This window comes from Cupressus sempervirens, chromosome 5, assembly GCF_028749045.1.
Source record: "Cupressus sempervirens isolate cs-2001-9-10 chromosome 5, ASM2874904v1, whole genome shotgun sequence".
NCBI classification, from domain to species: domain Eukaryota; kingdom Viridiplantae; phylum Streptophyta; class Pinopsida; order Cupressales; family Cupressaceae; genus Cupressus; species Cupressus sempervirens.
The window spans coordinates 672,955,726-673,099,904 of record NC_143122.1 but is presented as its reverse complement, the minus strand read 5'-3'; the positions used below and the strand labels follow the sequence as shown (position 1 = coordinate 673,099,904).

Sequence of the window (144,179 nt, the reverse complement as noted above, 5' to 3'; positions counted from 1 at the left end):
ATGAATCTGAAATTGAACAACATAACTCATAATGTATTCATTTCCCCCAAGAAAATGAAGCTGGAAATAGCTTGAAATTTACCCACAACAAATAATTACTTACATCATTCAGGCTGACTTCCTTGGATCCCTATTTGTGTATTTCCTCCATCAATTGTGATTGCATTCATTCATATCTAGTTAGGTGCCATACCAACAATTTTCTCAACACTATTTAGGGAAATATAAAGAATGTTACCTTAGTAATACAGGTTGATGGCCCCCTTGCCTACATCCTTTCCATGATAAGAATCCTCAGTGATGAAATAAGATTGGCTCGTCTCATTCTTTCACTAGCTAAGACTCCCATGTTTATGAGATCCATGTCAATGGTCCCTGTAACCATGACACTCAAATGCATTCAATGGCTTCCACTTAACATAGTTCTTTTAGAGCTGACTAATTTTGTGATGATAATGCATTCAATATACAATTAAATGAACTGACAATCCTCATTTCCAAAGATGCACAATGGTTACTAGTTGAATGATGGGTGGCAGATTGTTGAAGTGCAACTTCAAGAAGCTAGAATGATTCTACCACATCACACCTTTCAACCTACAGAATTGGAATGTAAGATATCTTTTTATTGCCTCAATTTGGCTTTAAAACATTCAGGAATGTAACCCACTTTTGTCTACATAGGATTTTCTTACCAACTCAGAGAATCTAATGTGGGTGAGGGCTTCACTTATTCTTATTAAGCTTTCAATTTGGTGTGGAGTCATTGTGATAACCTATACAATTCATTCAGGAGAACAAGTTAACATAACATGAGAATTTCCCTGCATCTAGATGCATTCTTCAGTAGAAGTATGAGATATACTATTACTTTTTTTACGTGTGTAACTTGTAAACATACTATACAGAAATTGAATTTGAGAATATATTGAGCTAACCTTCTTGCTACTACCAGGGAAGTTTCCCTTCCTATGCATTTCAACATAACCACAAATCAAATCTTCTGATGCCTCATCAGATATCTTAGGATGTAAATGTTGTCTTGCATAAGTGATATACGAAGTGAGAGTCGAGAGGTTGAATGCATCCAATGTTTGGTCCTAGAATCATAATGTAGTTCACATCAAAAATATTAGGTCATTGGACCCCCCATTAATTACTACATAGTATTGACCAAATTAGAGCTTACCTTTGGCTCGTCATAATGTAATGCAACAAGATGCCTTGCAAGGTGCCTGTCCATTTGTTCATCAACTTTATCAGGCACTAGGTAGATCAAATTAATCCTGGCATTTTTTGTGATTCTTTTATACTTGAGTGACAACAAATAAATTCTCCATCTTGAATTCTAAAACCAAACATACTCCACCTAGAAAGCAATGTTGGAGGAAGTTGGATATTGTCAATCACTGACAATCTAGGGTTGTAGTGTGAACCACTAGGATTGGCACAAGCTAAAATAGATGTTCTTGCATTCATAGATGCTATGATCCCAGCCTTTGCAATTGACACTGTTTGTCGTTTCATAACCTACTTGAAAGGAATGACCAAACATTGATATACAAGTCAACCAACAACATAGATTACGAAGTCAAGAAAGTAGTAAAAGCACATAATTCGAAGAGCTCAGAGAAAAATCACACCACATGTAACATGCTATGAGCATTGCCTGACATCTTGTCAAACTTGTCTATGTAACAAACACCCCTATCACTCATTACCAATGCTCCACTTTCTAGAACCTATTGAGTTCAAAGAAATAAGCAGTTTATATAGAATAAAGTGGTAGGTAGCAGTGGGGGAGAAGGCAGCTCAAAGAGCCCAATGATCAACAAATTGAGTTAATAACTTACTTTTTCACTAGTTTTAGGATCCTTTGATACATAAGCAGTCAAACCAACCGCAGAGCTTCCACAACCACTTGTATAAATGCCTCAAGGAGCCAACTTATGCACATACTGAAGTAGTTGAGACTTACTCATACCTAGATCCCCAACAAGCAGAATGTTGATATCACCACGAAAAGTAGCTCCTAAAGCTAGTTTTACTGCAGTTCCCCCAAAAAGTTGTTTAAGAAGCATAATGGTTAACATATGGTTCAAAGAACATGCAACAAATTACCAATTAATCAAACATGAATACAAAGAAAGATACCTAGCACAAGAGACCTTTCTTTACATTTTCTAGCTCCCAAATACTCAGAGCTAAGGACCTAGTTAGCCTCTCATAGATATCGAGCATGCGAGATAGTTCTTTCAACTTCTCAATTTGGAAATTGGTAGTAAAAATTCAATTTCAGAGCTTGCAAAATTCATGTTATATACAAAAGGTAAAAAGTATGAGTTTATACCTTAGCTTCATAATCAGCTGGTGACATATCACCCTCTTGAAAAGAGGCAAAACTATCACTATTGGTATCATGTTCCATTGGATCTTTGGCTCACAATCTTGTCTTTTCTGCCTTTTTCAGATGAAGGCAATCGATGTAGGTCTGCACCAGCAAATGATTTACAAATTAGAATTAGAAATCATAGAATAGAGCATTAAGGTCCTCATTTCCAACTTATTTGGACTAAGATAGGCTTGAGAGCTTTTCTTTAAATAGAGATTTCACAATCCTTTGGTTTGGTCCCACTCTAACTATCATAGCTTTGAAAATCCTAGTAACCTACCAAAAAAAACCAATGTCAACCTTCAAATGCTAACACTTGGCAATAAAAACAAGTGTAGAATTCGTATATCATGTAATGTCAGACACACCTTGTTCGATCACAAGGTTTGGCCGCATCAACAAGTTTTTCGTGCATCAACAAGCTAATAGTGTGCAAGATTTCCCCCTCTGGAATGGCATCAGGTGTTTCTTGTAGCCTTACAATCTGCTTATCAGTAAACCTAACCACAAAGTAAAAGGATATAGTTGTCTTCAGAGTCTTGAAGATGCAGCTTCAAATCATGCATAAACTAAAATCAACAAGTTCCTACCTGCATCTATTATGCATCAATGTCAAAGAATTCATAGTAGCACTTTCTAGCCTTGCACAACATGTAGGTTCATCAATTTGAATTTAGAATTTGAAGCATAAAATAGGATGTGAATACAAATCTAGCAAAAACACTTTTAGACAGCAAGTACCATTGTACATAGTGAAGCAAAGATATGAGATTTTTTTTAAAAACATGAAATACATTTGACAAAATTTGGTAGAAGATTCTCATGGAATATGAGAATAAAATTTGGCGTGAAAGTTCTCATACAGGGATTTTTTTCACACTAAAAAAATGTGCTCTCTCATATATAGCTTTCATCAAGCAAACATCTCAATGTGAGAAGAACCTCATGTACGGTGTCCTATTAGTTCCATTTAAGGTTACAGAGAGTAGATCAACAATGGCCGTGTCATAATAAGGAGTAAGATCTTATTTGCAAAATCTTGGAATCTAAAAGCTTCTGAGATCACTTTCATAAGAATGAATCTATTTAAAGACGTAGATTCTCCGCCACAATTTATGCAAAATAGAATTGAGAAACAAACATAACAAACAATGAAGACACAATTAACTATTATATTAAGAGTTCAATTGTAATCCAATGAATTACCTCTATCAACAGGTACTGGTATTGGAGCATATCCACAAACAAGGCACCTAAAGAATGCTTCTTTGATTTCTGATATAATTGAGCTACATCGAATTATCATTCCTTTTACTGAAACCATCTTCTCAATATCTAGATTTCAAAGACAAAAAAACCCTCTTATTAGATTTTTTGATTAGCATTGAATAATGAATACATAACTTTAAAAAGCATTGCCTACCTGATGGATTCAGATCTTGCATGTTAACTATATCTCTAAGATTGAATATTCTTGCCTGAATGCAATGGCAGTTATATGTAAGTCTGAGGCATGTTTATGTGTATAAATAAAAAATATATAAAATAACAAAGTCATGAAATGAAAACATACTAATTGACAAAACATATTTTTCCAAAAATACAATTCAGTCACTTGTATGTGCTCCCACAAAGGCTTGAGGTGAATAGCTACATCTATCAATACAATGTCAAAAATGGCAAGAAATTTAGGAGGATATCTGACCATCTTGCCATAAAGGTCTTCATCATATTCGAAGATGTTCATTGCATCAATATTTAGCGAATCACCTTCGACTTCCATTGTCTAAATGAGAAATAAACTAAATGAAGTGAATACAAAAGAAAATTTGCTCAACCAATAATTTGAAATGAGACTGGATGGTAACCATAAGAAGCTAGGAGGGACAAATTTGAACCTGTTCCAAGAGCCTCATGTATTTCCCCTCAAGGTCTAAAGGATCATCCCTAAAATTCCTCAGAAAGCACTAAACTACTTGATTGACATCTTGAACAGTTATGTTTGTGCCCCAAACAAGCATACGGGGGGTTGTCATCAAGGTCACCCTCAGAAGACTGGGGCATCTAATTATAATAGCCAAAAGAGGTAATTAATGTGTGTTTCGACAAAACATATTATACAAATTGAAAAGAAATAATTGACTCAATTGATAGGCAATTCTCAGTCCAAAAGGTTTCTTGGTACAAGGCAATATCTTGAAAATAGGTTTCTTTAATGTAGAAGGCACCAAAAGTTGGTACATAAACATCTACTATGCTGATTCCCTCAGGAGGCAGTTGCTTGGACAGTCAATGTGGACCACCCATTAAGGTTTGTAGAATAGAAGGGTTGTCTACTATGAACCATTTGACAGGACCCTAGGAATCTCCATGGTTGAACTGACCTAGAATCTGGGTGTGCAGGCTAACATACCATTAAGATAGTTTTTAATTCTTCTCATCAGCAATAAAGCATGTTTTATTAGCCCGTTATTTAGTTGGTTCACCTTTATTACTTCAAACAATCTAATCCAATGTTTATAATAGTAGAGTTCTTTTTATTAGAATATGATAAATTTTCTATTTTGATATGTCCAGGTTACATACTCCATATTCTTAATATATGGTTCAATTTCTTTTTGTACTAGTCTAGTTTTAATTGATTTAAAATATTTTAAATGACTATTGTTTGGAATTATCAAGTATAGATTAAACCAAACTCTACCAAAGGCCATAAAGCATGAGGAATGACAACTTTACACATCTGGAATTCATGATGTGAATAACAACTTTACACATCTAGAATTCATGATGTGAATGACATTCTTCATCCATATAATGCTATTTTAAAATTTAGGACTTTGTCTTGTTATGTGTTGTGATATATAATTAATATTTGTCACAATTGTAGGAAGAAGATTGCACAGAGACTTTTGTTTGATAAAAGTGCAAATGATGATAATGAAAGAAGCATATTGACAAAGCTAAAGCAATAGTGTGGTGGTTAGTTTACTTCTAAAATGGAGGGAATGGTATGTTGCATCATACATAAATAAAAAACTCACTTTGATTCTTATCAATGAAGTTAATCTAATTGTAAATTGTGTAAAAATCTATGTGCTTGTATGTAGGTCATAGATTTAGCATTAGCAAAGGAGAACCAAGCGTATTTTGATGATTATCTTAATGAAAATTCTCAAGCACATCCTGGCATAGACTTGACTGTGACAGTTTTGACAACTGGGTTTTGGCCGAGTTACAAATCATTTGATCTTAACCTGCTAGCCAAAATGGTATGCCCATTTTGTATATAGTATACCTTTTAAATTTGTCAATTTCTTAAGCAGCTTAACATTTTGACCTTTACTACTTAATGCAGGTAAGATGCGTAGAGGTTTTCAAGTAGTTCTATCAGACAAAGACAAAGCATATAAAGCTTACATGGATATAATCTCTGGGTACTTGTAATATTAATGGGAAGTTTTACCCTAAGCCTATGGAACTTTTTGTTACTACTTACCAGGTAATTGCCTTTTTGGTTGATTACTAGCTGATAGCTAGATTCCTTGATTCATATAAAATGACATTATAGGTAATTTTATACTGATCATTATTGGGAATTTCTTCTTCCAGTTTCTGGTTAAGAATTAATTGGGTAGAATAAGTTAAAGAAATGGTTAATGTCATTAATTGTTAATGACCATACATTGATAATTTGATTCATTTTTTACTTATGCTATCTATTTAAAGGAAAACTAAAATTGATGTGTTATAGAAACCATAAATATGCAAAGTGAATACATCACATTTATTAGTGTCAGTTTCCTTGATATATCTGGAATTCACTTCTTTTTCCTTGTGTAACTTACTCTATGGTTATGATACGTAGGCATCAACATTCTTGCTATTCAATGCATCTGAAAGGCTAAGTTACTCAGAAGTGAAGACTCAATTGAATTTGACTGATGAAGATATTGTCAGATTGCTACATTCTCTTTCATGTGTGAAACATAAAATTCTCAATAAAGAGCCAAATACAAAAACTATGGCACAAATAGATGTCTTCGAAGTCAATTCAAAATTCACTAATAAGATGAGGAGAATCAAGGTATGAACTCTAATATAACAAATTGTATACTATTTTTCCTGTCTATTTTTAACAAAAATTAATGCATGTGGAGATCACATGGGAATTGGTCTCTACTTGATTGCAAATTCCACTCCCACCAGTGGATGAGAAAAAAGAGGTGATTGAGGATGTGGATAAAGATAGACATTATGCAATTCTAATCAATAAATTACAAGTTAGCTGAAGATCAATGCTAATATGTTTACTCATGAATCTTTTTCTAGGGTGTTACTACTCTAACTCCTTGACTAATTTAACTTCATTTTAAAGTACCGGCTCTGAATTTGTATTGATTAGACATCATTTAAGAGTGGTAAAGTTGTAATATGGATAATATGGTAACAAAAGGTGATCAATGCCAATGGTAGTCACCTAGTGTTAAAGAAATCAGGAACATCTTAGAGGAGACTTGGAATATTGTATTGGCTATGTCATTTGTGGTTCTTCTGATAAGGTGTTAAATTGTTGATAGAAGCAACAAAATTACTTCATCCCAGACAAATAGGTGTTGAAGCTCCACTTCTTGTCCTCCAAATGACTAGAGCTTTTAATATGGATAATATAGTAATCAAAGTTGATTGAATGGTATTTACCTTGCATTTAAAAAACTGGCAATATTCGAATAGGAAAATCTGGAGCATCATGAGAATGAGCTCACTTTGATGCTTGTTTATGATAAAACATTACAAATGATTAAAGGAAATGACTATGCAATGAATCAAAACATGTACAACTAAATGATATGGAAAAATATGAGTTTATTGTTTACTGCTAAGACTGAAAAGAGAGATTATAGACCTATTATTAGTCACAAATCAAATTGTAACAATTTAATCCATAGGTTTTAATGCCATATAATCAACATGTATCACATCTAGATGTTAGCTAGCTATTGCAGGCTTCTATAGACCACTTTGGGACTAGTAAATGACCACTTTAAGGTATGATATGAAGTATGATCTGCAAAAAAAAGACTAATATTATCCTACACGGGTTTGATATGCAATTTCCAGCCATCCTATTCAGTGCCATGAATCTAATATGCACTTTTAGCCACTATATCCATTTAGATATGGTAAGTTTGAATGACACCAAATTTTTCTTTGCTTCAAGTGACTTGGAGGGGTGACTTGGTGAGCTGACTCAGTGAGCTGACATGGCGAGCAAACTTGGTGAGCGAACTTAAAGAGTCAACTTGGTGAGGCGACTTAGTGAGCATACTTGAACAGTTGACTTGGTGAGTCAACTTTGGGAATAAAACTAGCAAGCCAACATTGTTAGCAACCTTAAAGAGGCAACTTGGTGGAGCAGATTGGCGAGCCTACATAGAGAGCCCCACTTGGTGAGACAAGATGGTGAGTTTACTTGGTGAGATGACTTGGAGAGCTAACTTGGTGAGTAGACTTAAGGAGTCAACTCGTTGAGGTGACTTAGCGAGGTGACTTGATGAGCGAACTGAGAGTCAACTTGGCAAGCGTATACTTCAACAATTGACTTGTTGACATGACTTGGTGGGGTGACTTGGCAAGCTCACATGGCGAGCGTACTTGAACAGACAACTTGGTGAGCTGAACAAGTGAGTTGACATGGTGAGTGGGCTTAGAGAAGTAACTCAGTGGGGCAACTTGGCAAGCACACATAATGAGCCAACTTGCCAAGGAAAGGTGGTAAAACCACTAGGTGAGCCGACTTGGTGAGCTGACTTAAAGAGTTGACTCATTGAGGTGACTGGGTGGGGGTGACTTGATGAGCTGATTTTGGGGGTGGACATGGTGAGCGAACATAAAGAGTCAACTTGGTGAGCATACTTGAACTGTTAGCTTGGTGAGCTGACTAGGGGAGTCAGCTTGGTGAGCTGACATGGCGAGTCGACTTAAAGTGGTAAGTTGGTGGGGCAAGTGGGGGTGAATTGGTGAGCTGACCTAGAGAGTTGTCTTAGGGGGTAGACTTGGTTAGTGAACTTAAAGAGTCGACTTGGTGAGCATACTTCAATTGTCAGCTTGGCGAGCTAACTTGGGGAGCTGACCTGGTGATCTAACATGGTGAGTGGGCTTAAAGTGGCAACTTGGTGGGGCAAGTTGGTGAGCAAGCTGACTTGGTGAGTGAGCTCGAATGAGGCACTTTGGTGGGGTGACTTGATGACCGAACTCAAAGAGTCAACTTGGCAAGCATACTTGAACAGTCAAATTAGTGGGGTAAGTTGGCTAGCCAACTTAGCGAGTCCAATCAATCAAGAGGAAATAGTTGAGAGCTTAGAGTGACACAATTTTTAGATGATCATATGAAATAAAATGAGTGTGCGAGTAAAAAGAAACTAGAAAGATATTGTGTACAAATGAAGGCATGAAATTGATGGTTTTGGAGCACTCAACATAGACACTCAACATTCAGTACATATCATCATTTGAGATCAAATGAGCGTATGGGATTATATGCATAGTGAATAATAAAGGAGGGAATTGAACCCTCCTTGAGGCTCACAGTTGTTGACGTCCACTTCAGCAATGGCCCTTCCTATGAAATTGCCATCTAAGACCTTTCTAATGAGATAATGTGTTATGAGCTCTTCATCAGTGGGATGGAACATGAATCCAAGAGGCAGGAGGCAGGGTGATGCACAAATGCCTCTTGGATTCACGTTCCATCCCACTGATGAAGAGCTCATAACACATTATCTCATTAGAAAGGTCTTAGATGACAATTTTATCGGAAGGGCCATTGTTGAAGTGGACCTCAATAATTGTGAGCCGCAACATTTTTTTGACTAACGCATTGGTTGAAATTTCGATCAATGCCATGTAGTTTTCTACCAAGAATTGGTCAAAATTTTGACCAATGCCTTGTAGTTTACTACCAAGAATTGGTCAAACTTTTGACCAATGAATTGGTGATTTCCACCAAGCATTGGTCGAAAGTTCGACCAATGAATGGCAGAAAAATGCCCTAACAATCCCAACATTTTTCAACCACCATATTGGTCAAAAATTTGACCAACCTACTCATTGGTCAAATTTTTGACCAACAAATTTTTAACCAGTACCCTACACTTTTCCACCAAGCATTGGTCAAAATTTTGACCAATGCCTTGCAGATTTCTACCAAGCATTGGTCGTAGGTTCGACCAATGAATGGCAGAAAATGTGATCACAATTTCAACTTTTTTTGACCAATGTATTGGTCAAAATTTTGACCAATGTGTTGGTCAAATTTGGTCGAAGTTTAGTTAGAAACTGGGTCAAAATTTTGACCAATAAAGGTCAAAAAATGAGCCCAAATGTATTAGTGCCTAGGGACATATGTTATAATGAAATGTTTCAAGAGGGCTTATAGGTTAACCTATGACCTCTCTTGACACATTTGAATGAACCAAATAAGTCCCTAGGGGCCCTAGGTGTTGTCATGAAATGCATTGAGAGGGGTCATAGGTTAACCTATCACCCCTTTCAACACATTCAAACCAACCAAATGGATCATAGTTCATAATAATAATAGTAAAAATAATAATATAATATAACAATCATATATATATATATATATATATATATATATATATATATATATATATATATATATATATGTATATATTATATTTATAGGTTATAATAATAATAACATATATTACTATATTATATAATAATCATATATAAATCATATATAATAATAATCATATATATATATATTAATCATATATAGTAAGGATTTTTTTTTACATGGCCTATAAAATTTGTTCACTTCCCTCCAAAATTTGGGAATCAATTTTGGGTACCTGATCTAATATCAGATATCCAATTTGATATTAGATACCTGATATGAGATCAGGTACCCAATAATACTAGCATGATTTTCCCAACATATTCCCCATCATTGCGGACTTGACAATCATGATTTTTGCAGACCACTTTCATGGATTTGGAGAAAATTGACTTTTTGGAGCCCATACGATTGAAAAAGATTTGATGATATATGATTAGGTGTCCAATAATTTCATCTGAATTGGAAGTAGTAGTCATTGAAAGGCTAAATGTGAAAGGAAGGTATTGAATGAAGACATTGCAACATATGGGGAAAGGGACAAGCTAAATCACCAAAGGAAGAGACAAGGTATGTTAAATGTGAGTCAAGTTGATGAAGTATTGGTCGAAGGTAAAATCATAGAGTCAAATAATGAATATCTACAGTTGGGGAATGAAAATGTACCAATTGATAACAATAATACCAAGATTGAAAATTTAGAGAATGAAAATTTGAAGAATGAAATACTACTAGGTCCTAATGTAAATTGCATGATTGACCATGTCGAAAATGACAATGCATAGGAACATTACATATCTCCTAATTATAATCAACATGAAGGTTCTAGAACACCAAAATGGATAATTGAAATTGATAAAAGAATTATTACCAATTTGAAAGAGACAAAATTAGCAAGAACCATTCGCTTATGGGCTTCAAAACTATATAAGATGTTTTTTGACAATAAGATAGAAGTGGAGAAATGTTAACTTTTTATGCATTTATTAAAGATGCAAAAGATGAGACCTATACTTTTCAAATTGAAGATTCATGTCAATAATTTTTTTGAAAGAAATGCTATTATTGTGAAGAATCTTTTAATGCTCTCAATAGCATTGGGAAAAATAGCAGGGAGAGAGCTAAGAGAGATGCTCGAAGGGTTATTACAACCTCTTTGGTAAGTCATCATTTGAGAAAGGATAGATATATGAGACAAACTTGTATTGACTTGAACCTAAATCATATTACTTTGAGAAGAGCACTTAGTAGACAAGAGAGAATTGATGATCCTTCTCAAACTAAAATGTGGGCTTTTGGTGAGAGACTTCCATTTTTTGATAAGAAGCTATTTGGTGATGCGAAGGAATAAATTACACAATTTTGGCACTCTAGCTCAAGAGTATCACCCAATGCTAAAGACATGTTAAAGTTGAGAATTGGCATCAAAGATTGCACGCCACATCCTAAACATTAATTGGAGGTAGGTCAAACTATGTCGTTCAAAAAATTTAAAGAGAGTCATCCATGTTTTCATATATCACAAAGGGTTTTTGAATCTTCAAAGCCATTTTATTGTGTGCCACTTAAAATTTGAAATACATGTTGTTGCAAATATCATGTTGAGTTTTCTATGCACCATGAACTATTACGCTCCATCCATTCTGCTTTGCATAGTAAAGAAATGTTGGAGAATTGTAGTACTAGTGGTCTTAAAAAATCATCAAGGGACTTGCTAGATCAATTTTTATGTCATAGAGTTTATGGTTGTTTCTTTTATAGAAATGCTTTCTTAAATGAGAAGTGTTTAGAATGTGATGGCTTGTCCAAGTTTGACACATGTTTTCATGAGGGGTGTGAACAAGATCTTGGGAAAGGAAATAGTAAAAAAAAGTATATGAAATAGTGAAATACACATTGAAGAGTGGGGGTGAGGACTCTAGATATGAATTGGTTGCAAAAGAAATCAGTATGGCTAGTTTTATTTCAGATTTCAAGACAAATCTTTTCTACAAGTATGTCAGACATAGTCATAGGTCTCAATGGGTGGATCAAAAATTTAGAATGTGTAAGGAGACTTTTCCCATTGGCACTATTATATTAGTTGTTGAGTTTGCTAAGAACTACACATTGCAGCCTCAAAATGAGACACAATCTCAGTATTACAACTCTATTTAGATTGCTATTTTCATCCACATAACATATAGACATGCCCTTGATATTGTGAATAATAATTAGAAGATTATTAGAGAGTACCATTTTTATCTAAGTGATGATAGAACTCACTCTCATGAGTTTGTGCAAAATTGTTTCAAGAATTATTTTGATTTCTTACAAGAGCATGCAATTTCTATGAATAGAGATATCATTTGGTTAGATAATTGTATAGGTCAATTCAAGAATACTTGCATGTTTTATTAGTTGTGTAGGATACACGTAGAGAGGGGGTGCCTCATATTTGGAGTTGTTTTGAGTCCAACCATGGGAAAGGGGAACATGATGGAGCATGGGAATGTGTGAAGAGATCTCTAGTTAAGAAGCAATTGAAGATTTCATAAGAAAAGATTCTTGATGCTCGTAGCATTATTCATTGGTTTAGTTAAACATTATCATAGGGGGGGACTCTAGATTCAGTAGTATGTAGGTTCTTTTGGTTGGTTAAGGAAGGGTCCATAGGTGATAGATCAGATTGTGCTATAGTGAGAGACTCATCAAAAATGCATTCATTTTGGAGCTCTAATTCTAGTTCATGGACCATTTGAACATGACAACTAGCTTACTTTTGTCCTAGTTTTTTTCAGTGTGATTGGAATCACTGTGAGTTGAGTGAGTGGGTGGACACATGGGCTACACATTATCTTACTCCATTGTCTATCATACTCTATATCAGAAATGATGACATGGAAAGTTCACTTGAGCATAACCATCTATCAGATCTTCTTTAGCCAGGACATGTCTTTGCATTGGTTACACCACAAGGGAATGATGAGAAATTAGATTATTGGTTAGCACATTGTGTAAGAGGTAAAAAAAATCTTGCACAACCGATCACAGATGATGATGGATTCACATATCCTACTCGTTTAGTGGTTGTTGTTGGAACATGGCTATGGACATACATGCTTATAAGGAATGGAATTCCTACATTCGAAGACTATTAGAACCACAAATAATTCTCATATATTTGCATCTTATTATAGCAACAAATGTAAAGTTGTTAAGCATAAAGGAAGACCAAAAGTAAAAGAAATTTTTACTATTACTACTATTGATCATGAAACCTTGTTGGAGACCCTAAAATAGAGAGAGGACCCTACTGGAACACTCAACTAGGTATATTTACTTCTTATGTTATTTTGTTCATAATGATTCGGTGAACTGATGATTATCTTATTTAATAAAATAAGTTAATAATATTTTTTATAACATTGGAATGTAGGTACATCATGAAGAGTAGCCATGCATGAAGATAAAAAACTAAATAAGGAGCATAATGAAGAAAAACTATTCTATTTTTGACACTACGATTTTTGACAATACTTTTATTGACACTATAATTTTTAACACTACTATTTTTGACACTACAATTTTTGGTAGTTGTGTATTGATGTAATAATGATGAAACACTTGAGATATTGTAAATGTAAACTAGTTGATTTAATGTAAGACCCAAAGATGATTTTACTTAAAGCAATTTATGTGGAGGGACCTAAAAAATGATCATTTTAATACATACACACACCAAACTTGCATTGTTCCCAATGCTAAAAAATTGAGAGAAGTAAAAAATAATATTTTTTCTTAATACTAACCATAGTGACACACTTTTTTTGGTCACAGAGAGCCTCCATCATCTACAGCCACCTCGTACTGAGGAGTCTCCAAGATGCTCTAAGTGTGTGTCAAGGTTGATCTTCTAAAGGTCTTAACTCAAAGCTTGTGGGGGATATCGATGAAATGTTGAATACTACAAGATGGTAATGTCAAGGCCTACATAACCTATCCCATTTTTGAGAGATCACATTCCGTTTGGATTTGGCACAATGATCTTGCTTGATACTAAAACTTATAGTGTGCCTTAGTTCATAGGTGCATCATAGTGTAACTTTGGAACCACTAATCTTGGCATCAAATTGTCAATGGTAGTAGCTCCAGATGGGAGGGTCAACCCTAGTCATACCCTTTTTTTAGCCACAAAGAGCTTGCATCATCTGTGACCACCCTATACTGAAGAGTCTCCAAGGTGCTCTAAGTGCACATCGAGGTCAATCTTTCAAGGGTCATAAATTAGAGCTCTTAAGGGTTATTGATGAAACATCAAATGTTATAGGATGGTCATGCCAAGGCCTAAAATAACCTATCTCATTTTTGAGAGATCACATTCTATTTGGATTTGGCATAACGATCTCGCTCGATGCTAAAACTCGCAGTGTGCCTCAGCTTATAGGTGCATCACAACATAACTTTGAAACCACTAATCTTGGAATCAAATTGTCAGTTCCATTAGCTCGAGATGGGCAAGTAAACCCTAGTGACACCCTTATTTTGGTTGCAAAGAGCATCCATCATCTACGACCACCCCGTACCAAAGAGTCTCCAAGGTGCTCTAACTGCGTATTGAGGTCAATCTTCCAAGGGTCATAACTCAAAGCTCGTGAGGGATATTGATGAAATAATAAATGCTAAAAATAAGTCACGGAGAGGTCTAAAATAAAATATCTCATTTTTGAGAGATCACATTCCATTTGGATTCATCACAGTGATCTTGCTTGATGCTAAAACTTGTAGTGTGCCTCAGTTTATAGGTGCATCACAGCTTAACTTTGAGACCGCTGATCTTGGCATCAAATTGTTAGTGCAATTATCTCTAGATGGGTGGGTGAACCCTACTAACACTCTTTTTCTGGACATGGAGGGCCTCCATTGTTTGTGGCCACTCTATACTGAAGAGTTTCCAAAGTGCTCCAAGTACATATCAAGGTCAAGCTTCTAAGGGTCGTAACTCACCGCTTGTAAGGGCTATTGATGAAATGTGAAATACTATAGGATGGTCATGTGGAGGCCTAAAATAATCTATCTCATTTTTGAGAGATTACATTCCATTTGGATTTGGTACAATGATCTCACTCGATGCCAAAACTCATAGTGTGCCTCAATTCATAGGTGCATCACAGCGTAACTTTGAAACCATTGATCTTGGCATCAAATCATTAGTACCATTAGCTTTGAATGGGTGGCTGAACTATAGTGACACCATTGTTTTTTCCAAAGAGATCCTCCATTATCCATGGCCAGCCCATACCGAAGAGTCTCCAAGGTGCTCTAAGTGCATATCAAGGTCGATCTTTCAAAGGTCGTAACTTGAAGCTCATGAGGGCTATCGATGAAACACCAAATGCTACATGATAGTCATGCTGATGACTAAAATAACCTATTAAATTTTTGAGAGATCACATTCCCTTTGGATTCAGCACAATGATCTCACTCGATGCCAAAACTTGTAATGTGCCTTAGTTAATAGGTGCATCACAGCGTAACTTTGAAACAACTAATCTTGGCATCAAATCATCAGTGCCATTAGCCTTGGATGGGAGGGTAAACCCTAGTGACACCCTTTTTCTAGTCATGGAGGGCCTCCATCAACTGCAACCACCTCGTACTGAAGATTCTCCAAGGTGCTCTAAGTGCATATTGAGGTTGATCTTCCAAGGGTCATAGCTTAGAGCTCGTGAGGAATATCAATGAAATGTTAAATGATACAAGATATTCATGGTGAGGCCTAAAATAACCTATCTCATTTTTGAGAGATCACATTTTTTTTGGATTCGGCATAGTGATCTTGCTCGATGCCAAAATTTGTAGTATGCCTTAGTTTATAGGTGCATCACAGTGTAACTTTGAAACCACTAATGTTGACATCGTATCATTAGTTCCATTAGCTTCAAATGGGTGGGAAAACCCTAGTGACACCCTTTTTCTAGCCATGGAGATCCTCCATCATCCACGGCCACCCTATATTGAAGAGTCTCCTAGGTGCTCTATGTGCATATTGAGGTCGATCTTCTAAGGGTCATAACTCAGAGCTTGTGAGGGCTATTGATGAAATGTTGAATGCTATAGGATAGTCATGGAGAGGCTTAAAATAATTGATCTCACTTTTTATATATCAAATTTCATTTGGATTCGGCACAACGATCTCACTCGATGCCAAAACTCATAGTGTGCCTCAATTCATAGGTGCATTATAGTGTAACTTTGAAACCACTCATCTTGGCATCAAATTATCATCAATGCCATTAGCTCCAAATGGGTAGGTGAATCCTAATGATTTCATTTTGTAAGCTATGGAGAGCCTACATCATCCACAACCACCCCATACCGAAGAGTCTCCAAGGTGCTCCAAGTGCATATCGAGGTTGATCTTTCGAGGGTCATAACTAGGAGCTCATGAGGGCTATCAATGAAATGTTGAATGCTACAAGATGGTTATGCCAAGGCCTAAAATAACCTATCTCATTTCCAAGAGATCACATTCCATTTGGATTCAACATAGTGGTCTCGCTTGATGGCAAAACTCATAGTGTGCCTTAGTTCATGGGTGCATCACGACATAACTTTGAAACTATTGATCTTGGCATTAAATCATCAATTCCATTAGCTTGATATGGGTGGATGAACCCTAATGAAACCCTTGTTCTATCTGCAAAGAGCATCATCATCTGTGGCCACCTCATACCAAAGAGTCTCCAAGGTGCTCTAAGTGTGTATCGAGGTCAATCTTCCAAGGGTCCTAACTCAGAGCTCATGAGGGCTATTGATGAAATGTTGAATGTTATATGAAATTCATGTTGAGGCCTAAAATAAACTATCTAATTTTTGAGAGATCACATTCTATTTGGATTCAACACAGCAATGTCCCTTGATGCCAAAACTCATAGTCTGCCTTAATTCATAGGTGCATCACAAGGTAACTTTGAAATCATTGATCTTGGAATTGAATCATACCATTATCTCCATATGGGTGAGTGAACCCTAGTGACACCCTTGTTATATTTGTGGAGAAAATCCATCATTTGCGACCACCTGATATTGAAGAGTCTCGAAGGTGCTGTAAGTGTGTATCAAGGTCGATCTTCTAAAGGTTGTAACTTGAAGCTCATGAGGGCTATCGATGAAACATAAAATGCTACAAGATAGTCATGGTGATGCCTAATATAACCTATCTCATTTTTTAGTGATCACATTTTGTTTGGATTTGACACAATGTTCTCGCTCAATGCCAAAACTCCTATTGTGCTTCATTTTATAGGTGCATCGTAGCGTAACTTCGAAACCGCTAATCTTGGCATTGAATTGTTAGTTCCATTAGCTCTAGATGGGTGGGTGAACCCTATTGGAATCCTTTTTCTAGCTATAGAGAGCATCCATTGTCTGCAACCACCTCCTACTAAAGAGTCTCCAAGGTGCTCTAAGTGCGTATCGAAGTCAATCTTCTGAGGGTCATAACTCAGAACTTGTGAGGGCTATCGATGAAATGTTGAATGCTACAAGATGGTCATGGAAAGGCATAAAATAAACTATCTCATTTTTGAGTGATCACATTCCATTTGGATTCAACACAGTGATCTCGCTTGATGCCAAAACTCACAATGTGCCTCAATTCATAAGTGCATCATAGCGTAATTTTGAAACTGCTAATCTTGGCATCAAATCATCAATTCTATTATCTCTAGATGGAGGAGTGAACCCTATTGACATCCTTTTTCTAGCCACAGAGAGCATCCATTGTTTGTAGCCACTCCATATCAAAGAGTCTCCAAGGTGCTCTAAGTGCGTATCAAGGTCAATCTTCTGAGGGTTGTAACTTGGAGCTCGTGAGGGCTATTAATGAAATGTTGAATGCTACATGATGTTCATGTAAAGGCCTAAAATAACCTATCTCATTTTTGATAGATCACATTCTATTTGGATTCAACACAATGATCTCGCTTGATGCCAAAACTCGCAGTGTGCCTCAGTTCACAGGGGCATCACAGCGTAACTTTGAAACTGCTAATTTCGCAAATTTTTCTTACAAAGTGAAAATGAGTGCAAAGAGTTAGTTAAGGGTTTGACCACAACCATGCAAGGTTGAAAACACCTATATAAGTTGTCAAATGACCTTGCTATGACTGTGATTTTAATGTGCTAACAACATCTAGTTGAAATTTGTTTGAGATATTGATTTTTAGTTATTTTAGAGCCGTTGATTAATCCAAAATCATACATATCAATGTCATGATGTTAATGGAAGCCTTGAATCTTTCTTGAATTTCTAAAATGTCATGTAAGTTTGGTAAGCTGAATGTGTAGTAAAGTCTCATAAGAGCACTTGTTCTCATTTTTCTTTGTGAAGTTAATGTATCACGGTGAACGAGGTGGATTGCAGAGATTATTTCAAATTAAACATATATGATAGCATTTCAAATTAAACATTGCATAAAAATTGATAATAATTTTTTTTTAAATGTTATTCACAAATTATTGCATTTGAATCGAATATAACAAACATGATCAAAATGAATGATATTCCATAAACATGAACAATACACATGATCCATGATAAATTGGAAAATACTATAATAAATTAATATGTATATCATTGTGCAATTAAATGACAAAGATATATATCAAAATACATGTATCCATAGATAAATTACACAAATATTTATCAAATTTCATGTATCCATAGACAAATTACAAAATTATATATGAAAATACATAGATCCATATACAAAATGTGGCTGATCACGCCATCAAAATGTGTATAATATCAATGTTTCCATAAAAAATGTGGAATATGTCATCTCAAAATGTCCCATGATGCATCCTATGACAACTATACTATCTTAGGCTGCTAGTGGATGATCACAATGCAGCCTCTTCGCTATACTAGGTGAATCAGATGCCTTCTACATAAACAAAAAAGGAAAACCCAAAGTTAGACTACTAAATTTATATGATTCTTTGTATCTAGCATTGAATTAATCAAATGCATAATGATCTATTTTTTAATGAAGATTTATAGTATTAAACTTTCATCATAAATACCTCTCTTGTTGACCTCTTGCACCGGTTAGGAGTCCTCTCATATGTCCTCGACAATGCTTGTACCTTGCTAATTGTGGCTTGTGTATGTTAAAATATGTTTGTTAGATGAATCTATAACTTAAACTATAACATTATAATTCATAGCATGCTAAATTTATAACATATAATCAATAATTCAAACTACAACTTACCTATGTTGACTCCTCATCAGGATATAATGGTTACGTTAACAAGATATAAAACCCTGCCATCCAACCTCATGTGCACAAGGTGTTTCCTATGAGATACAAAATACTAGTCAATATCATAGAAATCAGTTTTGAATTTATTTATGAAAATAAAGAAAATAAAAAATAAATGATACTTATACATACAATGGGGCTCTCAATGAGAATGGAAATGCTAGAGCGTGTATGATGTGGAATTTGCATGGGCTCATCACTAGTAGCCATGCCCTATACAATAAATAATGTAATTAAATTTCATTACCAAAAACATTTTATAAGAATGCATCAATATTTAATCAAATAGAAAGCACCTAATTACCTTTCCCTTGTCAATGGGTCCTACCTCATCCCCCGTACTTTGTCCCCTAGGGATAGGTGATACTTGCAAGAAAAAAGAAAGATTAGAAACCATATATGCTACAATATCAAATAGAAAAAATAATGAGAACACAACATAATGTACCATAGATGTCTCAAGGCCAAATGAAATAGCTGAGAGCATGGCATGTCATCAACTTGTCTAAGCTCCTCCTCAGTCATCAATTAAACATGAATGAAGATCACATACATATATAAGTCAATATGGCTTAAAAATTAAAATTACTCTATTATAAAGATTAACTTTAAATCGCATATGTCATAACAAAAAAATGTATACATGTACCAACACAGAAGGAGTCCATGCCTCTACATGCCTCTCCTCTCTCGCGTCAGGGTCTGTAGCCTCTATACGCATGTCTAGTGTATCCTCGTCAAATAAAAATTAATACTCTTAAAGATCACCTATGGGACCTAGACAAATATTCTTGCATGTTATGCAAGTATGGGGCACACAAATAGGTGATGAGCTTGCCCATGATGAACTAATGTCAACATCATCAATGTGGGGAGGTAGCATTGACCTAGCCTGGGATATCAATAGGCTACTCAATCTATGGATAGCTCTAAGAGTCTAAGAGCTAGCCTTTGCAATGATATCAAGATGCTGCACTTGAGGAGGGGAGGAGACATTAGTAGGAGAAACAAAAGTGCTAGCTTTCTTCTACTAGGCAAAGGGTCTATCCTAAGGAGCTCCTCCTCTTACACCCATGTTGGGCTTCATGCTCCAATAGTTCACCTTGAGGCCCAAAAAATTCTACATACATTTTTCTAAGGAAATAAAATGACACCTTTAAATTGATGTGTGGAGGGATTTCAAAAACCTTTCACCAAAAATCCTAAAAGTTTGCATGTATAGAATCATTTGTGCACCATTTAATTGATAGTCTAGGCTTTTTGTGGTCGACTTGTAAACTAGTTTTTGGGTTCGCGAAAAGGGCAACCAAATCATCTTTACTTATATTGAGGGCCACAACCTAATGATTGTCCAAACCATCATCAAACATGACATGCATTTTGTCACGCCAATGAAGAGTGAAATTTTGTTCATTGGTAAGTGTTTCAATATTATCTACTATGGTGTTTAACATGGATAACATGGGAGCCAATGTGGGTACAATATTATATGTAGTTTGCAAAGTCCACAATTTGACGAGATTTTCAAATATCAAATCTTCAATTTGAGGAGGGTTTTGAGGGGTAAGGGATCATTTGGTGGAAGATTTTAAGGGGGCACTAGATCATTTGGTGGGGGGTTACAAGGAACATTATTTCTTGCCTCAGTATCATCATTTCGGTCAGCCATACCTATTAATTTGCAAAACATAAATTATATTAAAAACAACCTAAATTTCAACACTTTTTATTAAAAAAACCTAATTTTTAACAAATGCAATTAAAAATAACTAATTTATAATAAAATTCATTGAGAAAATTAAAAAAAAGCCAAAAAAAACTCACTAATATCGTATACCCATTCGCTAATTGGATAACAAAAGTTCTAAGCAAAAAAAACACAATGTGAACAGCACTCAATTTTTTTTTAAAACCAAAGTCGCAGGTATTGGGTATCCAATTTCATATCAGACACCTAATATTAATGGGTATCTCATATGAAATTGGATACCTGATAAGGCTTGGTCCTAAATTTTTAGCTTTGGTATCAAGATGGGTGGAAAAATGTCAAAGTGGATTTTGAAACACTTTTAAATGTTTTCAAACTCTATTTTTTTCACATTGCCACTTTTTGGCACATCGTGATCCTACACATACCCTTTTATAAGATATAAAATATGACCTATATAAGTTTGAAATTAATAATTGAAACATAAGAAATAATATGATAGAAATAGCTTGAGTGCTAACTTAAGTATGGCATCATCATTTAACTTATTTTAGTATTAGTTTTTGTTTATGTTTTCAGTAACTATATTGGTTGGCATCTATGTTAAAATTAAATGAACAACATATATGAATATAGCTACATACATAATGTATAATTCACTCATGTATATGAAAATGAATTTTTGAAAAAGATGAAATAAAAATTTATTTGTTTTTTTTTATTGGCATGCTAGCATACTAGATTTTTTTAAAGATTAAAGGAAAACATAATCTAACAAATATTAATTTATTGTGAAATTGTAACTACTATAGTATTTATTAATAGAAAAGAACTATTCATCAAAAAACAAAATATTAATTTTATATGTTTGATTGATATCATTGGTAACCACATAGAAGATTTCAAAAATACTTAATTAATCTCACTTTTAATAATTAGAGGAATAAAAATACTTTCTTACATACATATTTTAGTGATTTTATTAATGGATTAATAAATTGATCATTATTTTATTTTAATTATTAGTTCTTATTATTATATTTCATAGTAGATATCATATATATTTAATGTTATGCAAGTAGAATTATACAATGTATCACAAAATGTATGAACAATCACATCTAATTACTTCTATTATTATCTAATTATCAATTGTATCTATAATATTTTCAATATTTTCTAATTATTTTTAATGTTACATAGTAGTGAAATATAATTAAATATTAAAATACAATCAATACAACACTTCAAATTAAAAATAATAGTGAATAGAATGTATAAAGAAATACATGCATTATTTCAATTGAAGGAATAAGACAAGTTTACATACAGTTCTATTAACTTAAATGTGCATGTGTGTGTGTGCATATGTGTATGTGTAATACACACACACACACACACACACACACACACACACACACACACACACACACACATGTATGCTAATATATACATTTATGTATATATAACTTATATATGTATATTTATATATGTGTATGTGTATATATGTATATCTATATATATGTATATGTGTATATACACACACACACACACACATATACAAATACACACACACACACACACACACACACACACACACACACACACACACACAGACACAAACACACACACACACACACACACACACACACACACAAAGATATATAGATATTTCACTCAAACATAAGAGTCTATTTTTATTTGCTATCAATAATATTAGAGTCTACTATCTACTTATATCATCTTTATGAAATCTATATGAAAAATTAAAGATGAACAAAATAAAAATGAAGGTTAATTATTCCAATGCAATGACATTACAAAATAATGAGAATATTATTATGTCCATCATCATAATGATCATGCTAGACGTCTTCCATAGATTCTACAAAAGAGGCTACTTTATTATCGATCTCCTTCATCGTTTCCAAAATATTTTACATTCACAAAGTGTTATTTTATAAATGTAATCTATTAACAAGTCTATAGTTGCAAAATGCTAAATCATTTTATAACAACATTTCAGAGAAAATTTATCATATTTTGACATTTGAGGAGAGCCATCTGAGTTCATAGACACAAAAAGACTTGGAAAAATAACTTCAAATTCATTTTGGGAAAGATTTATTTATATATTTATCGTATGAAACCACAAACTTTTCAATAAAATACCATTGAGATAAAAATCATCAATTGTAAAGATGAAGTAATAAGAGATAATCCAAACATAAACAAAATAAATAATTTACAATATTAAAATATGACATGACTATATTGAGTTAGATACATAGATCTAAAGAAAAATGGATTATTTTAAATGTATAGAAAGACACATAAAATTTATGAGGGAAAAAAGGATAAAATTTATAATATAATCAAATAACATTAAAAATTAGATAAGATTAGTAATAAAAATTAAATAATTGTGACATGACAAGCAGCAAGGAGAGCGAGAACACACACACACACACACATAGATAGATAGAGAGAGAGAGAGAGAGAGAGAGAGAGAGAGAGAGAGAGAGAGAGAGAGAGAGAGAGAGAGAGAGAGAGAGAGAGAGAGAGAGAGAGAGAGAGAGAGAGAGAGAGAGAGAGAGATTTCACTATAACATAAGAGCCCATTTTTATTTGTTATCAGTAATATTAGAGTCTACTAAGGGTTTATATCATTTTTATCAAAACCATATGACAAATTAAAGATGAACATAATAAAAATGATGGTTAAATATTCCAATACAATGACATTACAAAATAATGAGTATAGTATTATGTCATTCATCATCACAATGAGCATGCTAGACCTCTTCCATAAATTCTATAAAAGAGCCTACTTTATTATTGGCCTCCTTCACCTTTTCCAAAATGTTTTACATTCACAAAGTGCTATTTTATAAATGTAATCTATTAACAAGTATATATTTGCAAAATGCTAAATAAATTTATAACAACATTTTAGAACAAATTTATCACTTTTATCAATTGACATTTGAGAGGAGCCATCTGAGTTCATAGATGCAAAAAGACTTGGCACAATAACTTTAGATCCAGTTTGGGAAAGACCAAATTTTATATTTATTCTATGAAATGACAAATATTGCAATGTAAGAACATTGGAATAAAAACCATTAGTTTCAAAGATGAAATAATAAGAGATAATCCAATCATAAACAAAGTAAGTGATTTACAATATTAAAATATGACATGACTATATTGAGTGAGATACATAGCTCTAAATAAAAATGGAGTATTTTCAATGTATAGAAAGAAACATAAAATTTATGAGAAAAATAAGGATAAAATTTATAATATAATCCAATAACATAACAAAATAGATATGAGTAGTAATATAAGTTAAATAGTTGTGACATGACTAGCGGTAAGCAAAGTGAAAGTAGGGATTTGAGAAGCACGGGATGCTCTATTGATGAGGGTTGCAAGGAGGATTTTGGAGGTGAGGACAACGATGAAAACTGGGATTTTTTTACCTCTATTTCCTCTCTTTTCTAGTGGTAGTGTATTTCCCACTTTTTCTTCCCCCTTGGATGTCTAGATATGGGGAGTTAGATTGTAGGTTTTCTCCAAGGCATTGAAGTATTTCCTAGGTTAGGCATCACTTGTACCCAAAATGTTATGGTCTTGGCTTGTGCATGCAAAGTAGTGTTGGTTGTGTGGTTTAAGTTTCTTACTTGGAGGATTTCTTCATCTTAGAGTGCTCAAGAAAGATTTGGTGTTTCCTAGTGCAAGGTTCCACTCTAGTTATTTTTCTTCTCCACATTGGTGGCTTTATTCTTCCTTTGTGATGAATATTCTCCTTTATGACCTATTATGGATGGTCATATTTGCATGAAAGAGTCATGCTAAGGTGATCTATGGGAGATCCATTTTGTGGGTATTTTCTTTGGCCCTCTCTTGATGTATGAACTTCTAGGAGACATAACTTTTGACTCAGGCTTGGGTTTTCTCTCAAACTTTTATAGTGGTTACATAAGGGGGAGTTTAATGGCCCTAAAACTTAGCTGTGATCTATTGTGTCTTGAAAAAATGATTTTTAAGGTCCCCAAAAATCCATTTGGACCCACAACACTTAGTTTTCATAATCTTTGTGTAGTTTTTAGAGTTTTTTTTTTAATAACTTCAAATGGATATTTCCAAATTCAAATATTAGTTGGGAGGTCAAGTTTTCATAGCCTAAGGAAAGTCCAGTTTTATTTTCATCTTTTCAAGAGTTAATTTTGAAGGTAAATAAAATGGCAAAATTGAAGATTTGTTATTAAAATATGCCAAAAAAGTTAATTTTCTACTTTTTCAAATTCAAAGATATTTTAGTTATTTAAGAAGCTACAATATGATGTAAAAGGATGTTGGTTAATGGAAGATATGCAAGTTTAAAAATATGTTTATTACATCTAAATTTGTGTATATATTTTCCTTCTAGGTAAAAGTACAAAGTTGTGTCACCTTTCAAGTTGACTCATTAGAATGACTGAATTTGAGTATTTCTATCTAAAAATGAATTTTATTCAAACATATGATCTAGACAAATTCTTTGAAGCTAAATTATATATGGTCTGACACTTTTCCAATTGCAAATGTCCATTAAATGCATGCTTTATAATAGTTTGTATCTAATTACTAGAAAAAAAAAAAAAATTTAGAAAATTGACATTTCAATAACTCTTACTATTTTTTATGATATAATTTTAATAACATATAAACACCATTTTATAGAGCTTAAAGTCAAGAATATTATCATATAGAGTTTATAGTGCTTCAATTAGATATACTATATTGTAATTAAAAAATCCTACAAGTACTTATTTAACACTCGAGAAGATGTCAATTTTAAGAAAGGAAAAAATATTACATCATGTCAAAAAAATTTAAAAACCACATTATGTTCTAGAGGAGAGATTTCTCTTCAAGAATGTATAATTTTTCTTTTGGCCAGAATAGATTTGGTCTAAAAAATGTGGTGGGAGATGAAAACTATTGATTTTAGGTGAGTTGAAATTTGAATCATTATAAAATATAAAATATAGGTCTAAAGCCAATTTTTATTTTTCATTATTCTAGATATATGTGTTATTTATAACATAATCTAAGATTGAAGGGAAATAAGTTTATTTCAATATAATTTTGTGGTACGAACTAGACCCCTAATTTTTAGTATTTTTTAGCAAGTAAAAAATTGTCTTTAAAAATTAGGAAAATATATCAATTTTTATTCCAAATAATTATTAAAAATTATAATCCTAAACTTCATCCATTTCTACACATTTCATTAGTGTACTTCATTATCAAATTTTAAATAATACTACCAGTTTTATGTAATTGAAGATGAACAATTATACTTTTGTTAGCCTTTTCCTTTATAAAAGGGTGACACAGGTTTGTACTTTTACCCTTCTATAGAACACATTACTATAAATAGGTACTTGGGTACTACATTATTTGGTATTAGAGTGGGAAGATGACCAAGAGTGAAAAAGAAAGAGGAAGAGGAAGAAGAGGTGTTACTTCAATGTAAAGATTGATATTGGATATATAGAGGAAGATTTAATGTGTCATGCCCAAAATACGAGGGCAAAAATACACACAATTTTTTTTTTTTTTGAAATATAATAATTAAGTTCATGAAGTTCGATAAGTTCATTTACACAAGTTAAAATACAAGAATAAAGTAAGACAGAACATGCTCTCCTATGGATAACTTTACAATCCATAACAAGTTCAAAGTCAATCTGTAAGAGTGGACCGATCAATTTGAACATTTGTTATTGGATTGATTGCGACATTTGCTTCATTACTACCATATTTTGAGACAACATTTTTTGCCATAAAGTAGACTAATTAAATCTAGTTTATATACTTAACATTTAAAGTTTACTCTAATAGACTATCTCAATTTTATAACTTGTACTAATTGAGAACATACTAATACTATCTTTCAATTTAAGAATAATATAACTGCTACATTAAAATAACCAAATTAACTAACCTCTATAATTAACTTTAATTAATATTGAAATTCAACTTATCAACCACTAATTACTGACAAAATGATTCTAAATTAATTCTTTAAATGAATCAAATAATTCAACTAACTTAATTTAAACAACATAAATACCTATAATGGAAACTAACTCCTCTAATTCCTATCCAATATTAAAATTGATTCTAACACTAAATTATTCAATCATCAAAGCAATTATAAGTCAATTACTTTCCTAATTAACACTAAAAAAATAATTTCTAATATTAACTTATCTTAAAGACCACTTAATTAGAAGCTAACACTATACAACAATTATATTTAATTAAAAAAAACTATAACTGCCAATACGAAAAAATATAATTAACTAAAATTTAAAATACTATTACCAAATCTAATAAAACAATTACTAAATTACAATCTTAATAGAACCTTCTAACCTGGGCATAACACTCACCAACTTCATATTCAACCCAATTTCATATCTTACTAACCTATAAACTAACATCCCTACATCTAACTTAATACTATCCCAAACTAAAATGCTAACTTTTAAACAAAACCCAAAAAGAAATCTACTAGCAAATAAGACAAAATTATAACAATCCTAAACTAAAATATCTAACCTAAAAACTACCCCATTCTAATCCAACTTTATTAACCCACCCATCAAAACTCTCTTAACTCCTAACTACCCCATTGACCAATGAAAAACTTGGAGTTTTTTTGCAAGTCTCCATGCCTACCTAGGACAGTACGTGGTCCCAGTCCAACTCAACTTACTGGCTAAAGAAAATATGCATGGCAAAAATAGGGAGTACCCCTTGCTCATTAATGCTTAGATTTTCAACTAAAGAAAGGAAGTTTAACCCACTTAAGAGCTGACTTGACTGGTCTGAGACACCTGACAAGGCATGAGATGCAAGGAGATATGATGAAGGATTTCACATGGGGAGGAGTTTAGGGTTTAGGAAGCCTAAAAAAAGAATGATAAGACTGGGACTTTAACTCAACCTACTCCAAAACTCATTGCTAGGAAGGTGATAAGACAACTCACCTAAAGGCATGTGGGATAACCTTTTTGTTGTTAGCACATTTAAGGAAATAAACCTTGTGAATGCCTAGGGAGAATGGGAAAAGAGTATGGAGTGAAGGTTAAAAGTTTTCTAGGTGAGGACTAGGAGTAGATAAAGGTGTTGGTAGAATTTTTTTATCAATTCTATTTATATTTAAAAATTGATTATAATAAATTTTTAGATATTTTAAATTATAACATAATATTATAAACACTGTTATGTCTGTTGCTTTTTTTTTTTGAAGCCCCATGTATTTTCTAGCATCTTGCAGATGCTTATTGAGATTTTCCTCTTCTTCTTTTTGTTGAAAGTTCTAAAGAGCTAAAGTTACATGATTTTAATTTTCAACTTTCTAGTCATAATATTTAAATCCAATTCCAATAATTTAAAGGATAACTTGAGAGGTAAGAAGTGTGTATCTCACCTTATATTCAAATCTGATGGTTAATTGACAAGTCCACTAGACAATTAATCATATCCAAAGTAGGTTCATCCAAGGACTAAGTTCTTGATTGAATTGGCACTCATTCTCGTATTGGAGACTCACACAAAATATACTTAGAATCTATCCTTTCATTCTTTGTCACAATACAATTTACAAGAGACTGATTTTACTTGTACTATAATGTAAATCACAATTTAAATAGTCACATCCTTAAATTTTATTTACTAAGAATAACTGTAACAGGATATCATTATACTATCTAATTAATCTAAAACAAATGAATATGATTATGAGACATACGAATGCCATAGGAAGAGTGAACATCATCACATCTGATTTTTATATAGCATATGCAAAACTGAAGGAAAGCTATAAAACTCATTTGCAAGAACATTACTCAATCCTTTTTTTTTCTTCTATTAATTCAACCTGGTTCAAGGCTCTATCAGGAAAGAACTAGTAAGAAAACCTGACATCTTTGCCAAATACATCAAAATTTAAATAAATTTTTATATAATGCTACAATTCAATTGAATTCTCTTCTAGGTCTTTCACAAGAGGTCTTTTTCAATATCTTCAATGCACCAAGGGAACCATGGAAGAGACAAGAACCAACACGAAGGTAAAACAACATAATATGATGAACAATTCAAGCATGCGTTCCCAACCCAATTTTGCGCAATAGGTTCAACATTGAACCAAAATAGGGGGCAGGTGGATTTTCTCAATAAGTGACTTCAATCACCATACCATAACATAGTCCTTTCGGGGCTAAAATTCAAGAACTTCCATTCTTCTAAAAATGCCCTTTTGAGGCCAACATAACAAGGGTTTTCATTCCTTCACTTCTTCAAGAATTGAAATTTTTATACAAGGTATGTGATAAAAAGTAAGGGCCCATACACCCTACCCTCTTTCCCTCCTCTCACCATGAGAGGAGACTCTACGCTATTGAGGTCCAACTAAGGCCCTTCCCCCATACATGGTCACTTTTTCTCTATCCAAGGGTGAGTGATGCCAAAAAAATCTCCACGAAATCCCCTCAAAATTTCAAAGCAATGCATAAGAATGACATCTAAGAACAAGTTAAGATCCCTCCCAAAATGACCTCAACATACATGCAAACAATACAAGACAACACAATGCCTTATGCATGAATCAAAGTATGAACCATATGAAGAACATGACCAAGAAATTGAACAACCCTACCTTCACAAAAAGTTATGGTAAAATGACAAGTTGAGAAGAGCTTATCCTTCCTTTCCTTCAATCTTCAACTTCTCTCTAAAAAATATAGATTGGGTAATAACTCAAAAATTTCTCCAAAATGAATCTAAATATGATCCTAACTCAACTAGGCTTTAGGTAACCCCAAGGTGGAGTTTGAGTCACCAACTCATGAGGGAAAAAAATCAATTTTCGCAATCAACCAAGAGTAGGGTTTTTGAGTGACCCTAAAAGTCAACCTAAGAGGCTAAGGGGGTGGAAAGTACTCCCAACCCATACTCTTGCCCCTAGGATACTTAAATTTAATATTTTTAGGCCTTAAAGACTTAATAGAAAGCAAAAAATGCTAGGAGAATTTTAAGACCCTAAAACAACCTTCAAAGAAAGACAATGCATATTAGCACGAATAGCAAGGGGTTCAGTTTCATCTTTCCATTAGATTTTTTGGTTAAATATCATGCACACTAATTGCACACATCAGTAATTCAAGAAAATCACATGCATATATATTAAAACCTATCTGGGTAGTTACATAAATTAGAACATAAATCTTTCAAAAAAAATCAACTATTTAATTATTTTCATAGATACTCTTAATCATTAAAATTGCATAATCGAAGTATTAATTCTTCATTTACTTACTTCATCAGTATACATGTTCATAAAGTATTAACTGACAAAATCAAATATCTAAAAGTAAAACATCACACACATGACATAACATAATATGTTTAGTGTATCCGATAGTGTCTTGACCTATCAAGTCATGAGTATCAAAATAATACTGTATCAACTATTATACGAAGGGTCGGGGCAAGGCCTTAAATTTAATCTTCAGAAATCTCAAAATTAATATGACATAACTTATCCATTAATTTAGATTAAAATACTAGAATAGTCATAGTTAAGCATGCATATACCTATCATCATAAACATCACCAATTAAGGAATACTGAACTATTTAAAGCATAAAACTTAATCATCAAGGTACCAAATCAACACCCTTATCTTTAGGTGAAATGCCTTGTATCATCGTTAGTCAAATTTTAATGTTTCATCATACCACCCCTGAAATCGTAGTACATTCCCATGACTGTTGTTGCTATTTTTAATGGTTGTGCCGTGACTATCTCTGTCCTATCGCCAATCATGGGTACACTACATTCGTAGGTACCCTGCGACTTCTAATCGCAGGCTGAGGGGGTACAAAATTTGTCCCTCCCCAAATGTATAGATATATATATATATTTATACATTTTAAATAAATGCTTTCAAAGCATTTTCAAATTATTTTTGTTGTGTAAATAAATGTTTTCAGATTATATATATATATATATATATGTATGTATGTATGTATGTATGTATGTATGTATGTATGTATGTATGTATGTATGTATGTATGTATGTATATAAATAACATTTTTCCAATAATGCAATATATATATAATTTTAAAATAAACAGGCCTTTCCAATTTTCTATAATTTAAGAATTTTCTTTTAATGATTATTTTCTAAATTCACCTATTAATCCTTCTAATGGGTTTCTCCATAAGCATCTAAAAACTCTAGCCCCATATATTCCTCAGATCTACCCATGTGGGATTTCCTCATATAGAAATTTAACTACCCATGACAAGAATGCATACAACCAAGATATTCTACACATGAAATCCTCATAAAGCATTCAAAAGACACAAAGAAGACAGGAAGTGCAAGAAGTGAAAATAACATATGCAAAAATCACAAGTGTCTACTTGGACACTGATGCTAAATCACTTCTCCTCAGAATCTATAGAGCAAGCTCCTTCCTTCTCCAACGTTCTCAGATCCACCAAACACGCTCTCCCCGAGCTTCTAGGAGTGCCTGAATATAAAGAACTCTCAAGACGCACCTAGAATGTCTCTAGAAACAACCAGAAGATGAGATAAGCATTGACAACTAAGCATGAGCATTTTCAAACCTTCTAGATGAGTCACAAGGTTGTAGACACCATGTACTTAATTGTGCGCTAACTCTTGTGTTGTAGACATACGTGCAATCAAGAGGTCCACTTTCTCCTAGATAGACTTATGACTTTAATTTTAATTCTTTTATCATTTCTATTATTATTATTTATTATTATTATTAATCTTAATTTCTTTTATTTAATTCTTTTTCTCAATTAATTCCCCTTTAATTAATTAAAATTAAAATATCTGAAGATCATGATATTATATTAATTTTCCCCAAAATAATTAAATTATTAATTAAATCTTTTAATTTTTGACTTAATTAATAGAAAATTCACCATAGACCTCCAAGATAAAATATGAAAGCCCATCAAAGAACAATCCACACAAAATTAGTCTAAGGGGTTAAAATTAGGAATTACATCATCCGATGCATTCAAAAGGTAAAACATCTTAGATACTTGTCCTACCTTTCTAGGACAAATGGTTTAAGGGCTTAGGATTTGGACTTGAGAATTTATCTCCCCTCTCTTACCATTGAGATAGTGCGATAAGCTTTCTCATCCTAGCAATTCAAGAGAGTCGATACCCAGTACTTGCAACTTGCATAAAATGCCATGCATGTACATACTATATATATATATATATGCTAAGCTAAACAGGCAATGGTAGGAAGTGGTGCATTGTGTAGATCTCAACTAGTAGGTGACTATGACTCCCTTCCTTAACCACATCAAAAATCCCATACATAAGAAACAAACACACACACCATACACATGCATGTATGGGGTAAGTATCCATAAGAAAACACATGTGATAATAAACCATCTAATTAATCATCATCAATACTAAGAATAATGTAATAATCATCATGCATACATGAAATGTAGAGTCTAAGTAATCTCATCATATATCAATTGAATCCATAGCACAATATCCAATAGTCTCAAAAAAATGCTACTAACCATCAACATATAACTAGTCTAACAGAGTTCGGCCATGATAGCAACAATGTATCTAGAAAGATGTAAACGAGGACAGACTCTAGATCCACCCCCCTTAGGATTAGGCTTACTCCTAGAAGCCTACAAACAAGTAGGGATCTAACTCTCATAATCTAACTACATCCTCCCATGTAGCTGAAGAGTCATCACTAGGGTCCCATTAGACCCTTACCTACTCTATGGTTCAACCCCTAAGGGTCAACTCTCACCGCTTTAGAATATGTACTGGCTCCAAATCCAACTGCCCATCCTCTACTTGCAATGCATTCCAATCAAGAACATGTACAACATTAGGGATATACTCCCTAAGTATTGAAACATGAAAACATCATGAATGCGAGCTAGGCTGGGCGGTAAAGCAAGGCGATAAGAAACTGGGCCAATCCTCTCAAGAATCTTGAATGGTCCCATAGAGCAAGGTGCTAGCTTTGAACCCTTTTTGTATCGGATCAGACTCTTCCACAAACACACTCTCAAGAAAACCTTATCTACCACAGCAAAATACTTTTCTGTCCTATGTGCATCAGCATACTTTTTCTACCTATCCTATGCCGTAGTCAAGTGCTCACGAGTACACACTACCTATTGCTCCATATCATGAAGCATCTTAGGACCTAATAGGATGTGATCCTCAAGACTATCCCAACTTAAGGGTGTATGACAAAGACATCCATATAAAACCTAGAATGGTGCCATGGCAATAGAACTGTGATACCCATTGTTATAAGCAAACTCCATTAGGTAGAGATAGTCCTCCCAATGTGTTTGCCTATCCATCACATTCATTCTTAACATATCTTCCAAAACTTGATTCACCCTCTTTATCTGACCATCTGTCTCTGGGTGATATGCCAAACTAAAATTCAATTTTACTCCAAGTTCATGCTACAGTGATGTCCAGAATGTGGATGTGAATACAAGATCCCTATCTAAAATGATCTTTCGAGAAATAACATGTAATCTCACAATATCACGCATGAAGACATTAGCGATAGAAGCTGCCAGGTAGGAAGACCTTATTGGTGAAAAATGTGCCACCTCAGTCAATCGATCAACGGTGACCATGATAGCATCATGAAAATGAGAATTCATAGGTAATCCTACTATGAATTCCATAGAGATGATGTCCCACTTCCATGAAGGAATGAGTTTTGGTTGCAAAAGTCCTGCCAGATGCTGGCATTTTGCCTTGACTCTCTGATACTCAAGACACCTAGCCACATAATTAGCAATGTCTCGCTTCATCTTGGACCAATAGAATAAATGTCACAAATTCACATGCGTCTTCTTGACACCTGGATCTGCCGAGTAAGGGGGCATGATGGGCCTCTACTAGAATCAAGGTGGAAAGCTCATCCAATAATGGCACATAAATCCTCCCTGAATGTCTCAAAAGATCATCTAACTCTCGAACATAGCTTGCAAACTTACGCTCCAAAGGTCTTCCTAAATCTATTTCTCTACACATCTCCTGGTACCAAGAATCTGTAGGAAGTGCCTGAAGAATCTGACTCCTCAAATCAACACTAAGAGTCATAGATGATATCACATGTCTCCTGCGACTCAAACCATCTACCACCACATTCTCCTTTCCTTGAATGTACTTTACCTCAAAGTCATACTCACATAGAAATTCCATCCATCACCTTTGACGAGCATTGAAATTTGGTTGAGTGAAAATATACTAAAGACTACGATGATCACTATGTAGCTCGAATCTGTGCCCCAACAAGAAATGTCTCCACCTTGTCAAAGCATGAACTATTGTTGCTAACTCAAGATCATGCATAGGATAATTTAGCTCGTGATCCTTGAGCTTGAGTGATTCATTTGCAATCACCCATTTATTCTGCATCAAAACCACTCCAATCCCTTCAAGGGAGGCATCTATACATACCATGAAATCACCTTCTGGATCAGGTACTACTAAGATCGGTGCACTAGTCAAAAGCTTCTTGAGCTTTCAAAATGCTTCCTCACATTTCTCCGTCCATATAAACTTCTTTCCTTTCCTCTGAAGGGAAGTGATAGGATGCGCTATTCTGGAGAAGTTTTGGACAAATCTGTGATAATAACTAGCTAGACCCATGAAACTATGAATCTATGACACATTAATCAGTGTCGGCCAATCTACTATTGCCTAGATCTTCACAAGGTCTATAGAAATACCATCACCTGAAATGACATGCCCTAAATACTAAAACTCTGATTTAAAGAATTCACACTTAGCCGCATTGGCATAAAGCTGATTGTGTCTCAAGCACTATAAAACCAATTGCAAGTGTTCCTCATGCTCCTTCTGAGACTTAGAATATATCAATATATCATCAAAGAACACAAGTAAAAACCTGTTAAGATAAGATCAGAAAACCCCATTCATCAAACTCATGAAAATTGATGGAGCATTTGTCAGCCCAAAATGTACCACTGTGAACTCATAGTGCACATAGTGAGTTCAGAAGGCGATCTTGTGAATGTTAGCTTCCTTAATGAGAAGTTGGTGGTATCCTGACTTAAGATCGATCTTGGAGAATATTGTAGCTCCCTTGATTTGATCAAATAAGTCATCGATCCTTGGTAGAGGATACCTATTCTTTGTTGTCACCTTATTCAACTATCTATAATCAATACAAAGGCATAAAGAACCATCTTTCTTTTTGACAAAGAGCACTAGAGCTCCCCATGGTGACACACTAGGTTGAGTACTCCCTTTGGCATAAAGTTCATCTAGCTAAAGAGACAACTCATCCAATTCCTGTGTAGTCATATGATAAGGAGCTTTAGAGATAGGCTCCACTCCTAGAATCAGATCAATGCTAAAGTCGATGTCCCTTTTTGGAGGCATGCCCAAAATCTCACTCGATAAAACATCTGCATACTCTTGTAAAATTGAGTGATCTAAAGTCTTCCTCACAAGATCTTCCTCATCAAGCTCATTTTCCATGACAACAAATATCTAACATCCCTTACAAAAACTCCACTTCAATTGCATAGCATAAATCATCCATAGAGATATAGGCCTCAGTATCCCAACAATCTTCACATCATTCCCTTGGTCATCCTGACACATAATAATCTTCTTCCTACAGTCTATACTGGCTCTATGAGAGCCAAGCCAATCCATTCCTAAAACCACATCATAGGAACCAAGAGGTATAACCTGAAGGTCAATTGTAGTATCAAATCCTCCTATGCTAAGTCCATACTTATGACCTATAGGATCTGTGAAGACCTTAATGCTTGAGGTTAGTTCCACTTGCCAACCATGATCTTGCTTCACCACATCTAGCTTACACTTAGCAACCAAAGATGGAGAAATAAATGAATCTGTAGCACCTGAATCAAACAACACTGAAAGAGATGTACCTCAAATAGATCTTGTGGTTTCAACCACTATTCTCTAATGGTCTGCTCGTCAGTGATCTACTACTACAAACACTCTATGAGCTCTACCTGCATCTCCAACTGTAGGCTCTGATGTTGTTGGCCTAGGGCCTGAATACTGAGGTGCTCACTATGTACAATGAGTTGTAAAATGTCCAACCTGACCACATGTAATACATCCTATACTTCTACCAGATCCTCTACCTATAGGTGGTGCATTTGACTACTGACAACTATCCCTACTAACAAAAGACTAACCGCTTTGAGCGGGCTAAGGGGGCTAATTTCATTTATTGCATCGAGAATTATGGTTGTTCCTAGAATTAGAACCTCTGCCACCACCTTGAACCTAAGGGTACGATCCCTTCTGCTACTGTGTCTAGTAAGAATGCTGTTGGTACTATTTCCCCTTAGAAAAAGGAGGCTTCCTATTTCCACCTGAGTTGTAGTTGCCCTTAGATCCTAATGTTGTAGGCGCTCCCACAAAACCTCCCTAACCAAGGTTGACACTTTGTTCTACAAGAATGGCTCATCCTATCGCATCCTTGAGGGTTTTAGGCTCAAATACCTTGACACCCCCAATTATACGATTGTCCAATCCTCTAATAAAGTGTTGTGTCAACTAAGCTAAGTTGTCACTGAATCCTAAAAAGGACATGAGCTTGTAAAATTTGCACTCATACTTTGTTACAGTCATAGAATACTTCTTGAGGTTATGGAACTCATCTGCCCTTTGCTGCTTCCATTCCTTTGGTAGGAATCGCTCATGGAAACTCTCTAAGAATAGCTCCCAAGTGACACTATTCATATCTATGCCCAACTTCTTTTCCTCAATTGTCCACTAAGTGGCCCCAAAATTCTCCAGATTAGTAATGGAAAATCTTGCCTTAACATTACTGTCAAAGTCGTACATGGAAAAAATTCTATCAAGGGCAATAAGCCACTATTCGGCCACATATCTAGAACCCTGCCCATCAAAGGGCTTGACCTTGGATCTCTAAATGTCCTTCATTTGAGTTGATACAGCGGATCTTTGACGATCCCTCTGAGGGCTCCTAGACCTGGGTCTATCCTCTTGTTCTATCTGATGTGCTTTATGTTGTTCATGAACAGGAGCTAAGTGGTCAAGAATAGACTACATCATCTGTCTCAGGTTAACCTTCTTAGACCTAGCTTGGTCCCCTCTATGGCTCTCTTCCTGTTGGTCACTAGCATGCTCTCCCTAGCTCTCTTCAAGAGTAGGTCCTCCATGGACAAACTCACGAACATTGATAGCTCTGCCATGACCAAGACCTCTACCACAGCCTCTACCATGGCCTCTAATAGAAGACCTTGACCTAGATACCATCCTAAAACAATATCCAAGATGTAAAATACTATTACAACCATGATGCATGCTACTGTATAGCATAAAAGGAACATGTTTTACAAATAGACTAAGTTCAATTTCAGTTTGACTCTGTTTAGGTTTAAGTAGAATTTTTAGTTTGAAGACTAAGTGTTGCATATGCAAGTAACCATTTTAGATTCTATTTCAGTTCACCTAGTTTTCAAGTTTGAAGAGATACACATAATAGTTCAAAGTTCTAGTTTTGTTCCAAAATACCCAGAGCTCCCAATGTAGAAACTCAAGCTCTGATACCAAATGTAATGCCCCGCCAAGGGATCCAAAGAATTAACCTAAAGTTTCACTAAGTTTGGTAGCATTTTTTTTTTTGAAATATGAAAGTAAAACCATCCACAACATACACATAGTAGCAGAAGTAATAACAAACATTCAATTGAAAGTAAACATAAACATACATAACTAGTTACATTCTTTAAGGATCCCTTAATGTTGAATCAAATCTAAATTAAATAATATTGATTCTATCTAATTCCATCTAACATCACATCCTCATGAAGTAATAATGATAAATCGAATGCTCTCAAAATAATATGCTTTTTTCCAAATGTCCCTTAATAAATTACATTTTAGGATGCTCAATCATCCACTGTACATGTCACAGGGTATGAAGGCTTTAAAAGAATATACATGTGCAAAATAAAGTAAATTAAGCCACATGGCATACATGATATATCATCATAAAAGATATCCATAAATCACAAACATAACTAAGTAAGTGCACAGTTCCTCCCAACCGTAAATAACATCATTAGACTATCGTGGGCCCTAGCCATCCCTTCGTGCATAACATTCCAAATTACCAAAGAGATCATCAGTATTATCATAGTAGGAATGTCACTCCTAAAACATACTACATCATATGCAGAAATAAATCTAACATACTACAACATGTGCATAGGAAATCTAATCATGCAAAGTAAAGCATAAGACAATTAAATAGCATCATCTAACATATGCTAATCATCAATGTAAGGATATGTGTCCACCATCATAATCCATGAACATAATGAAGATAGATGCCAACAAAGAAAGTATCAGCCATGGTGTCTCATACGGATCTCAAATGGTAAGAGTGAAAAAGAACTACCTCCCGACTGCGTGGAACCTAAATGGTCCACTCCCAATGTGCTGAGGAGATAATCTCAAGTCCCAAACAAGATAACAAATCACATAGCATAAATACTCTCTAAGTCCAGGAATCCTACAACTATACTAACTCAAAGGTTACAATCACAAATTGACATCTAATCCTAGAGGCAGACAAAGACATGTAGGAAACCTACTATGCAAGTGGGAAAGTGTTATTGCACGAATCACGCTAGAGTTACCTTGGTAGTCTCTCTATAGACCCTAGCCCCCTAGTGATCCCTATGCGGCCACTAGTATCCTCTCATACATATGAGGCATACTATGGAATGCAAGGTCAGAACCAAGCATTCTCTCTACTCCCATCCTAGTCTGTACTAGCACTCAAGGCATGGGCGATAACAAACAATTATCTTATTAGGTTCATTTAAGTCAATATTAGGTGTAATGTTTTCACTTATTAAAACAACTTACAATGAGTTACCCTGGCATCCACTTAGGGCCCCGACCCCCATTGCAAGCCACTTCTCGACACTACTAGTAGATAGCCTACCCTAGGCTCATGGAAACATAAATAAAAAAATCACCACAATCTTATACAAGCGACTGGAAAGATACCAAAAGGTAATCCACAATAAGAGCATCAAATATCCATGAGCAACTGAAAAGCATCCATAGATAATCATGACCACAACAGTTCTCTATTGGCAACTGAAGGTATCAATGATAATCACAATATCCATTATTTCTCAACAAGCAACCAAAAAGTATCTCAAAGTAATACTGATCGAAGACTCCAAAATGGTTGAGTCAAAACATGTCACAACATGACATCATCAAGATCAGATAAACAATTCAATTCCATCAAAGTGACCAGAAAGTAATCCAAAACACAACTGATCAATAACTCATAAAAAGGTTACATATATCACAGCTTACACAAGAAGACTAAAAACAATACCAATCAGCATGCCATCACATAACCATGGTTGAGTTTATAAAGATCGAAATCAAAAGACATCATCATGACATCACAATCATAACCCTTGAGCCTTTGGTAAATGTCCTATAACTGGTCAACAAACTAGTCAACCCAAAAACCCAAAATAGATAGTATAGAGAAAACACAAAATACAAGCACATGTTTTGGTTTGCTAAAATTACATAGTTGAATTAAGTGTGGAGGTCTCAACTTTCATTTTCAAATTTAGATATCGAGTGAGGGAATGTTTATATGTTTTTCTCTAACCCAAGTATTTGTTTTGATAGATCCAATTTTCTCCCCCATAACTCTTAGAATTCAACTTTCTAAATGTTCTAAGTATCTATTATATATACGTTATGATGATAATTGCCCCCATCATGTTTCAATGGATCAATCAAAATCTTAATAAAAGCAATCATATTTTCCCCTCATTAATAGCTAACTTTCATCCTAAAATAATTACATCCAATTTAATTAATTGTATATAAACTACATACTACATGATAATTAAATTATTACAAGGAATACAACTTTTAATTAAATTTTATTTATAATGAATATATTAATTATTAATTAAAAATATATAATAATTAATATTAAATAAAATTATTAATATTTAATAATAACATTATATATATAATTGAATTATAACAATCAATTTATTAATATAAAAGAAAATAAAACGTTGTCATTGTACCCTGCACGTTGTTTGTTTTTAGCATGGGTATTGGGGTTTGTACCACCCCTGTAACTGTAGTACATTCCCACGATTGCTGTCACTATTTTTAATGGCCACACCGTGACTGTCTCTGTCCTATCCCTAGTCATGGGTACACTACATTTGTAGGTATCGTGTGGCTTCTAATCATAGGCCAGGGGGGTACGGAATTTGTCCCTCCCCAAATGTATATATATATTTTAATACATTTAAATAAATTCTTTGAAGGCATTTTCAAATTATTTTTGTTTTGTAAATAAACGTTTTCAGATTACGTGTATATATATATATATATATATGTATGTGTATATATATAAATAACATTTTTCCACTAATGCAATATATATAATTTTAAAATAAACAGGCCTTTCCAATTTTCTATAATTTAAGATTTTTCTTTTAATGATAATTTTCTAAATTCACCTATTAATCCTTCTAATGAGTTTGTCCATAAGCATTTGAAAACCCTAGCCCCATAGATTCCTCAGATCTACTCATGTGGGATTTCCTCATATAGAAATTTAACTACCCATGACAAGAATGCATACAACCAAGATATTCCACACATGAAATCCTTAGAAAGCATTTAGAAGACACGAAGAAGATAGGAAGTGCAAGAAGTGAAAATAACATATGCAAAAATCATGAGTGTCTACCTGGACACTGATGCTAAATCACATCTCCTCAGAATCTATAGAGCAAGCTCCTTCCTTCTCCAACGTTCCTAGATCCACCAAATACGCTCTCCTCGAGCTTCTAGGAGTGCCTAAATATAAAGAACTCTTATGAAGAAGCTAGAATGTCTCTAGAAACAACCATAAGATGAGATAAGTGTTGACAACTATGCACGAGCTTTTTCCAACCTTCTAGATGAGTCACAAGGTTGTAGACACCATGTGCTTAATTGTGCACTAACCCCTGTGCTGTAGACATACATGCAATCAAGAGGTGCACTTGCTCCTAGATAGACTTATGACTTTTATTTTAATTCTTTTATCATTTCTATTATTATTATTTATTTATTATTTATTATTATTTTATTATTATTATTATTAATTTTAATTTCTTTTACTTAATTCTTTTTCTCAATTAATTCCCATTTAATTAATTAAAATCAAAATATCTAAAGATCATGATATTATATTAATTTTCACGAAAATAATTAAATTATTAATTAAATCTTTTAATTTTAGACTTAATTAATAGAAAATTCACCATAGACCTCCAAGATAAAATATGAAAACCCATCAAAGAACAATCCACACAAAATCAGTCTAAGGGGTTAAAATCAGGAATTTCGTCATTTGATGCATTTGAAAGGTAAAACATCTTAGATACTTGTCCTACCTTTCTAGTACAAATGGTTCAAGGGCTTAGGATTTGGACTTGAGAATTTATCTCCCCTCTCTTACCATTGAGATAGTGCGATAAGGTACACTCATTTTGGCAATTTAGGAAAGTCGATACCTAGTACCTGAAACCTACATAAAATACCATGCATGTACATACAATATATATATGCTAAGCTAAATAGGAAATGGTAGGAAGTGTTGCATCATGTAGATCCCAACTAGAAGGTGATTATGAATCCCTTCCTTAACCACATCAGAAACACCATACATAAGAAACAAACACGCACACCATACACATGCAACTATGGGGAAGTATCCATAAGAAAACACATGTGATAATAAACCATCTAACTAATCATCATCAATACTGAGAATAATGTAATAATCATCATGCATACATGAAATGTAGAGTCTAAGTAATCTCATCATATATCAACTGAATCCATAGCACAATATCTGATAGTCTCAAAACAATGCTACTAGCCATCAACATATAATTAGTCTAACAGAGTTTGACCATGATAGCAACAATGTATCTAGAAAGATGTAAACGAGGGCAACCACTACATTAGACATGCATATACCTATCATCATAAACATCACCAATTAAGGAATAATGAACTATGTAAAGCATAAAACTTAATCATCAATGTACCAAAATCAACATCCTTATCTTTAGCTGAAACGCCCTGTATCATTGTTAGTGAAATTTTAATGTTTTAACAGTCAAGATAATGTAGTAGTTCTTGAATCACTAAGTATTAAAAAATGGGTTTACTTCATATCCATTTCAATCTCCTATAATGATATTTAATAGAGAATTCATATTTAATAATTACATACGAGGAAGGTCCGTACATAATGGCTAAAGGAGTGATTGATAAGGAATACCAATAGTACAAGGAGAGAATGAATCAGATGAAGAGGGAAACCATAGGGATGCTAATCAAAATGAACAAAATGAATAATAAAATTTGGAATAGCTAATCTGCAAAGGTAGATTACTTCGGGATTTAGGTGGCAAAAATGAAGGGATCAATATCAAAGTTTCAAATTATGTTGGTAGTCTTAAGCTAGAAGAATCAATAGATTGGATAAATTAGATGGGGTAATTTTTTTAATAGAAGCCTATGGTAGAGGAAAAGAAGATGAATTTTCCATGCACAAAATTAGATGACATGCAATGATATGGTGGGATCACCTCCAAAAGAAATGAACTAGAAAAAAAAAAGAAAAATATTAGAACATGGAGCAATATAGAGAAAAAGCTATATGAAAATTTATTTTGCTTAGGTTACTCACTAAATATCTTTTGTACATTCTAGAATTTGAAGAAAAAATTGTTCCCCATACAAGAGTACAAAATTGAGTTTGATAAGTTATCTATGAGAATAGAGAATCAAGAAGATGATGAGAAGATGATTCCTAGATACATAAATGGCCTAAAACTTTCTATTGAAGATAAGTTGAGAATGCATTGTATTAGCAATATAGAAGAAGCCTTCCAACTTTCCCTAAAGGTTGAAGAAAAAATAGAATCAACAATACAATTAGAGGAATAAAGGAGGAAGGAGTTCCTCAACACATTTTTGAGGATGTTCGAGTTACAGCTGAGGAGAATCCTCCCAAGGATTTGAAAGAAATAAAGATTCAAGACAATATCCTACAAAATAAGAAAGAGGAAGGGGGTTTCAATAAGGATGAGGTTATGGTAGCTAAAGAGGATGGGAAAACCAATGAAATCCCTTTACTTGTTTCATATGTGGAAAAAAAGCACATAGAGCCTTTGAATTATCAAATTATAACACAATATAAATGAATTGAGGAAGATAGTCTAGAGTGAACGTCATTTAGAAAAAGGAGGAGGAGCAAGAAGTTTCACCAGATGTGAGAGAAACCCTAATTATGAGAAGATCAATGGTCATTCTAGAAAATATCAAGTCCCTACAAAGAAATGTAATTATTCTTGGCTTCGAACCAACATCTTTAGAACTAGATGCACTTTTGGTGGAAAGGTATGTCAAGTTATTTGTAATGGGGTTAGTTGTGAGAATATGACGTCTAGAGAAATGGTAGAGAAACTGAATTTACAATGTAAAGCACTCTCCCATCCTTACCATATTTCATGGTTTAAGAAAGGAAATGAACTAATTGTTGATAAAATATGTTTAGTTAGATTTATCATAGGAAAACTTTATAAGGGTGAAATATGGTATGATGTTATCCCCATGGATGTTTGCCATATATTGTTGGGAAGACCATGCTAGTATGATAGGAAGGTCATACATGATGGGGATAAAAACACTTACACATTTTAGCAAATGGACTAAAGTGGTTCTATTTTTGCTTAAGAATGAAAAGAAAAATAAAAGCATGTTGTCTGCAAAAGACGTTGTCAAAGAAATGAAAGTAACAAAATTATGTTATGCACCAATACTAAAAAGAAGAGAAGAACAAGACAACTTGATGTCACCTGAGGCAATGAAGGTGCTAGAGGAGTTTCTTGATGTTGTTCTTGATGAACTACCAAACAGAGATATTCAACATCATATTGATCTTATTCCTTGAGAAAATTTACCTAATCAAGAAGCCTATCAGTTGAATCTTGCACAACATGCATAGGTTAATAAACAAGTGATAGAATTGATGTGAAAGGGTCTGGTTAGAGAAAGCATGATTCCATGTGTAGTACCTACATTGTTGACTAAAAATAAGGATGGCACATGGAGGATGCACACTAATAGTAGAGAAATTAATAAGATTACCATTAAGTATCAATTTCCTATTCCTTAGATAGGGGACATGATGGATGAATTAGTGGGGGATAAGTACTTTGACAAGATTAATCTATGAAGTGGCTACCATTAGATCTACATTTGAGAGTGAGATGAATGGAAGAAAAATTTTTAGAAAAGAGATGGTTTGTACAAATCAATGGTTTATCCTTTTGGGCTTTCTAATGCACCTAGTATATTTATGCGGTTGATGAATACTGTACTGCGATCATACATTGGTAAGTTTGTTGTAATTTATTTTGATGATATCATGATCTATAGTAGAAGAAAGGAATCCCACATACAACTAAGGATCATATTTAGCATATTAAGGAAGGATAAGCTCTTTGCAAACTTGAAGAAGTGAAAATTCATCTAAACTAGTTTAACCTTTATAGGCTTTTTCATTTCTCAAGATGGTGTTCAGATGGATCTAGAAAAAATAAAAGCAATTCTAGAATGGCCCAGTCCTTCTAGTATAACAAGAGTAAGATGTTTTCATGGGTTGGAAAATTTCTACCAAAATTTTATCCCAAATTCTAGCAGTATTCTAGCACCCATAAAAGACTATACCAAAGGAAGGGAATTCATGTGGACAATGCATGTTGAGGAGAGTTTAAAGTTCTTGAAGAAAAAGGTAATTGAAGCTCCTATATTGACAGTTACAAATTTTAACAAAGTTTTTGAAGTAGAGTGTGATGCTTCACATGTTGGGAGAGGCATTATTCTTAGCCAAGCATGTAAGCCTATAGCCTTCTTTAGTGAGACATTGAATGAAGTGAGAAAGAATTATTCTACCTATGATCAAGATTTTTATGCAATTGTTCAAGCATTAATACACTAGAGACACTATCTTGTCCCACATGATTTTATGTTATTTACTAATCATATTGCTTTGAAATATGTTAACACACAAAAGAAGTTGAATAGTCGACATGTCAAGAAAGCATCCTTCTTATATGGATATACCTTTTTTTTAAAATATAAGTCAAGAAAAGAATATTAGGTTGTTGATGCCTTGAGAAGATGTGTTGCACTATTAACCACAATTGAAATAGAAGTCACTTGTTTCGATGCTATTAAGGCCTTGTATAAAATTGATGATGAATTATGAGAAATTATAGAATAGCTAAAGGCTTCATCTTTTGGTAAGTTGGATCATGGGAAAGGTGACTATTTTATGTAGGATGATTGCCTCTTTAAAAGAAAATAACTATGTATACTAGGCAAATCTATGTGGGAAAACATTATCAAAGAATTTCACAGTGGTGGACTAGCTAGACAATTTGGAAAGGACAAAACAATAAACTTAGTTGAAGATAAGTATTATTGGCCTAAGATAAAGAGGCACATCACTAAATATGTGGCAAGGTACAAAATCTATGAATTGGCTAAAGGAAATTCATAGAATATAGGATTTTACATGCCTTTACCAGTACGCATCAAACCATGGACTGACTTGAGCATGGATTTTGTATTAGGTCTTCCATAGACTCGACAAGGTAATGATTCTATTTTTTTGTGTGTTGATATAATTTTCAAAATGGTCCACTTTATTTCTTGTAAAAAGACCAATTATGCAAGTAGAATGCAAGAACTAGTCTTCTCAAAAGTTGTTTGTTTACATGGCCTTCCAAAGACCATTACCTTTGGTAGAGATACTAAGTTCTTGAGTCATTTTTGGAGGACTTTCTAGAGGAAGTTAGGAAATTTTTTATAGTTTAGTAGTGCCTACCATCCTCAAATGGATCAACAAATAGAGGTAGTGAATTGGAGCTTGGGAAATCTATTAGGGACTTGGAATTGCCCTAGCCTGAATTTTCCTATAATAGCTCTGTTAATAGATCAACTAGAAAATCTTTATTTCAAATTGTCTATTACCAAAACCCTCAAGGTGTTCTAGATCTCATTTCACTTATATTGAGAGATAGAATTAGTGATGATAGAGTTGCTTTTGTTGAACACCTTCACCATCTCCAACAATATTTTAGATAAAAGTTATAGGATAGTAATGAGAGTTAAAAGATTGTTGCAGATGCTACTCGAAGACAAAAAAAATTGTTTCAAGTTACTTGGTGATGGTTTACTTGAGGTGTAAATGGTTTCCTATAGGAAAATATCATAAATTGAAGTATAAAAATATTAGGCCTTGCAAAATCATCAAAAAGATCAATGATAATGCTTATGTGGTTAGCTTACCAACGCATCTTGACATCTCCCATACTTTCAATGTTTTTGATCTATACATATTCCATGGAGATGTTCCAAATATAGATGATGTACAAGGAGTGGATAGGCAACATCACCTTCCCAACAAACAAGAAGGAAAAGATTGTCAAAATTATTGACAAGCCAACTACCTCCACAAAGCATGGCCAACATAATAGATACCTAATACAGTGGGATGGGTTACTTGAAATAGAGAGTACATGGCTATCTAAGTTGGTAGCAATGCACTTAGATCCAAAATTTTTTGAGTGATTCATAGAAAACCACTTGTAGGAGTTGTGTTTCTTTGAAGAAAAAGAGATTTATGCATCAACTTTTGGGAGTCATAACTTTTGACTTGGACTTGGGTTTTCTATCAAGTTTTTATAGTGGTTTTTTAAGGAGAATTTTGATGGCCTAACAATTAAATTCTACTCCATCATGTACATTATTTTTTTTAGCTCCCAAAGAATCCATTTAGACCCCCAAAACTTAGTTGTCATAATCTTTGTGTATTTTTTGGAGTTTATTTTCTGTAATAACTTCGAATGGATATTTCCAAATTCAAAGATTATTAATTCGAAGGTCAAGTTCTCATAGTTTAAGGAAAGACCTATTTTATTTTCATCTTTTAAGGATTTGATTACGAAGGTTACTCAAAATGGAAAACTTGAAGATTTGTTAAAATATGCCAAAAATGGTAATTTTCTATTTTTTTTGAATTTAGAGAGGTTTTAGCTATTTAAGAAGCGAAAAAATGATGTAGAAGGAGGTTGGTTAATAGAAGATATGTGAGTTTCAAAATTTATTCATTGCATCTATATTTCTATATATATGTTTTCCTTCTGTAGAATACATTATTGTTAATAGGTACTTGGGTTCTACATCACATCTCTCTTCATCTTAGTGAGTATATTTGTAGCCCCATTCTCTCTTGTAGATTTATTTATGTGCTGGATGGAATCCAACTTTGGTAAGAGAGTTTGGCCTGATAGGATGTAGCTTTCTCCTCTTATTTATGATCTACCCAGTTGTAGAGGTTTTATTTTGGGACCCTCTATGAGGGCTCTTCCTTTATTCTCTATTGTCTCTATTTCTCATCCTTCTAAAAATAATGGTTTACTTATGGTAATATTTTGTGGCTCCAATTGCATGGTTGAGATCTCCCTTCTAAAGGGTGGGATGCATTTTTTTTAAAATTTCACAAGATTTTCATTTTTGGATATCTAGAGGTTATCAAGTTTGAGATCATAGGTTGTTATATAGTTTTATGATTACTATCCTTGAAAGCTGGCCCGAGGAGGAGAAATAATGAGTTTTTAATGGTGTTTCTAATTGAGCTAACATGCTTAAGTTATTTATTTTGATGATGGTGAAGCTTCTATTTCAGGATGTGTTTGGAGGAGTTTAAACCCATTGCTATTTCCTTATGGTGGCAAGATTGTTGGTTGCCATTTTTGGAGCTATAAAGTTCTTCTCTATTCTTTATGGGATGTTTTGTTGAGTGATTCATTTTTGTCCCTTGGACTTATCCTTTGGGCTACTATTATAGGGTAACATGTTGCCATTGTATGTATTGATAAAGTTATCTTTAGTTTTTTAAGTGTTAGTATATCTAATTTACTTTCAATTTTAAAATGTATTTTCTAGATAATTGTTATTCCTAGTTGGGAAGACATAGTAGTTTTGGCATACTTGGAATGTTTTGGATCCTTTGGAATTTTTTTGAAGGTTTGGGGTCCTTTTGGAAACCCTACAAGGTTTTGGATTCCTTTCAAAAACCAATTAGACTTGGCTTTAGAGGCCTACCTCCTTAGCTTTTTTCTTTTGTCTGTGTTGATGCTCATTTGGTGTGCTAACTCCATGTCACCTATGTAGCATTTGATCTCTCTTACATGATCACTACAAGTCAGAAATGAATATCCTCTACATTTATTTTTCTAGACTATTATTGCTTTATTTTCTTTTGGTTTATTCAACTATCATATAACAACTGGTCTTTCATAGCCTTTTCTATAATGTGTTAGGCTTTAGAGATCATGTAGTGATCTGATACTATGTTTAATTACTAGGATCACTAAAAATGTACTAAGCACTACAATTTATTTGGCATGTATTTTTCAAATGGTAGTGTCCAGTGTATTTGTATAAGGAATAACCCAACAAAAGAGACACGTCCCTTCATGGGACATGTCTATTCATCAATATGATTAATATAATGAAAAACATGATCATTGTTGTATAAATACATACATACATACATACATACATAAATACATACATATATACATATACACACATCATTGCAATCATATTAATTTCTCTTTGATCTCATAGGTTTATCCTACTAAAGCTACCAAAACATCAACAAATTTCTATATTTAAAAAATCTATAACCCTTAGAATGTAATCTGATGTTGGAAATAACAATGGGAAAGTAAGTTATGAGAAGGAGGGGTGGGTAGGGGGGTGAATCACCACTCAAAACTTTTACCTCTGAAACACATCACCAACATCCATCTCATAACTTAACATGTAAAATGAAATAACTTAACCATTCATCACTTTCATATAATAAAGTAAATAACACATAATAGAATAAATTGGTTACCCAAAAACCCTCTAAGGAGAAAGTGAAATTCGGGTGGGGATGACACCCATAAATCTTCACTATTGCAGTTGTAAAGGGTAAAAGTACAAACACATGTCACCCTTTTACAAAGGAAAAGGCTAACATCAAAAAAAGTGTTAAACTTCAAACATGTAAAAGTCATATTTCTATTTTGAATTTTAAGTTGGTGTAAACTAATGAAATGTGTATAAAAGGATAAAGTTTATGTATGTTATTTTTTTAAAATTTCAAAAAATAAAAGTAGTATGTTTTAATAATTTTCAATGACCTTTTTTGACAATGTTAAAAATCGAGCAAATTAAGGGTTATAGTTCCCACCACATAAATAACTACAAATAAATGTATTTTCATCTAAATCTAAAGTATGTTGCTGACAAGATATGTACCTAAAACTATCAAAAATAAATTTTCAAAAATATTGTATATTTTGTTTGTTATAGCTATTTAAAGTTGAACTTTTCATATTTAAACTATTTTTCCTTCCCATATTTTCCCTAGAAAATCATTTTGACCATCACAAATGTTATATGTTATCGAAGATGACTCTTTCCTCTAGAACAATTTATTATTTTAAATTTTTTTCATTATCATCTACTAATTTTTATATTTTTTTGAATGTGCATCATCTTCAATGTTGAAATACCTACTTGCATTATTTTGCAATTATTGTAAGTGATATTGTGTCACCTATAAAAAAAACTATATTGGCATAATTCTAACTACAAGTTCTATCTCGTGGTTTTTATTTTTTCTAAACCCTAATTTTGATGATGAAATTGGCCTTTGAAGTGTTAACTTCTTCAGAATTGTAAAAAACATGAAAGAAAGTGCCACATCAAATGACACATAGACAGTTTTGGCCGAATCAAATTTGGCTGTACTGAATTCGACTGGATCCAGTCTGGCTGGATTCGTATGACCCAAAAGTCATTTGCACATGGTCACATTTAAAAAATAAAAAACCTTTTTATTTAAAATGTAAAGTTTTATTTTTTTAATTGTTAGATTTAATTCAATAAAATAGGTTTTTTATTTTAAAGGCAAACTTTTTTTTTAAAAAAAATAAAAAACCTTTTTATTCAAAATGTAAAGTTTTATCTTTTAATTATTAGATTTAATTCAATAAAATAGGTTATATTAAAAGTAAAGTTTTATTTTAAAATTATTATATTTAATTCAATAAAATAGGTTTTTTGTTTTCAAGGTAAAGTTTTTTTTTAAAATTATTATATTTAATTCATAATTGCCTTTTTTTTGGTGGAACATTATATTCATATTAATAATAATAGGTTCAAAAAAGCTCCTGGAGAAAAGAACCAGAAAAGAAAAACTTTGGTCATTGCATGATACAAAATAATGGATGTAGAAGAAGAAATACTACATCAAGAGAGAGCATCTATCAACACTAATGAATCTTGTCCTAGAGATCCCAGATCAAGAATATAGTGATTACAAAGAGCCCAAAACTCATATGAATACAATTCATTGATTGGTGCTAGAGACAAGACCAAGAGCCCAACCAAAAGCTATCACAGAGATTACCATCACTAATCTACATCCAAAACTTCAATTAAGATCATGAGATTAGAAAGCCGTCTGATGCAAGTGCAGTCCAAGACCTTGACCCACATACAATATCTCAAAAGAACAAGTGAGATCCATAAAAGAAAAAAAATGTGAAATCATAAAGAAGTCATGATTTACTATCGAATAAAATATGAGGAGAACTCAACCTTATTCTAAACATATTCTTGTGTCATAATATTAAATAAGATGGGGAGATCAAGGAGGTTAAGTGGGGAAAGTTAATTGTTAATATAAACCCCATTAGTACCCAAATTAGCTAGACAATCAGCTAAAATTGCTTTCTCTATAAGTATGTATGATGTAACATTCAGAGATTGAATCAAGAAGAGACCATACTTGATGTAATATATACAGTATAGACCAATTATATACATGGCGTTTAATACACACATTAATAATAATGGATAAGTCCCCTTCAACACGTAACTTAGATATAGCAAGTGAATTTACAAGTTCCAAACTAAAAAGCAAGGCCAAGGCCTTAGCTTTTTTATTAATACACTGAGGGAGAGAAGATGATTTTGCTGCAATCACATGACCTTTAAAATCTCTAATGACTATGTCATAGCCAGAGTTACCTAGATTTCCTCTAGAGGCCCCATCAAAATTGAGTTTGAAATAACCCTCATTTGGAGGAATCCACTTGGTTTGTACTCAGATAAGAGGAATCTTGGATGGACATAATGGAGCAGCAAGACGAGGAAAAAGTAAACCCTTCTATTGTTGAATAACATAGCCATCCCAAGGATGAAAAACATGTTCAAACTTATATTTACTTACTAAAGCATTAACAAGCTCAACAATTGATATCTCTAATCCTTCCGAAAATTGAGGTATTGGAGATGACATCTGTCTAAAAAAATTCTTATTTCTTTCCCACCAAATTTCCCATGCTATAGATGTAGGGATGTACTTCCACAGACATGAAAACATTGATTTAGAGTATAAGATTGGTCATGCTTGGAATAAATCTTGTAGAGAATTAGGTAATGACATATGGAAATTAAGCTTATCAAGGACAAAATGCCAACAATCTTGGGAAAAAGGGTAGTTGAAGAGGAGGTGATATGTTGTTTCTAGAACTTGCACAGAGAGAGCACATAGATAAAGGGATTAGAAATGTTCAATCTGTGAAGATGATCAATAGTTATAATTTGGTTCTTTAGAGCAAGCTATGCAAAACATCCTTCTTTGGGTAGAACTGAGCTATTCCAATAGAATTTAAATGCATGATATTTAGTCTCATTATATTGGTTGTGTTGGAGAGCCAAGTATCCTAGTTTAATAGAGCATTTACCATCTTTAGTTGGAACCGAAAAGAGGCAATATGGATGATTAGACATAAAGACATTCCTTTCAGCTAGTACATGTTTGAAAGAAGTGACCTGATTGTGGGATATAGGAAGAGTTAAGGGGTCTTTCCAAATGACTAGCCCTATGAACCTATGAATAGCTTAGACATAAGTAGAAAAGCATGTCCCCCAAGCTTGAATCACCATCTTTGAAAAATCCTTTAGAGAATCAATAGTGACAAGGGTGGGGGGGGGACCCATTCCATGAATCAAATAAAAAATTGACACTATCCCCATTGTTCACCTGCCATGATATGAATGAAGTAATCAATTCTCGAGAAGTGATCATGAAATCCTAGATATCAGACCCCTTTGGTGGGTCTAGCACAGTAAGAACTCTAGAAGGTTCTAAGTTATCTAAATATTTCTCTTGTAAAAGGCGACACCATTTGGCAAACTATTTTTCATACATTTGCCAAACAAGTTCAGCACCAAAAGCCCTATTTCTATTGGTAATGTTGGGAAGTCTAACATCTCCTATTCTATAAGAGGTTGACATGGCATGAATAGAAATCTGTGGTATTTTCTTCTAACCATTCATATTATCTAACCAAAGAAAGGTGCAAATTAAAGTTTCAATTTGAGAGATGATATCTTTGGGGGCTTGTAGAACGGAGAAGTAATAGTTAGGAATGGTAGAAAGAATAGTTTTGATAAGAAAAATTCTACCCGAGAGTGATAACTAGTAAACCTTCCAAGCACTAATTCTACTATTGATACAATCAATCATAGATTTCCAATAAGAGAGTTTGTTTAATCCCATAAAAAAGGGAACACCAAGATAAGTAGAAGGTAAATGATCACGGGGAAAACCAAGAAGATGGATTATTCTTTGAGAAACCAATTTGGATGTATTAAAAGCATTCTTTTTAGATTTAGTTGCATTGATAAATTGACTTGAAACTTGTGTATATAGGTCAATGGCTTTCTTCATACTTTGTGCTTCTTGATATGTAGATGATCCAAAAGGTAAATCATCATCAGCAAAAGGAGAATGGGTTATGGACAAAGTTGTACCTACAATATCGATACCTTTCCATGAACCTTTTTTATTAAAAGAGTTATTAAGTCCACTGAAGTCCTCTTCCATAATGATAAACAAGAATGGAGAAAGAGGGTCACCTTGATGAACTCCTTGGGAAGAGGCAAAGAATCCTATTGGTGCACCATTAATGAGAATAGAAAAATGTGCACCTAAAATGCAAGCTTTAATCCATTTACACCACATAGAAGAAAAAAAAAACTAATGATAGACTAGAAGAAGAAAAGACCAATTCAGTTTATCGAAAGCCTTCATCATATCTAATTCCTAGCAAAGGCTGAAATATTATATTCTTTAATGAAATGAAGGGTCTTGTGGGCTATTATAGCTCCCTTAATTGTTTCTTGACTAAGAACAAAACCCCCTTGTTCTGTCGATACAATTTTTGGAATAGTGGGATTAAGTTGCAAATAGATAGCTTTTGTGATAATCTTATAGATAGTGTTACATAAAGAAACATAATGGAAATCAACAAAAGAATATGGATCATTAAGCATTGGGATGAGAGCAATATTGGTGGTATTAAAGTTCTTCAAAATGGAAACATTTTTCCTAGATTCTTCAAGAACCTCAAGCAATTCAAAACAAATGACATCCCAATATTTTTTAAAAATAATGCAGTGAACCCAGTGCCTAGTGCCTTATTAGTAGGCATAGAAAATACTACACCATGAATCTCAAAAAGAGTAAATGGGGCCATAAGAATCAAATTATTTTGTTGCATAATCAAAGAAGGAATGGAATCCAAAATCTCATCCACAAGATGGGAAGAAGGGGGATCCTGTGGTGGAGGGGAAAGAAGATTAGAGAAGAACCTTACTCTCTCAGTTTGAATGCCCTTAGCATTAGAAATAAAATTTCCTAGATGGTAATGAATTCTAAAGATTGTTTTATTAGCCTTCTTTTGTTTAGTAGATGCATGAAAAAACTTAGTATTCTGGTCCCCTTGTTGACACCATAATTCTCTAGACTTTTGTCTCTAATACTCTTCTTCTCACTTACATAATTTAGACCACTCCTCTTGAAAATTCTTCTATCTTGAATGCATATCAGCATTTAAACCATGGAGATAAATATGTTCATTAATCTCAACTAGTTTTTCTTCTACCACCTTTTTATCCTCAAAAATATTTTTAAAAACATGTTTATTCCAAATCTTGATAAGCCCTTTGACAGACTGCATTTTCTTGTGAAACTAAAACATTTTGGTTCCTAGCCCTGGTGGAGCATCCTTCCACCATTGTTTAAAGAGGCCATCAAAGTGGGGATGATGATACCATACACTTTCAAACTTAAAATATGGTCTAGAAAAACTAGTAAGAGGAGAATCTGATGGGAGAATGGACAATTATATAGGGAAATGGTTCAATTTTGAATATGGTAGTATATCTGATTGGACAGTATAATTCACCAATTTCCAACATTATTAACACAAAAACCTATCCAACCTAACTGTAATCTAGTGGAACCCAACTCTTTTATTAGTCCAAGTGAAAGATCCAGCTTGTGGGGGGACATAAAATAGAGCATTATTATTAACAAAGTCATTAAAGTCCTGGGTAGCTCTAGGTGGAGGAATGATACCTCCATACTTATCCCTATGATGAAGAGATATTAAAGGCACTAAAAATAATAAATTTGGCACCTACTGATTGCTGGATAAAACCTATAAGAGTAAGCCATAACCTTTATTTATCTGGCGTAGGGGTACGGCCATAAACATTAATCAAATGGAATGAAAGTTTATAGTGTTGAATGGATGACATTTGCTAATTAGTTCCTTGATGAAGATTTTGAGCTTAGTCTCTTGAAGCAAGACTAGATCACATTAGATAGAATCAACAGATTACATTCAATAGATTTCTGAAAGTTATTTGTTGATAGCTTAGTCTCCTGAAGCAAGACTAGATCACAATAGATAGAATCAAGATACTTCTTGATCCTATTACATTTGTTTGGTGAATTAATTCCCTTGACATTCCATGAGAGGATCTTCATAACTGACAGGGATCACTCTTGGCATTCCTTGCCAATCATTTAGAGGTAGGAAAATTACCATCCAAAATTGACTAATCCCTGCATCAACTTCTTTTTTTATCTTTTGATGCTCTCAATGGTCTACCCCTAGGCTTAGAATATTTATTAGTTATAGGAGATGATGAGAGGGGGGATTGTAGCATAGAAAATTTCTAGAAGAAATCAAAACTAACATTAATAAGAAGTGGATCAACAAATTGGGGCCTAGTCTAACCAGAACTATCTATTTGAGCAGGAGACTTTTTAACTGGTAAGCCAAGATCTAAAACATTCATAAATTCCTTCATCCTAGGTGAAGGGGGATCCCATTTAAAGTGTAAATTATCCTTGGGTGAGTCATGGATCATTCTATCTTCATCAAAGAATTTGGGAGGAATTGGTACACTACACTCTACTGCAAAAATTTCGGCATTAAAAGAAGACAATAAATGTCCTTGGGAAACTAATGCAGCTTCTAATCTAGACAAGAAAGAAAGAGGTTTATCATTAAAAATGAGCTCATTAACAATATCATCTAGCTAAGAAGGATAAATAACATCTTCTTCATTGGTAGCCAGATATGTAATTACAAGTTTAGAAGATGTTGATGACGTAAAAAGAGACTAATCTAGACTTATATAATTATCTCGATAAGTATTCCATTTAGAGAAAAGATGGGTAAAAAAAACATAAAGCTTTTAGCAAAATTAGAGGAAGAGGTCCCTAAATTGGGAAAAGCCATAAAAGGAAATGAATTCCCCAAAAATGAACACTAGGAGTTATTAGGACTCGAACAATCTCTATGGGATTGATCTTTTTGTGTATAACAATGACTCTTTGGTGAATGGTAAAAAACTAGATTTACAAATGAGAAGTGATATGGGTCAGTTGATAGTTTAGCTTGAGATACACAAGCATCATTAGGGGCAGAAGGAATAGACTGTGTCCTAAAAGTGCACTTTAGCGGGTCAGATTTATGGTTACAACAAACTATCAGATTAGAGCAACTTGGATCTCGACATTGATTAGCAAAATGACCCAACCAACCTGCTATCTTAACCACAGTCTTTGCGTCTTGAATGATAATTGTTCAGTTCCAACATCCATAATTAGATGACATAATTAAGGAAGAAGGTAATGGTTTATTCAAATTTAGCAAGGCACAAAACCTTATAGAAAGATTTGGTTCATCAAAAGGCACTAGATCATGTCGGATGAATACCTCATTTTTATTTTCTATTAACTTAATAATTTGTAGATCTCTATATTCCATTGGTAAAGAAGGAAGCTCAATCGAAAATGGCATAAGATCACAAGTTGTATCACTAGGTTTAAAGTGTGGAGACCAAGCATTGGTGTATATTCCCAACCCTTTACAAAACCTACTCTTAATTCAAAGAAAATTATCTTGAGAAAACTTAGAATCAAATATAGCAATAAAAAAAGAATACTTGTGATCAATGTAGAATAAATCAGTAACACCATACCAGTAATACTTCACCCAAGAAAGAAGATCTACATCCAAGAGGAAGGACTAAATCTTACAAATGATTGTTGTGTTCAGCATGTAAGTGGTTTGTGGTTTGAGAAGTCCATCTTCAATAACAAGAAGCTGGGAATTATCATCTGTGAGTGTGGAATTTGAACTATCTAGATTATTATTGGGATCAATTGATCTTACTAAAGATGTAGACCCCAATTTTTCCCTCCAAACTTTGGCAGGTTGATTTCCCACAGAGTTTTTACCTTCGAGTGAAATATTATTGGGATAAGACAAAAATTTTGGATTGGTAATGAAGATGCTATTTGGCCATGACACATAAGAAGGGAGTTGGTAGTTGAAATGTCCAATCTCCTCACCAGCTTTAGGAAAAATAGGTGTGGGCCACTGAAGTGGTCCATAAAAAATGTCAAAAATCGGCTAGATTTGGGGTTTGGTAGTCTTGAGACCATGTTTTTCCTTCTTTGCACCATGTCCACTATGGCTAGAGCCATATGATATGTTTAAATCCCTTACACCTATTTTTCCACCATGATGACAAAGTAGAGGAAGATGATCTTGGCTCAAAAACTTCCAATGCACATCAAGAGCTCTAGTCCTTCCACCTCATTCATGCTCAACAAAAAACTCAACCAATTCCCCTGCTGCTAGAGATCTAAATCCATTATAGTGAATCAATGTCTTGCAAAATTTTTTTTTTTTTCCATCATTAGGAATAATAAATCCATAACCCTTTTGCGAGTCAAACCACTCAACCTTTCCATTCCTTTTCCCCCTTTGCGCCATATTTGTGTTTCAAGAATCCAATTACAAACCTTAGTAAATGTATACAAAATTGTAGATATGGATTTTCTGAAGGTCGTAGGTCCTAATTTCCTCTCATGTAAATACAGTAGCAAATTAATGATTGATAGAGGTCACAATTCAGAATTCGGGGCTGCAAATTTGATTCTAACTTTCCTTGATCCAATCTAACTTTTTGATGCAACTTTTTAGAAGTTGATATCCAATACATGCACCTTTGCATTGACTCCCTATCCTTTAGGCCTTCAAAACCCTAAAATTAGCAGCTAGGATTTTCTCCTACCTCTCTTGGTGGATAAAATTTTGTTGAAAAGAGAGATGAGCTCTATTGTTGTCTTTACAATTTGCACTAGACTGTCTCTTCACATCCTATGGATGTTGGAGGAGGTTAGATTCAATTCCCAGATCATAACTATTATGAGAAGCTACGCTTTTGTTTTCCCACTATTTTTTTGTCACAAGCCCAACATGTCTCTATTTTTGCAAATCCATCATAAATCTATGAAATCCTAATGACAATGATCCTGAAATTAATCCCTGCGTAGATCTTGGATTTTTTTGAGAAATGATGTTTAAATCTAATTCCCCTATTGCGCTCAACTATCATATGATCAATTGATGACTTAGTTCTTGACTTTTGCTATCGGTTATTGTTGCTTGGAAGAGGATTTACATTAGAAATATGTGATACTCTCTCTCCCCCTCTAGAATTGAAAGAAAAATTCAAATTGAAAATCTAGATGCACCTCTCACCAAAGACAAACATGAAGTCTACATGCAGCAGATACAAGCACAAGCCTAGCGAAAATTCCTAATTGCATTTGTAATAGTAAAAAAGTAAAGTTTTTCATGAAATTTTATTGAAGAAATATTTAGAAATTAAAATTTCAAAGTTATTTTTGTATTTAAATTGATTAATTAAATTTATTATTTATTTAAATTTTATTAATTAATTTAAATTGAATAAATTATTAGAATGAATTTAGGTGTTTTAAAATATTATGAAAACTATTAAAATTATTAAATAGTTAAATTATTTATTTTATTTAATATATTTAATAAATTATTTAATTTAAATTTAGCAATGCTTTAATGCACCTACTTGTCTTAAGATTTTGTAGTGTTATATATAGTCAAATATAATAAGCTTCTAAAGTGGAAAGTTTTTTCTAAATTGTCTATGATCTACTAGTATTTATGTAATTGAATTTGGAAGTCTTTTGTATGCAAGTGATATGCAACTCTCTATTTATGTTTTTATGCAATGGGGAATAAAGTGAAAAGAGCAAAAAAAAAAATGATTGAATCAGAGATGACCATAAAAAAGGATGAATAAAACATAATATAGAGTCACCAATTGAAGATCCGTTGATTGAAGTTGAAGAAGATCATGTTGAAGTTCCAGGAAGTAGTGTGACATTTGGAAAATATGGTTTATGTTTGGAAAATTTGGTGGAGATGGATGAAGACTCTCTTTTTAGAGAAATTGAATCATCTGAACACATGATGCCTAAAAGTACAATTAAGCTACATCTAAAAAATATGTGGGAGGAATTTTTTGACAATAAATCTCTAATTGGTAAAGCACAATTATTTGTCAGATTATTTAGGGAAAGAGAAATAAGTCTTGTCCTAGAATTGTTAGCTGTGAACAATAAGAAAAGCTCAAAAGATAATGTGAAGGCAACAATAACTTTTAGAATTTGAGAGATGTATTAAATGCTATTGATAATAGAACTTGAGTAGTTGATTTAAGCATTGCACAGACAGCATTGATGACTATGATTATGAGAAAAGGACTTGTCACAAAAAAATTAAGTCTGAGAAAATTTTGAAATGCTCAATCTATGTAGAAGAACTATTCAAAGATACATAGAAAGGAGAAATTTTCTTGATGATAATATTGAAAAAAACTGGATTAATATTTGTCAACTTCCTCAAAAGGATAGAATATTTGAATATGTTAGAAGACAAGTTGTTGAATATTGGACCAAATAGTCACATGTTTCTTCTAATAGAAGAGACACTATAGAGATCAAAGATGAAGAGACAAGTATGAAAATAGCACACCCAAAATACTTTGTAGACACAACACAAAGTAAATTATTTGAAGCTTTCAAAAAAGAAATTTCAAATGTGAAAATTTGTCAAAGAATGTTTGAGAGGTCGTGCCCATGTTTTGTATGCATAAATAAGGTATGTGAAACTTGTTATCAAAATCATGTTGAGTTTCATCTTTATTTGCAATCTTTTAGAAAAGCTATGGCAACTCTTAAGCTATATGTGATAATTCCTAGAATCACTACACAATTTGTCAAGTCTTTGTTAAGTGATAATGTTGAAGAGTCAGATGAATTCAATGCACAATGTATAAAAAATACGTGCACAAATTGTGGAGAGTTGCAAAAATTTCCATATGAAATGGACAATATTGATTTTTCAACACTAGTTGTGTGGAATAGATTTGAGTATGAGATATATCAAACAAGGAATGGAGAAGAATAAAAAAAATAGCTTTGAAGGAGAGAAATTTTCCATATGGTGATTTTATGGATAAGTTCAAAACTATGATTTATCCACACATCCAACATTGTCATGGTGCAAGATAGCAAGCCAAATAGTTTCGAGATTCAAAAAATTGTTTTCCACTAGGATCTTTTCTATCAATTGTAGACTTCTCTAAAAACTATAATTTTTTCCCTCAATCTAAAATTCAAACTAAATATTATCACTCAGATCAAATTGTAATTTTTGTACAAGTTACCTATAGGCATGTGCAATTTGAGGTGGATATGGTAGAAAGCATCGATCCAGATGAATACATTATCATTGAAGAGGTCTATTTTTTATCTTAGTGATGATAGGGTTCACAATAGGAGATATGCAGCTCATTGTTTTGGAATGTTCTTTGATGATCTCACATATCATGGGATAAATAATTCAAAACATTGGATTTAGTTTGATGGTTGTTTTGGTACGTGTATTTGAAAGTTAAACTTTAAAATTTCATGTGCATATTTAATTAATTGAATAATTAATTATATATTGATTTGTTTAATCATAAATTTATTTTAATTTATTTCCTAGGGAAAATGAAGTTTACAAAAGCATTCAATTAGCTTGCAACACAACATGTGAGATGAAATGTTAAGTTCTATTGGAACTTCTTTGAAAGTGGCCACAAAAAAGGAGAGCATGATGGAGCAGGAGCATGTGTAAAGCATGCACTTTTCCAACATAAAATTTTAGGTATAATATTGTTATGTAATATTCAAACTTGACATATATGACCATCTGGTAGATAGTTCTTCTATATTTTGTTAAAATTAATACAATTTTCTTTCCTATAGAGGTACAAAGATAGACAAAGAAAATCAAGTTATTGAATGGTACAAATCTCATTTTTCTCCTCATGATACAACATTTAATAAACAATTTTTTTGGGAAATGAAAGGTAAGATTTCCATTTTTCTTTGACATGATTACTTTAATATTTTGATTATTGACATAGATACTTGCCAATTTAATGTGTTACATATATTAATTGATCAAATCCTTACAATTGTCAACCAATTGTTGGAATTAGAAGATTGCATCAAATAATGACTACCACACAACACAAACCTCCAATGAATCAAGTAGGAGAAAAGTCATGTTTTTGTGATGTCTACATTCAAAACAATGCAATCAGTCAATGTGAGAATATTGTGACTCACAATGTCTCTGAATGGACATAGACAAACATAATCAGAAGTACCCCTTATGAAGAAGATGACAATGGCATAGACATTCATAATCCTATGTATTTAGCTGACTATGAATGTGTTTTTGATTTAGTTGTTCCAGGTGAGTTTATACAAACATGTTTCATTTTAATATTAATTAGTCTTCATATTTATTTATTTAGAGCTTCCATTATTTTTGTACATTTGTAGTGACATCTCTATTGTGAATGTAGATCCTCAAAATGTGGAAGACATGGATTATTATTTACTTAGATGTACAAAAGTGAAAATCAAGTTGACTGAACCATGTAGAAATGATGATAACCAGTCTTATCCAACTAGTTCAGTTATTATCAAAGGTATAGATTATCCTCCCATGAGATGTATACAACTAATTAGATAGTGATAGATTAGTTGTAATAATTATTTCTTTTCTATATTATTAAGAATACTAAATGAAGTATAAATCTTATTCCGTAGGCACCTATTATCAACAAACAAAAATTTATCACAATGGTGTTCAATTTATTGAATACATGCTTGGCCAAAAAGTTTTACATTATAGCCATTTGGTTTTAGCCACAAAGATTCAGCTTGACATTATGCCAAAAAAAAGATGTAGTAAGCCAAAGTGGATGTTAGATATTGAGGACCATGAAAAGTTGTTGGAGATTATTAAAGATAAAGACAATCTCGACCATATGTATCAGCAACTTCCTGATTGATCTAGACAGATTTAATGATTCATAACAATATTTCAAATTTATATATACATAAATTATTTTTCAATATTTATACACTTTTACAAAACACCTGAAAAATGATGTAAGATGTATTTTCATTAATTTACATAACATGTAAATTTATTACACATTAACAATTATCTAAAAAATAATGTATTTATTTCTAAATTTACATGTACATTTGCTATGTTTACTTTTACAACACAACTAGAAAATTATGTAACACATATTTTCATTAATTTATAGAACACATAAATTTATTACACATTAAAATTTATCTAAAAGATAATGTATTTGTTTCTAAATTTACATGTACATTTGCTATACACTTTTACAACACACCTAGAAAATTATGTAACACATGTTTTCATTAAATTATAGAACGCATAATTTTATTACACATTAATAATTATCTAAAAAATAATGTAGGGGATATTTCAAAAATATGTTTCCACATTTACATAAAAGATATTCTATATATGTAAATATCAAATATATCAACTACATATAAACATGGTCACACGACTCATGAAAAAATCATATATGTCAACTACAAATGTAAATGTTCACATAACTCATGAAAATATCAAATATGTCAACTATAAATGTAAATGGTCACATAAGTCATGAAAAATAAAATATGTCAACTATAAATGTAAATGGTCACATAACTCATCAAAATATCATATATGCCTACAATAAATGCAAATGGTCAGATAACTCATGCTAATATGAAATATGTCAAATACGAGCATGATGTAAATGTATTTAATGTCTTGTAGCTATAAATCTAAATGATATCATCATAAATCAATATCAAACATCATGTATATGACATATATGACTATCAAACATGATCATGTCATGCTAGATTGAGACAAGATCGCAAACCCTATGTCCAATATAAGAACAAGTGTATCATGAGCATGTGTATAAATTCAATAAATAATAACATAAGTACAATTAAGTTTACTTGTGACTCAGGATGAGTAGGGTTGAATGCTGTATGTCCATCTCCACCCTCACAAGCTATAGATGCAGTTTATATGTAGTAGAAGAAACAAATATGTCACAAGTTATAATTTACTAAATTTTTAAATATAAGATCTGTAGGTCCAATTAAATAAACATGTTTATAAAGTTTTACCTGTCTCCTACTGCACATGATGCATAGGTGTCTGGAAGTCCCCATATGCCATCATCATCACAAATATATGCCTACATATCTCATTGTTGGTGAATAGATTTATCTTCACACAAAAATGATTACAAAAATGACTCAAGAATGCCCAAAATAAAGACACAATAATCTTCTAATAGTTGGGTCGCTTTGCCATTGGATTGAGCAAGTGCCCTAAATATGCAAAGAATAGGATTTACAATGCTTTTAACCTAAAAGAGAAGGCAACCCTCACTATTCTTGGATAGTGGGAAAATAACTAAATAAATAAAACAAAAAGAATGCAATATTAAAAATGCACGTAAATAAAAGGAACAATCAAATCCTATAATAATATAGGAATGAGCAAGGATTGCATAAATATTTTGGATAACTAGGAAGCCCACATGAAGTATAAATTAAATAACAGTAGTTAAACCCACAATCTGGTCTAGATTCGAATATGGATCATATACATGATTCATGAAATGCTATATTCAAGCACAATATGAAGTCTTTCATTCATTTAAAATAATTTCAAATGAACGTAACTACTAAAAAGGTCATAAAATCTATAGATTCCTCCTCACTAAAAGATGTATGATATAAATCAAAGAACTATTCCCTCCTAAAATAGTCTATGTTCCTCCAAAATGCATCACTAAGTTTTCTCAAAAGTGGAACATTCATGACTCTTCACTCCTGAAAAAGAAGAAGAATACTCTTAGCCCCCTCCCAAAAAGTACCCCTATTACATTTGAGTCTTTTGCAATAAATAATATCTCTAGTTTGTTAAGGTAATCGTTTCTTGGAGATATTTTCCTATAAAATCTCTTTCCACTTTTAATAACACTTCCTTGGTGATGAATATGCATCTATAAAAGTTTTTAAGGTCTATTTTAGATGACTGTAATATTTTTCCCCTTTAAACTAGACATTATTAGAATCCTCGAATCCCTACACTTAAGATGTGCTACCACATCATGAGTGGGGCTTATGGATACTTCAGCACATCAAGATCTTTATTTCTTTGATACAATGTGGAGACATGATTGACATGCTATTCTTTCTAGCAACGTCCATCCCAATACTAATTCCTTCATTTTTTTTATGATTAACAAAACCTACGACCTCACATATTCTTTTTGGTTCCACAATCCTTTACACTAATGTTTTTCACACCCATTAAGTATCAATTCATCTCTATTTTCCTTCCTCTAAATAGAATTTATTTAGTGATGAACTAGCATGAAAAATGAATTGAGTTCAGTCAAATTGGGAGATTGAGAACAATCTATTGCTCTGCCAATTTCTCCTACTCAAACATTGCCATTCATCATCAAGGCATTTCATCAAACACTTTATGTGTGGCTTTTGTGTGAGCATCCCATATAAGAGCCTTTGTGAATATATATTCAATTTTCTCATTGATGTGAATTATTTGAATTTATGCTCTTATTATGCATTCATGTGTCAAGGTTTTAAAAGTCTTGGCCACCCTCAAGATGTACAAATCCATTATTTGTATGTCACTTGTCTTTAAACCATCATCCCATATTACCTTTGAAGTGGGATCAATGTGAACCAGATGAGAGCATAAAATGAGGAAAGATCGAGCTTCATTACATTAGGCTGTGTGGTCCTTTAAAGTTTGGCTTCAACCAAAACTACATTAAATGACTGTTGCAAGTAGGAGTTCCCATGGAAAGAGCAATAGTTAGAAGCCTTGGGATAGAAGATGATGTCCAAACATGAAACTTGACCACCACCTAAGGCATTGATGCCTTTTGACAATATCTCTTGTGCCATCTCAATGTCGCCAATCATCCCACTCAAGAAAAACCTCATGTAGAGTGGTAACTTTAGGGGGTGTGACCATTATATTTGGTAAAGTTATCTATGCATATGGGCTCCTCATGCCTCCTTTACATTGGAAATACCTTTAAGCCTTCCACATTCTTCATGTTCAACATTTTTGGAAATGACTAAGCTTTGATTGCTCATTTCTGTTTGCTTCAAGCTTGAAACTTGGCACCCTCTTCCATGGGCTTTGTGGTTTTTGTATGAAATTCATGGTGAATCAAACCTATATGTGAGTAGCTTAGAATTATTATCCTCTGCAACCAATCTGTAGCACATTTTATTATTGTTGTTTCTTTGTCCATTGTGTGATTCAACACATTTTAAGGGTGCATTTTAGGATGAGCTTAGGTGGCAATGTCTCCAATTCATCATTTTCACATGAAGGGTCTTTCACTTCTTAAAAGGCCACAATGGACTTAGATTGAATATATGTGATGCTCTTGAGCTATGACCATATATGAGTTGGTAATGTTATGTGAGAAGCATGCATATCTTTTCTTTTTTCTTAAAGAAGAATTGATTTTCATGGAAGCATCCAAATATTTTAATGGATTATCTTGTTTATCTTCCAGATCATCAAAATTTCATCCCATTCTAGCAATTAGATTACCCATCATAGCAACATGGAAACTTTTCTTTTGAATCCTAATCCTCGAAGAACATAGACCTTGAAATTGAAGCAATGCTTTTAGGATGATGAATAGATGAACTATGGAAGTGAATTGATTACCATGCCTTTGAACTCAAAATCCTTCATTGGTGCTCCATGTTTAGTATAAACTAAACATAATTGGCTTAGTCCTTTTCTTCTTTGCTAATGCTCGATGGGTATATTCCCAATTTGAAAACTTTGAGCCTTTCTTAGCTTGATTGAGATATTGGATGTGGTGTTCCCTCTTGCTTTCTAAGATTTGAGACATGGGTAGATTCTATATTTTGAACTAGTAATCTGCAACTATAAGCCTTAGGAAACTAAATCTAAATTTGAAATCAATGAGCCATATCGAATCGACTAATCTATTTGAAATTCATATTGAAACTTCGTTCCCTTCGTACCCCTTGAACCATTTGAACCTTGTTTAATTAATTCCAAATTTATAATTGAAAGCCTTGAATGTATCCGTTTGAACATTTTGACCTGTTATTATGAAACTTCATCTGGAACCTACTTTACACAACATTCCTTCACACAAAATTTTCAACATAAATCATAGGAGAAAACTAGGATTCTAAGGGAGGATCATATTAGGAAGGTTAGATTTCAAAGCTTAAAAATTAGGCGACTAAAATTGGCTCTGACTAGGGAGCATGTGCTGAAAAGTGCATGAAGAATACAACATCTCTATTCAAAAAACTAGTGTCTAGTCCATTAGGTAATAGAATCAAATCACATGACAAAAAGAGGGCTACTAATAGGGAGAGCAGGGCAACAACAAAACAAGATAGAAAACAAAACAACCTAATCCAAGCACCTAAACTAACAATAGGGCAGCAACAAACCAAAGCAAGGAAAGGTTATATACAAATATGTACTAGTGAGGAGGCCTGACCACAAAGAATATGAATGAAATAATGACTTACACAAAGCCATTCACTGGCTAACAGAAGTAGGAGCCTCTTCTAAATAGTGAATTATACTGGCATGAAAGAAATTAGCACCATTTCTTTTAGATAAACTACTTGTTGCTACAAGTAAAACTAATGTTGTGCAAAGATTTGGAGAAGTATGCATTTTTCTCAAAGAGCCACAGTTCATCATAAAATTCAAACTTTTCTATGTCATCCAACACAAAGTTTTCAACACCATTAGCAATATTTAATGGGTAGAATTCATGCTCCAATTTTTGAAAAGGAAATAACACATCACCTTCAAACTGATTATGAAGAATAAAAACATTGTTAGAACCATATGTGCCGACACACATAACTCCTAATCTTGGATCAAATATGACAAAACATTCATCTAGTGGGCCCTGAGACATACATTTAAAATCATCCATCTTACTTATCCAAATGCTCAACCTTCTTTCACTTGACCATCTATAGATTTGGTCTCTTCCCCATTCATATATTTCATGATATTAGTAGTGTATATCTTGCTACAAGCAAAACCTTTCCATAGATACATTGCTAGTTTTCCTCACAAGAGAATGGTCATCATAACAAAGTGAAACACCTAAAAATACCATATCTAATGGGTCATGCTGATATACCAGCCTAAGGAAAACATCCTCAATGATATCAATATCAGCATTAGCATGAAATGTGTATGGTACATAAATCCTACCTTTTATGGTTGAGGCAACAATCTTTATTTGTGTTGAATATTCTTCTTTTTCTCCTATTTCCTTATTTTCCAAATAGGGCACAACCATGTCATCTTGAAGTTGAAATTTTTTGGCATTCTTCTCATCAACTATACATACCATTAGTTTATCATAAAATAGGGAAAGTGCCACATTTTGATTGTCACATCTTTTTGAACAATGAGAATCTATGACAAAAGGCATAAAGCTTTGAATTTCATTTTCAACATATGATTGAAAAGGGCATTTCATATCCTTTAAAACACTCACTTATTTATCCTTCTCAAACATACTACTTCTAGCACAAACATTTTCAGATTCTTTGTTTGTGGGATTAACATTCTTGAGCACTATATCATCATTTTCTATACAAATCATGTTTGAAAAAAAATCATCTTTATTCACAATCAAAAGAGAATTTATATTAGAATGTGACATGCTGAAATCTTCTTGGTTGAGTGATAACAAAAACTTATTCATAATCTCCTCTTCCACACACGAGGCATTGTGAAGGCTTTCTAGCATTACCAAGGGGTACAATTTCTCATCATTGTCACCTCTAACACTATCCTTCTTGGCTGCAATCAAATCTGAATATTCTTGATCCATGACTAAACCTTTTTTAAAACCCCTTTCAACATTATTTTCAATATCTGGAATATCAAGAAGATTTACTACTATATTTACCTCAAAATGAAAAGATTCTAGAATAGGGCCTTCACCATCATACACACATAAAGAGTCACCATGTTCATCACCTTAAAAGATTCATATTCTAGAAGGATATTATCAGAAAGTATTTTGATAGAATCTTTAAGAAAAGGATGCTTATCACAAGTATCAAAGGTGACACTTTCTATATGAGGAGAAAAAGAAATTTCAGACATTATTTCATCATTCTTGCTTACCACTTCTCTTGTGTTGGCAAAGACATTTTCATCCTTTAAAACTAAATCAATAGTAGATTGAAGTGAATCTGATTGGACTTCTTGTTCATTCATGACAAGGTGATTGAAGTAAATGGATGAAATTGAGATAACTAGAGCTTCTTCTCCATCATCTTTTAGCTCTTCATTTAGTTGTGATGCCCTTTTCTAGTATTCTTGCAACATTTTATTATTTACTTCTAGCTCTTTCAACTTGTGAAATCTGACACAAAGGCTTTTCCACAATAGCCAAGATTTGGAGTCCACTTCCAAGTTTATGTTATTCTTGATAGCTCTAGAAATGCTTTCTTTAAAACTATCCACGAAGTCACACAACACTTTATCCTCCATCAAATATAGTTCCATGGGAGAAGGATCTAGCCTTGGCCTTCTCATAACTCTCACATTTAGCATGGTCTTTATACAGAGTTTCCAATCTCCTACACAGGGAGATAATTAATTTCACAAAATAAATAATTAAAGATACTGATCTTCATCTCTGATTCCCCAGCAGAGTCGCCAAAAATCTATTGGTGAATAGATTTTTCTTCACATAAAAATGATTACAAAAATGACTCAAGAATGCCCAAAATAAAGACACAATAATCTACAAATAGTTGGGTCTCTTTGCCATTGGATTGAGCAAGTGCCCTCTGAATTTTATAGGGTACAACTCCCTGATTAAATATGCAAAGAATGAGATTTACAATGCTTTTAACCTAAAAGTGAAGGTAGCCCTCACTATTCTTGGATAGTGGGAAAATAACTAAATAAATACAAAAGTGAGAATGCAATATTAATACTACATGTAAAGAAAAGGAACAATCAAATCTTATAATAATATGGGAATGAGCAAGGATCACATAAAGATTTTGCATAACCAGGAAACCTACATGAAGTATGAATTAAATAACAGTAGTTAAACCCACAATCTAGTCTAGATTCGAATATGGATCATATACATGATTCATGAAATGCAATCTTCAAGCATAATATGAAGTATTTTATTTATTTAAAAGTAATTCCAAACAAACGTAACTACTGAAAAGCTCATAAAATATGCAGATCCCTTCCCCATAAAATATGTCTGATATAAATCAAAGAACTGCTCCCTCCTAAAATAGTCTATGTTCCCCCAAAATGAAACACTACGTCTGCTCAAAAGTGGAACTTTCATGACTCTCCACTCCTAGAAAAGAAGAAAAGTACTCTTAGCCCCTTCTCAAAAAGAAAAACCCCCATTACATCTAAGTCTTTTTCAATAAATAATGTCTCTAGTCTATTATGGTAACCGTTTCTTGGTGATATTTCCCATGAAATCTTTTTCCACTTTTAATAACTCTTCCTTGGTGATGAATATCCATCTATAAAAGTTTTTAAGGTCTATTTTAGACCATTGTAATGTTTTTCCCATTTAAACTAGACATTATTAGAATCCTTGAATCCCTACACTTGAGATGTGTTGCCATGTCATGGGGGGGGGGGGGGGGCTTATGGATACTTCAGCATGTGGAGATCTTCATTTCTTTGATAGAATCTAGAGACATGATCGGCATGCTATTCTTTCTAGCAGTGTCTAGCCCAATACTACTTTCCTCGCTGTTTTAAAGATTAACAAAACCCGTGACCTCACATATTCTTTTTGTCTTAACAATCCTTTACACTAATTTTTTCACACTCACTAAGTATCAATTCATCTCTATTTTCCTTCCACTAAATAGCTTTTATTTAGTGATGTTCAAACTAGCATGAAGCATGAGTTGAGTATAGTCAGATTGGGAGATTGAAAACAATCTATCACTCTACCAGTTTCTCCTACTCAAATGTCACCACTCATCATCAGGGCATTTCATTAAACATTTTATGTGTGGCTTCTGTGTGGGCATCCCATATAAGAGCCTTTGTGAATATATATTTGATTTGTTTATTGATGTGAATTATTTGAATTTATGTTTTCATTGTGCATTCATTTGTCAAGGTTTTAAAAGTATCAACCACCCTCAAGATTTATAGATATATGTTACTTGTCTTTAAACCATAATCATATATTACCTTTGAAGTGGGATCAACATGAACCATACAAGAGCATAGAAGGAGGAAAGATTGATCCTCATTATGTCAGGTTGTGTGGTCCTTTAAAGTTTGGCTTCAGCGAAAACCACATTAAATGACTGCTACAAGTAGGAGTTCCCATGGAAAGAAAAATATTTAGAAGCCTTGGGAAAAAAGATGGTGTCTGGACATGAAACTCGACCATGACCCAATGCATAGATGCCTTTCAATGATATCTCCTAGGCCATCTCAATGTTGCCTATCATCCCACATGAAAAAGACCTCATGCAGAGTGGTAGCTTTATGGGGTGTGAAAATTATATTTGGCAAAGCTATCTGCATATGTGGGCTCCTTGTGTCTCCTTTATATTGGAAATACCTTTAATAAGCCTTCAACATTCTTCATGTTCAATAGTTTTGGAAATGACTAGGGTTTGATTGCTCATTTAAATTCCCTTCAAGCTTGAAACTTGGCACCCTCTTCCATGGGTTTTGTGGTTTTTGTATGAAATTCATGGTGAATCAAACCCATATGTGAGTAGCTTAGAATTGCTATCCTCTGCAGCCAGTATGTAGCACATTCTATAATTGGTGTGTCTCTGTCCATTGTGTGATTCAACACATTTTGAGGGTGCATTTTGGGATGAGCTTAGGTGGCGATGTCTCCAAGTCATCATTTTCACATGAAGGGTCATTCACTTCTTAAAAGGCCATAGTGGACTTAGATGGAATATATGTGATGCTCTCGAGCCACAGCCATATATGAGTTGGCAATGTTATGTGAAAAGCATGCATATCTTCTTCTTTTTTAAATAGTAGAAATAACTTTCACAGAAGCATCCAAATCTTTGAATGGATTATCTTGTTTGTCTTTGGGATCATCTAAATTTTGTCCAATTCTAGCAATCAAATTACCCATCATAGCAACATGGAAATTTTTCTTTTGAATCCTAATCCCCAAAGAACTTAAGACCTTGAAATTGAAGCAATTCTTTTAGGATGATGAATAGATGAACTATGGAAGTGAATTGATTTCCATGCCTTTAAACTCAAAATCCTTCATTTTCACTTCATGTTTAATATGAACTGAACATAATTGGATTACTCCTTTTCTTCTTTACTGATGCTTGATGGGTATATGCCTGATTTGAAAACTTTGAGTCTTTCTTGGCTTGATTGAGTTATTGGATGCGATGCTCACTACTACTTGCTAAGACTTGAGATATGGGTAGATTCTATATTTTGAACTAGTAATCTGCAACTATAAGCCTTAGGAAAATACATGTGAACTTCAAACCAATGAGCTATATCGAATCAATGAATCCATTTGAAAAGCATATTGAAACTTCATACCCTTTGTACCCTTTGAATCATCTTTAAAACCTTGTTCAATACATTCTAAATTTATAATAGAGAGCCTTGAACATGTGCGTTTGAGCATTTTGATCCGTTATCATGAAACTTTATCTTGAACTTGCTTTACACAATTTTCCTTCACGCAACATTTTCAACATAAATCATAGGAGAAAATTAGGATTCCAAGGAATGATCATAATAGGAAGGCTAGATTTCCAAACTTACAAATTGGACGATTGACACTCACTGAAGTTTATATGGCTAAAGGTCATATCTTTGATGTCAAGTGTAGGATTTGTGAGAATATCTATGAACAACGAACATTGTGGTGGGTAAGAACCTACCTCGGTAGGGGGAGCTGCATCCTCCTCAACTATGGTCTGTGGTAGAGTTGTACCTGCAACATATATGTCCTCATGCTCCTGACCACCTTGTGCCTCTGACCTACATCTAATGATACAATTTACATATGATCACACCCACTAAGTGGCTATCTAGTCAATAACTATATAGTTCGATAGGCTGAAAGTAGATCAATGGAAAAACATGTACTCATACCCCTCAAGTGGTCTATTGAAGACTCCATAGAGATGTCTACTAGAGATGGGATATCAACCTCATGATACATATCATCACTTAAAGATGATGTAGCAGTATGATCACTTGTAGATGTAGATCATGACCATGTCATGTATCTGTGCACTCGATCAAAAGACATCTCATGCACCTAGGTAGCAATAGTGGCAATCCTCTCATACACATCTCTAAGTGTATCATCTACAACTCTATCTCTAGCTACAGCTAACTCCAAATGTTTTGGGATCACCAAAAGGTTTGGACCAATTAATGCCTATTTATCAATGAGCATAGGAGCATCTAGATGTTTGAATTTATCCGAGAACCTATCTTGACCCTGTCTAGCATGTCCAAGGATATTAGTGTAATCAACCTCTCGATGTAGATGAAATAGTACAAACAATTGTTTGTATAAATATAAGGGGAACTCATCCTTTTGGGGCCACATGCGATGTGTGGAAAACCAAGAAGGATACATTAAAGGTGCAATAAATGGATTTGTACACCTCATAGAGCGGTACCCTCTGACCTTTTTCAAAGTTGATAATGTGGGGATATGTTCTTCACACTCTCCACTGAGACCATCTCATCTATCTCCCTCCATCACAAAACAACACTGATAATATGGGATTTAGTGCTATAAAAAGTTTCCAAACTAATGCTATCATAAGGGTTAAAACCCTTGACAATGTGCATCATGCTAATCAGCTCATCTATAATCACAATCACCCGATCCCTATGTTGTAGGGTAGGTGAAGCCTATGGACTTTGATTAATAGTATCATGTGCACTTTGTAAGCACTGGATAGTATCACTAAATAATGTCTCCTTATCTTGGGTACTAGTAGTTGATCTATGGGATAAACCACTATAGGGACAACCATGTACACTGGCATCTCTAGAATCAATACCCCCCAATGCCATAATGATGAAAGATATAAACAAAAAAAACTAGAAAGATGATAGTAGAGATCTGCACATGCATACATATACATATATACACAAATTATTATATAAACTAATTGAATTAGAACAGACTAAATGAATCTTAAACAAATGTTAACTACACTAATTGAATCAAAACACACTAATTGTACAACATATAAATAAATGTTAAGTACATTACATTTTTTTTCAGTAACAAGTACAAATCAAATTTAGATAGCAAGTTTAGGGATCATGGGGTTTGAGAGTGGTTTCTAGGATTTAGAGAGATGGGTTTTAGGACTTAGAGAGAGACAAAGGGTTTATGGGGTTAGAGAGTGGTTTAGGGTTTATAGAGATGTGGTTTAGGAATTAGAGAGTGGTTTATGATTTAAAGAGATGGGGTTTATGAGTTAGAGAGAAGTTTAGGATTTAGAGAGATGGGGTTTAGGACTTAAAGAGTGATTTAGGGTTTAAAGAGATGGGGTTTAGCAGTTAGAGAGAAGTTGAGGGTTTAGAGAGATGGGGTTTAGGACTTATAGATCAATTTAGGGTTTAAAGAGCTAGGATTTAGGAGTTAGAGAGTGGTTTAGGGTTTAGAGAGATGGGGTTTAGGATTTAGAGAGGGATAGAGGAAAGAGATGAAGTTATGTTAGGGACTATGGGTTAGGGTTGGGATAGATGAGATTGTGTGTGTGTGTGTGAGAGAGAGAGAGAGAGAGAGAGAGAGAGAGAGAGAGAGAGAGAGAGAGAGAGAGAGAGAGAGAGAGAGAGAGTTATGTAAGAGAGAGAGATAGATAAGATGGGAGAGATGAAGTTACATTAGGGATTAAATGGGGTTAGAGGGAAGTTTAGGGTTTAGAGAGATGGGTTTTAGGAGTTAGAGAGTGGTTTAGGGTTCGAAGAGATGGGGTCTACAAGTTAAAGAGTGGTTTAGTATTTAAAGAAATGGGGTTTATGGGTTAGAGAGATGGAATTTAGGAGTTAGAGAGTGGTTTAGGGGTTAAAGAATTGTTTAGGTTTTAGAGAGATGGGGTTTAGGAGTTATAGAGTGGTTTAGTATTTAGAGGGATGGGGTTTAGGAGTTAGAGAGTGGTTTAGGGTTTAGAGAGATGGGTTTTAGGAGTGGGAGAGATAACATTATGTAAGAGAGAGAGTAGGTTACGGTTGGCAGAGATGAGGTTATGTAAGATAGAGAGAGATGAGATGGGAGAGATGAAGTTACATTAGGGATCATGGGATTAGAGAGTAGTTTAGGGTTTAAAGAGTGATGGGGTTTATGAGTTAGAGAGAAATTTAGGGTTTATAGCTATCCAATAGTCCTCTAGTGATGGAGTTATTTTATTTTGAAGATGGTCTTAGTGATGCATTCATTGGGAATGAACTTTATATTTTGATGAGAACATTCTTGTCTAGATATCTATAGTTTTATGAGTTAGAGAGGAATAGAGGGTTCAAAGTTTGAGATCTAGAGATAGAGAGAGAAGTTTAGGGTTGGGAGTGATGAAGTTAAGTAAGTTAGAGAGGTGGGAGAGATGAAGTTGCATTAGGGATTAAATAGGGTTAGAGAGTGGTTTAGGGTTTAGAGAGATGGGGTTTAGGAGTTAGAGAGTGGTTTAGGGTTTACAAAGATGGGGTTTATGACTTACAAAGTGGTTTAATATTTAGAGAGATGGGGTTTAGGGGTTAGAGAGCAGTTTCGGGTTTATAGGGATGGGATTTAGGAGTGGGAGAGATGATGTTATGTAAGAGAGAGAGTAAGTTAGGGTTGGGAGAGATGAGGTTATGTAAGATAGAGAGAGATGAGATGGGAGAGATAAAGTTATGTTAGGGATTGAATGGGCTTAGAGACAGGTTTAGGGTTTAGAGAGATGAGGTTTAGGAGTTAAAGAGCTATTCAGTATTTAGAGAGATAGGGTTTAGAGGTTAAAGAGTGGTTTAGGATTTAGAGATGGGGTTTATGAGTGGGAGAGATGACATTTTGTGTGTGTGTGTGTGTGTGTGTGTGTGTGTGTGTGTGTGTGTGTGTGTGTGTGTGTGTGTGTGTGTGTGTGAGAGAGAGAGAGAGAGAGAGAGAGAGAGAGAGAGAGAGAGAGAGAGAGAGAGAGAGAGAGAGAGAGAGAGAGAGAATGGGTTAGGGTTGGGAGAGATGACAATAATGTAAGATAGAGAGAGATGGTATGGGAGAGATGAAGTTATATTTAGGGTTGGAAGAGATGAGGTTATGTAAGATAGAGAGATGAGATGGGAGAGATGAAGTTATGCTAGGGATTAAATGGGGTTAGAGAGTGGTTTAGGGTTTAGAGAGATGGAGTTTAGGAGTTACAAAGTAGTTTAGTATTTAGAGAGATGGGGTTTAGGGGTTAGAGAGAAATTTAGGAATTAGAGAGATAGGGTTTAGGAGTGGGAGAGATGACATTATGTAAGAGAGAGAGAGAGTAGGTTAGGGTTGGGAGAGATGAGGTTATGTAAGATAGAGAGAGATGGGATGGAAGAGATGAAGTTATGTTAGGGATTAAATGGGTTAGAGAGTGATTTATGGTTTAGAGAGATGGGGTTTATGAGTTAGAGAGTGGTATAGGGTTTGCAAAGATGGTTTAGGAGTCAGAGAGTGGTTTAGGGTTAACAAAGATGGGGTTTAGGAGTTATAAAGCAATTTAGTATTTAGAGTGATGGGGTTTAGGGGTTAGAGAGTAGTTTAGGGTTTAGAGAGATGGGGTTTAAGAGTTAGAGAGTGGCTTAGGGTTTACAAAGATGGGTTTTAGGAGTTATAGAGTGGTTTAGTATTTAGAGAGATGAGGTTTAGGGGTTAGAGAGTGGTTTAGGGTTTAAAGAGATGGGGTTTAGGAGTTAGAGAGTTGTTTAGGGTTTACAAAGATGAGGTTTAGGAGTTATAGAGAAGTTTAGATTTAGAGAGATGGGGTTTAGGGGTTAGAGAGCGGTTTAGGGTTTAGAGAGATGGGGTATAAGAGTTAGAGAGTGGTTTAGGGTTTACAAAGATGGAGTTTAGGAGTTACAGAGCTGTTTAGCATTTAGAGAGATAGGGTTTAAGGGTTAGACAATGGTTTAGGATTTAGAGAGATGGGGTTTAGGAGTGGGAGAGATGACATTATGTGTGTGTGTGTGTGTGTGAGAGAGAGAGAGAGAGAGAGAGAGAGAGAGAGAGTAGGTTAGGGTTCTAGCAAAGATGAGGTTATGTAAGATAGGGAGATGAGATGGAAGAGATGAAGTTACATTAGGGATTATGGGGTTAGAGAGTAGTTTAGGGTTTAAAGAGTGATGGGGTTTAGGAGTTAGAGACTAATTTAGGATTTATATAGATATATAAAGTTTACAAGTTAGAGAGGGAAAGAGGGTTAAAAGTTTGAGATCGAGAGAGAGAGAGAGAGAGAGAGAGAGAGAGAGAGAGAGAGAGAGAGAGAGAGAGAGAGAGAGAGAGAGAGAGAGAGGAGTTTAGGGTTGGGAGTGATGAAGTTATGTGAGAGAGAGGGGTTTTGAGATTATATGGTTATAGAGTGGTTTAGGGTTTAGAGAGTAGTCTAGAGTTTAGAGAGTAGTTTAGGTCAACATATTTGGATTTAAGGTTCAATATAGGAGTTAGAGTCTAATCTGGTTCAATGTGAGAGCTTTAGTTAGAGTTTGATTAGGTATAATGTCAAGTGATTTAATTTATAAGTTTCTATGTTAAGTTTTCAATTAGAATTTATTTGTGTTCATGGTAAGAGCTAAAGTCTAATTTAGTTCAATCTGATTGTTTTAGTTTCCAATTTATAGTTGTTTCTAAACCTTTATCTTTAGAACATTTTCTAATGATTTGTAATAAAAATAAAAATAAAATATTTAAATTCTCTAATTTATATCTAACTAATTTTCTATATTTAATAAAAAAATTTCTATTGCTTTCTAAAGTTTCAAAAGCTTCTAATTGTTCTACTATTTCCTAAATTTTCTAATATTTTCAAAAAGTTCTAATTTTTCTAATATTTTCTAAATTTTCTAATAGTTTATAAAGTTCCAAAATTTTCTAGCTATTAAAATATTTTCTATATAATTTTTAATAAATAATATTTTACAATTAATCTAATTTCCCTAATAATTTCTAAGTTTTACTAAATTTCAATACTTTTTCTAAACTTTATCTAATATTAGAATACTTAAAAACATAAGTGAATAATAATAATAATAAAATTGAACTCTTTAATATAATCCGCATTAAAAATACACATTAAAAACCATATTTCTACCTAAGAAAACATAAAATAAAACTTAAAACATATTAAAAAATAGGGGGAATTGCTGACATTCTTGATCTAGCCAAATGACTATTGTAGCTCTTTCGCTCTATAGTTCGAGGAAGCCCCTATGAAGAAAATGACTAGTAGATTTGTCTTTTTGCTGCTTATATAATTTTCATCATTTCAACTAGATCCCTATAGATGTGTACACACCACTTGCTGTCTAGTCAGTGCCACATGGTTTTAGCCATATTCAATCCGCTTGGAACCTGAAAGTTAGCCGTAAAAGTGACATAGATTAGTGCTTTCACCTTAAAATGCGATCAATTATGGTTACAAAGTGTTAAGTCAATCATAAACTATGATCTACCCTGTGAGGGGTCTACCTTGTCAAAGGCTTACAAAGATTGTTAGGTCTCACTTTGCTAGAGGATTTAAACTCACAATTATGTAAAAACTTGTTGTGGTTTCACAATGCATGCCCCATTCCATACTAGGAATGGGAACCCCCTACTCTCTTTTTTTGGATCCTCGGACTCACAATTTGGGATCTAGAAAATTCAAAGAGTAAAAACATGAAAAATTGAAAAAAAAGCGTTGTGCATGCCCCTCCATCGCTGCACATGTGCCACAAAGCACCACGCATGCACCATAACATGCCATAAGTGTCACGCATGCCAAAGTGCCAAAGTGCACCATAACACACCATGTGTGCCATAATTGTCATGTGTAAAGCATCACATGTGCACCACAAGCACCATGCATTGCACCAAACACCCACCTACATGCAATACACATCTCGCACGTGCTTTCACATTGTGTGCTCTTCCAAAAACCTTGCTTCTCTATGCACTTGTCCACTCCACGCTACACGTGCACCACCATTTCATGTGTGCCTACTCCACACCATGCACCATCACTCCATGTGCACACTGCACCTCCCAAACACATGAAATTTTGCTAAAATAAATAGCTGATCAAGTGCACCTACCAGGTGTGCCAGGTGTGCTAATTTTTTTATTTTTTATTTTTTGGTGCTTTCTAAGGTTAAAATTAAGGTTTTGTTTGGTGTTTTCAAGCAACTAGTTTTTAGGATTTTTGTTCTAGTGTCATTATGGTGTCTTAATTAAGTATTTTTCAACTCTGTGGACTAATATTTGCTTCTTTGTGTAGGTAAAAAAGGTATCCTTAACTTGTCAAGGTCATAACTTTTGACACAGAAAGAATTGAAGATCTAATTTCAGTCCCTAAAATAGTGAGGCTTTGGTTGCCCAGTTTTAGGGACTGACAAAGGTTTTGACTTGAAATTTTGAGCAGAAGACCTCCAAAAAAGAAATTTAAAAATAGCTAAAAAATCTTGTGAAAGAATATGGAAAAGTTTCAAATATTTGATTATTTTGGATAATCTGGATCACTTGGTTTCTCATCGGGAAGGATAGGGCAGTTGGAGAGAAGACAAAGGTCAAAGATACAGAGGTTGGACATATGAAGCATAACAGGTTCCTCATCTTATGTAGTTATTAATGACAAGATTCAACGTAGGTGCCTTGGGATTTTAGATTGAAGAAGCAAGAGTTCAAGTTTATGAAAGTTATTGGCTATAAAGAGGGTATAAATCATAAAAATGGGGCAAAGAATGTCCATATAAAGTGATCTAAAGCCCCACTTGAGAAAAACCTAGAAACTATTTTCAAAATTGAGAACTTTGATTTTTTTGGCAAATTGAGCTTTTGAGGTGCACAAGTCTATAGCTCTGTAAATCTACAAGTGCGTAGGTCTATAGGTATGTAGGTTCACAAGTCCACAATTTAGAGGTGCACCGACAGTTAACTGCTTGTTCCAAAAATACTTATTTCCATGCATCAAAAAAACATTATGATAGTAGTTTAACTTTGACACACACCTAGTAAAGGACCAACTTCTATTTTTGCCACCTCTAGACACTCTTACTCTCACTGAAGGCTTCCTCCTACTTTCTCTCTCATATTTTCTCTATTTATAACATGTAAAGGGCTCATGCATCCAATTAATTAATAAAATATGGATGAAGTCCCTCTAAGCACTAGATTAATTATTAGTGTGTATATATTTAGTTTGTTTTAATGTTTTGAAAGCATTTTATTGCATGGAGATATCTCTCACTGTCAACACAAATTGAGGAGATAATTTCTTATAAATACCCCATTGTAATATGTAACAAGGGCCACCATTATTATGTAATAAAATTATGTTTTTGGTTTTTGCATTTGAAGTGTAGTGATTCTTGCCTGAATGTGTCATTATTTTGTGAATTTTGTTCATGAGATTGTGATTGAGCCAAAGGTTTATTGTGTTGTTTTTGGTTGTGCAATCTTTTAGTTCTGGTGTTTGCTATAGATTTATGAATTCCACTAATGTATCAAGCTTGAGAAGAGATCATTGCATTGTGTATGCATAACTTTTTGTCTCGCATGAGCATACATTCTATGGCCTTGCAATTTGATGAAAGGTGAAATATCATATGATTGTTAAAGTTTCTCATCGACGATTACATTAGTGGATTCTAGGAAGTGCTGCTCCTATTTTTAATTGGTTTCCTACCGATTTATTCGAAAGCTTAACTCACAATGTGTTCTTTTCTATAGTTTATGTCTATTAGGATTTCAATTTCATGTTATTTTCTTTCAGTTTCATTATTTGCTTTGCTAACCCCTTGTTAGAATAGGAAATAATTTTAGTTGCACTATTAGAATTGCATTTATTGAAAAACCAGAAAATAAAAAAACATTGTTCTTTTGTGTATTAGATTGAGATAGCAAACATATTTACTTCATTCTGAGATTAAAATTAGAACTAGCAAAGGCCTCCTCATGAACAATCACATTTATCTTCAACTAAGCAGATTTTGGCAAATTGCAAGACAAATACTGAACCTTGGAGTTGATCTAAAAAAGATTAGCTATTCAAGAGAGAAATTGCACAATGGATTCCTACCATTGACCTTGTGCAAAATGACCACCCAACAGAACTCAGTTAAGAGATTTACAAAAGTCAATTAAGAGTAAAAGTCTATTAGGGCTACTCTAATAGGAGTTTTTCTCTGTATCACCTGTTAAAATGATTCAACACCATGATCCTTCGGTTAGCACTTTTTTGCTTAATGTCATATCTTATCTTTACTAATAATCCTTGATCCTTCTGATCAAATATGTCTACTCTATCCTTTCACTCCTAATTGATTCTACAATTCATAACATTGTTATAACCTCCATAACCACCATGAATTCTCTCTCCACTCTTAGAATTTGTCTCTCACACATTCTTGCAACTCTTTATGGTTTTCCTCCTTAAATAAACATAGGTGGAATGGGATAGGTTAGAATCAACGGTTGTGATTGATCCATATTTCTACCTAATTCATCCCTTAATCTTATTGGTTGGATGTAATGCATAGTGATTAAAGGAATTTTGGTTGATTAATCTTTAATGTCATGCAAAAATTTCTTTTACTTGTACTCCTATCTTAGTATTTCTTGCCTCTTGTTTTTTTGCAAAGCTTCTTGAAGAATGCTCATCTCTTTAATATTGATTGTGTCAAGATCAAGCTTGGGTAGTATAATCACTTCATTTAAGATGACATCCCCAAATGATGTAGCTTCATTATTCATGGGCTTTCTAGTACTCGGCCTTGGTATTTGCAAAGGTGTTGCATGAGTACTTATTCTCTAAAGCACTTGACTACTAAGAGTAGTGGAAATTGGTAAGGTAACCAGAATCTATATTGCAATTTGTTCCTCAGGTGCAGTAGTCAACTTTAACTCTTTAGTTTTATCACCTTCCTTCATTACCTTCTAAGCTTCACCTTGTGATTGTGGAAGAGGTACAAAAATTTCTTTCTAACTTGTGTACACTACAATTCCATCTTTATCAACAATTACTAAAGATGGAAAACTTGGATTATTTAGGCTTGGCACTAATGAATATACTTGTTGTTTTTCTATCTCTTTCATCTAAAATAAGATTCTTGACATTGCAGATTGTGTTTGTGTTGTATCATCCTTCTATTATAGGTTTACACTTTGATATTATTGAAGATCATGTGTATCTTTTTCATTTACTTTTGTGGATTGATTGGGCACATTTGATGTGTCTTTTGGTTTCACCCCTATAGATGCAAGGTCTACCTTCTCAATCTCATATACTCTCACCAATATAGGATTAGTGCATAGTTGTGCTACATTGGTAGTCTTTCAATATTTTCTTAAAATCGTCCTTAGCAAGAGGATTAACATTGTACAGTGTTGAATCTAGAACAACCTTGATGAGCATGGAATCCTGTTGACTCACTTGATCTTTGTGTGGAGGACTAGCCTAGTCAACACTTTTACATCCTGTACATCTTGTTATTCTTCTTCAGCTATAGTTTCTTTTGCTATTTCCTTAGTACCATCCATATTACCATCTTTGACTTGATAATCTTTCTCTTCATAAATTTTCTTAGTTTCTTTAACCTCTGCATCTCCTTTATTCTTTACTTCCTTTGTGGATACTTTGTAAATGACCTTCCAAAGCAATGTTCTTTGAGTCACTACCTCTTCTATCTGATTCCTCAAAATATTAAAGGCTCTATACTTGGGGTTAAATATGCCTTTATATTTATATATGGCTTTAGCCATCATCTTCTTTTCCAAGGCAGGCATCACTTGGGCTAATGTATCCTCACTTATCTATCTTTTAGTGGTCAAATTGTATTGCCATTTTTTCTCAACTTGGTCATATATAATTTTAGGTAAGGAGTCAACAATCTCTAGTGGAGTAGATTTTAATGTAGCCATCATATCATATATGGATTCTTCAACCTTATTCTTATCTACACTTCCCAGCTTATAAAAATTAACATGTGTAAAACCAAATAAATCTGCATTGGTTTTAATGTTATCACACAAGTTGTCAATATGAGAAGAGGGATTGTGGATTACCACTTTAAATTGGCCCAAATCATCTAACTCTTTCTTCTCCTCATCTTAATCTTCCTTCTTTTTTTCTTTCTCAAACTTCTATAGGTCTTCTTTGTAGGCTAGCTTGCCTTTAATGCAATAATTGTCTTTTTTCCCCTAGGCTTTGCAACTTCAATAGCCTGTACAGTGGTTTCCCAATTGCTTAACCTAGTTAAAGGTACAAAAAGCTTAGGTTGTGAATGCTTCAAATTATTTCTAAGTTTCTCCACTTCTAGCTCCTTTTGCCTTTTTCTTTGCTTCCTTAGGTTCTTCCTCAACTTTTTCAATGTCAAAACCTTTAGTAACTTGTTGTCTATCTTCACCTAACCCTTGAGTAAGTTCTAATGGGGCTTGGCCTTTCTCTTGATCTTCTTCATCATCACCATCATCATCATCTTCTTCTTCATCATCATCACCTTCACCAAATTTCTCCTTTAGTTTCTTCATTAGTTTTCTCTTCTTCCTAATCACTAAGCCTTTCTACAAGTTGATTATTATTCTAGACCTAGCTTCCTCTTATTTGCCAAAGGATGTTGCATCCTTTTCAATTTCTTCTACAAGTAAAGTAGTAATTTTGACAGAGGTGTCATCAACATTGATTTTATATGGTTGGGGTTTCAACCATCTAACCTTGGGTAGTGCAACTTGCACATATGTTCATTATTTTTTCATTGATTTCTTAAAATCTTCAAAATAACTAGTCATGACTAACTCAAAGTTATCTCCTAACTGGTCTATTAGCTCTGCAATTTGTAGTTTTACTAGCCTGTTTATCTTTAATACCACTTTTCCTAAAGATTGGAATGTGTTTTGCACATAGAATAATATGCAAACAATTAATGATCCAAACTTACATGATGCACTTTTGGCTTTCCTAATGGCCTCCAAGTTTTTTGATAACTGTTGTTGTTGAAACTCGCCAAGGTCATATGAATAGTCTTTCTTAACAATATTTTAACCCAAATCTACTACCATACAGGAAACATTTTTTAGTTGACTTGATTGAAAGAATTTTTGAGCTATCACTCTAACTACAAATGCAACAAGGGGATCCAAAATAGTGTCTATTGACATTCCTCTCTTGTTCCAGATGACACCTGTATTCTTTTCAATGACTTCCTTAGCATCACTATGCTTTTGCTTCGATCTATCTAGGGTAGGGTACCCTAATACTCTATTTATAATCCTCTTAGTGATTCTAATTGGTCCATTTTCTGACCAAATCTAATTATCATGTATCATGCTTAGCATGATTTTAATCCATTCAATTTTAAACACTGGCGACAAATCTAGGGCACATGCCAACCCTTTCTTCTTGATGATTTTATTCTCTTCCCTCAAGATTCCATTATAAAAATGTTTGTGCTAAATGTCCCTTATCTCAATGTCTCCTACTTCACTTACTTTTCATGTACAACATCAACAAACATCCTGAATCATGAGAACCTTTGGTGGTAGCATTGATAGCACACTACATGCGTCTCCCTTATATGAAATCTTAGGAATGACACAAAAAAAGGGTTTCCTAACATCATTTCTTATCAAATTAATAGTGAAAACCTCCTTCCCCTCTTTTCTAATAGTACACAAAGAATTGGCTACCATTTTTCACTTCATAGGGTTTGCAAAACCAAGACAATGTAACTCAACACTAGTGAAATACTTCTCAAATCCATAGAATGATGTCAAATCATAGTTGAATTGTTTCCAAAATATTCAAAAATTCTTTTAATAAATCGCCTTTTTTATTTTCATGATCTGCAAGCTTAGGTGAATGCAAATGAGTCAAAAATTGTCTATATAACCCTTCATATTATGCATTGAGTATTCAATGCTTACAAAGTTGTAAGCTTGGCCAATATAGGATTTCCAACTGACTTGGCTAAGACATGACTTCCAATATGCTCAGCTAACATAGTGAACTTTGCCAATACTAACACAACTCCATTGCTCAGCTACAACTAAAATTTCTTTCATGCTTGACAACAACTGCAAAACTTTCCTTGCTTGAAAACAACATAGAGAATAAAAAATCTATGGATATTTTTTTTAGGTTCTAATTAGTCCATCACATCTTAATTCATGCATATATTTACCTTTCAAATCTTATGTATATGAAACTAATGCATAATATAAATTTTTAATTCACAATTTCTTAAATACCTCTTGATTGCCTAGTTGGGGATGATGTGATCACCTCATCCATTGGATGAAGTGATCTCATATGCACTTGGTGTACTGCAATCTTCCTTCTTATTCCATGTCTTTCTCGTCTACACCTTTACCTTTTCAAGTTCAACCTTTTCTTTTCCTTTTTTGAATTCATTTCTTAGTGCTAGTGACCTTGTTGAACAGTTTCTACAGACATGGGTAGTCTTCAAACAACTAAAGCATATAATCTCTCATCCTCTCTCTCACCACCTTCTCAATTGTCATAGATTTATATATTTTAAGCCCTAATTATCCTCCTTCTTTAGCTCTATATTCTCTCTCTCCCCCCCTCATTTTTTTTTTAACTTCTCTCTTCCCTTCTAAAAATATCCTCCTATAATTATAATGTATGTATATGCCATCCCCCTCTTTCTATTTACATTATCTCCCCAATGAATCACCAATATTTTTGTGTATTCTTATTTCTAATTATCCTCCTCATAAATCTCAATATCATCTTTCTCCTTCTTCCCCCATCCCTAGTTTTTTTTTGGCTCTTCTTCATCTCAATCCTGTTCTCTTTCTCATCTTCTCCCCTTCTCAACTTTTCACTCTATATTCCTCCTCATTAACTTCAATGTCAGTCTCATGTAGCTCACTCTTCATTCTCTCTCCATATTTTACACTAGAATCAATTCCTTCTTTTTCTCATCTACCCCCTCTCACTTCTTCCTTTATGCCTTCCCATTTCTCCCTCTCTAATAAATCAAATTAACTCCTAAAGTTAAAGATTAATATATGGTCTATTATTAGGGTTAGGCTTAAAAAATTTAAAGTTATCATTATAACTAAAACAATAACTATAATTTAATAACGATTAGGATTGAATTTTTTTGTATTTTTTAGTTTTAGCTTTTAGTGTGAGGGTTTAATTTAGTTTAGGTTTACCATTTGATTAACAAGTTAAAGTTTGGTTTAGATGAAAATCCTTTTTTCCCCTAGAATCATCAAAATTAAAAAGTATACACTAAATTAAAAATGTGTTATTTATAAAGAACTAAAATAATGATAGAGTAAATTGTATTCTTAGTATGTCATACTTTATTTTAAAAAATGAATATAATAAAATATGACAAGAGGTTGAAGCCAAGATTCATTATTATTCTATGTTGTGATTAATTATTATTATTACTATATATTATGTCCAACTAGACTCAAATCTACAACCTCCTAAATAGAAGGCTTAAAATTTATTGTTGTGTTGTAGACTCTAGCCTTAGATTTGGTGTAATTTAGTAAAACATACAACTTTTTTTAATGGTCTTAGTGGTATAGGTTATATAACATATAAAATAGAACATATATAAGTGTTCAATTAATAATTATAAGATAGGAAATGATATTATAGAAATAACTTGAGCACTAACTTAAGTATGACATCGTCATTTATTGGTTTTTGTTTATGTTTACAGTAAATATATAGGTTGGCATATGTATTTAACTTAACATGAACCACATGTAGGAATATAGTTACATATATAATATATAATACACTCATGTATATGCAAAGGAATTTTTTTTTTAAAAAGACAAAATATAAGGTTATTTCTATTTTTTATTAGCATGATAACATACTAGAATTTGTTTAACAGTAAAGGACAACATAATCTAACAAATATTATTTTATTTGTTTACTTATATCATTGGTAACAACATAGAAAATTTCAACAATACTTAATTAATCTTACTTTCACACAATACGAGCAATACAAAATACTTTCTTAGATAAATATTTTGGTAATTTTCTTAGTTGAATAATAAATTGATTGTTTATTTTATTTTATTGAATAATATTATTGTTAGTTTATTTTAATGATTAGTTCTTATAATTATATTTCATAGTAGATATGATAGATATTTAATTTTATGTAATCAAAATTGTATAATGCATCACAAAATGTAAGAACAATTACATGTAATTATTTGTATTGTTACCTAATTATCAATTATATCTATAATATTTTCAATGTTATATAATTATTTTCATTGTTAATAGCGGTGAAATATAATTCAAAATATTGAAACACAATCAATAGAACACTTTCAACAAAAATGAATAGTGAATAGAAGTATTAAGAAATACATACATGATTTCAATTGAAGGAATAAGAAAATTTTAGATACAATCTTATAAACTTTTGTGTGTGTGTGTGTGTCTACACACACACACACACACACACACACACACACACACACACACACACACACACACACCTGTGTGTGTCTATTTGTATGTATATATGTATTTGTGTGTGTGTGTATTTATATATGTGTATATGTACGTGTGTGCACGCATGTGTGTATGACTATAATATAAGAGTCTATTTTTATTTTTTATCAGTAATATCAGAGTCTACTAAGGGTTTATATCATTTTTATAAAAACTATTTGACTAATTAAAGATGAACACAATTAAAATTATCGTTATTTGATCCATTGAAATGACATTATAAAATAATGAGAATAATATTCTATCCTTCATCATTATAATGATCTTGCTAGACCTAATCCTTAAAATCTACAAAAGAGGCTACTTTATTATAGGTCTCATTCACCCTTTCCAAAATATTTTACATTCACAAAGTGTTGTTTTACAAATGTAATCTATTAACAAGATTATAGTTTTAAAATGTTAAATCATTTTATAACAACATTTCAAAGAAAATTAATCTCATATATCAATTGACATTTGAGGTGATCCATCTCAGTTAATACACACAACAAGACTTGGCACAATAACTTGAGATTCAATTTGGGAAAGATCTATTTTTATATTTATTCTATGAAATTTTGTTTTTTAAACATAAATGAACACTGGATAGAAAAACATTAGTTGCAAAGATGAAGTAATAAGAGACAATCCAAACATAGACAAAAAAAAAAATGATTTACAATTTTGAAATATGACACTACTATATTGAGTTAGATATATAGATCAAAGAAAAATGGATTATTTTCAATGAATAGAAAGACACATACAATTTATGGAAAAACTAAGGATAAAATATAATCCAACGACATAATAACGTAGAGAAGATTTGTAATATAAATGAAATAGTTGTGACAAGGAGAGCAAGAGTAGTGATTTGAGAAGTAGGGGAAGCTCTTTTGTTGAGATTTGTAAGGAGGATATAGGAGGTGATGACAATGATGAAAACCTAAATTTTTTCCCTCTCCTTTCTAGTGCTAGGGTACTTTCCCACTTATTCTTCCCCCATTGGATGTCTAGATATGGGGAGTCATATTGTGAGTTTTCTCCAAGAGAGTGGGGTAATTCCTAGGTTGGGCATTACTTGTACTCAAAATGTTATGGTCTTGGCCTGTGCACAAAAAGTAGTATTGTGTGTGTGGTTTGAGTTTCTCACTTGGAGGGGGTCTTCCTCTTAGAGTACTCAACAAAGGTTTGGTGTTTTCTAGTGCAAGGTTTTATTTTGGGTATTTTTCTTCTCCTTATTGGTGGCTTTATTCTCCCTTTGTGATGACTATTCTCCTATATGACCTATTATGGATGGCCATTTTTGCATGAAAGTGTGGTGTTATGGTGATTTGTGAGATATTTTCAAATAATTTAGAATAAATTAGATGAGGGGCGAATCAGTTATGCAAGGTCCAAATTTACAAATAAATTTTTTTAGTACTCTGCAAACATATATGTGTATGCATTGATTAGATCATCCAATGTCTTCAAAACTTTATAGGATACTATCCTAGGTTAAATAAATTTTGTAGAAATGTAGACAATAAACATCAAAAACTCATTTACACAATTTGACACAAGGATTTAATGTGGAAACTCAATTTGCAAAAAAATGCTAGTAACATACTACTAGTTATCACTTTTACGAAGTGAGCTCTATGAGGATCCAACCCTATTAAAGGTTATAATGCACACTGTTACATGTGACGTTGATTAAAGGATTTAAATCACCCTATTAAAAGTGAGCCTTGTTAGAGGACTTTAGAAAATTCCATTAGAATGTCACTTAGTTAATGGATTTATGCATGATTGTTAGGTCAACCTTAATCCAAAAGATTTATCCAGAGTGATACAATTGTTAAAGTGTAATAGTAGGACTTGATTTGACAACAAAACAACTCACTTGCAAATTTTAGATCTTTGATTCAACTCTACATTCTTCTTGGCATTCATTTCCTTCATCAATGATTTCTTGTTCACTCTTCAAGCTTTCATGTCCTTAAGCCTTTAGGCTTAGTACGTCAAATGTAGGTTCTTTGCTTTGACCACTCGATGAAGCAATACCTCCTGATTTCTTCTATTTCACTCACATAGTGGATCTTCTACCCTTGACATTGTTTCTTCTAGCCATGTATTTAATTGACTAGATAATTTTGATCTTTTATTCCTTAATCATGATGATCCATCTTAGGGTTAGGTTAGATTCATCGAATCCTCCTTTCTTTCCATTGTCTTCCCTCTAGAAATGTCTCTTCCAATCTTCATTAAATTCATCTAAAAATGGTTTGTCTTGAATTTTGTGGCATTAAATCATCAAGATTATCATCATCATGATTCACATTATCTTCATCTGAGGGAGAACTTCGTCCAAAGGAGAACTTGGTCTAATGGAGAACTCGGTCTGAAGGAGAACTATGCTCGAGGGAGAGTACCCATGGGAAGGTATTCAAGGGAGAGCCCCTAAGAAAAAGTGGCTAAGGGAAAGTTCTGTTGCCATGGTACTATTTGAGGATATTGTTGAAGGGATTGATTTGTAGATGCCAAGGGGATGATATAATTTACTAAATGCACCAAATAATAGTCAAACATAGAAGCATACGCCAACACATAAATGTAACAATTTATTGTTGAAACCCAAAATAGTATATTTACAAAACAAAGATGGTGCACCAGATGTGTCATATCGGAAGCAAAGTAATACAATGGATGGAAAAGGATGATGGTTGATTCCCACTGAAACTACAAGAGCCAAATAGGAAAGATCTCTCACTTCAAAATGGTGAACAACATATAACTCCAATAGGAATTCACATACAATAAAATAATCCAAATCACATGCCTAAAACAACCTAGAAGATGACCTTGTAAAGGGCTCCAGGGAAACTTCCTGAAGGATTACAAAAATGCCGACTAGACAAGTTACAATAAAAATAAAGAGTGGGCAACTTTATTAATTTAATCAATTAATTAAATAAGTCCTTATGATATTATTTGATTTTTCAGACCATTTAATTAATTAACCTAATTAAATATTTTGTTAAAATTTAGTAACATTACTTGTTCAATGTATATCCCTGATATGTTTCTTAATTTAAGTTTATTTATTAATAGTTCATTATAAATAATCCTCTGTAACAAGGTCAGCAAAATTACATTTTAGACAATAATCTATAGCATATGCTATATCCCTGTAAACATTGCACTTTTTGGTGCTAATTAATCAAGAACAATAGGCTTGGGTAATAAAAGTCAGTCAGTCATCCCCTATGTTAGAAATGATAGAAGTATGGTAACCCATGGGTCATGAAGAATGACACTCATAGGGTAATAATTGTAAGTTTTAATATTATATAGTAATAAATATAATTGACACTATAAGCTTGTTTTTTAACAATTAGGTACATGAGAAGCTCTCGTTTTTATGTTATATTCTGGCACGTGGAACTATAGAAAATAGTCACAATCTATTTGATATAGTGGATTAAAATATGTGCAAAATATATGTTATATTATGTCGTGATTTTAGTCTCCTGCTCGATATGCCAAAAATAGATGTTATTAAACAAATTGGGTATGGTTGTTTGGTATTGCTGCAGTAATCTCAGGCCTACAAATTTTCACATTGCTCTAGTTTCTCTATTTTCTTGTTTATTCAACTTACATCCAATCTAGGTCTCAATGCCCAGGTCTTGTAAGTTGGGCTTTTCTAAGATGCCTGATTTCATTTTAAATTAAGTTATACTTGATATTAGATTTAATGTTCCAAATCTGGAGATGCCAAAGTCTTCGAAGCTTATGAAAATGTGACAAATAAAAAATTGCACAATCACTTTCTAACCTTTTCCACAATGTCCAAATCATATTGTAACTATATTTCACGATATAATCTCTCTGTAAGGCATCCTATCCCATTTTATCAAGCAGGAAGAGAATGGTAATAGCTATAAGCCCTACAACCTGATCTGAAAAGTTTTCTTCTGGCATATATTCTGTAATAGTTAGGTTAATGAAACTTCCTTTCCTCTGTGTAACTCGTCCAACATTTTATTTCTTGTTAATGGTGGATTTGTTTTCACTAGCTTTGTTTTGGTAGTTTCATTAGTTTTGTTTTGGTAACTGGTTAGATTTTAGCTTTTAAATTCGATGGTATTATTATTTTTCATTCATTATCCCATTTAGATCCACACAACATTAAGTGGTTATTTTAGTATTTTTATAGATAAAATACAACTATTTTTATTGTTGTAAGTTATATTTTTAAACTAACATTAATTAAGCCGATAGGCTTCACTCCTTGAGAATAAGTGACCAGATTTAAGGACAGTCTTACGCTGGGCAACAGGAAAGATGGGCCGAAAATCTGCACCACCGGGTTGTTTGTTGTTTCGAGACGCTTGCCCTGCCGACGATCTGTTCCACCAAGGTTGTCTACTTCTGATGTCTTTGCCTAGATCTTCGAGCACCGAATTTGTCGGGAATGGAAATGCTTCATGACATACCACTGGCTAGGGTGGAATATTATGTATATAAGCCCAGACATTATTCCAGTGGAAGGATGGCAGGTTCAATTCATTGCATGGATTTTCGTGTGTTGGCAGTGGAGGCACCTCATAACAACACTTGTGCAAGTTAGCCTCACATTTTTTTTATCCTACGTCACCGCTGTTCACTTTACTGGACGCTTATTGTTATTTATTTCCATATGCACAATTTTTTAGTTCATCTAAACAAAAACAAATGAAATATTTGTGAACGCATCAATGCAGAATTGGAACAATCTTGGGTGATAAAGGAGCTTAATGCACCTTCTCTGAGAGAGATAGTTGAGAGTTATATGGATAAGAGGTGGGCAGCTGATGAAGATGTGGATTCTAACTCAACCAGCGGAAGAACTGAGGAAATGGGGAAAACAAGTGACTACTTGCTAGAGACAAACATTACACCGAATCCCACAGAAGGAGATGATTATCTCAAGGAACTTCTTGAGATGAGGGAAGTTTTGAAAAAGGTTCTGAAAGATCAGGAGGAGATGAGGGAAGTTTTGAAAAGCCTTCTTAAAGAGTAGGAGGATATGCTGAAAATGATAATGAAAAAAGTTTTCACCAAGGAAGAAGACAACGAAGGAGAAAGATCACTGCAATAATACAAGACGGCTGAGGATGAAAAGGAGGAGCGAGAAGAGTGGACAAAGCTGAGAAACACATTGTGGTGGTACAATGTTTCAATGGAAGGCATTCAAGCCTTCCAAAAATTTAGGTTTTACTTTCAGCCTGGACATCTTCCGTGGCCATTGCCCGAACAAGACTAAACCTCGCCAAATCTAGCTGGCATGCACTTCTCTCATGGATTGTGCCTCTTTATTATTACTTCCTCGATCGTAGATAATATGATCAATTTGTTAGTGAGTGTATTAAATTAGTGGTAATATGATCAATCTTGTTAAAAAAATTGATTTTTAAGCCGAAGGCCTTCTTTACAAGAATTCAACAGATTAATTTTGATCGTCGACGGCTTACATTGGTCGATTACGAGACCATAGAGATAGTGCTCACCATTAGATCTTTCATCTATTTGCATTTTCTATTCAATGGTAGCAACATTTTTCATTAATAATATTAGTCACTACTTTCTCTTCCACAATACAAGAAAAATGCGTTTTCTCGAAATGGTGTGGGGAAAATACATTCTATATTTAAATTAATTAAAATCTGATTTTTTGAAGTACACAAATTAAATACTTCTTTTTAAATAATAGTCTATTTTAAAAATATATATTTAAAAATTAAAATTGGTATTTTAAAAGTACAATAAGTTTATTCAACTCAAAGTTTATGAAAGGATTATTTTGCTAAAAATGGTTTATCAGAAAAGCTATTTGTAGATTATCTAGATAATCTAAATATAGCTTTCTCATGAGCTGTTAAATATAAATCTATATAGAGGTTTTGTTTTGTTTTTTTTTTTTGTTTTTTTCTGTAACAGTTAAAATTGACAAAAATAGGTTTTTCAAGAAAGATTACTTTCAGCATATTATGTTTGTGAAATCTTTTTAAATTTTAACTCTATTATGATATAATGATATCTTAAACTATAGATTTTTATTTTTATTTTTATTTTTCTTAAGGTTAATGTTAGACTTATAGCAGGGTTAGAGTCTCAAAAAGATGTGATGACCAATCACACGTAGAGATTAGATTTACTATGACACGCATACTTATTAGTATGTTAGTTGCAATTAGAGTTGCTAATGTGATATGAGTAATATAGTTAAGATTACAATCGTACTTTCTAAAATAGTTAGAAGCTACAGTCATGGAGAACGGACTCACTGGATTCACAGTCCAGTTTTTGGACCAGCTAGAGCTCTGGAAATTCTCAAGGTTCGCAGGGAATTCTAAATTACTCCGCTTCAGGAAAATATTTAAATCATTCAGCTTCAGGAAAATATTTAGATCACTCTGCCTCTGGAAATTCTTTAAATGCTTCCCCTTTAGTAAAATATTTAAATCATTCTGTCTCTGATAAATATTTCCAATACTGTAATAATTCTGCCACGGCGACTACTAAATCCATCAAGTCTAAGCCAAATGGAAGCTTATCCATGGGTGCGAAGCCCCTGGTTTCGTCCAGTAAATCTTCTATGAAATGGTAGTAGTTCTTCACCCTAGGGTTAATGAAAACCACTGCCATGAATCTTTAAGATACTTAGGAAATAGAAACCTAACGACCGTGGCGCTGAGAAGTTGATTCTTAAGCAGTCAATTTTGTACAGCTACGAGCAAGGGCCAAAGATTGTGTTAAAGGAGCTCATTTCTCTCAATTTTTGACACAAATCAAACTTAGTCAGAGAAGATATTTCTACAGAGGAGACACCTAAATCTAGGGGTTGGTGTATCCTAGTGCCATTGACAACACTAAACGGATGTAAAGCTTCAATAAATTCTGTCATTGATTGCTCCACCAGCAAAATGTTCTTGATATGTATGACTGGTGATGCACTCAAGACACGCCTCACACTTTAAAGGAAGGAAAGCATACCATTCAAAATGTGTAGGATCAAAATAGATGAATGGAAGTCAAGGTCAGCTCAGAGGCAATCCAAAACTTGAGATATTGTCAGCAACTGAGGACAAGAATAAGTCACATTTTCTATTTGTCAATTTACAATCTGGTGCACCAATGCAATTATTATCATGCTTAAAGAAGAAATTGGAACAATCGAAAAGCATATAGAATTGAAGGCTATGACATGATACTTAGGGGATGCATGGGTTCCTAGGATGTTAATAAATTAGACACAAAACTTGTAACGCTTTGGGGAGACCAAGGGAGTAATGCTTTGGAAATGCAATAGTTGATTTGAGAATCATTGTTAATCATAGGTAGCTTTTGATTCAAATGAAATATGTTGATTTGAATTCCTCCAGAAACAGGGTTTTGAAGGGTGATTTTGTTGTATGTTTTGAGGAACAATGACACTTTCTCACTCACATATATTTTTTAAAGGTGCTTTTTAGGTTTCAATCTCATATAAACCAATTTAGGAGCCCAATTAACATTTCTAACCTGTTATATAGCCTATTACCTTTTTAACAGAATAGAATGAAGACAAATTATTGGTGGCATGTCAAAATCCAATCATAATCCAAAAGATTTTAGGATAATTTTCAAAGATTTAAGGTCGTCACACCCTTCCTTTCTTTAGAACATTGTACAAATCCATTACGAATCAAATCAAAGTGAAAATTGTTTACTAAAATTTAGGAAATGTAAAAGAAAATGGATGGATGAATGTCACAAGTGAAGGCAACTCAGTGATAAGATATGGAGGAAGGAAGTGATAAGTATTGGTGGTTTGCGAAGGTGATTCAAGACTAGGATTTCAAGAAGAGAAACATCACCTCCAAAACTAATTTGTATAAAGACATAGAATAATAAATACTTGATATACTCATCAAATATAATATCTTAATGATTCTAGTGTATTAGTCATTCCTTTCAAAAGTTTAGTTTGGATTCAATAGTCTTAGATATTAGACTTGATTCAACATTAAGAAAAGGTTTAAACCAATTAACACCATTTATAAATATTTTGACTCAAAAGCTATTGTTGTTTATAAGATGTTTACTTCATGGAAAATTTTGTTAGCTTCAATTTAGGGTTCCTTGAGATGTAATCCAATTTAAAAAAATATTTTATGCGTAATATATTCTCCTATAATAGTTTTTACTAAAATGGATCATACTATAGAGTTGTAATGAAATTAGCTTATTCTTTTATTGTGTGATTTTCTATCAATAAAAAAGGTGGTTAGATAGCACATTACTCTTAGTGAACAAATTCTTGAAGCAAAAAATATTAAAACCCATCAATAATCTCTATAATCATTAATATTGTAAGAATTTAGATCAAGCTTTGATACCAAGTAAGAATTTTCCTAAGGTAATGGATAAAAATACCGAGATCTAGAACCTTAATAGAGGACACAAGAGAGATGGGAAAATGATATGATTAATTGATTGATTTAATAATGATCATTAATACATGAATAACGTTGAATTGATAAATTATAATGTAGAATGCTTGAATATATAGGCAATGTATGATAACTAGGAGATATCCAAGTGATAAACTATCACATACACTAGGTGATATCACATGCTCACCAAAGGTGGATTATCCTCCATTGTACAACAAAGTACATGCAAATATGTGCAATTCAATTAGTGAACGATAATGTGATAATCACAATTAAGGTGAATTTCAGACATAAAGTGGACTCAAATAATAACTAACATCAACATAGAAAATTGTCTAGTAAAAGGTCATCTCTTGACGAGGATCAAAATTCACCAAGCTCTGCAAAATCAACTGGCAGAGGATAAAAAACTTGAATTTGTTTATAATATTAATTTTAGTTTTAAAAGCTATCACACAATTATTTGTTATTGGATTGTGGAAATTTGATTAAATATTATTCATATTATAATAGGTGTATGATTAGAAACCATTGTTAATAAAAATAAATAAATAATATCTTTTAAAAATAATGTATTTCATAAGAATAAAGTTATCAAAATAATTAAAATTGAAACTTACATAAAAAAATGTAAACGTTATAGGCTATCAATTTATAATAATTTGTTATAGTTTATGTTTTGAGCCTTTTGTTACATCTATCAATAGAAATTATACCATATAATACCATTATTCATAAATTATCTCATGAGAAAATAAATATTTAAGTTTCAAAAATCACTATATGTTGCTAAACTTGATAGAGTAGGTTGGAAATCTATTTGGAACATATTGATCGAGACAAATATTTCACTTCAAGCCAATTCTAATATTTTAATGGAAACACATGATGTGGCATCTTTTTTTTACTCTATTTAAGTGATGCTTGGTGTCAATTAATTGAGTCTTTTACAAGGTGAATGAAATAGTATATGGTCTATGTTAAATGAAATAGCATAGATGATTTTTTTTTGTTATTCTATTTTAGTTTTGTTTAATTCGATTATTACATTGAGAAATTCATAGAATTTACATTATACTTTCAAGTACACCATTGAGAGATATGCTAAAATGTAGAATCAATCATACACAATTAAATAACAAAATAAAGGAATCTCACCTATTGGAAAACAAGATGTTGCTTTTTGCATCCATGAAATACTAATAAATAAATTTATCACTATCAACAAAACACTTCAAGGCTTAGCAATTACCAATGTTTTAATGTACATGGAAAACATTTAGATTAAACATTCTATATCAACAATAGGATAACATCATCTTACATATAAAACTATCAATGCACTCCTTGCACCCTCCAAAGGTGCAAGTGCTAGTATTATTCTTTTGAATATAGCTATTGGACTCCATTAGTGCTTGCTTCATTATTGTATGACATGGATCACTTGATTCTAGCTTGTCTAGCTCTTATGTAAAGATGAATCTTTTGATAAAGATTTTTGGAATACAATATATTTGCATTAAAAATTTAATTATGTTGTATAACAGTATATGTCTAGATTTGCTTGTCAAATGAGATTTTTTCCTCTAAATGGTGGGGATTTAGCTTCTTTTGGGAAGAGACCAATTTTATGTAATGAGATTTATTTACAATTTTTGAAATATGTCACTTTGTGAAATAATATTTTAGGAAAAAATCATTTTTATGCTTTGAGAGAGGTTCATGACTTACTTGAAAGATCCCAGTTTGTCACATAGAAGGAATGCTAACAATAATTGACAAATCCAACTTTACATATGTCATCATGAAAATTGATCTCACATTCTACAATGAGAATTTTCTTTTTCTTTTTTTGTCTTAGAATAGGTTTTGTAACCACCAAGTTCATGAAATGAGTTTTCTTGGCCAAATTCTCTTATCAAAGAATCAAGACTTGAAACATGACTATACACGTTGAACATTTATTTTATTAAAGAGATAAAATTTCCACAATCCATTGCATAGATATATTGATTTGTTTCTAGATTCAATTGTGTAAAGATTTTTACCATTTATTTATGTCATAGTATAGACAGTTATTATTTTGGATTGGTCAAATTTCCATCATTTGCAAACTTCTCAAGAAACATTGTTTGTATGAAGAAGAAACTATTGGCAACATCTCTATAAGTTCTAATGGAAGAGAATATATGAACAATAATAGCTTTTAAAATATTAAGAGTTCCTTTTTATTGTGATAGAGAATGAATTGCATGTTTTTACTAAGATAACATTTTACTAAGAAAGACACATTTTTTTTATTTCCATCCTTGAATCAACTGATAACTACAATTACAAGAAACATTGTCATAGTATAGACATAGTTATTATTTTGGATTGGTCAAATTTCCATCATTAGTAAACTTCCCAAGAAACATTTTCTATATGAACAAGAAACTATTGGCAACATCTGTGTAAGTTCTAATGGAAGAGAATATATGAACATTAATAGCTTTTAAAATATTAAGAGTTCTTTGTTACTATGATAAAGAATGAATTGCATGTTTTTCTAAGATAACATTTTACTAAGAAAGACACATTTATTTTTATTTCCATCCTTGAATGAACTAGTAACTACAATTACATAAGATCATTAGGTGTTGCACATACATGCCTACAATGCACATTTTCTTCTATTTAATGTTAGTCTAGCTAAGTGAGATACAAAATAAAATGGGTGGTGGTGATTAATCTATCAAATCAATATTTTACATGTATGGAATTGGACTCAAAGATTTGGCTTGATGCTCAAGAGTGAGATTCATCTTCATTATAAGTTAATATATCAGTAATCCTTATATAATTTTACTAGTTTAAGTCATTATATTTTCATATTAGCATATTCTTCATTTAGTTGTTGCTTTTATGCATATTGGCTGTTAGTCATTGGTATTTTTAATTTTAAATATAATAGGTTACCTTTTTGGTAATCAACCCATGAACTTGTTTATTTTAGTTCGTTGTAGTTAAATCTTACTGATAATTGTTCAAACGTGATATTTTTAGGCCTTTGTCTCATTGATTTGAAAATTTAGGTCATGAATTTCTTTGTTAGATCTTATACAATGTTAAATAAAGTTTAGAGCTTCTTGAGTGGAGACATAATTTCAGCAAAGGGATTATTTGGTCATGTATATCATTTAGAAAGTGAACTATAATATGCCTCACTAATGTCTTTAGGTAGGGAAAATTGTTTCCTTTTAATTTGATGTTTTAGATTTTCACTAATTCACATGGTTTATAAATGCATCTTAAATGAGAATCTAAGATAGTTGTCACATAGTTTGGTAATGTTTTTTGGTATGAAATATAGATTGTTTTCTTTCGGTTTGGTACATTGTAATTTTTAAATATTTAAGACAATTTATAAATGTATCTCAAGTGAGAATCTCAACCAAATGATAATTATATTCTTCAAAAATAATACAATATTTAGTTCTTGAATAACATTAATATTTTTGCTACAACAAAGGGTGAGGGAAAAATATTTAAGAGTCCTACAAGAGAAGACTATAGTATCGTTAAACACTTGGGAGTGTGGACATGATAATCCTATTTGCAAAGGGTTGGAACCACTCTCCCTGTCATTGACAACATGGGTCAGTGTTGGAATAATTCCACCATTGAATGAGTAATTATTGCTGTTTGTTACAACTAAACCAAAGGTTGTTATTGACATCTTCCAATCTTTTAATTGGTGATTGAGTAAACTTGTAGTGCTGTCATCTTTACCTTCTCCACACATGAAGTTAGTTGAGATTTTCTTGGTTCTAGAAAATGTAAAAGTCTCTATATATAGAGAGGCAATTGCAGTTCAATAATCGATCAATAAATGATATATTTATGTTTTATTACGTTTTGTGCTGCTTTTCTTTTCTCTTAAGTTTATTTATATTTTCTTCATGGTATCAGAGCTCTTGTGATTTTTGGGTACTGTTAGCTTTTCCTTGGTGTGAAATTCTTATATTTTGTAGCAGGCATACATTTCATTGAGCAACATTTTTTTTGTTGAGTAAAGAAATTGCTACACAATTTTGGTGAGAATTTCTTTTACTGATTATTTTTAAAGTGCTAAAAGTTCTGATTTCTTTTCTCATCGAAAAAGGAGAGAAGTTGATTAATGGATTCTCTTGGTGTTCCTTTGCCCTCAGTTAGATTGAATGGAAAGAATTATTATGATTGGGTTTCAGAAATTAAATTGCCTCTAACTCTTCAAAATTGTTATGATATAAAAAATAAACACTTATAATGACACTAAATACAAAAGCATATTTTATTCACTGATCTAACTACATACAAATGTATGCAATGACCTATATATATAGAGGGCCTATAATATGAGTGCATTTACTAAGAGATATTTCTAGAGGAAGACATGGTGTGATTGCATTCTTTACTGACGAGTGGGCAAGTGTTATGTTGTTGGAGATGATTTAGGGAATATATGCAATTTAGTTGTAACAAGGTGGAGAGTGGAGGTTTGACTACTTCTAACACCCTCCCTTGATTCCTACCACTAAAGAATCGTTCAGTGGGAGAAATTAAAATTAGAAATTTAAACATGATAGGTCCCGACATTAAGCCTTTTGAGGTACCCATTTACAACATAGAAATTTTTAGTTTCTGCTATCACTATCACTATGGAAAATTCATTCCTTTTATTATTATACTTTTGATTTTTTAATGGGTTCACTCTTAACCTTTTGGGATTTCCCCCAACTAGTGCAACTGCTCTGCTTTATGGTTTTTCACCCAAACAAGTGGTTTTGGCTTACCACAAACCCTTCAACAAACTTTGAGGGGTTCTCAACATAAGTGGTTTTGGCTTACCACAAACCCTTCAAGAGGTTTTTATGTTTTTCACCTAAACAAGTGGTTCTGGCTTACCACAAACCTTTCAAGACTTTTAGGCTTTTCAACTAAATAAGTGGTTTTGGCTTACCATAAATTATTCAATAGATTTACTTAAACAAGTGGTTTTGGATTACCACAAACCTTTCGAACTTGGAAAAACCATTATTCCAATGATAGGGAACCTAGTACTAAAATTTTCTCGTGCACACTAATATTGAGTCCATATGAAAAATAATTCATTTACCGAGTCACATGGGTACCTAGCCGCTGTGCTTGCTAGTTCTCTAGAAAAAAAATTCAAATACCTTGTTCATCAATATGTGAAAAACTTTTAAGGTGTTGGGCACAATTGATAATGCACCTATTACAATAGATTAGGTACAATACTCACTTGAGGGATATTTGATTCAAAAATCTTTCATTACATGACCAAAACTTGACAACATAGCCTTCACATTTAAATAGACATATCCACTTATTTTGAATCCATACACTTACATTCCACATCATCTTCATTGTGTGATAGAAAAAAAAAACTTTAAAATACCATCTCCCAACTATTTTCTATACCTAGACACTCAAATGCTATAAAAACCATAGATTTAACAACCAACATAAAGCCCAAACTACTAAATAATTTTTTTTTAAACTACATGAACAATAGTATCTTGCTTACTATGATATTCAACACTTTTATGATCTTTCATTAGCTTGTCATTAAAAAATATTTTCTCATACAATTCTAATAAATAATTTATCAGATTCTTTTAGCTTTCTCCAAAACATTCATGGATTTATTGATGTTTCTCAATTAGAAATAAACTGCAGCAGAAAACCCAAACTTCACACAAACAATTTCTACCATAACTTACAAATCATAGATGCTTCGATATAGTCATATATCAGAGCAAGAAACCAGATTACAACCCATGAATCAAAAGATGCTCTCATGCCATATTAAAAAGTAGAACTAAGAAACAAAGTGGTGATTGTAGATAACAAAAGTATTTTATTAATCTAGGTGCACAATATTATAGATTAGATAACCTCTATAAATAGAGGAATTCCAACTACAAATATAGAGTGTAGAGCATACATGTGAATGGTGTAATGTGACAACACTAACACTTAACAACCTTGCCATGTGTTTGAAGAGATACTCAATCATGTGTTAGAGTAAATAATTAATAATTAATTATTTATTCTATTTACTTAAGCTTACTTAGGTAAATGCATTCATTAATTAGTTGTAGCCTAGGAGTTAGTTATAAGTTGTTGACAATACAAGAGTTTGTTCTCTCCTAACTCATACGTATCCTCTCACTTTGTTTGAGGACTTTCCACCTCATGTGGATGTATGCTTAGTTGTCACTCTTATCTTCTAACGTCTTCTAGCTTGTTCTAGGAGATTCCTTGAGTCCTTTATATTGGGCTCCCTCATTGTATTTTGATCAACATATTTTGGATATTGTAAATACATATTTTTCTTGTGTTGCAATATCTTGTTCTCTCTCATGTCTATTTAGGGTTTTTCCCTTGCTCCATGCTCTTCCTTCCTTGGCTTCCCTTTGACAGGTTATTTGCATGTAGGTGATCCTGGGCATATTTGGAGTTGGATTTCATCAACTCCAACATGGTATCAGAGCCTTCCCGCTACTGCTTGGTTGAAGGATTTTTGAAGCCATGATTTGAAGTCACAAAACCTAGTTTGTTTGTGTATTTTTCTTCAAATTAGGAGAACATAAAATTTTTGGAGCACATTGGGCCCAAATGGACACTACCATTGGATTCAGAGGAATGTTTATAGTCAGGATTCATATAAAACTTGCTGATTTTGACTTGACAAGGCATTTGGGAAATTTTTTTAGGCCCCCTAGTTGCTGTCATATGGACTATATGGAATTTTGGAGTGAAAAAATTAAAAAATATAATTTTCGGCGCACAACTGAGTGTCCACCACCATGCCACACAGCAGCTACCACTACGCAGCTTACTCACCGCTAGCAGGCTATCATAGCCAGCAACACCGCTGCCTCCACCAGCTCATTCCGTCGTCTAGCACCACTTCTGCCCGATAGCTCAACCTCTGCACTGCCCGTTACATAGTTAGTGCCTATGTAATTGACATGTGGAATTTTTGCACAATTTTTTGCAGCATCAGCACTAGCATGTACAATCAGTGATAGCTTAGCCACTAGCCATGTGATTTTGTGCACATTCAGCAGCCATAGGTGTGACACGTGGCATGTGTACCACATGGCACTTTTCCATATGGCGCTGCCACATCACACCTACCACATCAGCTATATTGCCATGTGGCATCCATGTGGCACTACCATGTGGGCTCTTTCTGCTGTGATGACTAACAGGCCATCAATTTTAATAGCGTGAAATGATGATATTAGCATGACATCAACCCTACATCATCCACCTCTTGCACATCTCCAAGGTCATTTTTAGACCTACTTGTGGTTTTTTGGCCATAACTTGAGCATACTTAGGTATTTTTCCAATACAAAAGAAGCGCCAGAAAGATAATTCCAAGATAGAGATATTGGTGCAAGTTTTCTTAGGTTTTGACGCATATCTGTAATTTTTTTTGAAGTCAAAGTCTAAAGTCTTATTTTTGACTCTGGCAAGCTTTTCTTTTGTGTCCCATGTCCATTTTTGTAAAACGTTATATTTCTAGAAAGCTAGTTTTGTCTACTTTTTGGAAATGCTGTCATTTCCTTTAGATTCTACCCCATGATTTCTATCATTTTCTTGGTATGGGATCCTTTGTTTTGGGCTGTACTATGCTTTGTTGCAGCCTGTTTTTAGTTTTGATCATTGTAGCTATCATTTTGAAGCACTTTTATGTATCGCATTGAGATAAAGTGCCACTCTTGCATTTCAGGGATCATGAACATTGTTTTGAGATAGTTGTACCTACACTAGTTTCATAAAGCACCATTGGGGGGATAGTTGTTTATTGTTTTAGGCCTTCTCCCTTTGTCAAGTGAGTGTCCCTTCCACGACATTAGCCCCATGTAGTGTCATTGTGACCGAGTCTTTATAGGTGTTTGTACCTATTCTTCTCTCGTCATTCTTGGTTCGTCTGCAGGAGATTTTTAGCCTACCTTCTTAGTTGCCTATCATCTCACCTTTTCTAAATTAAGGGGGGATTATGCTGTTGTTCTAATGCATCCTTGGTTTGATGGTTCAATAGTGTGAGCTATGTATTCAGTGGTTGATCGGATATACGAGGTGATTGCAGTGGCTAGCTACCTATGCATTTTGGTGAGATGGATCATCTACCATATAGACACACTTAGTTTGTGCCTTCTTCCAACTATAGTTTTAGTTGTAATAGGAAAATAATGTGGACTTGGTCTATGCCATTGGTAGTGAATAGGAACCAAAATACTTTGGAAAAGAACAAGATGATTGGGATAGGAGAGACAAGAAGGCAATAGCCTTGATCAAATGAACACTTTCTAAAGAAGTTTTTCTAGATGTATGAAATGAAAGAAGTGGAGTGCAAGTATGGAAGATATTGAAAAATTTGTATCAAAATTCAAGCGATGTATGGATTATATCTCTCACCACAGAACTATATAATATGAAATTCACAAGCTCACAAGAAATAGTGTCTCATCTAAGTAAATTAAAGGAAAAGAAAATTGAGTTGGATTTTCTTGGAAAGAACATAGATGATAAGGATTGTGTTCAAATCATATTACAAAGTCTTCCAGGGTCTTATCAATCTTTTATAAGGGGAATAGACACTATAGATAAACTAAAAGCTATTAAATCTAATGAGTTGTGTGCTAAGTTAATTCGAGAAAAAGAAATGTCAAATAAAGGAAAGAGAAACTTCTACTATTGAGCGTGAATCTCAAGCATTTGTAATGAAAGGTAAACAATAGCATCAAAAGGTACAAGATAATAAATCAAATGGAAGGAATTAGAAGTATGATGATAAAGTTAGCTCATCTAAGAATCCAAATAGAAGCAAGTGGAAATGTCACTATTGTGGTAAACAAGGACATAAAGCTAATGAATACTACAAAAGGATTAATGATACAAAGTATAATTCTACAAAAACATTTGATTCTAAGAGAAATGCCTTTTGTGTAGCATTTAAAGAAAATAGTTCTTTTAAAGATGCATGGATAATTGATTTTGGTTGCACACAACATATGTCACATAATCAAGAGCAATTTGAGTTACTAAATGAAAGAAATGGCAAAAATATATATTTGGGAGATAATAGTCCTCTAGAAGTTAATGGAAGTGGAAATGTTCACTTGTGAGTCATGGAATCTTTAAGAATGTAAAGCTTGTCCCTCAATTATTAACAAATCTTCTCTCTATATTTCAAATTGCCAATCAAGGATATAAAATAGAATTTTACAATGATAAATGCTTAGTCAAGGATGTGAAAAATAATTATAAAGTGGTTGCAATTGGTAAAGTGGAGAATGGATTATATAAATTTCAAGAATTCATTGAAAATAAAAATGTATGTGCTATTGCCAAGTATGATGATGTGAGCAAGTTGTCGCATGAGTGTATGGGAAACATTAACTATCAAAGCTTCAAGCTTATGGGGAGGCTAAATATGGTGCATGGGGTCCCAAGAATCTCACCTAAGAAAAAGGTATGTGAAGCTTGTGCAATGGGTAAACAACATATAGAAAGTTTCCCACAAGGAGATCATGGAGGGAAAAAACCTCTTTACATTTGGTCCATAGTGATGTCATGGGTTCTTTTAAAACATCCTCACTTGGAGGTGCAAGGTATGTTCTTCCATTCATAGATGATTGTACTAGAAACATTTGGGTGTATTTCTTACAAAAGAAGGATGAAGTGTTCAATAAGTTTAAAGAGTTCAAGGTTCTAATAGAAAAAAAAAGTGGGAAATCTCTAAGAATCATAAGAAAAGATAGAGGAACTAAATATATGAATAAGGAATTCTTGGGATTTTGTAGAGAAAATGGCATAAAAAAGATTCAACTATTTCTTACTCACCACAACAAAATGGGGTTGCAGAAAGAAAAGAATAGGACTATAATGGAAATGGCTAGGTGTATGATTCATTCTAGAAATATAGAAGTCAATCTTTGGGTTCAAGCAATTCATACTATAGTTTACATTCTCAATAGAACTCCTACAAAGGTTGTTATGAATATAACTCCTAAAGAGGCTTGGAGTGGAAGAAAGCCTACCATGTCTCATTTCCATATATTTGGTTGGATTGCTTATGATGACATTCCTAATGAAAAGAGGATAAATTAGAAAGAAATAGTGAGAAGTACATAATGGTGGTATATAGTGAAGAGTCAAAAGGTTATGGGCTATATAATCCTAAAGGGTATGTGCAGGATCATGGTGTGCCAAACAGTGGCGATCTGAAAAATATGTAGTTCTGAAATGCCTCAAAGAATTTCAAAATCTATTCCAACTTTTTCCCCACCCATCTTGATACTAAATGAAAAAAATTAATACCTTTATAATTCCTACTATATCTTTTGATACCAACCTTATATGGTCATCTTTAAAACATCTCGAAAATGTGTTTCTAGCATGTTTTTATGTGTTTTTTACTTCAAGCATGTAGCTGATGACTTTTTTTAAACCAAAATTTGATGTAATGAAAAGGGTTTCTTAAGAATGTTCTTAGCTTTTCATAAATTTAAGGTTTGTCAAATTATGAGTTCAGTAAGTAATTATTACTTATTTTCTAATGGAGTTAGCTACAAAGTGTTGATTGACATATTGGTTGAAAAATAGCTATAACTTTCAAACCATATAAGATTTGTGAAATCCAAAAGATGCATCACATTCTATGCTTTGACTAGTATAAGAGAAAAAAAAAAAAACTTAATTTTGATTTTTTTTGAACTAGTTAAGGTGGTCAAACACGGGAGTTTTTTAATTCTGAAAACAGTATAGTAGAAAATTCATAATTAATTATTTATTTAGAATAAAAATTTCCAAAAATATGTGTCACATCCAGGCATGAGTCTACTTTTTATATCTAAAATTATATTTAAAAATATTATCATTTGATTATGGTTAAGGTGGTCAGACATACACCTACTTTTTATTTTTGCCCTGAAATTTTTGTAGTACTGCATTAAAATCCAAACTTTTGACCAATAAAATATTTTTTTCTCTAGATAAGGCCTTGTATTTTAGAAACTAGATTCAATTTCCTACAGATTATTTTCTTCCAACTTTTTGATATAAAGTCCAAAACCACTTTAAAATTATGTGTCAAGTTGACATAACCCTGATTTGCTGGTTTTTCACTACCACTTAAGGCCATAGTTTGGTACACCATGATCCTGCACATACCCCAATACAAGGGAGATTCATGTTAAAAGAAATGTTTAGTTTGATGAAGATATTGAAAGTAATAAATTTCCCATATTTTTCAATTTTTAAATTTTTCTTGAAGAAGATAAATCTATTAGCACTAATGGTTTAGATCAAAATATGACATCTCTTCCAAAAGAAGCAGACATACAGGTTGAAGGTTCAAGTAGAAGTGATGATGAGGACACAAGAAAGACAAGGAAGACTCAAAGCATTCAAGAAATCTGTCAAGACAACCCTAAGATCTTTTCTAACTATGCTCTTATGGCTAAAGTGATGCAGGTTGAGACTCCAAGCACATTTGAAGAAAATAAAGGAAAAGATGATTAAAAGAAGCTATGCAAGAAGAGTACAACTCCTTGATGAAGAATGATACTTGGAAATTGACAACACTTCTAGAAGGGAAGAGTTTTTTTAGTTGTAAATAGACCTACAAAAAAAAGTTCACATCAAATGGAGCCATTGCGAGATGCAAGGCGAGGTTAGTCGCTCATGGTTTCTCACAAGAAGAAGGTATTGACTACACTAAGGTGTTTTCCCTAGTTGCTAAAATGACTTCAATTTGTACCATTATTTCTTTGTCTGCAAAATGTGGACGGAAAATGTTTCAAATGAATTTAAAAAGTACTTTTTGTATGGTGACTTAAAAGAAGAGATTTACATGCAACAACCACTAGAATTTGTTAAAGATGGTGAAGAACATCTAGTATGTGGATTGAGAAAATCACTATATGGTCTTAAATAGGCTCTAAGGGTGTAGTACTCCAAAATAAATGAATTCTTTGTAATAGATGGATTTGAAAGAAGCAAAGCTGACCTAGATGTATATGTAAAGCATACCGATGGTGGTATTTTTATTATTGTCTTGTATATGGATGACCTAATCATTATAGAAGATTCCACACAATGTATTGAGAAAACCAAGAAAAAACTCAACCAAACCTTTGAGATAACTAATCTATGATTAATGTACTATTTCTTGGGTATGCAATTTTGGCAAGAAGAAGGAAGGATCATGCTTTCTCAAACTAAGTATGCTCTTGATGTATTGAAAAAGTAAAATATTAGTGATTGTAAATTAGCCAATATGCCATGTGAAGTAGGATTAAAATTAAGTACTCATTCTACTCAAACAAAAGTGGATTAAAAACTATATAGGCAGCTTGTCAGTAGTCTCCTGTATCTTACCATAACTAGACTAGATGTTGCATATGTTGTTGGTGTTGTATCTAGGTATGTGGAAAATCCACATTATGATCACTGCAAAGCTACTAAGAGGATTTTGGGGTACATCAAAGGTACGTCCAAGCTTGGCATTGAGTACAAACATGAAGGAGAACCTACTTTAGTAGGTTATACAATTTCTAATTATGTAGGAGATATTGATGAAAAAAAATAAACTTTAGTATACATCTTTCATCTTGGATTCGAACCAATTTCTTGGAGTAGCAAGAAGCAATCAATAGTGTCACTTTCATCAATAGAGGCAGAATATATTGGCACATAAAATGCATCTCAAGAAGCTCTATGGATCAAAAGACTACTTCAAGAGACACATCATCAACAAGCTCATCCAACTACCATATTCTATGACAACCAAAGCATCATCAAGCTCAAAAAGAATCATGTATACCATGCCGAGTCCAAACACATTGAAAATTTTCATCACTTTGTTCATGACTTAATGGAGAGTGAAGTAGTGGACCTACACTTCTATGGCACTAAGGATCAAATTGCAGATATATTAACCAAAGCATTATCTACTGTCAAATTTCTCAGGTTTAGAACCTTGCTATATCTCAAAGAGGTTGATGTTTGAATTCAATTTTGTTATAATTTCTCCCACTTAAAGATGCATTAGTGGTAGAAATTAAAGGAAGGTGTTGGAATAATTCCACCATTGAATGAGTAATTATTATTGTTTGTTACAACTAAATAATAGGTTGTTATTGACATCTTCCAGTCCATTAATTGGTGACCGAGTAAACTTGCATTTCTGTCATCTTTACTTTCTCCACACATGAAGTTAGTTGCGATTTTCTTGATTCTAGAAACTGTAAAAGTCTGTATATAGAGAGAGGCAATTGTAGTGCAATAATCAATTAGTAAACAATATCTTTCTCTTTCAATATGTTTTGTGCTACTATTTTTTTCTCTTAAGTTTATTTATTATTTCTTTAGTTAGATTTAAAAGCTCCAGATTACACTCTTATGCACTACATCTCTTTTGATTCTTTGATCATCTTTGATAGTCTTATGGAATTTTCTAGGTCACAATGGTAAGGTTTTTCTATGAGTTTCTAATTGAAAGTACAAATGTCTAGACTTTTAATGTTCCCAATAATCTTTCTTATTGTGTACATTGGAAATATTTTATTGAATCTTCTCTACATGGATCATTGTATGCAACCTCAGTAGACATGGGTCTATCTTTTGGAGCTCAATGGTTTGTCCAAATTTCTAATCATCTCAAAGCCCTTTGGTCTCAAATACTATGCCACTCTTTACAATTTTGAGGAATCTGTGGGTCCAATTAGACCCCATCTTCTCTCAGTTAGATTATTTTAAAAATCATATCATAAGAAAGTTATAAAAAAAATGCATGCTTCTCAATCTTTGCCAATTTCTTAAAATCTTCTATAGGAAACTATGCACTAGAACTAGTCCAAAGTAAACTAATTCACATAGGACATGTTTTTTTGATGTCAGCTTTATCGTAGCAATGCATGTCTCATCATTTGGGTCTATTATTTTATCCATTATCCTTTTGTTAACAAACTTAAATGTTATTGTCTAACAAATCTTAATTTAAAATTATTATTTATATATTTAAAAATGCCAGAATTGAGGTATTTTTGGCCCTTTTTTGCAATTAAGAGTAGTTGTAAGAGTACTTGTGTGGAAATTTGGGGTTTGCTATCTTCAAAATTCAATCTTGAATCTCAAGTGAGCTAATATTGTAACAAATACCAACCATGTTGAAATCAAGTCCTAGGATTGTAGCTTAAGAAGTAGATAAGGAAATAGAAAGTATATGCAGATCATTTGAAACTCATAAGAAGGAAAACATCCCAAATCACCATAGAAATAAACCAAAGAATGTTAAAAGAATTTTTTTTTTTTTTTGTAGAGGTACAAATTACCATTTCATTTTAAATTTTGGTTTCAACAAACAACACCTGAAAAAGAATTTAGTCCCCATACATTTTAAGAAAAAAATATTATTATGGTTAGTAAGCTTGATACTTATTAGAGTCTTTTTTCTAAGTGAACTTACTATGCATTTTATTGAACATTTTTGAAGGGGTTTTGAAAGAATTAACTTTTGATGAAGTGGTTTGAGAGGCTAGAAACTTGTTAGCCGCCTTCCTTTTTTTTGTTCGATTTGAAATGTTTTAAAGGCAATGCAATTTTCTCTCTATTGACCATCAGTTTATGTTTATATTCATAGACAATTTATTCCATGAGAGTCCACATTCCAACTATTTTAAGAAAAGTTTTTCTAAACATACCAGATTTAAAGTGTTGCTCAGTTGCACTCCACCCATTTTTACATTAGAAGAAATGCTTTTTAAAAAGGAACCAACTTTTTCCATATCGTCTTAGCCAACAAAATATCTAGTTAATGTGGAAGCCATTTTTCAAGATCAATATTGTTGCAAAGAAGCCCAAAGGCTACCTACTATTATGGAGTTGTGATTCTAATCCTTTTAAGAGAGCCCTCAATATAAACACTCTTGGGGGAAGGTTAGAGCTAGTAGGATTCTTGTGTGGATGGGTTTGTCATGTTATGGATAAATTGTCTCATCCTCAAAATTTTGCATGGGTATACAACATCTTATGTGACCTTTTCCCAAAGTTACATGATTTGTCTCATTGGGAAGGTAAGATTTGGTTGACATCAGTATTGATATTGTAAATATGGGGTTGGGAGCATAATGTAGTGAGATGATAGCTCTAGACATAATGATATTCTAGTTACATTCACCAATGCTAGTTGGGGAATATTTTTGATGTTAGCAACTCCACCTTGATAATCTAGTGCGAATATGTATAGTGTGAGTAGTGGGGTAGATCTTGCTAATATGTTTGTATATGTTCTATAATATGCTAGTGTTATGCATACATGCTAGGCTAGGAGCAATTTCTCATTAGCAAGGTGTGGAGGCAGTTTTGATTTTGATAGAGTGTAAGAACATAGCTTACAGATAATTCTCGTTATTTAGGAAAGGACCTAGATGAGGTATGATGTTGTCATATGAAGAGGGTCTTAGGGATATCTTGGAGCTATAACCCACAAATTGTAATATTTTTCCTACTATATTAGTTCCATGAGTCAAAATAGAGTATAGGAGAGATGCAAGAGCATTCCTTTCCTTAATTCACAGATCCGGTGGAGTGAGTACCTTGAATTTAGGAAGAAAATTGGAATGATAATGGTGGAGATGATGGTGATGAGGGCGGAGGTGGAAGAGGTAAGTGAGGCATTAGTAATGGATCCTAAGGCGGCATTTAGTGATGGTGATTTAGTGCCCCTAGCAATGCTAGAGAAACACCATAATTGATATGCCATGTGGTGAGAGAGGAACACTAGAAGTAGTCATGTTAGTTTCCATAGAGTAGGATTAGCCCTAGGGAGAGTGGTGAGTTGGATGTTGTGTGAATAGGTGGCCTAATTGGCAGAAAACATTACAAAAACAAAGAAGACAACCTGAGCAGAGAGTGGAGAAGAAAATGTTAGATCAACCAAATGATGATAATAGTGATTAGCTAAGGGAAGATGTTATATCATTAAAAGTAGAGATGTAGTATACATGGATTACAATAGCAATATATGATATCACAAGAAAGGTGACTTGATTAGAGATCAAGATGATATTTCTTAGGAGAGATGTAGCTTGACAAGATGTTAGGTGCCATGGTGTGAGAGTTAGATACTTTACAAAGTATACACAAAAGGACTATCTTAGGATTGGAGAGTGTTTGACTACTCTAAGGGGTTATATAAGTCACTAGGGGATGTACAACTACTAGATACATGATTGATTCCCTCTCCTCCTACTTGATACAAAGTGCTCCTTTCGTACACTTTTAAAGGTACAAATCAACTCAAGAAGTTTCAAAATAAGCTCTAACACATGAAGAATGAAAAATTTGAACAAGTTCACCTCCCACAACCACAATTATTCTCACAAAGTCAAGTCTATTCTTAAATCAAGTTCTAAGCACTAGCTTACCCCTTATTCATTAAGTGCCTTTTTAACTAGGCTATTTGGGCACAATCTACCAAATCACATAAAACTACTCATGTGTCCTTGAAATCTTGGCATTAGTGTTCATACCTTCTACACAACATGTTCTAATCATTTGAATTTATCCCTCAATTGAATATGTCACACTTACTTCTTTAGGTGTCCTATTTCCTAGTTACTCTATCCAAGTAGCTTTTTCCACATAACTCCCAATTAATACAAAAGAACTTAGAAAAAGCCTATATTCAATATAACCTTTATGGAGTTTTGGATTATTCCAAGGTTCCAATCCTTAACTCACAATGCATGTATCCTTAGATTGATTGGTTGTAGAGGCCTAATAGGCCTAATTTTCCTTGGTTTGTAAAGCAGCTACTAGGTATATACCAAGTATATCAAATTTAATAGCTGGACCATGTAGAGGGATATAATGAGATCCTAAATCCACGCTCTTCACTCAAAATACTTTTCAAGTTAGACATGTTCCATCTGCTGTGGTTGTTGAAACAATACAACAAAATCCCCCTAGGACATTAATTTTCTACCAACTCCCTTCATCTACATGAAAATGGATTCTAGAATCTTAAAGTATATTTTCTTAGTTCTAATTCCACAAAAGGTTGTTAAAAATTAACAATTATACTTGAATTATCCCCAAATATTCATGAAACCCTTGTTTAGTATGTAAAACTAGACCCACTTATACAGAATCTCAATTTCCTCTTGATCTATAACACAAAAAATTCAAACTTGATGCATGAGGAAGCTACTTCACATTTCTACCTATTCCAATTGGCTTCAAGCTCTAATACATTCTTACAAACATGTGTGTATCCTAGTAAGACCAATATTGATTATAAATTGCATGTTTTCATTTACCCGAACTTCTCCATATACAAAAATTCATCCATATGTTCAATAAACCTTCTACACTTTAAATACACTTTAAATATGTTATAAACATTATTATTATTTTCAATACATGGTGAATATTTTGCATCTTGATATTTCAAAAGGCCATTATGCATAAGTACTAGGTAAATATCACACATCTTGATGTTCTACAAGGCCATTACTCACAAAATACTTTGTGATTATCACATGACTTGATGTTTAGGAAGGGCATTACTTGCAGTATTTGGTGAATATCTTGCATATCAACATTTTGGAAGGCCATTTCTCAAAGATAATTTGGTGAATATCATTGATATTTTAGGAGGCCAATATTCATGATATCATATGTGACATCAAATTTTTTTTGAGTACTTGGTTGATATCATGTACTTTGGGAGACCAATACGCATGATATCAGATGTGATATCCAAACTTTTTGAGTACTTGGTGGATATTGAATATCAATATTCTGGTAGACCATGACATATCATATCATTAGTGATGTAAAACCTTGTTTGAGTATTTGGTGAATATCATTGATATTCTAGAATACCAATACTCTTCATATCAAATCTTTCTATATTGCATTGAGTCAATATATGGTTATGTGCTTATCCTCCCTAGCTAAGAGGGAGTCAATATATGGTCATGTGCTTGATTTCTTTCCGCTGATGTCCATACACAATTTCTCTTGCCATCAAATCTTAAGATAAGAAATCCAATTACACACAATTCTTTTTGCACTCAAGTTTTTCTTACCATTTTGTAAGACTTACAATCTTTTCATTAACAATATCAATCACTCATGAGTGCAAAAAAATAAAAATTAACCATTATCTTTATGTTTGTACCTAGAAAGAAAATAAAATAAAATAGTAAAACATAGAGGGACGAGCATAAAGAAAAGGGATGGAAAGTCAATATAATCTACGAAAAGTGTAATGTGATGGTACATAGGGATAATGTGTTGTGAAACAAATATTTTAATGAATGATAAGATTTAAATATGAAATGTACAAATTTAACATCGAGATCTTTACATTCTTGACTATGATAAGAAACCAACTTACTGAGTAGTGTCTTATCCTATTCAGAACCTATTTAATCTTCTCAAGTTAATTCAAGAATCTAGAAAACAATTTGATGCTTAACATGACATGTGGTATATAGATAATGTTTAACTTTGACAAGCTTAACATAGTTTATAAGCTTGCCTATCAACTTAAACCAATTTAATTAACCTACCTCTTATTTTACTACAAGTTAATATCGAGCACCACCAACTTCTTAGTGCATTTATTATTGAATAGATTATGCTAAGAACTGTCAAATATAATATCTATATTAACACATTGCATTACATTTCAACATAATTTTTTGTTGGGTTTGAAGATTTTTAGTTTAACTTCCCATATATGCCATCAAGGATGACAAAGTTTATTTTTTTGCAAAAGACAATGATAAAATAACAATAAAGTCAAAATGATAATAGCTCATTGATTATTCTATTGTTTTCACTACGTGAGAAATCCATTTTATAAATTCATTATACAAAAAGTGCTGAAGAAAAGGCAAAAAATAATTCTTTTTGTGTAAACTTGAGTTTGTATCATATTTTCTCAAAGATGATTTATCTTATGTTAAATGAACAAAACATTGAAATGGTTAAAGAAGTAAAAATTACCTCACCTTGTGGTAAATTTTTAGTTAATGCATACTATGTTGAAGAGTCTTTTATTTCTTATATTTGTACAACAAAGGATTTTGGTTTTGATAAATTTTAAGCACCCAAACCACAAATTCATGAAGTTGATATAAATAACAAGTGTCTTCTATGCACAAGTTTATTAATGTGAGTGATAAATTAAAAATAAAAATAAAAAGAAGAAATGTTGCTTTTACATGATGTTTTGAGCATAAATCTTCAACATTGATCCACTTTATTATAGGATAAGTCATTGAAAATATGACGTGTAAGTAAATGAGGCAACAAAATAAAACATAAAAAGAAGCATCTAAATGACAAATGCTAGATGAATAGAGATGTTATATATTAACAACAAGCAAGATATATTGGTTACAGAGTTAGGTGTTATTCTTAAAAGGCTATTATTATTCACTCTTGTGTTTGCAGTGAATCAACACAGTGAAAACCATCAGTAAAAGTTATGATATCTATAATCATAATAAAAAAAATTTCATGTGATAAAAAGAAGTAACTAATGTTCTTAAGCTCACCCATTGAATTTTGTAGAGTGCTATTGAGTTGGTTGTTGGGGGCAATTAGCTTATTGAGCTTCCCAAGTTGACCTAGTTCACGAGGAAGTGATCTTGATATAGAATTGTTCTGCAAGAACTTGTTTTCTATTTCTTCCAAAGGTGGCTCATACTCTCATGGATTAATTGCTTCAACATAAAATATGGAAATCCATCACTTTCTTTTCCTTTATAGAAATTAGTTTAAATTGATGCTTAAATTAGGTCAGAGTTTCACATTCACACATCTAACTCTCAATCATTACCTTTATATATTTTTAGTTGAATATCACTAAAAAAAAAGCAAATTTGTGTTGCATGTTCAAAGAAGAAATACTAAAAAAATGAGGCATGAATTTATTTAACGAAACTTTGTATTTCTTAGTCTTGTTAGTTCCTCTAGCTAAGGGTAAAAAATAATGCTTGTTTGCTTCCACATTTTGTAGATTGACTAGCAAATTAATATCTTTAGATAAAAATCCTGCTTAGTCATTACTCTAAGCTTCTCCAATACAAAAGTATGTTGGTAAAAAAATCCTTGTGCTATTAATACTACATGACATTACTGCATGTATATCCATCTCCAAATAAAATTGAAACAATAAAATTGATTACAAAATAAAAAATTAACAAAGGATAATTATTTGAAATATAAAAAAGAGAGTTGAGATCGAGCAAGATAGTGACAAAATCCTTAGCTAAGCATGTAATCATACTCCAAGTACAATGATTGAAAGGGAGCTTCTAGGGGTTTTAAATACTTGTACTTGGTGTATGATTATACTCAACTAATAATTTTGTCCATGCCTTGTTAGATCTATGCTCTCATTTTTATTTCTTAGATCTTTTTCTGTTGTTGATTGTTAATTTTGTAGTTGGGTTTATGGTTTCAAGTGTATATATAAGATAGGTATACATACTTTAATATTTTGTAGTCTAACCAACATAAAAAATGATTTCCTTGCATATTAATTTTTCAGTCAATCAAAAGAATGTAGAAACAAACATTATCTTTTACTCTTGGGCTAAAGTGGCCAACATGACTAAGTGATGTAGGGAACCTTTAAAAAAATCTTTGATTCATTTTTTTCTATAACCTTCTTTTAAAATATAACAGATTTTATTTGTGTTCTAAGTAACATTTAGTTGAAATAATATAAAGGTAATGATCCAAAGTCTAATTATACAAATGTGAAAATTAAACTATATTTGTGTATCACTCTAGATTGATTTTAATATGTAAAAAAAGAGAGATGAATTTTTTATATTTCATGCTTAAGTAATTAAACCATTAGATGAGTGAGTCGCTCTTTGATTTATTTATTCAAGTGTTTGCAAAAAAATTCTATATCAAGATTGCCTCTTGATGAACTAGGCTAGGATGGAATCATCTACCCAGTTAGCTCCAGTTGGTCAGGTTTAGGCTAGGACCAACCTTGCTTCAGCCACAATGTCCCTCTAATAGTATTGACCACACTAAAGGGAACCATCCCTACAGGTCTCTAAGCATTATTGAACTGTGATATTTGACACAAATACACAAATCATGACATTTTTTTACTTTTGATGTCTTATTACATCAAAATAAGTGACATAAAAGTTTGACTACATGTTATAATGAATTTGATAAACATGTTACATTTTCTTTATAATGTAATGAATGTTTATGTGTTTGATTAACTACAAGAAAGTAAGATGAAATACAAGTATGTATGCACACATTGAACAAGTTGGATGGAAATCCAAGTTTAATGTATATCAAAATGAATAATATATTGTGCCATATCAATCATATAGTTACAAAAATATGTTATGTCTCATCAGTACAATACAAAAGTTGAATACTTGACAAATGTTGAATATGTATATATTTAGAAATATTGAATGTGCACAATAAAAATATTGAATATATATAATACAAAAGTCAAATATATGTCAATGTCATGTAATGAACATAACTATCTATGTATATCACTGTTAGTATCTATGACCATGTACGATCATCAAAATTGAGCCTCTTTAATGCAGTCTGTGGCTTACTAGGTGTCTACAAAAGAAATATTAATATACTATATCAAATCTCTTATCTTTAAGTAATATTAAAATAACTAGAAATTGGATTCTAAGTTGTGGATAGTTGACTTGTTCATTACCTCATCCCTTTGTCCCATAGTTGGACTAAATGATAATGGTAATTGGCTTATTTTTCGATGGGTGAGACTTCTAACAAAATGATGAGGTAGAGTGATGATGTGAGACACAACTACTAATAAATCAATTCTTGTGGGAGGCATAACCACCAATGAATAAGTGCTAGTATGAGGCACAACTTGCATGGTAAGTGATAACATGTTAGAATTATAGAGTGGCATTAGGAATTCCAAACTGAGTAAAAAAATGAAGAACATACTGCAACCTAAGCTAGATCTCACATTCGACCAAGAGGCACAACCATTGATGAATCGCTGCTGGTATGAGGCACAACCTATATGGTAAGAGATAACATATTAGAATTATAGAGTGGCATTAGGGATTCCAAATAGAATAAAAAAGCAAAAAATGTAACACAACTTGAGCTAGATCTCTCATTCTAGCAAGAGGCACAACCACTAATGAATCAATGCTATTATGAGGCATAACCTGTAAGGTAAGCGATAAAATGTTAGAATTATATAGTGGCATTAAGCATTCCAAATAGAGTAAAAGAAACAAAAATGTACTACAACCTAAGTTGGATCTCTCATGCTAGTAGGAGGCACAACCACTAAAGAATTAGTGCTAGTATGAGGTACAACTTGTATGGTAAGCAATATAATGTTAGAATTGTAGAGTAAGCATTAGGCATTTCTATCACACACACACACAAGCAATCCAAATTGAGATCACAAGAAGGCTTCAATTAAGAATCTACATGAATACCTCTGGCCTTTGTTTTGCTTGAACCCATTTTTTATGCTCGAGACTCCTAACAAAATGAAATGGTAAAGGATTTGCATGAAGTCTCAAACAGTGTTATAATAGGTAAAAGAGAAATAATGTATGTTAATAAGAGAAATTGTTGATAATTACTATGAAACTGAAAAAAAATGTAATCATTTGTAAATGCAACCATTTAATATGTATATAAAATAAATAAATACTATAACCTAAATTTTATGAGAAGGAAAATATGAAAATTTACCTCTTTTATTGCCTCAACATCGATAGTGTCAAGTGCAATCATAAACTCTCCAAAACTCAATTGTTTCTACATATATTCAACAAAAAAGTCATCACATATTCATCAATATTGAGTACATTCATATACATTCATAATAAATTTCAAAATATAATCTTGACTTCTATTTAATACCTTTTTTTGTTTGGGTGTTTGTTTTCGATTTCCTTCCCTTTCCTCTAGACCTCAAGCTTTGTGGAGTACGCTAAAGCAAAAAAATATATAACATAAGAGGAATCAATAAGAGACATCATGATTTCAACTCAAATTATAAACTTGATAGATGTGCAAGCTATGTTACCACATAGCTGTCAAGGCCAAAGTTAATGGTAGAAAGCATGGAATAATCAACTTGAGAAATTATAGTCCCTGACAAGCCTTGCAAAATAGTAAAGAGTATTGTTATAAATAAAAAATAATTTTGTAAATGTTAAGAAGCCATAATAAAAAAAAGAAGATCATAGGAGGGAAAGAAGACACAAGAAGGACTTGAAGAATGAGATTGGAAGGATAGTTGAAAGATAGGAAAAATTGTAGCTCAAAAATGCTATAAGGCCTAAGTTGAAAAAAAAGAGATTGGAAAGGAAAAGAGATATGAAAATGAACTTTTGGAACCTTGTCAAGAAATAAAGTGTAGACTCATGATCTGTACACTTCTACAAGACACCCTATGTGATATGGAGGAAGAAGTCATGAGGTTTATTAGATGGGATTTGGGTATGCTAGCAGCAAGAGATGTCAATAGGAATTGGGTGGATTTGATGGATTTGGGAGGGTTTCAATGATGGTATGAGATGGAAGGGGATTTATAATAAAGGTTTAAATAATGGTAAGAAATGGAGGAGGATCTATAAGTGGGTTGGATGAAAGAGGGATCATAGTTATGGGACATGGAAGAGGAATGATGAGTGTGGGAGATGGAAAGGTTTTAGTGTGCTAGAAAATTCACATCATGTAATTAGATGACATGTCCTCACCAACTTAACTTGGACATGGATATTCTATAGGCTTCCTTGTTAGACTTTTTAGAGACTAGGTGTTCATTCTAAAACAATTAAGAAACAACATTAAGGGAACTTTGTGTTGCTACTATACTATAGATTTATATCATACAACATATGCCCTCATACAAATTTACATATTCATATAGTATATTATAGAGTCATAGAAGTATTACATCTCCAATATAGATTTACATCATCATATAATATATTATTGCATTACATCACCTTAGAGAATTGTGCCATTTTATATAGGTACATCATAAAGTGTTATGTATCACCTGTACGTATTTACACAATCAACTAATACAATATTCCATTCTAGCATCATAGAGTCATGCCATTTTTTTGTTGTTGTTTTTAAGGGTTGTCTACATATGAAGGCTAGGTGTTATCTAGAAATCTAAGGCACAAAGCTTTGGATGCAATTGAATTGGCAAGCTTGCATATCGAACCATACGCTATATCTTTGAATGTGTCATATAATCCTTCAAAAATTTGTACATACCATTAATTGTATCCCTTGTAATTTTTATTTTCTCCAAATCATCACTATCAAATCTTCCAACATGGCAACAAACTTGTTGCAAATTTCTCACTGCAACATGGTAGTTTGCAATAATGGTTTTGGTAATAGTAGAAAAGTTTCTCATGTCTTGCTCAAGTAATCAATGGAGAAAGAGTCTATTCTAGAATCTTAGACATTATTTCTCATGGAATTTATTTTAGTGATATGGCTAGTTGGATCCATATCCGAATGGTAACAATAAAACATGCACAAATCATCCTAAATATTATGCTACTGGGAGAACTATTGTAGATTGTGAATAGAAAAAAAAAAGGTTTCCTCCCTTAACCCTAATTTTTAGTGTGATGATCCAAATTGATTAAACACAAGAAAGTGATTAATGTAAAAATGGATCATGTGATGGAAAATAGGGAGAGAGGAGGTTATATGATCTTTCTACTATGAGGAATTATGCGCTTAAATCTTGAAATAGATAAAAGACAAATACTAACCTTGAGAAATAATTTCGCTCTGCTAGGATTTCTTGCTTCATGTGAACTTTTAGTTTTCTATATACGATTTTTTATCTGAACTTTCATTCTGTAAGCACCACTTGTCACACCACATTTACTATAGAAAGATTTTAGTTTAGGATGTAATGGCTCCGGCCAGTGGTGAACCAATTGTTTCTGGTGTTCATGCTACTACTTTGGTCTGCCATGGTGCCACCATAGAAAAAATGCCTTCGCAAGTTTGTCCCAAAGGTTTTTCATGAGATACTCTTGATATTATCCTTACTTTGTAAGAATTTGATGCTACCTATGATTGGTTAGAACAACATACGTTGATAGGTTATTTTTTGGGTAGGACTCCTCTTGAAGCTATGCTTTGAGAATGGGTTAACAAGAGTTGGACTCCTCATGGAGTCTACCTTAATGTTGTGCAAAACCTTACCAAAGGTTTTCTTTTATTTTTCTTAATTAACCCATTGCAAGCAGACATGGTCTTTAACAATGGACCTTGGTTTATGTGTTCTTCTTTTCTTATTTTTCAAAAATGATCACGAGAATTTATAATCTTGGATGATAAAAAGCTTAGGGTTCTTATGTGGGTCGAGTTCCCAAGTTTACCCTTGTCATGCTAGCCTTTCATTGAGTCCATTTCCAAAGCCCTTGGCAAAGTTGTCACCAAGGAGCTTGAGAAAATTTTTAATGCTTATCCGCAATGATGTGTTTGCGTTGAGGTGAATCTTTCCAAGGATCTTAAGGATTCTATGGAAATTTAGATTGGGACTCAAACCTTCTCGTAGAAGGTGCTTTACTTGAACCTCCCCAACACCTGTTATGGGCGCGAGTCTATGGAACACAAGATCAAGGACTGCCCTTTAGCTATGCTTAGGGTTAAGCCCATACCTAAAGAAGCACCTGTCAAACAGGCCAAAGGGAGAAAAGAAGAATGGATTACTTTTAGGTGTAAGGGAAGGGCTCCCTTGAATTCCTTGCCCCCCAAGTAGTCCTATACTATAGTCACCGTGGTTCCTCCTATCCCCATAGGAGCATCAATTCCAACCAACATAGGGATGCAAGTGGTGGACAAACGAACTACTCCTAGAGTTTTGCATGTTTCAAACCCTACTAGAACCCAAGGGATAAAGGAAATCACTAGGGATTCTTCCTTGCATGGGGTGCATACTCCTCTTACTACTTCTTCCATAGCACCACCAATAATGCAACGTTCTTGCAGTCCTCCTAGATGTGTAAAGATACTAGAAGTGAAACGTTAGGCTGTAAGTCTATAGGGTTTTTTGCCTGACTTCAACCATGTTTCTACCTTGTTACAAAATAGCCACACCTCTCTTGAGGACGAAGATGATATGGAAGAGTTCTCATGAACTTCCTATCATGGAATGTTTGAAGTCTCACAGACCTCCCCAGAATGTATTATGTTTAGGATGTCTGTCATAGACTTGGTAATTTAGATTTTCTATGTTTGCAAGAAGATAAATTTTTTGGTTTCATGCTTTCTTTGGCAGCATGGCGTTTCTTCTTAGCATGAAGCTAGCCAAGGTGGTATAGTTACTCTCCTATCACCTCTATTGGAATTAAACATAGAGTAATTAAGAGGGGGGGGGGGGGGGGTGAATCAGTTACTAACAAAAATTAATCTCAACAGATCCCTTAGATGTCTTAAAGATCTAGTTACTTCTTGTACTTGGTAAACAAATATTGTTGTAACTCGATAAATTAAACTATTACTTTTTTTTTAAGCATTTATACATGTAACTAAAAATAAAATGAGCACAAGAGACACTAGCTTTAATGTGGAAACCCAATATGGAAAAAACCACCAAGTAACTAGTCACCAATTTTTCACTCTTTTGAAGTGAGCCCTATTAGGAGCCAACCCTGTTAAAGGTTACAATACACAATGTTAGGTGTGGCCCTGTCAGAGGATTTAATCACCCTATTAGGAGTGGCCTTGCTAGACGTCTTTAGAATAATTCAACTAAATTGTCACCTTATTAGAGGATTTACAAAATGGCTATTAAAATAACTCTTTTAAGAGATTTGAAATCATTGTTACAATGGTTAGAAAGCAACAATGAATTGACCTAAACAAGATGCAACTGAATTTTCTGGTTATAGGTCTCTGTTCAGCATCATTAGATCCTCCTTGATCAAATATGGTGCTACTGCTCCTCAATGATCTCTAATCATCCTTCATATCTTCTTCCACAATCAATCTTCATATTACATTAATTCCACATTCTTTTACTTCATACCTGTTAAAATTCACAACTTGACTTCTTACTTATACCATTTAGATTATCAAGTCGGCCTATTTACATGTTGCATTTACCAATAAACTATACATCAGTTGGCTATAGATATTACTCTGAACAAATAAACGTTATTTCATAAGACAATGAAATCCATTACTAGCCAACCCTGCTCGACAAATACTGCTTCTGGAAATTTCCTGAGTTAACCATCTTGACTTGGTTAACATTGTAGTATCCTTAAAATCCTTTGACTGCTGAGTTTTCTCGGTAAGAACTGAATCCCTCGATAAGAACTGCTTCTTCCAAATTACCTTTGATGACCGAGTGAACTCAGTAAGAACTATTTCTTCCAAATTACCTTTGATGACCCAGTGAACTTAGTAAGAAGTGTTTCTTCCAAATTTTCTTCGATGATTGAGTGAACTTGGTAAGAAACATTTCTTCCAAATTTTCTTCAATTATTGAGTGAGCTTGGTAAGAACTAAATTTATTTGATTACCTTGAAAGTTCAGTAAACATTGTCCTTTGTCTAGCTGACCTTCTTAGCTCGGTAGAAACTATCCTTTTCCTTGCTGACCTTTTGAGCTCGATAGACACTATCTTTTATCTTGTTGACCTTCTAAGCTTGATAGAGACTATCCTTTTCCTTGCTGGCCTTCTGAGCTTGGTAGACACTATCTGATGACTGATATGACATTTGTGTGACATCAAAGACAACACATAATTGAACAATTGTATCCAACAATCTCCCTCTTTGGCATTGATGGCAACACAACATGTCATAGCAGAATGAAATTTGAAACCAAATCTTTTAATGACGGAAAAAAAAACTCCCTCTTTCATAATAATCTCTCCCTTTTACACAAACTCTTATTATTTTGCAAATTTCAGAAAGATATGACAGTATATTCTCCCTCTTTGATAACATATGCCAAAAACAACTCAAAATAACTAAATAACATTGTACCTAATATACTGATTCAGATGTAATATCTTTATTGGTTTGCTACATCAACTGATAGATTTCTAATTCTATTCCTGTTGATGCATCACTAAAACTGTATTTTAGTGAGCTTTAGATAGGGGAATGACCCCTAACTTACCTCTTAGATACAAGAATGCATCCTTAGGTAAAGGCTTTGTGAATATGCCAGCAGTTTTTTCCTTTGTATGCACATATTCCAATCTTATTTCCTTTTCTTGCACCAATTCTCTAACAAAGTGATATTTTATGGCAATATGCTTGGTTTTTGAATGCATCACTAGATTTTTGGAGATGTTAATTGCACTTGTGTTATCACAAAACATAACAACTGGTTATTTGATTTATTGCTTCATACATTTCAATAATTGTTTAAACCACACAATGTTTGAGCAATTTACTATTGCTGCAACATATTCAGCTTCTTGTGTGGATTGAGATGTACAATTTTTCTTTTTGCTTGTCCAAGAAACCAACCTTTTTCTAAGAAAGAAAGCTCCTCCACTTGTGCTTTTTCTATCATCAATATTTCTTGCCCAATCTACATTAGTTAACACCTTTAAATCTAGTTTTCCTCCAAGTTTATACCATAATCCATGATCTTCAGTTCCTTTTAAGTATCTCATGATCCTTTTGATTGCCATCATGTGATTTTCTTTTGATTTTGCTAAGAATCTTGCTACAATCCCTACTCCAAGGGCAATGTCAGGTCTTGTGTGCACTACATATTGCAACTTTCCAATCATAGATCTATACAATGTCTGATCCACTTCCTTTGATTCATCATCTTTGGTGAGTTTTAATCCAGTACACATAGGAGTCCCAACTGGTTTGCAATCTTCCATACCAAACTTTTTCAGCATCTCCTTTATGTATTTAGATTGAGTGATGTAGATGCCATTCTTATTCTATTGAATTTGAAGACCAACAAAGAATTTGATTTCACCAAACATTGACATTTCAAATTCCTTGTTCATTTGTTCTAAAAATTCTTTGCAAAGATCATCATTTCCTGTGAACAAAGTATCATCTACAAATATCTCTACTAAAAAAATCTTATTATTTGATCCTTCCTTTATGTACAAATTGTTGTTGTAATTAGTTCTTTGAAAACCAATTTGAATAAGATAGTTATGCAATCTTTCATACCATGCTCTAGGGGCTTGTTTTAGACCATATAATGCTTTATGCAATTTACAAACCATGCCCTTCTTGTCTAGATCATCAAAACCTTCAGGCTACTCAATGTAAACTTCTTCATCAAATATTCCATTGAGAAATGCTGACTTGACATCCATTTAGTAAACTTTGTATCTTTTGAATGCAGCATATGCAAGTAAAGTTTTGACACCTTCCAATCTTGCAATAAGAGCAAAAGTTTCTCCATAGTCTACACGTTCTTCTTTAGAGTATCCTTTGCATACTAGTCTAACTTTGTTCCTTAATACCTTACCATCTTCATTTAGTTTGTTTCTGAATACCCACTTTGTTCCAATCACATTCTTGTCGTTGGGTCTAGGTACAAGAGTCCATGTTTTGTTTTTCTCTATCTGTTCCATTTCTTCATTCATAGCTTCAATCCAACTTTCATTGTCTAGTGCATCTTTGACATTTCTAGGTTCAAAATCAGCAAGCAAACAAGTGCCTTTCAACTTACTTCTTGTCATTGTTCCTTCTAATTTATCACCAATGATCTGATCTAGTGCATGATGCTTTCTGACATACTTGGCTAACATGGGCTCCTTTCCTTTTGAATGAATTGCATTGTTATCCTTCTATATCTCAACTTCTAGTTTTGATTCTGGTTGCTCAGGCTCAGTAGATGCTAACTCAGTAGCTTCTATTTGCAACTCGGGTTCTTGCAGCTCAGGAGGCATTAGCTCAGTTTGAACTTCCTGTGACTCGGTAACTGAAGACTCTAGAGTTGAGGATTCTTGAATAATAGGTATACTTGGCATTGTATTAGGTTCAATGTAAACAAATCTTTTGTAGTCTTTAGGTTCCCTTTTTCTTTCATCTTCTGTTCTTTTTGCAAACTCATTAACTTTCACATGTGCACTTTCTATAACTTTGTGAGTAGATAAGTTCAAACATCTATATGCTTTGCTTTTGCAAGAGTATCCCAAAAATATTCCTTCATCACTTTTTACATCAAATTTACCTTTTCTAGATTCTTTCAAAATGTAACATTTGCTTCCAAATACTTTTAGATAATTTACATTGGGTTTGTAGCCATACCACAACTCATAGGGTGTTTTGAATAAGTCTTTTTTCAGCTGTACTCTATTCAAGGTATGAACTACAATGCTGATAGCTTCCTTCCAATATTTGATAGCAATGCCTTTCTCAATCATTAAGGTTCTTGCACAATCCATTATAGATATATTCCTTCTTTCTGTCATTCCATTTTGTTCTGGAGTTCTAGGTACTGAAACCTATCTTTTGATTTCCCTTTCAATGCAAAAGTTATTGAACTCATGTGAAATGAATTCACCACCTCTGTCAGACCTTAAGCATTTCAGTCTTTTCCCTATTTCCTTTTCTACTCTAGCCAAATACCATTTTAATTTTTCAAATGCTTCTAATTTCTCTCTAAGGTACATGACAATCATCATTCTTGAATAATCATCAACAAACAGAATGAAGAATTTTTCACTAGTATAACTTTCAATCCCAATAGGTCCACACAAATCAGTATGCATAATTTCTAGAACTTCTTTAGTCTAATAGTTCTTTCTTTCAAAACTAGTCTTTCCCATTTTACCAATTTGACAATTCTTGCATAGGCCAACCTCAGGTTTCTTTATGTCAGGAATACCTCTTGCTTTTCTGAATTTACTGATTTTTATTAAATTGTCAAAGTTTATATGACACAACCTCCTATGCCATAACTAGCTTTCTTCAATTTGAGTAATGAAACATGAACATTCACCAAGTTCAAGATAAAATAAGTTACCTTTTGTTTAACTGCCTGATCCAATTAGCTTTCCTTTGCCATCCAACAATTTTTCTTTTCCATGCATAAATTCTACTTTGAATTCATTATTGAGTAGTTGTGCCACACTTAACAAATTGTGCTTTAGTCCTTCTACCCAATATGCATTATCATATACAAGTTCCTTGGTTAGTGATATTCTTCTTTTTCCTCTTATACAACAAGGTTCATTGTTACCAAATCTTACACTACCACCATTATAGTCTTCAAAATATTCAAACTTAGTTTTATCACGAGTCACATGATGAGAACAACCACTATCTATGATCCATGTATCATTCTACTCATATGAGAAAGTAGTGCCATTTCCTCATCATTATCAAATTCATCTTTTACAATAATGTAGACAATTTCATCATCTTCTTCATCATCAGAATCATTAGAATCTTTTGCCATAAAACATGTTTTCTTACCTTTATCCTTGAATGATTTGATGTCTTTCTTGCCATTGTACTTGTGACCTTTCTTCTCATCTTTGTTTCGTTTATTTGGGCACCTAGCAACAATATGTCTAATTTCCTCACAAGAGAAATAGATTAGAGGAACCTTACCTTTGTATTTCCCTTTGCCTCTTGAATATTTTCTTGCTAGTAGAGATTCAACCACTTCAAGATCACTATCTAATTCTGGATATTTCATCTTTTTCTCTTTTTCTTTGAGTGAAAGCTTGGCTTCAAATGTTGATTCAACGTTCTTGGCAGCTGGAACATAATTTTTATAGTTGTCTAGCTCAAATGCAGCCAATCTTCCAACTATGGGCTCTAAATTTATTTTATGATTTGCCTCACATCTCCTTTCTTGAATCGCAGAGACTCTAATTGCATAAATGGGAAGTAGAGTTCTAAGAACTTTTCTTATAACTGTCTCATTACTGATATCTCCCCTAGATGCTTTGATTGCACTAAAACATGCTTTAACTCTTTCAACATACTTTGCAATATTTTCATTCTCTTTCATCCTCATTTGATCAAATTTTCCTCTCAAACTTTCTGCTTTGGCTCTTCTCACATTATCATCTCCTACATAGATTTCTTTAAACTTGTTCCACATTTCAAAGGTAGTTTTGCAATCCTTGATGTCATCAAATTCTTCATAACTTAGAGTAGATGCTATATCTATCATCATGTTATTGTGAGTCTTCTTTTCAGCAATATCATGATAGATAATGTACTAGAAGGTTCTTCATATTTCTCATCAAGGTACTTCAGCCCTGTATCACTGATAGAAGCTAGATGAAGCCTCATCAATCCTTGCCATGCTAAGAAGTTGTCCTTGTTAAGTCTTGGAATTTCCCTTTTGTAAGACATCCTGATCTTTAGCTTAGATCCTTGAAATATTTTTCTGTAAGCACCAATAGCTCTAATACCAATTGTTGGAATTAAAGATAGAGTAACTGAGAGGGGGGGTGAATCAGTTACTAACAAAAATTAATCTCAATAGATCCCTTAGATGTCTTAAAGATCTAGTTACTTCTTGTACTTGGTAAACAAATGTTGTAACTCGATAAATTAAACTATTACTTTCTTTTCAAGCATTTATACATATAACTAAAAATAAAGTGAACACAAGAGACACCAGATTTAACGTGGAAACCCAATATGGAAAAAACAACCAAGTAACTAGTCACCAATATTTTACTCTTTTGAAGTGAGCCCTATTAGGAGCCAACCCTATTAAAGGTTACAATACACACTATTAGGTGTGACCCTATTAGAGAATTTAATCACCCTATTAGGAGTGGCCTTGCTAGATGTCTTTAGAATAATTCAACTGAATTGTCACCTTATTAGAGGATTTACAAAATGGCTATTAAACTAACTCTGTTAAGAGATTTGAAATAATTGCTACAATGGTTAGAAAGAAACAATGAATTAACTTGAACAAGATGCAACTGAATTTGCTGGTTACAGGTCTTTGTTCAGCATCATTAGATCCTCCTTGATCAAATATGGTTCTACTGCTCCTCAATGATCTCTAATTATCCTTCAAATCTGCTTCCACAATCAATCTTCATATTACATTAATTCCACATTCTTTTACTTCATACCTGTTAAAATTCACAACTTGACTTCTTACTTATACCATTCAGATTGTCAGGTCAACTTATTTACATGTTGCATTTACCAATAAAGCATACATCAGTCAGCTACAGATATTACTTTGAACAAATAAATGTTATTTCATAAGACAATGAAATCCTTTAGTGGCTGACCTTGCTCAATAAATACTGCTTCTAAAAATTTCCTGAGTTAACCATCTTGACTCAGTTAACATTGCAATATCCTCACAATCCTTTGGTTGCCAAATTTGCTCGGTAAGAACTAAATCCCTCGATAAGAACTGCTTCTTCTAAATTACCTTTGATGACCAAGTGAACTTAGTAAGAACTGTTTCTTCCAAATTACCTTTGATGATCGAGTGAACTTGGTAAGAATTATTTATTCCAAATTTTCTTCGATGACTAAGTGAACTCGGTAAGAATTGTTTCTTCCAAATTTTCTTTGATTACTGAGTGAGCTTGATAAGAACTAAATTTCTTTGATTACCTTGAAAGCTTGGTAAACATTGTCCTTTGTCTAGCTAACCTTTTGAGCTCGGTAGACACTATCCTTTTCCTTGCTGACCTTCTGAGCTTGGTAGACACTATCTTTTGCCTTGTTGACCTTCTAAGCTCGATAGATACTATCCTTTGCCTTGCTGACCTTTTGAGCTCGATAGACACTATCCTTTGCCTTGTTGACCTTCTGAGCTTAGTAGACACTATTTGATGACTGATATGACATTTGTGTGACATCAAAGACAACACACAATTGAACAATTGTATCCAACACACCTTGCCTTCATTCTAGTATTATTTTTCATAGTTCTGACCCCATGCATAGAATTATTTGGCTTTTTCTTTCCATTAACAATCATCCTTTTGGAGTCATTAATGTTTATGCTTCCAATGACGTTGTTGAAAGATCCCAGATGTGGGCTTGTCTAGCTAACAACTTGCCTCCAACTACTTGGGTCATGTGTGGGGACTTTAATATGGTGGAAGTGGCCTTTTTTCAAAGATAGCATTCTACCTTTTTGTTAGATAGTTGGGAAAAGATGAGCTTGGTATTACATGTGCAATAAATTGTTCATTTTTGGTCCCAATACCAACCATCACAAGGATAATGGGGTTTGGAAAACTTGGTCCAACTTTTGAGCTAGCTTTGACCACATATCAAAACACCTCGATCGTGTTATGCTCACTGTCGAATCTTTTTTCTCTTTTTCTAAGGATCGAGATCTACCTATCGTTCCCCTACTAGATGTGACATTATCTAATAACTACCCCATTTATTTTGTCATTTCTTGGCAAACAACTATCCCAAAGGTGGCCAAGTCTCAATTCTTCCTCAACACATCTATGTTGATACATGCTTCCACCATTTCACACATCCTACATGTTTGGAACTTGCAACCACATCCACATTCTCAAAGGGGGTGGATTCCATGGTGGAATGATGTCATTACTAGAATAGCTCAGTTCTTGTGCATTTATGGGCAACAATTGCCTATGTTCCAAAAATGGTCATATGAAGCCAGCACGCTTACTCTCAAAAAAGCCTCTGAGGTCCTTACCCTCAATCCCTTCGATGTGGACTTACAAATTCAGCTTGCCAACCTTTTCCATGACAAACAAATTTCTAATAATTGTGCTACTTAGGGAGCCCAAATCAAATCCCGTCTCCACTGGTTGGAGGTTGGCGACAAAGTCTCGAAGGATTTTTTTTAGGCTCTTCACGCCCGTCATACCAATGTTGGGATTAAAAAGATTAAAAAAGGAAATGCTATTCTATCTAGTCTCCCTACCATCCTGCAAGCATTTTTTCATCACTATGAGAACATGTTTGCTTCATAGGGAAATTTGGTTTCTGAGGAGGAAGCTCTCAAAAAGTGTATTTCTATTACTCAAAACTACCTAGCAGTTGAGCAACGTGCTTTCTATGAGCAACTTCTTTCCCTCCAAGACCTTAAAGAGGTTGTCTACTCCATGGTGTATGACAAGTCCCCTAGGTGTGATGGGTTTCCTTGTGAATTCTACAAGCACCTATGGGAGCATATAGGTCATAATCTACACAAATTTTATCTTGAAGCCTATCATTCTAAAAGCTTAGGAGACATTATAAACAAAAGAACTATCAAATTCATACCTAAAGCTAGTGATCTAGAGGACATATGCAATTGGAGATTGATTACCCTTCTTAATGTGTCTTATAAGATTATTGCCAAGGCACTCTCTCTCAAAATTAGGCACATGTTGCCCTTAATTGTGTGGCCAGAGAAAATTGGATTCATCAAATAAAGATATATTCTTGACAACATCATTGTTGTCTAGGAGAGAATGGAATGGGCTTGCAAGTCTAATCAAATGGCCCTTCATCTTGGCTATGTTCCAGGCTCTGGGTTTTGGCCCTAATTTCCTTTAGTCCATGGAGATGCTCTTTGGAGATGCTAATGCTTCCATTACCATCAAAAAATTTCAATATGAGGCTTTTGGACTATTTCGTTCCATTAGGAAAGCTTTTCTGCTAGCTCCTGTGCTTTATGTCCTTGCTACAGAAGGTTTTGGTTTGTGGCATTTCCTTGCCTGAATCATCCTTTCAATTAGTCAATGGACACTTTTCTAGTGATTCTTTTCTTATCTTTTAGAGGATGAAGCAAACATCAATAATGCTTTAAGTTGCCTAGACACCTTTTGTCAAGCCTCTGGTTCTACCATTCAATGGCATAAAATGCTCTACTTTTGTCAGTCATTTTTGCCAAGTCCACCTTTGCTCAATCAGTTTGAGTGGAAATGGGTTGCTCATTGGGAAATCTTCTACTTTCTTAGCATTCCTTTTGCATTTCAGGTGTCGCTTATGGAACTTTGTAATGTTGTGCTGGCCAAGATTAGCAAAATGCTTGACTACTGGATCACAAAGTTGCTCTCCCTCACTAGAAAATTCCAGATTTTCTCAAAGATTTTTGCAGCCACTCATGTGTATTACTCCTCCTACTAGGATCCATCTAAAGCTTCTTACATAAAGCTAGAAAGATTGCTCAGGGATTTTCTCTGGGCCTCTAGTTCTGATCACTATGGCTTCCATAGTGTGGCCTGGGATTTTTGTTGTTTCCCAAAAGAGTCTGGTGGTCTTGGCTTGCTTTGCACTTAGAAACAAGGCCTTTCTCTTTGTGTAAAATGGATTATTAGGGCTATCTCAAGAGATGAAGCTTGGAAGATTCTGGTTTGGCACTGCATTTCTTTTGGCTTCCCTATCAACTGGCCCACTTGGAAGGGGATTGGTTTCCAAACCCTTCTCATCATGCGTGAGCCCATGGTCATTCAAGGCTCATTTTTCATCAAGAGCATTTGGAAAGCCTAGGAGGTTATTAAGCCCTAGCTTTAATAGGCTAGAGATGAATTATGTAATGGCCTCTCCTTGAATCAATAGAACATTTGGTGGTCTCCCCTGTTTGCCATTTAGGGTACTCCCCTCGCCAAGACTTAAGGAGCCAATGCTCTACATTTTTTGAAACTTGGAATCAGAGCTCCTAAGGACCTCTTTTCAAGGGTCACCATGAGTTTAAGGACTTGAGAAGATATGCAAGTGTAGTATCACCTTATCCATTCAGACTGACAGACTTTTGACCTTCTGCTTTCTTCCATCCCTGTTCATTTAGTTCATAAAGTGGGGATTCAGTTTGTTCACCCTTGGTGGCTTGATTGGAAGTGGTATCCTGCCACTCCTTTTCCTAATTACAACCCAAGTTTGGGCTACAGATGGATTTTGCCTCATCTTACAATGGTGGATATGCTAAACCATGGATGGCATTTGCAATCTTCTCTTTCTCAATGGAGAAAATGCTTTGATACCATGTGGAATGCTAGCTGACCCCAAGATTGCACATTTTTCTTGGTGCCTAGCCTTCAAAGGTTTTCCCCTCGGGCCTCAGCTCAAACACATGGGGTTCCTGATCCTAGATGCCCCTTCTATGGACAAATTGAATCTTTCTAGCATATTTTCTAGTTTTTTAAGCGTGCTTAGAATTATTGGCACTGGATTCATGATTTTTTTAAGCCATTCAAACCTAAGCCTTTTTCTTGGCACATGATTTTACTAGATGACTCTCCTAGATTTCCTCAAAAGTTCACCCAAATTTTCCATACCTTCATGCTAGAGATTCTATTTTCTCTATGGAAAGATAGGAATGTTGTTCTTTTTGCACACAATTTTTTGGATATTAACATTGTTATGTACACTAAGACATGCATTTGTAATAATGTAATTATGCAAATTTAGGTGCAATCTAACAAAGTTGCACTTGAGGTAGCTCATCTTTAGGAGCTATTGAATCACTATGGTAATGCTCCATGCATTATTGCCAGAGTTCCTCCTGATGCCTCAGTGGAGACCTTAACACCTTGTGACCACCATCCTCAGCAGCACTCCTCTGGTCGCCACTTGCACACTCCACACTCCTAGGCTTCTAGCCACTAGTCTTCTAGTGGTAATGATAGCAGATGGAGGCACTACTCAGCTTCCTCACCCTATGGTGGTTCTATTTGGTCCATGGCTCCTCATCCTGGTATTGATCATGTGCATTGTAGGAAGTGGCCTTGCCTAGACCTAGCAATCTGTCCTCGATGGCCAGAGGTTAAAGATGAAGAGGCTGCCACTATTATTGCTGCTACTGATGATGAATGGATTGTTCCTAGCCCACCCCCCAATCCTAAAGATGATTAGGGTTTTCAAGACAAAGATGATGCACCACCCTCGACTGGTACTACTTTGGTAGCCTGAGGTTGCGTTATATGGTTTTTTTTGATGAATAGTTTTTGTTTCCAACTATAGCTGTGTTTTAAGTCCAGCTTCAACTGTGTGAACTCATTTGTAGGGTGATCTTGTATAGCCTAGCCCTTTTTTTGTGAATTGTAATATGAGTATATTTTATTAATACAAAAGGACACTATTTATCAAAAAAAATACTAACCTTGAATCTAGAAAGTGTTGTTTTCTGGTGTATGTGTATAGTTTCTAGAAAATCTAAAACCTATTCTAGAGTGGAAATTTCAAGATAGAGAAAACCTAGAAATATTTTATCTTGTTGAAGGGAGATTGACCTTGACCTTGATAGTGGGGCACAATCTTACCCTAAGGCAAAATTGTACCCCAAAAAGTTCACCTTGACCTGCACTGCTCCAACAAAGTTTTTGTTTGCAGACCTCACAAGTTTAATGAAAAGGGTATCCAAATATGCTCTTCAATTCATTGTTCCACACTTGTACCTACAAGAAAAATGGTTTTGTTTTTTTGGTGGGGGTTTTCCTTGGTCAAACCTAGTTTGGAATTAACCTTAAAATTGAATTTAAATTGTAATATAAATAAACAAACTGAATGAAACAATTCACCTTGCTTATATTGAAATCCTTCTTGAAGTTTCAAATCCTTGAATCCATAAGTACAGATGCTTCAAATGTATGTTGGATATCTAAAATCAATGGCATTAGATCTTCAACACCAATCTTGAATGTATCATTGCATAGGAAAAGGCTTGGATGAATGTCGATTGAATTCTTTAATGGCTAACAATGAATCTCCTTGATGAATTGGATACTCGAACACTTGAATGCTTGAATTCTTGAATGATAGTAGAGATTCACTTCATAGAATAATGGATGTAGAAAGGTAATAGTTCATCTGATCTCATAATGCATCTTAGAAAAAAGTGAGAGGAAGAGGCTTCGTTATATAGAGATCTAGGGCACTAAATCCTAGATAAAGATGACATAGGAGCATTAAATCCAATTTAACTATAACCCCTAGGAATAGACCTAAATTGAATGTAATTTAAGAGTCTACCATTTTGAAACTTGAAATAGCCAACCTAAAAGCAAGAAAAAGAAACTTTCCAAAGCTTGATGTCTCGTAACTCCCAAAAATTAATAAATGAACCTAGCTTTAAGGTTGAGGTTGACCCATCCCAGGTCAGTGTTGAGATCATCCTTGACCTAGGTCAGCATTGAGGTTGATCTTGACCCACTAGGTTTTCATTGAGCTAGAAGTCAAAATCTTTAGTTTCACAAAGTAGGTTGTCAAAAATAGGCTAGAAATAAAAAGAGAGAAGCAAAACGCAAGGAGAATAGGCATATCCATGCAAAGACCCATTCAAGGCACTTGAAATGACTCTAGACCACTTACTTAGAGGGATAAACACTCTTAACATAGAAGTGCTTCCATTTTAAGAGGATACATTTAGCCCCCACTTTAGCAAGATTATGGACTTGATGCAACCTCTTGGTAAAGTAGATCACAATGAAAAGATAACTGTATTAAAATCAAATAGACAAAAAGATCCTCAAGCCCCAAGAGACTTAAGTCTTTATCACCTCTAAGATCATAATAAGAGAGACATATATAGAAAAAGAAAAGGAAAAAGAGTGTGATTATCTCATCCCATGAGAACTTATGTCCAATTGTGAGTAGGAAAGACAGAATTGAACTGCCTAGTGAATGTGGCCACTCACTAGTCAACACATCAAGGATTCACTCTTAAGAATATTCTATTCTATAAGAATAAAACCAAAAAGTAAAAAGAGGTCAAATCCTAAGGACTCCTTCGACCTTAAGGGTTAAAAATACATATATGAAATTGGAGGCATCAAGAGATCCTAAAATATAAATCCTTGCTTTAAGGATTAGTCACTAATCAAAAAAGGGAGAAAATAGTATCTTGAAAAATAATATATATGTATATTGAAAAGTGTGTTTTTGCAATAAGGGAGCAAAGTGTATGGCCCCATGTTAAAGTCATTGGTAACAATTTAACATGAACAATGACTTTGATGGAAACATAAACATCTCGATTGATTATCTTTCCACTACGAAATGCCCCTAGATGAAGACAAATCAAGAGAAATACCCCATAAACATACAAAGAAAACAAAAGGGTTCTCCCTACTATGTGGTCAGTATGATCATAAGATATATATATATATATATATATATATATATATATATATATATATATATATATATATATATATATATATATATATATATATTACTAAAAATGAATTGACATCATTCCCCAAAGAAAGTAGAACTATAATAAAAGAGGAGGAAATATCACATATGAAATACAAAGGAGACTATTTTCGGACCATGACCTAGAGACCAAAAAGAATCAATGCTACCAAGTTGTGAATCCAAGCATATTTACACAAGGAAATATGTACGAACAATAGCACAAGTACAACATAACATGGGAAAACATATGTAAGAATAGAGATACATATAGAAGAATAATAAATTTTTGATTCTTTTATCAACTTGTACCAACAGGGCAACAAATATTGTATAAAAGAATCTAACAACATTAGAAAAAATATTACATCAGAAATACAATACAACAGACAAATGCACAAAAGGCTACCATGACGGATTAGCGAATCAAGCATGCCACCTAGTCTCCCTATCTCATTTTTTATCATTTAAGGAAGGTGGGCAACTCAAATCAAGGACTATATCCAACACAATAGGAATGATAGCCAGTTCCAAACAAGGATCCTCTTGGGAATTACAATGTTCAATACTAGGTGTAAGTGTCAATTGTGAGGAAATCATATTGGGTAAATTAGTGTCAATTTCAATAGTTTCATATTCATCATTAACATCATCAACATCATTAGAACTATCTTCTTCATCTAAATCAATCAAAATAGGATCTAAGATATCAATAGAATCATCAAAATCATTCAACTTATTATCATCAACAACTTCTTCTAATGCATCATGCATAGGTGTATCCAAAGAAGGTAAAGATTTTTGAAGAATAGAATTATGAGCTTTAGCTTGAGACACTTTTTATGTGGCATTCATTAACATATTGATTACATTTTGTCTTACTTGAAATTTTTTTGAGAACTAGGAGGAATAGTTATAGGATCCTTCACAAGTTCTATCAGAGGATTACTAGAAAACTAACAAGTAATAGGAGGAGCTTGATTAATAGTCATAGAAGCCATATATAAAAGAGGTATGGAAGGTGTAGGAAAAAGACTACAGTTAAGATCCTAAGGAGATAAATTTAACTTGAGAATCTTACGATGCTTATAGACTTGATATGAATAGAAATGATGATCAGGTCAAAAGGACATGAATTAGGTAAATGTTAGTAACTACATGGACACCATTTTTTATTTTTTTTATTTGTGTTTTTGAACCACTTTGAACCTTAGTTCAAAGTAATTTGAAGTGGTTCAAAGTGGTTCAATTTGTTCAAAGTAGGGTTTGATGTGGCTTCTTCTAGGTTTAGAAAAGTTCATGTGGAGTTCCGAACCTCTTTAAACTAAGATTCAGAGAAATTTGGAGTAGTTCAAGGTGGTTGAGAATAGTTCAAAGCAGTTAAAAGTGTAGGCTCAAATGAATTTGATAGTTTAGAGCACTTTGAAGTGGTTCAAAGTGATTCAGTTTGCATGAAATGGTTCAAGTCCAAAGTTCAAGTTTGAAAGTTTCAGCTTATCAGGTTTTGGAATGCAAATTCAGAAGATCAACAACTCGAAGTTCAAAATTGAGTTTAGATTCAGTTTCAAAATACAATTTTTCAAATCTTCAATTTATGGTTTCGAACCTCTTTGAACTAAGGTTCAAACTAGTTCAAAGTGCTTCACTGGTTCAAAGTGGGTCGAAATATAGATTTGTTAGTTTAGAAAAGTTCAAAATTCTATCTCAATTCATAATTTAGGTTCAGATTCTACCAGTTCAATAGTTCCAAGAAAGTGGAGAAGTATAGATCTAGTGGTTCAAAGGTTAAAGGTTCAAAGTTCAAGTCTTGTGTTATGAATCTAAGTGTTATTGCAAGGTTTGACATAATGTTGTGGATCAAATTCAGTGATTCAAATTGCAGATAACACAATTAGACTTTGTCTTATTTGTTGTTCTTTTCTTTTTTGTTTCTAAATTTCCACATCTACTTTGTGTTTATGGGTAGATGTCTATAATCCTTTCATTCTTTCTAGTTAAAACAAACCATATTCAAATTCATTGTAAACCACATATAGGGAGTTGTACCTAGATAAATTCAAAGGGCACTTACACTCTTTCAATAGTGAAGTGACCCAACTATTAGTGCTGATTAGTCTTCCTATCTAGGCATTTAGAATTAATTTGTGTTTATTTCTTTAGAGGACAATCTACTCACTAATAGTAAATAAGGCCAAAAGAAATCAATGGTCACAGAATCCCCAGGCCTAGAAGTATGATATAAACTATGATTAACCATCTTCACCTCATCATCATAAATAAAATAAAGACATTTATGAATAGGTGAAACAACAACATGCATGGCATTTAACCATGGCCAACCAAGCTTAACTTGAAATTGATCAAAAGTAGGAACAACAATAAAGGTGGTGTTCACAATCTTTCCACAAAGTTGAACTAGAATAGAACCAAGTGATGGATAAAGAAAACCATTACAAGTTTGAATACATACATCTGATTTATCATAAAAATCACATTTCAAACTTTTCATAAAATGATTTTCTTCTGTAATAACATTAACTAAGGAGGTAGGATCAGCAAGACACCCATGAGTGGGTATCTCAAAAATCTTAGCATAAATATAAAGGAGACCATTAGGAGCTTTAATAGTCTCAGAATCATCAAAGGTAATCAAAAGTTCTTGAGGTCATTTTTTCTTAGATTGTTGTCGAGGTTTAGGTTGAGGCTTCAATTTAGGCTTGGGTTTTAGTTGAGGTGGAGTTGAAACTTGATATTGAAGCACAATTTGAGACTAAGGTGGAGAAATAGATTGAACCACGTGCTTGATTAACAACATGATTAAGATCATCCATGTTTGAATCATACACAATATCCATAGAAGATGGCTAAACAATAGTATTAGTATCATGTGTAGGTAAAGGATTTGTATAGATTTATAAATATTGATTAGGAGGAGAAACATATTTATTCTCACTACCATATAAATGATCAATAGATAAACCATTAGAATCAATTAAGTCCTGAACATTATATTTTAAAGAATAACATTTCTCAGTAGCATGACCATTATGGCAATGATATTGACAAAAAACTTTCAGATCAAAAGATTTAGCCACCATTGTAGTAGGTAAAAGAGGTTGAATAGGAGGAAAAGTAATCATATTAGAAATTAACAACCTATTCATAATAGAATGTAAAGATTCAGAAGGAGGAGTAAACATACAATTCAATCAAAAAGCTATGGATGCAAAAGCGGCATTGTGAGATGCAACAAAAACTTGATCCATAAGTACATTTTCTTGTTTATTTATCTTGACATAGTTGTTGACTTTTTGAACTTTATTTGGATTAGGAGTAGCATCACTTTTGTCAATAAGAACAAGAGCCACTAGAGTGGTACTATCAAATTGACTCACTTTTAATTGATAATGATGAAGCATTGTACAAAGTTGTTGAAAAGAAGTAAATTTAGTAAGCAAAATCTTATCTCTAATATCCTTTTGTAAATTTGAAATAAGCATACGTTGAATATCAATATCAAGAACAAGATAGGAAATCTGAGCATGCAAATGCTTAAATCTACCAATAGATTCAATCAATTTTTGTTTAGAATTTTGTTTACAATGCATCAAATCAATCAAAGAAACTTGCGGGCCAATGTTGTTTTGAAATTGTTGAATAAAAGAATTAGCAAGGTTAGGAAATGAAGTAATAGAACACAAAGTTAAAGAACAAAACAATTGTAAAGCCTTGTCACAAAAAGTTTGATCCAATAACTTAGCTAAAATCCTATGATCATGAGCATAATCCCTACAAAGGATTTGAAAGGTTTTAAAATGATGAACATGGTCTCCCCTACCATTACAATTCTCAATATGAGGCATATCGACTTGCTAAGGAACGCCAGTACAAATAATATCTTGAGACAAAGGACTTTCCATGTCACAAGTAGGGATACTAAACTTGTTTTGAGTCAAGGATGCAAATTGTTGTTGTAAAAATAACATAATTTGAACCAAACTGATAATTGTAGAATCATGAGAAGAAATAGGAGGAATAGCAACATTGGTTAAACTAGGTAAAGTGTAAGTAGCTATAGGAATGGAAGATACAATTGGAGGAAGACTAGGAAGTACAGTTGGCAAAGGAGTAGAATAACTAAAAGGAATAGTATGATAAGAAGGTTGTGTTGTAGGAAGAGACATAGGAGTATCACTCATAGGAATAGAGGGAACTGTCACAGTCACCAAAGGATTATAAATAGGAATACTAGGAAGAGGAAGAGAAGAAAGTTATACACTAGTGACAGGATGGAACAACCCTACATCTTGAGCTTCTTGAGCTAAATGTCTAACATTGGAATGCACAAGGTGAGTAATACCATGCAGGAGATTAACATCTTGGTCACTATCATGAAGAACTTTCTTAACAGCCTCAATAGCTTGGATAGAATCTTGATTATTGTTTTCTTGAAGAAGCCAATTACCCATTTTATCAAGTTCATTTGAAAATTTTTGGAGTTGTTCAAGAGGAACTCTTAAAGCATCATCCTCATCATGAGATGAGTGAGAAGAGTTTTACTCCATAAGAGAATTAGAATTAGGAAGCAACAAAGTCTCATCCGAGATGCTAAGAAAAGGAGAAAAAGACTTAGGCTCAAAGGTACCCATAAGTCTATGATTATGTCTAACCCTAAGATTAGAAGTAATAAAGTTCATAAGCCAATACAATGTAAATGAACTAAACTAAGAAAATATAAGCATGAATGTTTTTGTATTTTGAAAAGAAATTTACATTTTTTCAATAAAATTTTTTAATCCAAGAGCATAAACTAAATCTAATCTTAATGCAAGAAAAGACCTAACAAGTATGAAATATAACACCACAAATCACAATAAAACATCTAATTCCACAAAAGAAAAGAGGGTAAGCATTTCAGGTTCACCAAAATGAACAGAAAAAAATGAGGTTTCCTCCCTTAACTTTATTTTCAATGTAATGATTTGAAAGTGATCAATGTAGAAATGGATACTATGACGGAAAATAGGGAGAGAGGGGGTTATATGATCTTTCTATTATGAGGAAGTACATGCTTAAATCTTGAAATAGACAAAAGAAAAATACTAACCATGAATCTGGAAAGTGTTTTTATTTGGTGTCTACGTATAGTTTCTAGAAAATATGCAACTTATTTTGGAATTGAAATGTCAAGACACAGAAAATCCAAAAATATTTTGTCTTTTTGAAGGGAGGTTGACCTTGACCCTGATAGTAGGCACAATCTTACCTTGGAGCACAATTTTACCCCAAAAAGTCAACCTTGATTTGCACTACTTTGACAAAATTTCTATTCATAAACATTGCAAGTTCGACGAAAAGGGTATCCAAATTTGCTCTTCAATTCACTACTCCACACTTGTACCTACAAGAAAAATGGTTTTGTTTGTTTGATGGGTTTTTGCCTTGGTCAAACCCCATTTTGGAATTAATCTTGAAATTGAATTGAAATTGTAATACAAATAAACAAAGTAAATGAAACAATTCACCTTGCTTAAAATGAAATCCTTGTGGAGGATTTGAATCCTTGAATCCACAAGTACAGATGCTCCAAATGTATTTAGAAATGTATGTAGGATGTCTCAAATCAATGACTTTATATCTTCAACAGCAATCTTGAATATATCTTTGCATAGTAAAAGACTTGGATGAAATCTTCAACAAGAGGGCTCCATAGAGATTGAATCGTTTAATGGCTAATCATGGATGTCCTTGATGAATTGGATACTTGAACACTTGAATGCTTGAATAATAGTAGAACTTTAATTCATAAAATAATGGGTGTAGAAAGACAATAGTTTGTTTGATCTCATAATGCATATTATAGAAAAATGAGAGGAAAAGGCTTTCTTATATGGAGATCTAGGGCACTAACTCCTAGAAAAGGTTGACATAGGAGCATTTAATCCCATTTAACTTAAACCCCAAGGAATAGACCTAGATTAAATGTAATTTAAGAGTCTACCATTCTAAAACCTAAAATAGCTGACCCGAAAGTGGGAGAAAGAAACTTTTTGAAGCTAGATGTCTCGTAACTCCCAAAAAATTGAAAAATGAACCTAGGGTCAGGGAAAAGGTTGACACTGACCTAGACCTACCCTAGGTCAAGGTTGAGGTCATCCTTGATGTAGGTTAGGGTTGAGGTCGACCTTGACACACCAGGTCATCATTGACCTAGAAGTCAAAACCTTCAATTTCATAGAGCAGGTTGTCAAAAATAGGTAGGAAATGGAAAGAGAGAAGTAGAATAGGCAGAAAATGGGAAGATCCATGCAAAGACCTATTCAAAGCACTTGACATCACCTTGAACCACTTATTGAGAGGGCTAAACACTCTTAACATAGAAGTGCTTACATTTTAAGAAGATACAAATTGATTCCATGCTAATCTATCCTCATATTTTTAACTCTATTATTATTTATCATGATGCTTATATCAACCTATGGATCAATAAATTGTAGGTAGAAATGCATGTTTCTCAGGCCATATGCAAGGTATGAATCATGTGCTTACATCTCACAAATAATATATCTTTTGAAGGAATTTATATTGCGGTGATGGAAAACTATGGTAAAGCTAGGATGGTGTAGGAAGTTATGGATATCTCTATGGATATCTTTGAGTGAATGAAATTATATAGCTTTGAGACAGCTATTAGATCAGATAATATTGTTATGGATAAACCTATAAAAATGAAGCAATTTATCAAGGTACATACAATACATCTTCCATTGAAAGATATATTCAAGGACATAAGGTCTATTTTTGAATGGAGATAAATGTATTGATCTGAATGTGTTGCCAAGTTCTTGGGTTAATATCCCCTCCTATTGTGTAAATGGAGATTAGGCTTTGATCTACTAGCACATCTTTCTAATGTTGTTTCCACTTGGGTTTGTCTTCTGGGATTGTCCCTAGAATTCAGGGACAAGAAATCCTTGGAAGCTATTGCTAACTCTTTTAGTGAGTTTCTCACAGTGGACTATGTCACTCATAATTTTGCTTGGTTCATTTTTTCTTAGTTTTGTATTTCGATGGTTTCTAGCTCTATTCTTCCAATTTTGATGGTCCTTAAAATGAGGTTGCATTTAGTGGTTCAATTTATAGAGAATGAGAATGCAATTATTTTTGTCAAAATTATTACCTTTAACTAGTTCTAGTATTAGATACAAGCAAGAATTCCTTTATTTGGATCAAGTGTTTGAACATGCATTTTAAGATTGTCTATCAAATAAATAAAGTGGGTGGTAACTTTCAAATGAGTCCATGTTTATTCACAAACACACATAACAATGTTTCAAGGTTTCTAGTAAGAGTAATTATTTTTTGTCCCTTATATGCTATTGTAGTTGGGACACATCTAGCCATAAATTGGATAAGTTATGACACCACGAAACAAGGTCTGAATTTAGTAGAAGCATTCCTACTCTAATACACTCTTAATACATGTGTAATTTGTAAAATCTATAAGACAACTAAATTTTGTAGGAGGATAAGATAAGAAATTATTAACTTGATTATATGAAAACTGGTGGTATTGAATGAAACATGATGAGTTCTATGAGGGAAAACAATATGGCTCAATAATAATAGCAAGGTTAGTGCTCTACAAATTATTTTGACATCTTCCATTGTATTTTCATTAATAAGTGATAATGTGGAAATTATATAAGATGGTTTGGCTTACAAAAGCTTTAGAAAAGCTATACCAATCACACGTAAAACAAAAGGCAACAGATTAAACTTTGGTCACCCGGATTAGGACATGACCGCAACACGAGTAGGAAACATGACAATGCATTTATAGAACACATATAATGAAATGCTCTGAATTGAAATATCAATTTTGTAAAAAAATAACTGGAGCAATACCTATTGTGTCTAGAACCAGCCACTAGAATGTAGAGATCTCTACACAAAACCACTAGTTGTTTCTTTTCAAGCCCACTGATCTGCTAGCCCCTTTTCCAATTTAAGACTTGTGGAAATGAGGAGTTTAACAACATTATGATTGTGATCAATTGGAGAATTTTAAACAATTAAATATACAGAGTGAAATGCTATTGCATTTTAAAAGTCTATAAGCCTCAATCTAACAGGGGATTTTTTTATCATTTCAGTGTAGTTTTCTTAAATTTACCATACATTAGGTCCTATAATATACATAATGACCAGTAAAATATATTATTCAATCAGACAGGCACTGTTGTTGAATAGCTCTTGGTGCAGTTATATGCATTGAGATATATGTAATAGTAGACGTAATCTTAGTAGCTTGATTTTGGGTTATTTTAAACACAAATTGCACAAGCAGCCAAATTAAAAAACATTCAAAACAAAATTAGAGGAGCCCTCATCTTAGAAAGAGGGTTTTCATTATAAATTAAAATACCATGAGCCTACGGTTGTCGATGAATTGAAACATGTGAGATTTATGGTTGCAAGCACACCTGTATGTTAGTTTCTTGTTTTCTATGAGCACCTACATGGCCAGAAAGAGACGAAAAAATGTAAAACTCCTAGCACTTCTAAAAAATATTTGAAAATTTCATCCTTCTAAGTAACTGTAACCGTTAGCCGCTGTAAATGTGATTTTAATAAAAAATTAGCCCCACACAACATTTATATACTTTCTCA

General features: G+C 33.2%; 1 pseudogene; it reads right to left on the bottom strand.

Annotated features, from left to right (window-relative positions):
• LOC149557740 (DNA replication licensing factor MCM4-like) overlaps window positions 1-4,428 on the bottom strand; it is a 4,497-nt pseudogene extending 69 nt beyond the window's left edge.
• Between the last annotated feature and the right edge of the window lie 139,751 nt (window positions 4,429-144,179).